At 36.6% G+C, this 144,179-nt stretch overlaps 5 protein-coding genes across 8 annotated transcripts in view; 3 read left to right on the forward strand and 2 right to left on the reverse strand.

Annotated features, from left to right (window-relative positions):
• Positions 1-2,714: 2,714 nt before the first annotated feature.
• Positions 2,715-77,094, forward strand: pth2ra (parathyroid hormone 2 receptor a; the record flags this gene model as incomplete). Its single annotated transcript, XM_079426495.1, has 13 exons — positions 2,715-2,867; positions 10,923-11,019; positions 12,871-12,981; positions 13,512-13,627; positions 13,705-13,802; positions 21,883-22,069; positions 32,890-33,043; positions 44,611-44,671; positions 56,278-56,344; positions 68,186-68,280; positions 71,846-71,984; positions 74,623-74,664; positions 76,705-77,094. The coding sequence occupies 13 exons, from the start codon at positions 2,715-2,717 to the stop codon at positions 77,092-77,094; spliced, it is 1,710 nt and encodes a 569-aa protein (XP_079282621.1).
• A 22,964-nt stretch (positions 77,095-100,058) lies between these two features.
• Positions 100,059-105,410, reverse strand: mrasa (muscle RAS oncogene homolog a). 2 transcript variants are annotated; one of them, XM_079426589.1, is made up of 6 exons: positions 105,211-105,410; positions 102,999-103,205; positions 102,337-102,490; positions 102,122-102,221; positions 101,333-101,412; positions 100,059-101,149 (listed from the first exon to the last, which is right to left on the reverse strand). In XM_079426589.1, exons 1-6 carry the CDS (start codon positions 105,215-105,217, stop codon positions 101,050-101,052), a joined length of 648 nt encoding a protein of 215 aa, XP_079282715.1. In that variant the 5' UTR covers positions 105,218-105,410; the 3' UTR covers positions 100,059-101,049. The 2 variants fall into 2 exon arrangements, with proteins under 2 accessions (XP_079282715.1, XP_079282716.1); XM_079426590.1 differs by lacking the exon at positions 105,211-105,410 and adding an exon at positions 103,978-104,078 and having other exon boundaries at positions 100,071-101,149.
• A 1,336-nt stretch (positions 105,411-106,746) lies between these two features.
• Positions 106,747-107,683, forward strand: tmem177 (transmembrane protein 177; the record flags this gene model as incomplete). Its single annotated transcript, XM_079426420.1, is given in 3 exon segments — positions 106,747-107,136; positions 107,140-107,376; positions 107,378-107,683. Coding segments are annotated over 3 exon segments (933 nt in total).
• A 1,539-nt stretch (positions 107,684-109,222) lies between these two features.
• Positions 109,223-144,179, forward strand: part of LOC306876508 (tyrosine-protein phosphatase non-receptor type 4-like) — a 69,413-nt gene continuing 34,456 nt past the window's right edge. Inside the window, exons 1-6 of one of the 2 annotated variants that reach the window (XM_079427744.1) lie at positions 109,523-109,638; positions 110,203-110,265; positions 124,752-124,906; positions 142,931-143,038; positions 143,735-143,777; positions 143,904-143,982. In XM_079427744.1, the coding sequence (XP_079283870.1) occupies positions 110,256-110,265; positions 124,752-124,906; positions 142,931-143,038; positions 143,735-143,777; positions 143,904-143,982 (395 nt within the window). In that variant the 5' untranslated portion in view covers positions 109,523-109,638; positions 110,203-110,255. Of the gene's footprint in view, positions 109,639-110,202; positions 110,266-124,751; positions 124,907-142,930; positions 143,039-143,734; positions 143,778-143,903; positions 143,983-144,179 lie in introns of both variants that reach the window. The other variant, XM_079427745.1, reaches the window with a different exon arrangement.
• On the reverse strand, positions 131,018-134,938 carry LOC306876452 (uncharacterized protein). Of its 2 annotated transcripts, XM_079427622.1 has the most exons (8): positions 134,885-134,938; positions 133,811-133,945; positions 133,542-133,678; positions 133,250-133,386; positions 133,077-133,170; positions 132,659-132,994; positions 132,404-132,584; positions 131,020-132,133 (listed from the first exon to the last, which is right to left on the reverse strand). In XM_079427622.1, exons 4-8 carry the CDS (start codon positions 133,288-133,290, stop codon positions 131,985-131,987), a joined length of 801 nt encoding a protein of 266 aa, XP_079283748.1. In that variant the 5' UTR covers positions 133,291-133,386; positions 133,542-133,678; positions 133,811-133,945; positions 134,885-134,938; the 3' UTR covers positions 131,020-131,984. The 2 variants fall into 2 exon arrangements, with proteins under 2 accessions (XP_079283747.1, XP_079283748.1); XM_079427621.1 differs by lacking the exon at positions 134,885-134,938 and having other exon boundaries at positions 131,018-132,133; positions 133,811-134,326.

Genomic DNA, 144,179 nt, shown 5'->3' on the forward strand with positions numbered 1-144,179 from the left:
GATGATCAGTCTCTTGTAGTAATTGCATCAGATGAGCTGCCTTTTATGAATTTTAAACAATGCACTGCACTCTAACAACTCCTTTCTAGGTGGTGCATGTTTTGAAACTCATTAATCCACTTGCATAGAAAGGAAATTATTGTTCACTCAATTAGAAACAGAAGATGGTTATGAGATTGCGGTGGAATTTGAATTGAAGATATTTCTCTGTGCTAATTTGCATGTAAATCCTTTAGGTTTAGACAAAATTAATAAAGGTGAAATTGCAACAGTGGCACAAAGTAAATGAAAAGCAGAGTGTGAATTTTTCAAGGTATAAAACTCAGGCCTTGATAGATTCTTCTTAGATTGCTTGTACATAAATGCAAAAAATAATATATTCAGCAAAAGCAAATGCATCATGTAAACAAAAGAGCAATAAATATGTAAATATTGTTCTTTGAGCAGCTTTTATTTACAAAAAAATAACAAATAATAAAAAATGGACAGAGCATTGTCAGAAAGATGCTTAATTCTTCATAGTAGTGGACTACTCTGTGCATTTCTTGCTTACATATCAGTGGTGATGATTAATGGTGATGTGATTAATATGAATATGGACATATGAATAACTACCAGCCAGGTGTATCAAATGTGTCTTTTGTGATTAATACAAAAGTTACAATCTCCACCTGAGACCCTGAGTAATTGGATCCAAGATTGTTATATTGAACTTCTTAAATCTGACAGAGAAATTAAGCTGATTTGTTCCCTGTCATCATCCATAATTTGGCTTTTATTCACATAACATCTCACAATAAGCTCTCTTTCATTAAATATTTTCAGCCACTATTGGATCAAGTCAAAAAGAGAAAACCGAATATGAGCTCTGAAATGGTTAAGCGGTGGCCTGTCGCTTCCTCTTCAAAGAAATTGAATCCAACCAATAAGAGTTATGCTGAATCCTTAGGGCTGCTCTGAATATCTAGTGTGCTGTGTGAGAAAATGTGTTGGCTCCGCAGGATTCCTTTTTATAGTGCTTAACCACACGTTTTACTACACAGGGTTTCATTTCTAGACTGCATTATTAAATTCCTCTTATAATAGGCTATTTCACCTATATTTTATTGAAATGTAGAATTGTTGTAGTGAAATGAATAAAAGATGCAGCTAAATAAGCAGTCAGTTGGGAATTGGATTTGCTAGTTGGTGTTTCAGCACCATGGACAGGTCCATAACTTAATCTTATTTGCAGCTTCCTGAACACTAATTTGGTGATTTTTACTTATGAGTCACTCATTTCGCTGAACCAAAGCAGAATATACCACACATCTCATGAATAAAACCAGCAGTTCCCAAGAAGTTTAGTAAGAGCCTTAAGATGGATGCAGAGATGGACCCTGCTTTTTTGAAAGAACCTTAGGTTACAGGACCGTACCTTTTTCACATTACCATCTATTGAGTAATTTACCATCTATTACTGAGTCACAGCCCAGCAGGCACACAATGTCATAAGACATTGATATTTAGTTAAATTTTGGTTGCGATGTCGGGTGACCAAAATTCAATGTTAATTCAACATTTCATGTCAATGTTAATTTGATGTCCAATACTGACGTCTGCTGATGTAGGTATTTGTTGTTTTTAGGTTGTGTAACCAAAATCCAACATTAAGTAAATGTCAAATTGGTGTCACATCAACCCGATTTTCATTCTCAACTAAAATGCAAGGTCTGTCTGACCTTATATTGTAGTCCTGCCTGCTGGGAGTACTTTTTCCTCATGAGGGGTTTTCCTCATAAATTTTGCATAAATTAGTTGAGTATGGATAGGGTTACTAGTAATTTAGTTTATTAAGAGTAAAATATACTCGACTGTCTGAAGTATGTTCACTCAATGTAAATTATAACACAAGCTTGCTGATCACCATGCTGCGCTTTTGTGCCTCCTAGAAAAGAAGAGCCTCGTTCACTTTCATTGTGTGGGAAAGAGATGCAAAAGTGAATGTCGAACATTCTGCCTAACATTTGCTTTAGTTCCACAGAGTAAAGAAAATCTGGTTTGGAATGTCTGATTTTTCGTTTTTGACAGAACTCTCCATTGTAATTACCTGTTGCAGGATAAACTGGGTAGGCTAATTATTATTAACAATATGATTTGGAAGCCATCGTTAGTATTTCATTCATTAACATCAATTACAGAACACGAAGAATCATTTAACAACTTACACAAAGTTAAAGACGTCCGTATTTCTGTGTTGAGAGATGAGCGGAAGGACAAATAGTTCCTGACCTATACAACTGATTGTTCACATGATTCATGCTTAAAGAAAGAAATACAGAAGAGAAAGAACGCACTAGTTAAAACACTTATTGTCGATATTATTAATGTGAGAGGGACCAATCATCGCGATAAACTCAATAGGCTACTATAGATATTTTGAGATCGATCCGCCTGTTGTTAGTGAGAGACGACGCTCGCTTTCTGTGCATCATCTCACTCACTGTGAGTCCGTCAGCAGAACTGACCGAAGGGATTTCTTCGGGGAGTAGCCTACATTTGCAAACTTTCAACTGCTTTGCTTTTAAGTTACGCTTTTTTTTCTGTGAAAGAGATGTGAACGTATTTGAACTTCTCAGAACTACGACGTCTTGTGATTCTAGTTTTTATTCGAAACTAGAGAAAAGATTTCGGGGAGAATTAACGATGTTTTTCACTGATGACATGAGCACATCATGGTCGCTGGGGGGTGTGAGGAGATACACAAAGTCTTAAGGGAAGAAGATTGCTTGTTATCTCGACTAAAGCTTCTCCTCAGAAACATGAGGGATTGTCTCCTGTGGAACTTCGCCAAAGTGATTCTGTTCTGGACATTAGCTGATGCTCAGGTAAGACACAGGGTCTATACAGGTGTGCCATGACCATTTTTTTTCTTTAACCGTTAAAAATGTTAAACACTGAAACAACTTAATAGTGCATACTGCATGTTTAAGACGTGTTTTGTATTATTTTATTGTACACGATAATTAAATAAATTTAATTAAAGCAAACTATCTGCCAAAGTTGGGACTCGATTTGACTGAACAATTGTAGACCTCTCAGTGCTTGATTTCAACCTCAGCATTTTACCATGCACTTTATCTAAACACTTTAAGCACGTTATGTACATGTATGTAATCATGTATGTAAGGGTACCAGTCTATTAATTTTGATTCTAGATCTGTCATTATTATTAAATGCTTTTTTTTTTTTATAAAAAAAACTTGCGTGTTTTACATATCATTCAAAATCCAAGTTTAAATGGGAATGGCCCTTCTGCTATATTTGATGGTACAACTCAATATGATGCAAATGAGGCTTTAATCTGATCCTTAAAGGCTCTTTTGCTGAATAAAGCCAGTTGATTCAGTATAGCTGTTCCCACATAAAGCATGTTTTTCATGCAGACAAAACATTTTTAAAATGCAGTCAGATATCGACTGAACTATGATTCAGATGTAAGTGCACAGCCAACTTCATGTTTTTTTGCACGGAAGCTGTAATCCTCATCCCTAATATCAGCCTCTGAGAAATGGGAGGTTTTGATAAAAGCTTGGTGTGTTTCAAGTATAAGCACCAATCCTGCTTATACTTTATAAAGAGTTGCTACTGCCTGCACTATAAAAAATGTGATGTCATGACCTAAAATGTGCCTCATGTGAATTTCATTCAATAATATTATTTAATATGACTGAATCAACATGACAATATTGAGTGGAACCCAATAAGGTAACAACTGCACATCTGCATTTTTTTCTTTTTACAGTGGCTATGGAATCTATTGTAACAGAACTGTTTGTTTAGTTTCCTTTTTGTCCTTATTTGGTTCTTCCTGTTTTAGTTTCTGACCTAGTTCTGTTAATTAGTTATATGCATCACCTGTGTTTGAGTCAATTATCTTGTTTTCTCGTTTGTTCCAGCCCCTTTATAAGTTCTCAGTTCTGCCTTCGTGTTTGTCTGATCTTAAGTTAACAAAGTGTTTGTGCGTTGAAGCTATTTTGATTAAAGAGTCCTCATTTGTTTTCACCTTTCGTTGTGCGCCTTTTATCTACAACCACGAACCGTTACAGAAGATCAGACCAACACAGAAGATGGGCGAGCTCGCACAATTTTTTGAGCTGGCTCACGCCATCCAGGACCCAACGAGCTTTGTGATGGCATTTGCGCCTCTCGCCCTCGCCAGCTCACTAGAAGGAGGAACCCTCAAGATGCTGCTCCGGCTCGGGCTCACTTACCACCAACAGCGAGAGCTCCCAGACACCTCCCGTCCAGCCCGCCTGAGTTCCCGCTGGTCCCGTCCAGCCCACCTGAGTTCCCGCTGGTCCCGTCCAGCCCACCTGAGTTCCCGCTGGTCCCGTCCAGCCCACCTGAGTTCCCGCTGGTCCCGTCTAGCCCACCTGAGTTCCCGCTGGTCCCGTCCAGCCCACCTGAAGTCCCGCTGGTCCCGTCCAGCCCACCTGAGTTCCCGCTGGTCCCGTCCAGCCCCGCGCCTCCCGTGCGCCCTCTAATGTCCGCGCTGCAAGAGCGCCCTCTAATGTCCGCGCTGCAAGAGCGCCCTCTAATGTCCGCGCTGCAAGAGCGCCCTCTAATGTCCGCGCTGCAACAGCGCCCTCTAATGTCCGCGCTGCAACAGCGCCCTCTAGTGTCCGCGCTGCAACAGCGCCCTCTAGTGTCCGCGCTGCAACAGCGCCCTCTAGTGTCCGCGCTACAAGCGCGCCCTCTAATGTCCGCGCTGCAAGAGCGCCCTCTAATGTCCGCGCTACAAGAGCGCCCCTTTGAATCCGCGCTGCAAGAGCGCCCCCAAGTGTCCGCGCTGCAAGAGCGCCCTCCTGCGTCTCCGCTGGTCCCGTCCAGCTCTCCTTCGTCTCCGCTGGTTCTATCCAGCTTCGCGCCTCCCGTGCGCCCTCAAGTGTTCGCGCTGCAAGAGCGCCCTCAAGTGCCCGCTCCTCCAGAGCGCCCTCAAGTGCCCGCTCCTCCCGAGCGCCCTCAAGTGCCCGCTCCTCCCGAGCGCCCTCAAGTGCCCGCTCCTCCCGAGCGCCCCCAAGAGTCCGCTCCTCCCGAGCGCCCCCAAGAGTCCGCTCCTCCAGAGCGCCCCCAAGAACCCGCTCCTCCAATGTGGCCCCCAGAGGGGAACTTTCCCAAAGAAATTTTGGGGGGGGGGGGGGCCATATAGCCACAGTTTGTGTGGTCAGGCCAAAGGCCAAGGCCACAAAGGACCCCGATCCGCCATGGCCGTCCGAGGACCACGATCCGCCAAGGCCGCCCGAGGACCCCGATCCGCCATGGCCTCCCGAGGACCCCGACCTGCCATGGCCGCCCAAGGATCCAGATCCGCCGAGGCCGCCCGAGGACCCCGATCCGCCCAGGCCGCCCGAGGACCCAGATCCGCCTTGGTCGCCCGAGGACCCTGATCCGCCATGGTCGTCCAAGGACCCAGATCCATCATGGCCTTCCAAGGCCCCTGATCCGCCATGGACTCCCGAGTCTCCAGATCCGCCATGGTCTCCCGAATGTCCAGTCCTGCCATGGCCTCCTAAGGCCCCTGATCCGCCATGGACTCCCAAGTCTCCAGATCCGCCATGGTCTCCCGAATCTCCAGTCCTGCCATGGCCTCCTAAGGCTCCGGATCCACCATGGACTCCCGAGTCTCCAGTCCTGACATGGTCTCCCAAGGCTCCTGATCCGTCCTGGAGGCTTCCCTGTCCTATCCTGGTCCTGCTCCAGGACGCCCGCCCCCCCTCCCCGATGTTACTGTTACGGTGCGGGACGCACCTTCCGGGAGTGGGGCGATATCTGTAACAGAACTGTTTGTTTAGTTTCCTTTTTGTCCTTATTTGGTTCTTCCTGTTTTAGTTTCTGACCTAGTTCTGTTAATTAGTTGTATGCATCACCTGTGTTTGAGTCAATTATCTTGTTTTCTCGTTTGTTCCAGCCCCTTTATAAGTCCTCAGTTCTGCCTTCGTGTTTGTCTGATCTTAAGTTAACAAAGTGTTTGTGCGTTGAAGCTATTTTGATTAAAGAGTCCTCATTTGTTTTCACCTTTCGTTGTGCGCCTTTTATCTACAACCACGAACCGTTACATCTATATAATATGCATGCATTTTTTTTTACCTTGCCATTATATGTTGTTGAAGCATTGTTCACTCTTGTTCTGAGTAAATGCATTCACTCATGTGAGCACATATAGACCTGTGCAGTGGACGAAATGACACATAAAAACATACTTCAGTGGCTTGTGCATTAATGAACTAAGTCAATTGTGTTTTGCAGAATGATTTCTGTTTAATACACCCTTTTTAATCAGCTGGAATATATGCTACTGTATGTTCTTTGCAACACCAAATAATTATTCTTTTTCATCTCATAACTGTGCAGTTATCAGCACAGCACAGTTAAACTAGAAATGCTTTATAAGATTTATTTTTCACGAGGGTCAGCTTGGTCATATTGCATGTCTTGTGCCTGTTAATTATTTCCTTTAAACAACAAACTTATTCCCACTACATTGCCAGCAAATTACAGTAATAAATTAGCAAGTCATTAATGCATGCATAAATGTGCTCGTCCTGTGAGAATCATCGAAAAAATGTGTTACATGTTGCACACTTACAGTAAATTAAAAAGTTACATCTGAATGTGTTACGTATAGATTAGTGGTTCACAATCTTTTGACTCGAAGGCCTCCAAGGCCTTAAACTCCAAGACTTAATGCCCAGACTTAAGATTCACAAGTGTGAACGAATATGCCAGTGTTTTGAGTTTTATGTGAAACAACTCTGTGTTCATTGTGTTCGGTGCTGATTGGCTACAGTGCTCATCTCACTGAATAAAAACCTTTGACGCTCTTCTCAGAGCAGTCACACATATGAAATTGGGATTTGAAATCAGCTGTCATAGCCATGAGAAATGAGTGAAATTGGCTTACTGTCTTTATAATGCTAAACTTTTAACAGTATTGCAATATACAAGACATTCCCTAATTTTATATTCTCAGCAAAGATGACAAATTTTCAGGTAATTTTAAGAGTTTATTGCCACTTTTAAAGATGGAGCCATAGTGTAGAGAATAGTATCGTCTGCATAAATGTGTACATTTGCTGGCTCGACTCCTTTACCAAGTTCATTTATATAGACAGAAATTAACTTGGTAAAGGAGTCGAGCCAGCAAATGTACACTTTTATGCAGATGATACTATTCTCTACACTGTGGCTCCATCTTTAAAAGTGGCAATGAACTCTTTACAGAATGCTTTTTAATTCATTTCAGACTTCTCTTGGTAACTTAAAATTAGTGTTAAATGCTAAAAATACTAAATACATGATTTTTACTCGGTCCAGATTAAATGATACAGAGATTGAAGGGGTTGAAGTTTACAAATATCTTGGCATCTGGCTCGATGATAAGCTGATATCCGTACGCATCACTGTAATTTATTTGAAATGACAAACTGGACTTCCTTGTGCTTAAGGAGAAAAAACATATGTTGATTTTTATTTTAAAAGCTTTAGTGGGTAAATTACCACAGTATATATCTAGGCTGCTGACATACTGCACAAATATTTATAATACCAGATCAACAGATAAACTTTTACTTAAGATGCCGTTTTTTCATACAGAGATAGGTCGTTCTGCTTTTTCTAATTATGCTCCGTATGTGTGGAATGAGTTTCAAGGTATGTTACATATGGAATCTGTTCCATCTCTTGCTACGTTTAAAAATATTTTAAAGTCTGTTTATGTAGAACAGTGTACATGTTTTAATAACTGATTAGGATTTGCATTGTTTTTTCTAGAAAATTATGTTTTACGTTTGTCCATTGTGTGGTGATGTCTATTTCTTTGTAAATGTGTCCTTTGCTGCCTATCTTGACCAGGACTCCCTGGTAGAAGATATATTGTATTTCAATGGGACCTTCCTGGTTAAATAAAAAAAAAAAGTTTTTTTTTTTTTTTTGCATTTTAACTTTGATTAGAGTTTGATTTAAATGATTTTTAATACATTAAAATAATAATTTAAATAAGTTATCCTGTGGCCCTCCTGCAAATTTGGCTCCCTGGTTTAGAACCATTGATCTAAGTGGGTGTATTCAAGCCATTTTTTATTTATTATTTATTTATAATAGAAATGCCTTATAAATCACTGACTGAATCATCCTGAGTCAAACAGGTTACACCAAAGCCATCTTAAGGGTCAATCTAGTAGAAGCGGTGCCTTAAGGTGCACATTTACACTTTTTACAGTAAACATGCTTTTCTCTCAGTTCCTGCTTTGACATAAAAACCAGCTGTAGTGAAAATGTATGATGCATTGCCTTTGAGATGAACAGCACTAATCATGCAAAATTCAGTTTAAATGGCACTAAGATTAAAAAATAAACGTGATGTCCTAGCAACAATATTTCTCAAATTTTCATTTGACTGATAGCTGTATGGTGTATTTTTGTCACATTTATGTGCAGTGAGCTCCTATCCAGTTTTCGGTAATTGCTTCCAGACACATTATCTTCCTGTGCCAAATTGGGGGACATTGTAACCGATCAATCTCAGAATAGTTTCCATTCTAAGCTTTAATCCCTTATTGATTATTTAAATACATTTTGAATCACTTTAGGTATTTGATATGCACAAGCAGGTTTGCACATCTGACTAGAACGCTGTCAGCAGTCTCACAGTGTTGCTTGATGAAAGTCAAGGAAGCTACATGGCTATACTGCAGGAAAACCACCAGATAGTCCACCTGAAAACTTTATCTTTAGTATAGTAATTTCCCACACAGTGAGTCCCATTGAGCCCATCAGTTTTATGCTAATTTTACTCATATTATCAGTGCAGCAGTGGATGATAAAAAGGAAGGACGAGATACTTCAGAAATGTCTTTCTACTATGTGTGAAAATATGGATTTTTAAAATTATTATTAAATATTCTGACAGCTGAAATCTTATGGGCTTTCCTGAATAAAAGGCCTACATTTTGCTTGTGACATGTTGTTGATGTCTCTAGCTGCTCTGTAATGTTTGGCAATGTTTGTGTTTACTACTTGGTGTAAAAAGGGCATAAAATTGTAATGCGTGTAAATACAGTTCAGATTTTTTCAGTTTCTATGCTACAAAGCTGTATGCATCAATTCCCTACTAATTGGATGATTTTTTTCCATTTTCTAAGTCTACTGTATGCAGCGAGCTGCTTCATATAGGTTGAATGTGTAGGTCTCTAATAGTGATATTTTTTTAAATTTTCATGTTGCGATTAATTGTTATTGCTTTCATCATGCTATACGGTATTATCACGATATTGAAATTTAGTTGCAAAAAAGTGTTGTCATAATACAGTATAACAGGTTTAATAACTCATAACAAAATAACTGAACATTTAAATAGCTTAAATAAAGCAATACACAAAACATGTATAAAGTAAAACATTTTTACATAGATTAAAGTGCAAAAGAAATATAAAGACCAATAGGTATCACTTTACAATATGATCTCATTAGTTAAACTTGCATTAACATTCACAATGAGCAATAGCTACATTTTCTACAGAGGTTATTAATCTTTGTTAGACAAAACAACTCTTAGTTCATGTTAGCTCATTAAATAAGAAAGTAAAATAAAGCAGCTTTTGTTTTTGTATAATTGTTATTTTGTATTAAATATTGGAATTACCTAAAATTAATCTTTAGAAGATTTTTTCATTGGTAGTTTATGCTAAATATATATATGTATATATGTATTTAATGACCAAAAATTTTGGATTGTGAGATTTGATGTGAGGTACTAAGGGCTTATGACTTTAAACCCAAGTGATCAGGCTGCACTTCCATCTCTCACAGCCAGGCTTTCATGCATGTCAAATTAAATACGACAAGGTCCATTCCACTTTTATTAAATGTAAAAAATACAAATGTAAGAGATTAATGGATGCATTTCCATTCAGCGTTAATTCATGTTATATTTCATAACAAATTGATTTCAATATATTTAAATTTTTTGTTTTGTTTCAATATCCTCCTGCACAATGCTAAATTTACAATGCTCACAACTGTATCCTTGCTTTGCATGACTGAGAAAATGACTTTAATTGAGGTAGAAATGAGGGCTCCAATACTCTTCTGATACACTTTTACATGAATTGAAAACCTTTCTTTCATCATTACAGAGAGTGAATCTTTTAATTTCTTTCATCTCCTCAGGGTATTTAGAAGTTCAACTCTTCTCACTCCCTCGCAGATTCATTTAAGCAACCCGAAATGAGATGGAGAGAGAAAGTCACCAACCCTTTGATAACCACACCAACACATACTCAGTTTTACATAATGCACGCTTCTTTTGATAACTGAAGGGAATGAGACTGTTTTTGAAAAATGTGTCATTATTTTCTCACCCTTACATCACTCTAAAGCAGGGGTGCCTAACCCTGTTCCTGGTGATCGACTGTCCTGCAAAGTTTAGCTCCAACTCTAATTAAACACACCTGAAGCAACTAATTAAGGTCTTCAGGATCACGTGAAAATTAAAGGCAGGTGTGTTTGATTAGAGTTGGAGCTAAACTTTGCAGGACAGTCGATCGCCAGGAACAGGGTTGGGCACCCCTGCTCTAAAGTGTATGCCTTCCTTTTTCAAAGAAACACATGTTTTTAGCAGCTAATTTCAGATCTGTTTTCCATACAATGAAAGTAAAAAGAAATGACAAAAATCGCAATATGATCATTTTGAGTGAGAAAGAGACTTTAAATCTAATTTGTGAATCAATGGAGTTTACTAATTGATCTCAAATATGCCTTGATGGGCCGAGATTGGAAAATAAAATTACATTTGCAAATAACATCCTCAGATTAAGCTATCTGATGGCTTTAGAAGATTCAGTACACAATGAAGAAATAAAAACAAGTCTTTTTGTTTTCAGGCAGGTGAAGATGAGATTACAGCTGAAGAACAGGTGCAGATGTTGCTGGATGCGAAGCTGCAGTGTCTACAGAAGGTTTCCACAGACGACCCTGCAGGTAGATATCATTTCCACTCTGTTTCTTTCACACAGCTTTTAATTAAGTGTCCTTTTCAATTCTCCGCTTCAACTACTGTTATTGTGCACCACAGTTCATCTAGAAATAGTAACATATTCAACAGAAGTATGACCATCAGCATCTCTGCCAAAACATGTTTTGCATAAAGCTTGAATGAGTCAGCTCAGTCACATGAGGTTTGTAGACGTAAATGAAGACGTGGGTGCAATGACTGCATATGCTTATCTAAGGTACAAAACATATTTAGTTTTCAAACAAGTCTGGGCTATCTAAGGTACAAAACATACTTAGTTTTCAAACAAGTCTGGATTGATTAGAGCTAATTTGCACTAGGAGAAATGTTTAGTATAGTTATGACTCATTTTATAATGTGCATGTGTTCTTTTGGTTTCTGAGGCCAACATAAGTTAATGTAAATTCAAATTTATGCTACTTTATTAATACATATGTACTGTATTTTCTAAAGAGGTCAGCAGGTAACATCACCTAGGGTACAAGATAACAAAAGCACAATCTGATATTTTTATGCTTAAAATATCAAAATCAATTTTTTATTTTTGCCTGTTTTAGTGGATGTGCTAAACATCATTTTACAATTAAACATTAAACTATGATTTTTTTAAAATTAATTTGGCATGAATGAAGACCTTTAAGATCCTTTGTGTAGATTATAATAATGTTTTAACATGCTCCTAAAATTAAATTATATTAACGTTGTCATTTATATATAGGATTTATATTATAGGAATCTGTGCAATCTTGTTTGAGGGCAAAAGATTGGTCATATGAATTTAACACATTGGCCAACAGAAACCTGCTTGGTTTGAAAGTGACTTTTCTGTGAGCTGAGTTTCATACATTGCTACACTATTGACAAAAGACAATGGACCTTTTTTGCCCATACAATTGATCTGAAATCTCACTAATGTGATCACACTTTTAAAAAATCTGTAAATGCACAAACAGAAAGTTGTAGCTACATTGCATGTTCCTGCGACCAGGAGGTTGTGTAATAATTGAATCTGGCATGCTGACATGCCAAGATGTTCTCAAGCTGCATTTCAGGAGTTTTCATGATTTTGTATCATTTTTCCTGATGGATGAACTCAAGTACCCTCTTACATTGTCCTCTTATTTCATGTTTCCCTTGGAAATGTTACATTAATGGATAACAAACGCTTCATTGCTTATGTTGTTTGATGCTGGCAGAAATCTGTGGCTGCTGGACTGACTCTGTTGAATCCTCTGCTGATTTATTCAATGTCTTCAACTATCTGATATTAATTGCATATTTTCTTTTCATTTCAACAGAAATCATTACAGTCATTGTTATAGTTATAAATTGTTTGATTAAGCACAAAATGATAAGTGCATTGATCAAGTTCAGTAATTCATAATGTAATTAAACAATTAATTTATTACACAAGCACATTTGTTGCTTCTGCATGATGTGGCAGTGTGGGCCACCTCGTGGATGCTCGTGTTAGGCCATGCCAGTTGGATGTAATCCAATATCCATGCCCGAAATCCCCCATACGTGTAACTTCAGATGATACTACGAATTATTAATTTTTTTAATTTAGCAGCTTTTATCCAAAGCAAAGCATGATTCATTTGGAGATGGGAAGGATGAATGACGGTTTCATACTGGGCTTTTACCATAGCTCATTTCATGTTTATCTTGCTATAGAATCTACTCTAAAGAGCAGGAAGGAATGAAAATGTGCTAGGTGTCACGTTATGCTGCAAGATTCTATGATTTTACGTGTCATATCTGAACTTGCCCTTTGGTGAATTGACATCTCTGCTCTGAAACTGTTCTGCTCTCAGTTGGTGTGTGTGTCCCAGAGTGGGATGGTCTGATATGTTGGCCACAAAGCTTCCCTGGAACTCTGACCAAGACCCCCTGCCCTAGATACATCTACGACTTCAACCATGCAGGTTTGAGACATTTCTCATCATCCTTAGTTTTTTTTTCTGCCAGTTGTTAACATGCATGATTGTTATGAGCTGTAATATTTCTTAATATGAGCTTTAAATAGGAACAGCTGACAACACTCATACGCAAATAAAAAGTCTATAATATCGGTTAGGTGTTTGAACTGGTTTTGTGGATGTAGATAATAATAATAAAAATGCATGACGTACACAGTAATATAACGGAGAAACCCATTTTCGCTAATATTCTGCCTAATAAATTTGTAATTTAAGCCATGCCTTGATTTTCACTTATAAGTATCAAAGAATTATTACGGAGGCAGCTGACGTTAATGAAAGAACTTTTTTACTTTTTGGGGAAAAACATCATAAATGTAAAATGAACTAACATTTACTATAGTTTCAAACTTTTATTGTTGTATAATGTGCACTGTTTTGCATACTATTTCTTACAGTTAATAGGCAGCATACTGTGCAGTATGCTAGAATTCCAAACTGGCAAAGTTCATGTTCAGTTTTTATCAATCTTTCAGGACATGCGTACAGGAGGTGTGACTCTAATGGTTCTTGGGTGCTTGCAGAAAGTTCAAACAAGACCTGGGTCAACTATACTGAATGCATCAAATCCCCAGAACCCAACAAAAAGAGAGTAAGCTACATTAGTCATTTGTCTTCAATGGACCGAGACCACTCGTGATTTGACGTGCTACGTCTTTGTCCCCACAGCAGGTCTTTTTTGAAAGGCTGCACATCATGTACACAGTGGGCTATGCAGTTTCCTTCAGCTCTCTTTTAGTGGCTATCTTTATTATTGGTTACTTCAGGTGAGTATCTGACTAAATTTGAACCTGTGTCTGATGTACTTCTCATAAACTGCAAGAAATAATTTTCTTGATGCTTTAAATAGTTTTCTTACACCCTCAAGTCTAATATATTTCTATTTCTATCATACTGTAATTCTACAAATGAGAATCAGCGCTGCTGTGTCTGTTTCTCTCGCTCTCTGTACTTCATGCTCCATTAGCAGCTCATCGGACGCGTCTTGAGTTCAGTGATGTCATCTAACGTGCTGTTAGATGTGACATGCCAATACTATTCACACAGTAAAGGAAGTGCCTTCTCGCATTTTCTCATTTTCTTTTGAAGATAGACCACTGAAAAAAAACATAATTAAATTGATCGAAAATATACCCGTGGTTTGAGATAAAGAATGGCTCTGTTTTCAAAATGTGTGCATTTAACTAATAGTACAAAATATCAATATTAATTGTACCGCAGGCAAGTGGAGAGCAACCTAACATTGCAGAATTATTGCTTATTATTATCACTTATTCTGCCCCAATATTTGTTTATTTTTTAAAGATTTGATAAATTTCTAGAAATTATTATTTTTATTATTATTACTATTAGTAGTAGTAGTAGTTGTCGTCGTAGTAGTAATTAAATAAAGGCTTTTCTTGATTAGCATCAGATAAATGTTTTTGGATGTTTTTGAACTTTCAAAACAGCAACTATGAAATTTTGCTGTGATATGTTATGTAAAAACTGTAGATAAGGTAAGAATGTTGTTTAAACTTTTGACATTAGAGATGTAGCAAATCAAAAGACATTTGAGCTAAATAAATTATGACAAAGAAATCACATCCAAGGTGCTGTATACAGTAGAATATGTGAGTGTTCTTATGCACTTTGAAGTGTCTGATGCAGTGGATTGACCACAGCAGTTGCTGACGAAATACACCTGTCAAGACTCCTGAGGCGAATTTTTGAAAGTGGTAGCCGAAGTGGTGTTGAAGTACAGGAGTCAAGCCTGCTCTCAACATGTAGTGCTTTTTCTAACGCTAATCAGAAATACACACAGAAGATGAAGACACACTCTCATTCAGTACACTATGGCATTCTTAGAAAACCCAGTGAGCTACCTATCTAGAGAGCATATTAAGCCATCATAGGCACATTTTCCAATGTGAAGACTGTTACAAATGTTAAATAATCTAAAAATATAAAACACCTCATTGTTATCCTTCATGGATAAAGCAATTCCAGAATGCAGTGCAGTGAGCTCACTGAATAAATCTAATTATACAACAGGACCGTTGAATGCTTGAATCTGATTGGCTGACGAACATTCTAAGGTGTGCAATTATTTTCAGGGACATGCACGGCGAACGTAGTTCCAGGCAGATCTTGACCAGTTAAGACTTTAAGTCTTGAACATATAAAGTGAATAAATTGGTTGTCATCAGTGTAGAAACCATAATCCACTTACTATACATAACCAATTGCGATTTATTTGTTATTAAATAAATTTACGTTTCGCCAGATTGCCCCTCATTCAAGTCCTCGGTTTACCCGCGCTCTCAGAATCAGTTGTCCAAAAGATGTAGTTCGGTTCAGACGTGCTGTGTCAGTACTGTTCGGTAGCTTCACGCTGAATCATGCATGCACAGTATAATCAGCTCATCAGTGTACTGGTGATCCGAAAGCCGATGCAACCGATTCTTGACTCGAGAACCGCTGCAGGCACATTCAGTATATCAGCTGCTCTGCTCGTGCTCATCAGTTCTATTTACTACAAACTCAGTTTGTGAATGTGTCATCATTAACTATAATTACAGTACAGGTATTTCATAAATCATCCTTTATTCCTATTAAACATAGAGTCTTAATTATGGTCCAATATCCCTGACAAACCCCTTTGGCTTATAACCTAACGGAATCTTCAACTGAACACAGATTAGATAATTCCTCTTTTTTAATAAAATAAAATAAAATAAAATAAAATGTTTATATTATTACACTTTCTGATGTTTAACAAAATACTTGACTATGCTGTTCGTCCTATTGAAAAATTACACGCATGCTCAGTATCATTAGCTCATCGGTTCTCATGTCCGAAATGTCCGGAAAAAGCGTTTCTCGGTTGAGAGTACCGTGATCCGAAAACCGATGTAATCGGTTCTTGACTCGAGAACCGCTCGTTACGTCCACTACGTTCGTTGCCTGTTACTAGTTCGAGTAAATGAATAACTCCAGGATACTGGTTTATTTCGACTCAGAGCCACGTTAAAAAAAGTGAATAACTTAAGTAATTTGTGGATTAGTGCTTACTAGAGACATGAAACGTTTCAAGCGATTCAGTTCGATTTGGTGAACTGGTTCGGCTGGTTCACTAAGAACAAAGACTATAGACTACCCAAGACATTTACATTTACATTTACATTTATGCATTTAGCAGACGCTTTTATCCAAAGCGACTTACATTGCATTCAAGTTACAGTTTTTACATTTTATCAACTCTTGCTTTCCCTGGAAATCGAACCCATGACCTTGGCGTTGCTAGTGCCATGCTCTACTATTTGAGATACAGGAAAGACCATAGAATATATATATGTAGATGCCTCATTAGCGACTGTTTCTATGGGCCGCTATTGATAGTTTTCAGTCACGTGACTGGCTCGAAGACTTGGAAGGCAAAACATCCATAGAACTGCTGCACAAGCGCGTAAATTTTTAATCTGTTTCCCAGCCGCAAATATTTAGATCATCTCTCAAAAAAATAAAACAAAGGTATTTCTGAACAAAATGCAAGTTTTGGCCATTTGCAATCCATATTAAGCACCCGCGGCAATATTTCAATCATAAACAGTGCAACAAAACATTGTAAAAACACTTAATGTGCCTTAATATATTTAAAACAGTAATATTTAAAGATCAAATTCAGTAATCACCACATTAATGATGCATAATTTCCATAGGCCAGCAGATGAGGCCGGAATATGAACGCAATCCGCTTAACGTTTCAGTGTTTTACTTCTAATGGTTTTCTATGGGAAGCCATTTAACGTGACACTTTGCACATTGTGTTTATATTCTGGCTTCATCCTCTTGCCTGTACAAAATATACATAATCAATAAGGTGCCCACTGAATCTCGCCTTTTAATATCTGAGTTTTACTACATTATTACTTGATGCAATCTGCGTAAAAATAGCTGGCTGTCTGTGGAGCAAAGCTTTGTTTTGCCTGCCAGGTGGGCGTTCCTATGACGTCATGTGAAAACTATCAATACGTAAGCCGTCTGCCATATTGCAGCAGTAAACTTGATGTCATTCACCATAGTAATCACTGAATATTCGAAAGATGCCACAATCATGCACAGAGCGGCTCTACAGTATCTACAGTATGGTGAATGACGTCAAAAATACCGTTCCAAGATGGCGGCCGCTTCTACGTGCCTGGAGCGGTCGAATAGGGCATCTATATATGTCTATGCCCAAGACACTCGTATAGTTTTTAATGGGGAAAAATGCACCGCTTAACATGGCCGATCAATCGCAGGAAGCCTTGCCTTCTGAATGAAAGAGCCAAGCGCTAATCGGTAAAGTCAGCACGTCACTGCATCTGCCGTTAGAAGTCACGGTTGCTATAGAAACAGTCAGCGTTCTGAAACATGCGCCTAGGACTACGCATGCACACCAAAGATACACTAGATGCGTCATTAGCGACTGTTTCTATGGCCGCTATACGTAAGTCATCTGCCATATTGTAGCGGTATACTTGACGTCATTCACCATAGTAATCACTGAATATTCGAAAGATCGGCACATTCATATGCGCTGCATACTGCCAAAGATTATGTCGGATTTATAGGATAAAATAAAAGCATCCAATTAAAGCTCCCTATCTGACTCGTTTTGTAGAGTTGCTACTGAGTTTTGAAGTCAGCAAAAAGTAGCATCACTATGGTGGCCGAGAAGTGCAAAACAAATCACAATTCTGAAAACAAAATAACAAATTCCAAACGCAAAGGCAAATCTAAAAAAACAAAATAACAATTCAGAAAACATTATAGCAAGTCAGAAAACACAACGACAAATCCGAAAACAAAAATGGCAGTTAAGAAGAAATTAAGAATGTTTTGTGAATCCGGCCCCTGGAGCGGTTGAATAGGGCGTCTATCTATGTCTATGATGCACACTGGCTGATCTAGCCTGAGAAATAAGCTTTTTATAACGCTATTTGAGCAAAAGAAACAACATTTATGACATAGTTGTTGTCAAATTTCATTGGTGATTTCTAATATGAAATTTAATCTTAAAAGGGTCCTATTATGCTCTTTTACAAAGTCTTGATTTTGTTTTGGGGGTGTACTAGAACATGCTTTCATGCTTGGTGGTTCGAAAATCGCATTATTTTTCACATAATTTACATTATTGCAATACCTTTCTCCCCAGCCTGACACAAACAGCTCGTTTAGTTCCGGGTTTGATAAAGGCCCGCCTTCCGAAAAACTAAATGTGTTGTGTTGTGTGGTAAACAGCTTAGACGACGTTTCAGTATTGCCCCACCCCTTGCCAAAGCAGCAAGTTCATCAATATTGCCATATCAATTCAGACCTTGAGAATATTGAACAAGAGGATCCCTTTTTTTTGGCTAAATCACGTTTTAGATAGGATGTCAACAACAGCTTAAAAGTAAGTCCATGACTATGTACAGATAAGTGCAATGGTAATATTTATTATGTTTATTGTTCTTTAATTCTAACATTATAACATGAATTGCACTGAAACTGTTATACAGTTGAATTTATTTATACCATAATCCCACAGATTTACACTATTTGTGTCCGCATATATATGCAAATTAATTCTCTGCCAGCGGAAGGCGCCGTTGGAGCGGGAGAGCTCGAGGTTTCCTGGTAACGCTGTACACAAAGCAGAGCTCTGCTCACAAACTCTGCTTTATCAGACAAAAATGCAAGATGAAATGAAAATGACATCCAAAATTTTCTGAAAACTGTTGGTTTCCATCAGAAATACAGTTATATAAAAACACATGCACTGGGTTTCGATTTTGAAACGTGCAGTGCTCAACCAAGTGTTCTCCCCATCCCCCAACCATTCGAATTTCCGTAGGAGGGATTTAAAATTTGTCACAAATACAGGAAAACAAGTTTGTAGTCCAAACGAGCCGTTCGTTGTAGTTCTTGAAAAGGGATTTTTTTTAAAAACAAAATATCTCCCTTTGGAATGGACTTTGAGATTTTTAACTTTGTAGATTGTTTTATGCCCAAACATACACACTGACTAAAATTCAAAAAGTGAAAAAGCATAATAGGACCCCTTTAAGCTTAGTGAACAGTTTGGGAGAATTTGATAGCGATAGCAGTTAACGTATTTTTTTTACTATGTTAGAATAGCAGGATTTTGTGCAATGTATATTACTTGTTGTAAATAGTGGCAATTATCTGCACCTCAGTATTGTAGTAAAAAAAAACAGTATGCAATAATAACGTACTGAGTGTAAATTATAATTTTAATTCAAATTATTAAATGGATGCCACCTTATTGGTACAATAAAGCCCTCCCTACACCTACCCTAACCCTAGCCGATACTTTATTTTCAACTTTTTTCCCCATACAAAGTGATAGGAGCGGCACTTGCATGCCTGAGAGTCGTTTAAAAAATGGCCGCCGAGTGACATGTCTTAAAGAGACTTTGCTAAGAAGAACCGTTAAATCGAACGATTCGATCGCGAACTGGACATTACTAATTTCAAAGGTCCTTACAGCCTAAAACAGCAAAAGAACCAAAATCCACAATGACACTGGCCAAATAAATAAATAAATATAGTAAACAATAGGATAAAAACGACAGATCATTTCCATGTTTTTACCACAAAATTACATTTTATGTATGGAAAGCACATCCATCTCTCCCTCTCTCTCCTTCACAGACTCACATACACAGGCTACAGTTTGCACACATGCTACATACGTGCTAATGTTGTTAGCACTACTGTGACCATTTTATCAAAAACATCAACTTAAAAACTGCATGACTTCTCACAACAGCGCTGTTTGTGAAGAAAATTAATTCACTATTAGTAGAGACACTGCTGCTGAACACTTAAGAGATGTAACTAGACTCACAGAGGTAATTCTCTCTCTCTCTCTCTCTCTCTCTCTCTCTGTCTCATAACTTACAGTAGTTATTAGCTGCATTAAGGCCCGTTCACACCAAAGACGATGACTAAAAAGATAACGATCATTCTCAGTATTAAAGATTCCACACCACAACTATAACGATAAGGGCACAGAAACGATATCGTTGGAATCACATGCAGAATGATTTTTTCCAGCCGATGAAGGATAAAAACATTGACACCCAATCAGAATCCTGCTATAATGAGCTCGAGAATTTAGAATAAACAGATGATATCGTTCACTGGTGTGGATGCTAATATCGTTATCTTTATAGTTATCATTCTTGGAGTGAACGGGGCTTTAGTCTGTTATCAACGGCTCAAACCTCCGTTACTAGGTCTAAAATGACGTTTTGGAATTAGGATGAGATGCAGAATTATGCTGAGTTCACACCATGTCGTAATTACTGTAATTCAAAGATGACAACACGTGACGTTCAACTCGGTACTGTTCACATCCTGGACTGGGGATAATCTGTTTCTATGCACCTTATTCTTCAACGCGGAAGTAAGCCTTTTTCTGTGAATGTGAGATTTCCGGTTCATAAGCCGCCGCAGAGAAACAACGAGAAGAATAAAAAAGTGCAGTAAACAGTAAAACTACTTGCACTACAAACCAGTGTGTTCATAATTAAGACAATACATTAAAATAATATGGTAAGACTCACCAATTTGCAATATCAAGCAGCAAAACAAGCGGTTTTGTACAGTTAAAAATAGCTGGAAGCAGATGACACTGGAAGCCAGACACATTAAATTTACTAATGGCCGCGCCCGCTATAACGGGAAAAATAAGGTGGATAGTCCAGTCAACAAAATGAACCCGCGACCGCGTGAATGTTACTGGCAGCTGTAAAACGCATAGGCCTAACATTATATTTGTATGCTACTGCTAAATATTGCAGAACACAGAAACTGTCAGGTAAAAAATAATTACAAACCGTTAGTTAGTTATTTTGTTATTATTAATGATGGCGATAAATGTTTCTAACCTAAACAAACAACAACAAAATAATGATAACTTTCTTTTGAAAGCGCCGCCATTTTTCATTGGTTCCTTGTGGCGGCATGAGGTGCAGCGGTCACGTGGTACAAGCCGTAGCTCTCAGAAAACTCCCAATTCACAAGTTGTAATTACGAGTTCTACGAGGACGTCAATGCTTTTTACAAGTTGGTATCTGGAAATTAGGATTATTATGATATGGCGCGGATGTACATTTAATCCTGCTCACAAGTACAAAAACCGGACAAATGCCTTGAAATGTATCATCTGATCGATGTCTTAACCGTAGTACAAGCAGAATAATTGACTTCGGTCCATTGAGTTCTTATAAAATAATGCACACCCGAGGTGTAACGGCCATCATTTTCTATAATTCAACGGCCCGTCATCAATGATTCCTTACTTAACATAATTAAAATTGATTATTTCTCCTTATTATATTATATTAATTATATTATAAGATTATATCAACATTGTGATCATCCATGCAATCTCCCTTCGATTTTCCTCATTTCCTAAAGTAATATTTAAAGCGTACTAAATGTAGAAAGCATGCGTCAGACTTTGGGGATTTTTTTGTGAACAGATGGTCGCTGAGTGTATTAATATTGCATTCATTCTCTCTGTGTCCCCTGTGAAAACGATACACAATAGAAACCAGATTTAAATTGAATGGGTACACAAATATAAATACAGTACACCATAACATTAAGTGACATATAGTTAATCACGGATTGAAAGCTACAATGGATAAATCTTGTCTTCAGTGTAGCAGCATTTTAACCTTATATTAAGCACATTATTCAGTTTAAACCTTCCTTTTCCTCATTTCCTTAAATGCATATTAATTTTGAGGTCTACCATCTTTTTAATTCTCTGCCTAACAAGCCTAATGTATTTCTGTGTGTCTTCAGGCGTCTCCACTGCACCAGGAACTACATTCACATGCACCTATTTGTTTCCTTCATGCTGCGTGCCGCCAGCATCTTTGTGAAGGATCACGTTGTGCACACTAGTGCTGGGCTACAGGAATTTGATGCTGTGCTTATGAATAACTTCACTAATGCTGTGGATGTGGCACCAGTGGACACTTCACAGTATGTGAGTCAAGTGATATCTCATCTTATATGTATTTCATCAAATATTTATCAAGTATCTCATGTGGCTAAATTTCAGATTATGACATAAATATTTATATTAGGGCTGGGTGATATAGTTTAAAATTATATGTTACGTGAGTATTTAGAACTTTGTTTTTCTTTTCAGGTTTTTTTTTTTTTTTTTTTAAATAGAACGCTTTTTTAAATCTAAATTGTTTCATTATATTTAATTAATGTGTTTCTTTTAATTTAGATTAACTTAATTTGATTTAAATTTAACAGCTAAAAATACGTTACATAATGTTTTTTTGTGTGCAAAACATTGTTACCAATTAGCAAGTTAGCAAATGCTGAATTACTATTTATTTTTAACTATCAACCATATTTAATCTGATAAATTTAAACTGAAACTTTTTAATTTAAATGATTTAGTGTAATCAGATATTTCAAGTTGTTCATAGCATGTATAAGTACAAAATAAAAATTCATTAGTTATACTGATTACCTCAAATTTGTGAGTTTTGCCATCTTATGCAAGTTTACAGTGTATATTTGTATATTTGTTTATTCCAATATTCATTTATAAGTAACTCTTTATATTCAACTATATATGTATTCTATCTATGCTCCAGATAGATAGATGGATAGATAGATAGCTTGAACATAAGGGCACAGTGAAGTGTTAAACAAGCCTGGAAGAGCGGAAATTGAAAGAGGTCAACTTGGGTCTGGACGAAGTGACATCTGGGTGAGGTCTGACTCCAATTCTGATTATGGCGGAGAATAAATATTTGAATGCTAATGCAAGGTTGTGCCCCATCTTGACACTTTGTTGGGCTAAAATTGCTGGAAGAAATGCCAAAGCTAGACGTCAGAGGTTACTGGATTGCAAGAAGCTGTAAGTGCTCACAGTCTCATCCTGTGTAGTATCATACTCTTACCGGAGGGCTTTTGTTTCATACCAACTCCAATCTTCAACCCAATGCTTGTCCATTACATGTCTGAGTGTTTTATTATACTGTACGCCTACCACATGGCCAGCCTCAACAATCCATGCACAGCTGTTAAAAAAGCTCACTTGTCCCCATTTGCTGTCTTTTATGTGGGAAATGATTATCCATTCCCACCTACACTCAGGCTCGAACTGTATTGGTGCCCATTCCGGGCAATGCTGGGACACATTGACTGTGCCCTCAGCTTTTTCTTCAAACAGCTGCATTGCAGGAGATAAGTGCTATGAAGCCAACATGTGAGGGAGGATTTTGCAACCAGTTGTTTAGCATCCATAGCTGCAACGCATATGTTAGGTGCAAAGAGATCTCTGTCTTCAGATTCAACTGCTGTGCTTTGATCCATTTGTTTACCTATAATAGCAGCAATTAACTTAAGTGTGTTGCATGTTCTATAGGTCAGTCAGCCAACATGTTTATATCAATGGATTGCTATTACTCTCAAATTTCGCATTTCAAGAAACACGCAGGAAATTTTCAACCCTTTCATTTTCTTCAGTGGAACAGTATGACAGCAGATCCAACTTATTTGCTTTGTATATATGCTTTCTGCATCATATAAGGAATCTTTGCAAAGACTTTTCAGTGTAGACACCAGCCCATCATTTGTTTTTCTTCCTTTTAAAGCCAAGCAGCATATAATAATAATAATAATAATAATAATAATAACTTGTATTATTGTTATTATTATTACTACTACTACTAACAATACTGACAAAATAGTTCATACATTATATTCCCATGATATAGTCCATGTTATTTTGTGTACAAGAGGTTTTTAGTAGAGAATAGTTTTTTGGGTTAAGTATTGAAGGAAAAAAAAGTTCAATATTAATATTATATTATAACAGAATAACCAATACAATTAAAGTAACCAATATTGTGAATAGTGTGCTTTTAATTTGGACAAAATGTTTCCTAAAGACTGTCCCAGTCAGTGTTGGGGGGTAACGCATTACAAGTTACGTAATCGGATTACTTTTTTTTTTTTTCAAATAACTAGTAAAGAAACACATTACATTTTAATTTACAAGAAAATATCTGAGTTACTTTTTCAAAAAAGTAATGCCAGTTACTTTGTTTTCCCATTTATTGACAATTCTCCTGTCCCCATGTTGGGAGAAATCGGAAGTACAGAGGCGCTTTGTGTGCTGTGTGAACATGATGTTTCTGTAGTTCTAGACTAAATGTGAATGTGCATTAATTCGTCTCACTCACAAAAAGAAAAAAACACATTTAGTATTCATCAAAATGAATTAAAACAGTGAAATGCAAACTCAGAATATGACGCAAACCAGCAAAAATTAAATGTTAAATAACACAAATGTATCTAATCCCATTATTATTATTAATCAGTGTCTTTGCTGCTGACCTTTGATGACCCAGTTCAACCATACTAATAAGCAAAAAATTACTTTAGATAATCTAACAATTGTGCTTCATTGTTTTTTAATTGCTGAAGAGTGTTGAACCTTCTTCTCCTGCGTTCTACTGTACAGACATGAATAGACTTTTCCTTCAGCCTGAGGTTAACACTGGTCCCAGTAAGCTAATGTCTATGCTTGGTATAAAATTGTGATACTATATTGTGGGTGGATTTAGAATGATTCATAGTGCGTTTTCATTATAATTTAATGTTATTTTTGGTCTTAAATTATTAACATTGTATGACCAAGTCTGCTATGACAGAAATTATGATACTAGAAATTACATGATTTTCAGCCCATTATGTTTCCCTTGGTATTGTGTGAATAAAAGGGAAGACTGGCCTTTTTTTCCACTTGTAGCATTCAGTATTTTTCATTATTTATAATAACTGGGATCCGCATTGAGCGGCAAGAATAGTAAATTGTCCATTCATTCATTAATCAAATTGTGCAGTTTTTGGTTATTTAAAGATGATGATTTAAAGAGATCTTAAAAGGTTTCAGTAACTAGTGCTTTTCAGTTACTATTTTTGTTGACTTTTAGGTCCAGTTGTTGACCGATGATTTCATTTGATTTCTATAGCATTTTTACTTCTATAGAAGCCTCCCTACTGCTTCACTGTGGTGGTCTGCAGTAGGCATTATGTTTTCAATCAGTACTGTGAAAAGAGGGCAGAGATCTCCTAGAGTACATTGTCAGCAGAGAGGCAGGGAAAACACAGAACAAAAGTTTTAGGTGTTCAGGCAAGCCTTCCAGATCCTCCAGGTGTATTGATAACATAATCTGCACCTTGCTTTTCTCTGGCGCCTCTTTGATCATCTTTCAGAAGCTCTGAAGCTCTCACGGTTACCCCTAGATTCTGGCACTTTCTGAAGTTGATGTGTCTGCTATTGTCCATGCTCAGAATAGCAGCCCTTTCACTGGGTTGTTGCTCTACTGAGTCCCAAATGCACTCCTTTGGGGGGAAAAGTAAGAACAGAAAGTGATCGTTAACTCAAAAAAGACAAGTCTGTGATCATTTATTAACCTCATGTCATTCCAAACCTTGCTTCTGTGGAAAATAAAAATAGATGTTTAGCAGGATGTTCATGCTGCTCTTTTACACAGAAGATGTCAAGTTGTAAATACACATACAAATGGTATATGACTCACATACTGCATTCCATACAAGCTTTGATGGAAATTTAAGTCTTCCTTTCCACCATAGCTCTCTAATCTTATTTCAGCATACACGTATTTAAATTTACCACATCACATGCAAAAGTACAAATTAAACTGAATAACTTCACTTTTGTTCCTCATACAAAGTTATCACATTTTGAAAAAAAAAAAAAAACATCCTTTTGTGTTCTTTGAAAGATAGTCATACAAGTTTGGAACAATGAATAAAAGAGGACTAGAGCTGTTCCTTACAAAAAAATATAACACAGATTAAAACCACCAGCATCACATTCTCACTCATAAATTACAATGTTTACCTCTCTCTGTGCGGGCTGAATATGGAGCTCATGTTAGCAAAGACACTGTAATTATAGCTGCTTTTGCATATTATAGGCACTAATTACAGTTTATTCAAATCACTGACAGATAATGTTTTAATGAGTCAAGAAATGATGCACTGCATTCATAGTTATTTGTGGGAAATTGAAACTCAGACATTAAAAACCTTCTACACAGAATCAGACTAAAGTTTTTGTGTTATGAATACAGTTTTGTGGAAAAAGAAAAACAACAGAATCAGGTAACAGTGTATTATACAGTGTGTAAATCAGAAAGGAGAAACAATGAGATTAAATGGAGAGCAAATGGAGACTTGTGTTGCTTGTCATTTTTTTTCTCCGGACCGATACTATAGACTCCAGTAATCACACATCTCCTTTACAGTTTTTGAGGAAATCTCAACAGTGTCACAAATTATGCTCGGATTTGCAAAGATATCAGTCTGCTATCAAAGGTTGGCAGTTTCAATATATACTTTTCCTCAAATTTCAAACCTAACTCGAGCAAATACTATTAAAGTCTAAATCATGTGAGCTAGTGTACATAATTGTATAGTTTGATACTCTTGTTTGTCAACAGAATCTATGTCTATTTGTATTTTTCTTAAGGAATATTATGGTTTGGAGTTTGTAAGGTTTATAAGGCACTTCGATGCTGCATTTATTTGGTCAAAAATACAGTAAGACGGTAATATTGGGAATTATTTAAATTTAAAATGGCTATTATCTGTAGTAATTTCTTAACTTACTGGCCATTCTTATCCAATAATCATATTTATATCGCTGTGTCCACAGTTAAAGTGTGGAGTGAAACCTGAGCTAAAAGGTTCGACCAGTCGTTGCTGTAGCAGACATCACTATTATTGATCATACTTGGTTTTAAGAATTTCAAGAAGCTCCTAATCCTAGGCATTAAACTATTTGGGAACTTATCCTGCAACATTTGTGCTCAATGATTCCTCAAATACTGCAGCTTGTTGAGGAGAGGTGTGCTATTAACTTTCTACGTGATCAGACTTACAATTATCACCTGCTAGGTAACAAAACAAGTTTGGAAATCCCATAGACTTACAATGAAGGGACCAATCCATATGTAGGGATCGGAGTGTCATAGTGGTGTATTCTATATATATACTGCCCTACAAAGGCAAAAAAATGACTTTAAAGTTTTTTACTTGTCCAGCCAAATTAATTATAGGTAGGACACTGGAAATTTGCCAATTAGATGTTTTAGTAATGAAAATAATCTACATTAAAAATTGTGAGCTCAAACTTGATTTTTACCCCTATTTTGAAGTTACTGTAGGCTACTCTGCCTTTGCATTGTCTGCTAAACGTGAGAAGTCACACCGAGGCAAAAGATAGTAAATTCCACATTGTTAATATTTAGTTGCTGATCCCCATTTACAAAATCGTTATAGTAACACCTGTATAAAATCTAGTGATAATAGGCTATTATAATATGTGACTGTATTAATTTTTTTTGACCATAACAAGCAGACTAAAAGTTAAAAATGTGAGTGGATACCGTTTTGCAACCAATTTATTTGTTATGCTCAGTAACATAACAAAAAAAAAAACCTAGACATAGCATAATTGCTTATTTTGACTTGAATGAAATAGCTTAACCTAAAACAACGACTTCTGGATTTATGTGAACGTCAGCAAGCAGGCATGCTCAGAAATGCATGTGGATTAAATGTCTACGATGACGTTCAGCAGCATGGATTGATTTTATCGGGTTACAAGAAAAGGTAGGATATGGGCCGTTCTCAAACGGAAGGCTCCGTCCGGAGGTCACTTTTGTAGGCTGCATACGTCATAAAGAAGATCTTATTTTAGAATATTAACAGTTATAAATTTGACCATTATTCTTAGTTAAGTGTAAGTTGTTGTAATATACTTTTGACTCGCAAATTTTATGCTCAGTTAACTGAAATAAACCAGGCTTGATGATGTATGCAGCCTACAAATGCGACCTCCGGAGGATGCAGCCTTCTGTTTGAGAAACGGCCATGGATTTAATTGCAAACTGTTAGGCTACTGATTTTATGATTGATCATGCTGCATGCTACGGCAGTCAAGTGCACACGCATCCAACTAAAAGTGACCGCCTGGTGAATAATCTGCATTACAAATAGGAAAAAAAAATTATTTAAATGTTATTCACTTTTGCTTTTTTATATGGAGCTGTTTGGTAGATCGCGATCTAACGTTAATTCATTTGTCTACACCGTAATTAAAATGCGCCAGACTTTAATGGACAGTAAAAAAGTTAGAACACCAAATAACTTCAACCCATAACCGTAACTTCATTTTGACACTCAGTTAAGTGAAGGCAGAACACTGTAACTCAATTTGAGCGTTCCAAACAAAGTGAAAGAGCAGTAACTGGTACGGTGTTCTGCCTTGGTTTCTCCGAGGCTTTTTGAAGTCAAGGTTGAGACGACCCATTATTTTCTCGGAAAAACAACGAAATTTACTCAAGATACTTATGTGCATGATAAAGGATGTCTTGAATGTCCCAAAAATATCAATAACTAATTTTCGACAAAAATCAAAGTTACGGTCTTTTGCCTTTGCACGGCATATATTTTTTATATATATATATATATATATATAAAAATACTGATAAACATTATAGCCTATTTCCCTTACTCTACAACAAATATTTAAATTTAACGGTATTCAGAACAGAACAAGAATGAAAAATAAGTAGTTATAAAATTATTTATTAAACTATAAAATAAAACACAAATTAGACTGCATACAACTGTCAAGCAAAACTGAAACGGCATTGGGCTCACGAGCCAGTCTCATACCACAAGAATCCAAATGTTTCTAATTTTGCCATATTTGTAACATTTGGTTCCTTAACTATTATTCATTATGTAGCCTAAACAAGACTTTATACTTCACTCGTGTTCTAATATCCGTGTAAAATCCTTCACGTGCATTTGTTTGGCCGCTGCATGCTGATTTTACAGCGGACCTTTTAAAATAAACAGTGTAACTTTTATGTTTGGTTGACTGCATTTTAGTTTGATGATGAATGGCTGAAATATCAGGCAACGCAACAACTAATGTTGTTTGTGTGTGTGTGTGCTACGAGCCTAGCCTGTACTTGTTGCACAGTTTTTTGTTTTTTTGTTAATTATATTATAGCCTATTATATATTTTGCGTGGTCCTATTTATTTTATTCCTTTTATAGACTTAACTTCTGTTTACAGAAGCGTTTAATTTCCATTCCGTTCTGTTTAATTTCTGTTCACAGAAGTGCTGCAGGTGCATGATGCGACGATTGAATTCTCATGGTCTATTGTTTACGCTACTATTCGTGCATATAATGCTAAAGTCCAGTATAAAAAAAACAAACATTGTAATCTTACTGGTTAAAGATCGACTAATGAGCTTCGTTTGACGTCAGGAAAATAACCTAAATGAACAAACTGCTGGCATTCTACAATTCTGTCATGCGTTCGTTTCGTAAATGACTGCGCTGTGCCAAGTTATGGAAAAAACGTGTTTGCGTTGCCTTCCTTCTGATCCCAACATTAGGAAAGAGTGAATTAACTATTTTTAATGAAGATCCAGACAGTGCCAGTAAGAACTTGGTCCTTTGTTCACTTTTTACTGCAGATTAGTTTAGAAACGAGGCACAATTCGATGAAGGATTTTTAAAAAGATTGAAACTAAAAGACGATGCTGTGCTAACTATATTTGAGCCGACAGTAATGTCGCAACAAACGTGTGAGTAACTGTTTTCATTACGTGGTCACTATTGCTTTGTCTCTTTTACAGATCGCTTGATATGTATTGTTATTTTTGCGTTTTTGACATAATCACAGCAGCGTCCATCTATGATGAATGCACGCTGTCAAACTTACACAACTATTAGCCAGTTATAGCATTGGGTGTTTACTTCCGAGTCTACAATCTGCCATCTGGACAGTAAATAACTTATTACTTCTGAATTATGTTTTTTTTTTTTTTTTAATGTAAAAATCTTGATAACATTCTAAGTAGACCTCAGAGAACAGTACAAAATAAAAAACAAAGGCAGTTCATGACCCCTTTAATGGGTTCTATTGGTTTCTAAAGCATCTGGTGGTTCCCATGTCTTTAATTCATATATTGTGTAAAGCTATAGGTGTGCATAGATCCCAGCCCTTCAGATTTTTTTTTTTTGCAAACCCACAATTTAACATTATGCAATTGCCAGTGACCAGACAGAGAATAACTGAAATGTCATCTAACAAACAGTTTAAATTAGATGAACACACTCAAAGGAGATTTAGTACACACATATTTTGGCACAGAATTAAAGATGAATCAAACACTTCTCTTTTTTTATTTGTTTTTTTCCTTAGCTCAGCTCCCAATAAGTATGTTGTCAGGTGGGGTTAACAACAGTGGAGGGTGGGAAAGGACCAAAAACGGCCACATTTTTTTCAGGATTCTAATGAATAGAAAGTTCAAAAGAACAGTATTTATTTGAAATAGAAGTCTTTTTAACTTTAGACATTTCTATACTGTCACTTTTAATCAATTTAATGCATCCTCATTGAATAGAAGCATTCATTTCTTAAAAAAAAAAAGACTAACTGACCCCACATTTTGAATGATAGTGTATATAAATTCAACTCAAACTAAACTTGGCTCCTTTTCCCTACAGATTCAGATTTTTTCATAGGGGCAAAACAATCCTACAGGCACAGACACGTATATATTTTTTGGCAGATCCAGGCACGTTGCAGAGGTTAGAGAGGTTTTAGAGATGTGACACTAGACAAACCAGCTGGCCTAGTCTTTAACTTGACTGATCTTCTACTGTCGGCTTCTGAAGTGTCCAAGAATCCTACTCCAATTCCTAATCTTTTTGAGGTGAAGATTGAACTGTGCCACAGGTAACGTTTTCCAAGCAGCTACCTGTGCTACAGCTACTGTACTTTCCCCTTCTTCACTCCCTTCACTGTTATCTGTCTGTTCAACAGTGAGTGCAACAGTGCAACATTTATAACTGTGAATTTATTCATTTGATTAACAGTGTTATTTTACTATTTTTTTATGATTGTGTCTGGGATTGCTGACTGGTCCACTTTGTAACTTCAGTGATGCTCACATTACACTTCTATTGATAATATAAAACCTTTTGTCTGGTCTTTAATGGTAGTGAATGAAAGTGTACTGTTTGAATTCTTAATACGGTACAATTTTTTTTTTTTTTACTGTTTTAGCGCAGTGCTTTGATATTACTTTTTTTTGGCATAACAGAACACTCAAATTCTTCATATCAAACTCACAAACAAAAATAATTTATTTCATGCCAAAAGTTAAATTTTTTTTTAAAGATAATACAGCAACAAGAATATTTTGTGTAGCTTTGATCTGTTACGACTGGCTGTTGTTCTTTTAATACCTTTAGTCCACAAATGTTTGGTAACTATTTGAATTCTTTATACAGTAAAATCAAAATGATCTTTTTTAGGTCATTTTTTTTTTTTACATTAATTTCTTGCCAAAATAGAACATTTAAATACTTCACTTTATACCAAACCCACAAACAAAACCAATTTATTACATGTCAAGAGTTTCCACTTTAGAAACACATTACATCCTTTATCAAAATCGAAAGTAGTTGAATTTTCAGAACAATTTGATTATCTAGGCAAATCTTCATATGATCAGTTAATTCATATAGGATTCATACAAATAAATCAAATATGTTCTTTTGATTTTCATCACAAAGCACCCCAGATGTATCATTATTAACACATCATCCACCTAATTCAGAGTACCCGGCATACATAGGAAGTCTTTCAATAGATCCCAGGCTTCATGGCTTCATGAGTTTGAGAATACCAAGAGTGTGTGGGAGATGTACTGTATACATCCCTTTGTGCTTCGATTCCAAGATACTGTCAGAGTAAAATAACCTTATAAATGTGCCTGATATTAAAGAGAGAAATAGCCATCATAAGTAAGCTTTAAGCATGTTTTGATGTGGGATGTGAAATCCCTTTTAATTCAGTTCATTGGTTTGGAAATGCTTTATGGCCATTAACCACACACATCTATCATGGTAGTGAGCTAATAGCTTCATTAAAGTGCAGCTCTCAGCTGACTGTAGTGAAAGGTTGTCATTTAGTCACACTTCTACTGTCCTAAAGACTGCTTCTGTCATTTTACACTGACAATGTGTCATTTTAAAAGAAGATAGTGAGCTAATTATTCTAAAAGAGTATCATTGATGCGGGCACTGTTGTAGAATATAACAGAGCGGACTTAAAGGTGACAGTTCACCTTTTCTTTCATATGTGGAGCACAAAATAAGAATTTTTTGCTCCATACAGTTAAAGTCAGTGGGGTCCAACTCTATTTTGATTTTCAAAAGGTGAAACATTCTTTAGGATATCTTCTTTTATGTTCCACAGAAGGTCATACAGGTTTAGAATAATTTTAAAGGGTGAGTAAACTGAATTTTCATTGTTTAAGATATCCCTTTATTTAAATAAAAAAACTTTTTGTCTCTGAATCTGCATGCTCATACTGATTCAGTGTGTTTAAACAAATAAGAGTACATTAGAGAGTCTTTGTTTAGATCTAAAGATCTAAAGAACCCCATGTGATTATATTAATTGTACCAAATCAGCAAACCAAACAAAAGCATATTGGTTTGTTTTGCTCTTCTGTCTTATGTCAGTCTGAACTGAGGCATGTCAATAGAAGATTGTTTATCTTGGTGGGCTCCAACTGAGAGTAGGAAATATGTTTGTCATAGCTAAAGTATTGCTTCCCAACCACTATGTGTTCAACTGTTTAATCAAAACTGCCATGTTGTGATATGAGTGTTGACTTGTTCTGCTCCACTCTTCATTTTTAGATGGGTTGTAAGGTGACTGTCTTGCTGTTCATCTATTTCCTGGCTACAAACTACTACTGGATCCTGGTGGAGGGCTTGTATCTGCACAGTCTCATCTTCATGGCCTTCTTGTCTGACTCTAAGTACCTGTGGGGCTTCACTTTGATCGGGTGGGGTGAGTATATCATGGTTGTGATTTTTCTTGGAAGAGGCAATTTGTGAATATTCCCTCTTCTGTTGGGTTTGTAACATTTCTTGAGAAATGAAATGCGGCTGCTGGTGTGTTTTTTTTTCTGCCATGTATCTGGTTTTGTTCATGAATAGCTGCATGACATGTAATAGTACTCTCCTCAAAGAACAAGGCCAATCATTTTTCCATTCATATTTTCATTTTTGACTGCCTATAGCTGGCTGCTATTATATAGTGACTATTGTGTGCATGTGACTGAGAGAGATACTGTAACAAATATAGACTAGCACATATTGAAAACAGTCAAAATGCTTTTTTTCTGGATTCCTTTGTGGATACAAATTTCAAGAACAGCATTTCAGTCATGACAACTCTCTGGTGGAATAGATCTGCTATGCTGCTGCTGTTGGTTATTGCTGAGTTGAAGATTATTGCTGCTGCTGCGAGCAAGTACAGGAACTTTCTACAGCATATTGCGATATGGTGCCGTGAGTATTTAAGACATACTGCTGCTGCACAAATAGCATATAAAATAACCCATAGCAGATCTACACAGGTGGCGCGTTTCAGAGAAACTCTGAAAGCGCGCTGCAAGAATCTTAAGTGAATGCTAGCCAGCCATATAAATGCAAGGCAGCAAGCTCATTGGCTGCATATGCAGCATGAACCAATCCCACACGCCATGAGTGGCATACTTCTTTACATTATAATCTGTCTTTTCTGGTGTATATGGAAAATTGCAAATACTTTTAAAGCATTTTTACAAGGACCAGTTTTATATCACTAAAGTTAAATACCAGTATTATCAGTCCATATGACAATGCTATGGTATCATCCAGAAGACTTGAATAGTGCAAAATGTGGACTGTTTTGGTGCCTTTCTATTGGTCATATACAGTATTTGTCCTTTTGCAGGAGCTTGACATCTATAATTTTAAGGAATAGTGCTCCAATTGTGGAAAAGAGTATACAAATTATTTTGATGATGAAAAATACAGTAAACAGTACTTTGAAATATAATGTTACAATTTAAAACAGCTGTCTTCTATGCGACTATATAGTAAAATATAATTGATTGCTGTGATCAAAGCTGAATTTTCATATTCATTGCTTCAGTGTCACATGATCCTTCAGAAATAATTCTAATATGCTAATTGCTGCTCAAGAAACATTTCTGATTATTATGAATGTTGAAAACTGTTGTGCTGCTTTATATTTTTGTGGAAAATGTGATACCATTCAGTCTTGGGTAAGATTAAAAAATATAAATTTATATTTTTCTTCAACAATGTTGCATTAAATCAAAGAATAGAATACAAAAAGGGACTTTGCTTAAATTGATTTAAGTGATAAAGATATTTAAGCTTATTACAAAGTACTTATATTTAAAATAAATGCTGTTCTTTAACTGAGAAACATTTATACCAATAATAAAACCATTATAAACAATTGATCACAAATAATAACTAATAATTAGGCTAAGCAACCAATTAGGCAGCATTAGAATGATTTCTGAAGGGACACTGAAGACTGGAGTAATGATGCTGAAAATTCAGCTTTGATCACAGAAATAAATTAAATTTTAAAACATCCTAAAGAGAAAACCACTATTTTAAGTGTAATATTTCATAATATTAGGCTATTGTCTTACTGTATCTTTGATCAAATAAACTCAATCTTCTTTCAAATAAATAAATAGCCTAAATTATTTCAAACTTTTAACCACCAGTGTGTATATAAAATAGGCTAATGCATGTGAATTAATAAGCAAATTATATTTTTATTAGGCCTATAAATCACTTTCCTATGCACACTAAAAGGAAACGTCTTCAGATTTACAATGTTCTAGAGTAAGATTGAGAACAATTTTTATAGATTTTTAAACATTTTCTTAGACGTGTGAAATCACGGAAGAAAGCATGAATTCTTATGTCATGTCTGCTGAAAACTGCATTATGTAGCCTACATTGTGACGATTCGAATAACGGCATTAAAATCTTAGAAATTTAAAAAGGCCTGTAGTGGTTTGCATTCCTGAAAATTAATGTCTGCCGTTTAACTAAATGGTTGGAAAATATTGTTGAATTGTCTCGTCATGTTTAGCTGCTTACGTCTTACCTCAGCTCGCATTCAAGTCGCGCGCAGTCTTTGAATGGTAATCCCACCTTCTACACTTTGATTGGCTATTTCAAACATTTTGACATTGACGAGCGCTTTTGAGCCGCTGCACTGAGCCGGAGCACACTAAATTAATTAGAATTTTTGAATGAAGTGGGCTGATGGAAGGATATACGCATTTACTACAATCCATTTTTTATATTACACAAGGGGCTGGCCCATATTGTACACCGGCCCACTGGTAAAACTTCCGGTGCTCCAGATGGCCAGACCTCCACTGCTGCACAAGCATTCCTAATAAACCAGTGAATGCAAAAAATAGATTAAAAGGCGAAAATATATCTAAAAAATGCATTGTGACCACTCCCAGCATCTTTTACTTTTTATTTTATTGTAATTATTTGTCATACTTTTATCTTTTTAAAAATATTTCTATGGAATTGTTTAGCCTCAAATGTCATTATGCATTTAGATCAGGGGTGTCTCAGTTCCTGGAGGGCCGCAGCCCTGCAGAGTTTTGTTCCAACCCTGCTCCAACACACACACCATGCAGTTTTCAATTGAGCCTGAAGGACTTGATTAGCTGGACCAGGTATGTTTAATTAGGGTTGCATCTAAACTCTCCGGACTCCAGCCCTCCAGGAACTGAGTTTGATTTACTGTAAGTCTGCTAATTGTCATAAATTTAATAAATCATATGTTGCTCATTACACATTCCTTTGCTGAAAAAAAACAAACAATTTGTACATATTTTACGTGGTGGCTAATTCGTACGAATTCGTATGACCTCACCCCAGTGTTATGGTTTGCTCCACGAAGGAATGCAGGAACTCGTGGGTGAGTCGAAAACAGAATCTTTAATAAAATAAGAGTTTCAGGATACAAGAAAACCATCTCTGAACAAACGTAACATAACTTTACATAACATTAAGACACAACAGTGACATGAGGAGAACTGAGGACCTTTAAAGGGAACAGGACAAAGGAACAAACAAGATAATTAATTCAACACAGGTGATGAGAATGATTGATACTTAACTAATGACAGGAAAAACCAAATATGGGCAAAAGGAAAACTCCCCAATCACCCGACCTCAGCCCAATTGAGATACTATGGGAGGAACTGGACCGTGATGTCCGTAAAAAGTGTCCAACCAGTGTGAATTATCTTTTGGGCAATCCTTCAGCAGGCTTGGAGTAATATACAGTATTAAGTCAATGTTTGAATAAACTGACAGCTCGGATGCCCAGACTATGCAGAGCTGTAATAGCTGCTAATGGTGGATATTTTGATGAATTGAAAATAAAAAATTCTATGTATAAACTGTTTGTGAAATAAAATGTCTTTTCGTAGTTTGTGTTGTCCCTTATCAGTGCCAAACCCCCCCCCCTCAATGTTCAAGACATGGTTACGGTCTTGCCTCTTGCCTCAGTCGTATGATTTTGTATGATTTGTATAGACCCCAGTGACAGGTAGGTTTAGGGGCAGGGTTAGGTGTAGGTCATTCATACAAGTTCATATGAATTGTGCAACTCACAAAAATACATTTGTACAAGTGAGGTCGCACAAATTCATACGAATTAGCCACCTCGTAAAATATGTACGAATTGCAGTGAAATCGGGCTGAAGTATCCCATATTTTAGCCAGATAAACTTTGACAGTGATGCAATATAATTACTGATGAAAACTGATTACACTTTTTGTGGAAACCATAATACAGGATTCTTTGGTAATTAAAAACAAAGACCAGCATTTATTTGAAGTCTTTTGCAACACTATAAATGTCTTTACTGTCACTTTTGAGCTTTTGAATGTGTCCATGCTGAAAACTATTCATTTATTTTTCATTAAAAAAATAATTTTGATCTCAATCTTTGTATTCCTACTGAACAGAATTTATATTAAATATATTTCCCTCCACACCAAAAACACAATTTACTAAATTGACAGATGTTAAATGAGCTCTGAATATTGAATATCCAATTTTTCAGGCAGCCAAACCTTGACAGTGATGCAATACTTACAGGGATGTTTGTGAACTAAATATTAACAAGGTCTCATTCCATTTCTCATCACCTTTCTTGTCTGAAGAGTGTCTAATCCTATTACAAAGACAGAACAACTGTCTCAACTGCTGGCAGCAGAACCGTTCTCTGCATGGAGTTCATTGTGTTGGTCAAAGCAGCAGTTAAATTAATTCAGCGGGATATTGGTGGCCATCCCATGTATATTCTGCAGCTGTTAAGGTATTGTTTATTTAGTGCTTTATTTCTTTAACTGAACATACAGATCCCACCTCAGAGATGGCTGCCTTTTGAATCTATATCTTATGTATTCCTTTGAGAAATGTCTACATGGAAACCAATCAGCTATTATTTATATATATATATATATATATATATATATATATATATATATATATATATATATTCATGGGGAGGCCATTCATTATTTATATATTCATACCCTTCTCTCCGCTCCCACACTGAGAAACATCACAACGAAAGCTCACTGCAGTTTGTTTTGAGAGGTTGCTTGCTTTTCAAGTGGTTTCAAGTTGAAGTGTTCTTTATTTATTTGTCATTCCTGTTTGATGTGTTTCTACTGGAAGGGCAGAGATAGAAGCACCTTTGATATGCAGATACCCTGTTCTAGGAGCGGCTTCTCCCTGCATTCTCGTGATGTGTTTGGCATGGCTTATTACTGACCAACGGGTTAAGTCTGTGAAAGTAGTACACAATAATGTCACGTTGATTGGATTAATATAGTCATAATGAGGCGAAATCATTCGTGTTCAGAGGATGAGTGATTCATGTTGTGAATTTGATTTCCTTAACATTACTTTTCAGTGCCTATAATAAGGGCACAATGAGGGTGCGTTACATAAAGGGTTCATATTTATTTGATAGAGCTATTGCTAAGAGAAGGAAACTAGCCCATGCTGTGTGATGCAGTAATCATTGTGGCAAAGAAAAATTTTGGTCTCAGAATTATTTAAAGAGTTCAGCAAAATGAGAACATCTGTCTTGCATACATTTTCCAAACCTGTATGATTTTTAAAAAAAATTTTTGGTAAATGTAAAAGGAATTTGAGTTTGAGGTTTCCATACAATTTTCACTCAGAAATTGTAAATTTCAAAAATAATTACAAAGAAATGGCAAGTATCACATTGAATTAAACATGTTTTAGGTAGAAAAGCTGAGACATTACTCCCTTTAAAATATACTCTAATAATATTTATTTTATTTACAAAAAAATATGAAATATTGTACAGTGCATCCTAAATCTGAAGTTTGGTTATAATTCAATCGGATTCTGTTCATTTGGATTATTTATTTAAACAATTAGGATTATTGTCTTTTTTTCCCCAAAATATGCTAATAACATAAATTAATTAGCAAGGCTTTTTTGCACTATATTTGAATGTTGACAAAAAATAGACAAAAGATGTTTACATCTGCAATATCACAACTGAATTTGGAATTATTTGGATATAAACATACCTGATCCAGCTAATCAAGTCCTTAATTTATTTGGATTTAAAAATGTAAATTTTTATTATTGATCAAATTAATATTAAAAACATATTGTATGCTGCTGAATATATGTAATATTGACAGTAAAATGTCTTCAGAACACTTGGTGTATATTGCATAAGTTATATGAAGTACTTTTATGTTGCTTTTATTTGGCTTTTTAGAGCATGAGACCCTTTTCTTTTTTTAAAGAACTGCATAAGTATTCTTCAAAATATTTTGTGTTCCACAGTGGAAAGAAAATCATTGAAACAACAGGAGTAAAAAAATTATAATTAAATTTTCATTTTCGGTTGACTGTGCCTTTTAAGAATTGATTCAGTAGATGAAAATTCTGTGACAGTGGGATATTCATGCACAGACTAACTTCTCAACTATTTCCCGAATTACTGGAAAATGTCTTAATGACAAGTAGATTTTCATGCTAGCAGATCCAAAAACAGCATGTGTTCCTGTTGAAGGACATGAAATGAGCTCCATTCCTTCAGTGGTATCATGAAGAGAATGTAGTATGAGTCAGGGCACACATTATTTCAGCGAGATAATCCCAGACTCCCACAGTTACCCCATCATCGCCATGGGAACTGCTGTCTGAGAGGAGGGCACCCTTGATTGACTCGCTCACCCTCAGATCCAGGCAGTTTTGCTTCTTCATATGCATGATGTGTTCTTGGTTTTTCTGAGGTTATACCATGCATCTCATCAACAGGAAGCAGCATTTTTCATTTAGTGGCTGAGCCTCTCAAGATTACATTTGCATGATAAAAATTCATTAATATTAAAATTTGTTGAATAATACCATAATTTCGGGTTTTCCAAGAGCAGAGAAATACAACCCGAATTCTGGAAATTTTGGGATGTTTTTTTTTTATTATGCTTTTTCACTTTTTGAATTTTAGTCAGTGTGTAGTGTGTATGTTTGGGCATAAAAGATGTACAAAGTTACAAATCTCAAAGTCCACTCCAAAGGGAGATATTCCGTTTTTTAAAAATCCCTTTTCAAGAACTACAATGAATGGCTCATTAGGACTACAAAGTTGTTTTCCTGTATTTGTGATATCACAAAAAAAAAATCCCACCTACAGAAATTCGAATGGTTGGGGGATGGGGAGAACGTTTGGTTGAGCACTGCACGTTTCAAATTCGAAACCCGGTGCGGGTGTTTTTATATCACTGTATTTCTGATGGAAACCAACTGTTTTCAGAAAATTTTGGATGTCATTTTCATTTCATGTTGCATGTAATGCCTGATAAAGCAACGTTTGTGCTTTTTGTACAGCTTTACTGGGGAAACCTCAAACTCTCCCACTCCAACAGCCCTTCCGCTGGCAGAGAATGAATTTGCATATATATGCCACCACAAATAGTGTAAATCTGTGGGACTATGGTATAAATAAATTCAACTGTATAAGTTTCACTGCAATTCATGTTATAATGTTAGAATTAAAGAACAATAAACATAATATATATTACCGTTGCACTTATCTGTACATAGTCAATGCAGTTATTTTTAAGCTGCTAGTGATATCCTATCCAAAACGTGATTTAGCCCAAAAAAAAATGAACGAGCCGTTCATGCCAGGCTGGGGAGAGAGGTATTGTAATAATATAAATTATGAGAAAAATAATGCGATTTTTCGAACCACCAAGCAAGAGAGCATAATCTAGTACACCCCCAAAACAAAATCAAGACTTTGTAAAAGAGCATAATAGGACCCCTTTAAATTTGAATAAAATGAAAACTAAAAGACTTTCAAATGACACAAGCCAATATTTTATTCACAATAGAACATAGAGAACATAACAAATGTTTAAACGGAGAAATTTTACACTTATCCACTAAATGAGCTCATTTCAAATTGCCTGCTACAGATCTCAAAGTTGAAAACAAAGGGCTGAAAAAGCAAGAAATTTTGAAAAGATTCAGTTGGGAGAACATCTAGCAACTAATTAAGTTAATTGACATCAGGTCTGTAACATGATTAGCTATAAAAGGGATGTCTTAGAGAGGCAGAGTCTCTCAGAATAAAAAATGGGCAGAGGCTCTCCAATCTGTGAAAGAGTCTGCAAAAAGATTGTGGAATACTTTAAAAACAACATTCCTCAATGTCAAATTGCAAAGGCTTTGCAAATCTCATAATCTACAATGCATAACATAATCAAAAGATTCAGAGAAACTGGAGAAATCTCTGTGTGTAAGGGACAAGGCCGAAGACCTTTGTGGAATGCCCCGTGGTCTTCAGGCCCTCAGACAACACTGCATCACTCATCGGCATGATTCTGTCATTGACATTACTAAATGGGCCCAGGAATACTTCCAGAAACCACTGACAGTAAACATCTTCAGACCAACTAAAGCTCTATCATACAAAATGGAATCCATATGTGAACATGGTCCAGAAGAACCGTCGTGTCCTGTGGTCCAACACTCTTAAAAATAAAGGTGCTTCACGATGCCATAGAACAGTGTTTCTCAACCCTTGTCCTGGGCGCCCCCAACACTGCACATTTTGTGTGTCTCCCTAATCAAACTCACCTGATTCAACTCATTAGCTCGTTAGAAGAAACTCCAGGACCTGAAATGGGTGTGTCAGATAAGAGAGTCATACAAAATGTGCAGTGTTGGGGGGCGCCCAGGACCAGGGTTGAGAAACACTGCCATAGAAGAACCTTTTTGTCTAAATGGTTCCATAAAGAACCTTTAACATCTGAAGAACCTTTCTGTTTCACAACAGGTTCTTTATGGCGAAAGAAGGCTCTTCAGATTATAAAAAAGTAAGAGAGAGATGGTTTTTTAAAGAATCTTTGACTGAATTGTTCTTTGTGGAACCAAAAATGGTTCTTCAATGGCATCTCTGTGAAGAACCTTTTGAAGCACCTTTATTTTTAGAGTAAAGGCTCATTTAAAATGGACTGTTTCAAATTGGAAAAGTGTTCTATGGTCAGACGAGTTCAAATTTGACATTCTTGTTGGAAATGACAGTTGCCATGTCCTCCAGGCTAAAGAGGAGGGAGACCTTCCAGCATGTTATCAGCGTTTAGTTCAAAAGCCAGCGTCTCTGATGGTATGGGGGTGCATAAGTACATACGGTATGGGCAGCTTGCATGTTTTGGAAGGCACTATGAATGCTGAAAGGTATATAAAGGTTTTAGAGCAACATCCCCCTCCTGTCAGATGACGTCTATTTCAGGGAAGGCCTTGTGTATTTTAGCAGGACAATGCAAAACCACATACTGCAGCTATTACAACAGCATGACTTCGTAGTAGAAGAGTCCGGGTGCTGAATTGGCCTGCCTGCAGTCCAGATCTTTCACCTATAGAGAATATTTGGTGCATCATTAAACCAAAAATACATCAAAGTCGACCACAAACTCTTCAGCAGCTGGAAACCTTTATCAGGCAAGAACAGAGATGGCAAAAGTACACACATCCTTCACTCAAGTAGAAGTATAGACACTCGTGTTTAAAAATACTCTGGTAAAAGTAGAAGTACTGACTACACATTTTTTACTCAAGTTAAAGTAAAGAAGTATGGGCTCTGACATGTACTTAAGTAAAAAGTACTACAACCTGTTTTGGTGTCACGCTGGAAACTGGACCTCACGTCATATTAACACATTAATACAAAATAACTTCCATTTAATATTGTTAGCTAATTAATGTATCAAGACTGAACAACCACCATGTAGAACAGGGCTGGACTGGGACACAATTTCAGGCAAGGAAATCTCACACTCATCCAGCCCATCCCATACACCTACAACAAATTCTGAAACCATGAATGACCCTTTTTATGTGTGTGTATGGCCATCACATTTAAAAAAAAAAAAGGTTTAAAACCTTAGGCTGGGTCCATTCAAAATAATTAAAAGTTCTCTATTGATCTGCACCTTAACTTGCATTTTCATTTTCAGTCTCTTCATTTTCCATTATATCTCTCTACATCTCACTTTGTGTGTGTGTGTTTACTTTTTTCACTAATTTTCTTGCAAAACAACCACCTCATTGTATTCTGTTTGCTATAACATAACTTTATTTTAGTTCAATTTAAAGTATCACATTATGACCATGTGTTGTTGTTCTATCTTATAATGCCTTAAATACTATAGATTTAATGAAACTATACTCTTTAAATAGCCTAAATGTCAAAATTAGTACAATAATAATTACAAGACAATATTTTTAAAGACAAATCCTAATACTGTACATAGTATTGCATTATCATGAGTCATATTTTTGTCTTACCAAAATTAACCATGGTTTATTACAGTAAAAGTTTTTTTTATTTTTTTGTCAGATTGATTACATTTGTGAATTTGATTACGAATTTTTAATTCACAACCATAGTTTTACTACACATTTCATGGTTAGACTATGGTCAGTGTAGCAAATCCATGGTTAGTTTTTGGTTTGAATTTTTGTAAGGGTTGTGTTGTTATCTGCCCGAGCTCCCTCTAAATGTCTACTAAATTACTACTGTAACTTTACAGTAGACAATAATGATGTTTCTTATCCTAAAGTATTTTGAGTGCTGATAGTAGTTTAGTTTACAGTAGACTGTTATTAATTATCTGGCTGCTACTGCTAAGAGTTGCTAGCTGTTTAATTCTTAACTAAGTAAACAAACACAAAACTACAGCCCATTTACAAATGAAACTGACCTGCACTTGAAGTCATGAACAGGTCAGTAGTTTTGCCTCTCTGATCCACTCCAGTCTCGAGTCTCTTGCATTGATTACTCTGACAGAAACCTTTTGGCAGAGACAAGGAGTGCGTGCGAGCCGAATCGCATTGCCAGTCAAGACTAACCGATTCATGATATATTATAGATTTGTTATTGAATGGTGATCCACCAAAACTAAAGTAACGAGACTGGTTTGAAAATGTAAGAAGTAGAAAGTACTTCTAGTCTTAGTCGATCAATTTTAAGTGAATTGAGTAATTATTGTGTAGAAAAAAATAACCTATCAAAGACTAAATTTCTATATAGTATTTTTTTCTTATTTACTCTTTATTATTATACTATATATTATTTTGAATTAATATTTGATTTGAATAAATTTTTTTATTAAATGTATCTTTCATGATACATTATTCCTGTATTCCTGATTACAGTATTCCTCATCAGCAAAAGATTTGAACTTGATTTTGTTTACTGGGCTGTGTAATGAAGGGGATATGAAAACCATGATCAGAATCCAAAATGAGTTCTTAGCTCTGTCAATTTCAAAGGCTGATTGTGAATTGAAGGCAACTGTTGAAAGTAAAATAAATAAATATTTAATAATAATAATAATTAGTAATAGTAATAGTAATAATTTTGACATTCTGCCAGAACTGAAACATTCAATCAAGTTCCAATGTACCAGACAGAACAGATGCTCTTCCTGTCCAGTGTTTGGAATGAAAAACACTCCATTGGCAATAAGTAAACGAGCAGTATTTTTTATTGAGATTACTCCACAGGATATCCATCTATGAGTGCAAATCTCCGCAGGTGCTCTTGAACCCCTGGGGAGACGTTGAAGTTTCTATCACACTTCAATGCTTCCTTAAAATGTCCTAAGACATTTTAACATCCATTTACATGATGTTAGCTTTTATTCATGTCATTTATTGTGGTTTACTGAATGCATACTAAATTAGTAAACTAAAATAGCATTGCATTCTTGTTAGGATAGTCCACATAATATTAATGAATGTGATGTCATTGAAGTTTTAGTTCTCCAATTACTTTACAAATTCAGTTTAGTCTCTTTATATGTATATTTGATATTGATTGTGTTGATAATAGATTGATAAAATTACCACTAGCTTTACCATAATTTTCACTTACAGTTCAGTGAAATACAGTTCATTGAAATATACCTTTTACCTTTTTTGTTTCATTACAGGTGTTCCCGCTGTTTTTGTTGCAGCTTGGGCAGTTGTCAGGGCAACGCTGGCAGATGCAAGGTGATTTCATGTTCATCGTCACAGACTTGACCTCATGTCCTAATCATCTTTGTAGAAATGAATTGGATTGGACTCTTGTTGTGTCAGAAAGCAATAAGACTTTCAGTTTTATGGATGGCGCCATCTTTAATTTTACTTTGTTCACTGTCGCTATGGCTACTGGTGTGGAATACGGACTTGACTCCTGTTGCACGTTCATACAGAAAGTATTCCTAACACAACTGTAAGCTGCTGTGTGAACGAGACATTTCGAGACTCACACCTGTAAAGAAAATGTGGTTGTCAATCCCGAAAACTGGCAGTGTGAACATAGCCATATATATATACAGTGGTGGAAATGGCCAAAATTCACTGGGGGGACTCTAATGGTAATTTTAGATTACCTTTCGGAAGTATTTAATTATAAAACACTTTATAATCTATAGTAACATTAAACTTATTTCATATTTTCTCTAAACCTTCTTGCATATTAAGACAGTCACCTGCAATTCTGGTCGAATTAAAGAAAGTTTAGTTTTTATTAGGTAACTTTACATTCTATGGACTCTACAAACAGCTCTGTGTTTGCTTGGAGATGCGCGGCTCGTCTGTGATTTGTTTGGAACAATTTTCATTGACGAAATAGAGCATAGTCAGACAATAGTGTTCCTAAAATGTAAGTCACTTAATATTAACTTTTGTATAAAATCAAAAATGTATAAAACTGTCGTACAACTCCCTTTAAAAGCGGTCACTCGTCTTAGTTCATCGTGATCTCACAAACTTCCATTTTAATTAATGAAGCTCTCTACACTGCACACTGAATCTATTATTTAAATCGTCTCTACACTTTGTTTGTTATAATGAATGACAAAACCGACTAAACCTGGAGCCTGCTTAGTGCTTTCACGATCTGTGCTGTGAGGAACTGCACGCGCGCCGCACTGATAAAGAAGCATTTCTATAGGCTGCAGTCAGCAGGTATTATGGCCAAACACAAAAGACTGCATTGCGTAGAGAACCATAGACACAAGTATATCGTGCTAAGTTTATGTGCAGAACTGGGATTGCTTTCGTAGTCTTTTGAATGGATAAAATATAGAAATCACTTTGATTTCCAAATAAACCTAACCAGTTGGAAATGATATGCCGCCCCCCTCGAAATTCACTCCCTGGACTTCACATCCCCACACGATGTGTTAAAATGGTCACGTTATTGTTTAGTATTTTATATTTTTGATGTTTAGTTTGAATAGTTCAAGTGTTAGTTCTCATTGACGATGTGGCAACGCAGAACAAGTGCTAGTTAGAAACTAATTAGATGAGTTAGTGTTTGTCTTGTATCTGTACATGTTTGTGTTCTTATGTTAAAACGCCACTGCTGTGTTCAAGCTGTTTATCACCAGATCATCTTAATGAAGTGGTGTTTTCAACTCACATTGATGTAGGACCATGCCTGAGGCATTATCTTTCCCTGTTTTATTTTCAAACACTCGCTGAATGTCATTGTCTTACTCCCTCGAGAGCACAATTTGTATTCGTGCAGCTTACAGACTGTTAGTGATGGTATAAAAGCAAATGTCTTCAAGCAACAACTTGCTGCTCCTCCAAGGGAACATACTTTATCAACATAAGGTTTTGTTTTAGCTGTAGTCTTTTTTTTACTAGTGTTGTTAAGGTGGCCTACTTTAACTGATCACAAATTGGGTATCTTTAACTTGATCTTTAGTGTATCTTAAACTAAAAGTCACACTGCATAATACATTTTAAGAGGGTCACATACAGGTGTCACATGACATCAATTAATCTTTTGCAATATTAGGAAATATCACAAATGATTTGATATTTTGTAATGCATTTCAGAACTTTTCAGAAATTAGGGAAACAATTAATACCGTTATCCCTAAATAGCACAAGGAGAACTTATGACATTAATAATGAGACAATAATAAAAGCTGTTTACAAGACTATTAACAAGCCCCATCTGAAAACAAGGAATGAGTAAAGTACACATTAAGCACAGCAAAATGCTTTTTAAATCACAGCAGCAAAAACAACAAAAGAAATGCCCCATTTAATTTCAAGGTTGAGAAGGAAGGGAAAGAAAAACGGTTATGTAAAAAAAATACGACTAGTTGAAATGACTTGGGCCTCTTGGGGAAAGTCACTTAGTGAAAATAGCATATTTTCTTAACAATAGATGCTATTTACACCACGTCCAAATAGCAATGGATTCTGTTTACACTAAGTGAAAATAGCATTATTTTTAAATGATATGCTATTTACACTGTGCAATAGATATAGATTCTGTTGTTTACACTGTTAAAAAAACAGGATTTTCTGCTATTTATACTACTTATTGCAAATAGTGGCAATTATCTGCGCCTCAGTGTTGTATGAGATGTGTTGTTGTGATGTATTGATGTGATATGAGATTTGAAAAGGGAGAAAAAAAAGTTCAGCAAAAGGCGGTTTCAAAGTCAGGTCAATCGCATCAAAAAGCATGCGCTTCATCATCTACGCCACTGGAAGTTATGTTTATCAAGCATCTTTTGTAGTGCTGACTATTGCAATCACATGTTGGTGGGCAGAGTTAGTGTAAATAGCCTCTGCCAACAAGGGTGGGTGTTTGCACTTAATGTAAGTAGACACTCCGAAATATGATTTGTGTTGTCTATTCGATGCCATCGATCCAAATTTGCATCCGCCTTTTGCCAAACTTTTTTTTTCTGCATTTTTACATGCCAATATCATATCGGAAATGCATTTATTTTCAATAAAAAAATTAAGGAAATACTCAAAAAGTTGAAAATAAAGTATCGGGTAGGGTTAGGGTAGATGTAGGAAGGGCTTTATTGTCCCAATAAGGTGGCATCTATTTAATAATTTGTATTAAAATTATAATTTGCACTCAATACGTTATTATTGCATACTATTTTATAATGTACTACAATACCGAGGAGCAGATAATTGATAACTATTAGATAATAGATCATTAGATAACTATTTGTAATAAGTAGTGTAAATAGCAGACAATCCTGCTATTTTAACATAGTGTAAATATAATCTATAGCTATAAGTGTAAATAGCATATCGCTAAGGAAATCCTGCTATTTTCACTTTCACCTCTATATCTATTTACTGTACCCTTATTGCAAATAGCCGCTGCCTGAAGAATATACTATATACAGTGTGGGTTGAGTGAACAACTTGATCCAAAGTTGAGTAAACTCAAAAAAGCTGTGCAGCAAGTTGCCTTGAAATTTTAAGTTAAGTCAACTTTTCATTTTTTTTTATAGTGCATGCACTTTACCACCTACACCACTGGAGCTGTTGTTTAGCAATCGTTTTTTGTAATGTTGAGTAGTCCAATCTCGTGTTGGTGGGTGGAGTTAGTGTAAATAGCCTCTGCCATCAAGAGTAAATAGACACGCTGTATTCTATTTATTATGTGTATTTTATATTTTCTGGTTAGTGTGATTTGTATGCAAGATTTTTGTAGAACAGGGATGATCTTTTTCTTTTTAGTAGTTTCTATTCCGAAGCAAAAAGTGTTGATTTTTTCCCATCATTTTGAGCAGGGTTTCTCTCGCCAGTGAGCAGTGTTTCTTGGGTTCTGTTGAAACAATTTTCATCAGCTGAAACAATTTTTCATGGATTACTGCTTGAACAAATGAGTTACCGAATCTTTTGAATAATCTATTTTTGAATCTGAGCTATGAAAATACTTACAATTCAGTTTCTTTTTGTCATATGCAATTTATGTATCATAGTTATTTTTCGAAGTAAAAAATATTGTATTTTTTCAGCAATATAAATAATCTGATCTAAACGAACATACAGTAAATCAAGATTGTATCAGAAAACACAAAACAAGAATAATAAAGTAATTGAATCATTTGAAAATTAATTAGACTGTTGGAAGTTTTAATTTCTTTTTGATTAACATCCTTGTTATTAAAGATAAAAATAGATTTATTCTGAAATCTAGTTGAGCTTTTATTCCACTTGAGTAAAAGCAAACGAAACGTTCATTTAGAGAAGGCAAAAAGGGAGCTGTCAGTCTCCTGACATTTGTGAGTTGTGAGTGATGGTGGGTTAATGGCTTTCTGCACGACCATGAGATATAACACTCTGAAAAGCAAATGTGAAAAAGATTACATGTATCATCAAGCAGTTCTGATTGGCATTTTAGTAGCACTATCAGTGCTGAGGCCATGAGATTGATTCCCAGGAAATACACATAGTGATACAACCTATGAATACATCATAACTCACACTGGCTGCCAAATGAGTAAATATAAATGTTGTCTGGGTGTTTGATATTCCACATTCATCTCAATATGTGTGTGCAGCATTTGTTCTGAAATATTACCTATACATATTTTTAATAAGAAATCTCTACAGAGGCTGTAGAAAATGAATGTTTTGAACTAGTGCATTGAAACAGTAAGAACTGATTCTCAGAAATGAATTAAACCTCTAAAAATATTATAGTTTTTTTCTTAAACAACTCCGTGTTAAAACAGCAGGTCTATTAATGCAATCTTTGGGAAACTTAATATTCAATTAAAAGTGTGTTAAATCATTGAGATTTTCACAGTATTTGTTAACTTTGCAGTATTGTCAACAAATAAGATAAAACTAATTGCGAATCTTTAATATTCTGCGAAGACCTGGAATCAAATCAGAAATCTAATTGGAAGAGTCACATTCAAAGCCACTAAACTGATCTACAAACTGGCTTTGGCTGCAGTTTGAATTCCATATTAATGTGGCATGTTGCCGTGTTGCTTGGCAACTGTAAACAGCAACAGTTATGAGATATATCAAAGACTATATAATACCCAGAGCCGTTGAGAAACAGAGTTGCGACACTCCCATAGGCTTCCATAGGAACTTAGGAATGCGGAAGTAAAGCGTGTCATGGAGCAGCCAATAGTTCCAAACAACCGATAGTTTCAGCATCGAAGCCCATTCATTTCAGTGCTTCTTAAGCACCGTCGCCAGAAAGTTGAGGAAATTACCGCATTTTTGCCATTTTAACGCATTAGTTTACCTCTCGGAAATCTGACCAGTAGTTGTATTTTATGAAACGCGCTATAGTTAATGTTTATTTTTAGATAATAGGCAGTATATTAGGTGCTTGGTTTGGAATCCAAGATGGCGCCTGTGTATTTGGCATGCCGTCTACTGCTCTCTTGTTTGTTGGTCTGGTTGTCTGCTCTGTCTCTAAACTGCTGCTCGCTTTTAATCTACGACCGCCGAGCACTCTTGGACATCCGCGACTCTGTTGCGGACACACTCATAAACTCTTATACTTCGGATGTGGACTGCTCCTGTGACAATTCGAATGAGTCGTTCCAAATGGTTATCCCAGACTGTATTCGCCGGTGGCCCCTCAACATCCCGCGGAGAAAGCATAGGAGGAAACGAGGCAACCGCGGAGGATACCTCGTGAAGCTGAAAGCTCATCTGCAGGCTGGCTTTCTCTCGGATCCTACCTTTGAATCGTTTTACGGCAGCTCTGCTACCTGGTGCCCGCTGGACTTGATCCACCGGTGGCTTCGTCCTGTTCTCCCCCTGCACCTGAGTCCTGTTTCTCGTGCCGGTCTCCACCGAATCGGCCTCGGCTCTCGAAGACGGGGAGTAACTCACGGAAATCTGCGCTCACTGAAACGAGCGCCCTCATCTCCTGTTATTATTTCTCCACCGAAGATGGCATTATTAAATGCCCGCTCCTTGGTGAATAAGACCTTTTTATTAAACGACTTTTACTCATCTCACAACTTGGATTTTATGTTCATCACAGAATCCTGGATAAAGTTTGGTGATCTAACTCCTTTTGCTGATCTGATCCCCTCTGACTGTACATTTTTTAAACTCTCCTTGTCTGAGTGGACGCGGGGGTGGGATAGTAACTATTTTAAAGAACTCTCTCTCTGCACTCTGTCGATTGGTCCCTGTAACGGCTTTTTCCAGTTTTGAAGCTCAGTTTCTTCAGTTAGACTGAAATGGTCCTGTATGTTTAGGGGTGATCTACCGTCCACCGCACTCTTCTAAGGACTTTATACAGCATTTCACTGAACTGGTCGGCAATATTGCCGCTAATTACGATTGCTTTCTATTGGTGGGCGATTTTAATATCCATGTTTGCTGTCCGTCAAACCCCCTATCACATGACTTTCTTAGTCTTATTGACGCTTTTAATCTATCTCAGTGGATCAGTGACTCTACTCATATTCAGGGCCATATGTTGGATCTTGTACTGTCATATGGGCTTGATGTGACTGATATTGTGCTCTCAGATTTTATGATCTCGGACCATAAGCCCATACTATTTTCACTGACTCTTCCAGATCTCTCTCATTTTTCTACACCTGTAATTCTGTCTCGGTTCTACTCTCCCCAGTTTAGCACAAATTTCAACTTGTGCTTTGCTGAATGCTGCTCACAGTTGCACTTGGATCAATCATTATCTGACTTGGATGCTGATCAACATCTTAGCCTCATGAATTCTGCCTGGCTTAAGGTAGCAATGCAACTGCTCCCCTTAAACCTCACAAGCACAAACCAAAATCTGAACTGTGGCTTAACTCTGACACCCGTCTCCTAAAACAAAATTGTAGAAAGGCAGAACGAAAATGGAAAAAGGACAGGCTGCATATCTCTCTTCAAATGTTCAGAAACTCTCTGACATCTTACCAGACTGCAGCTAAGTCTGCGAAAGCTGCATAGTTTTCTAATTTAATTGAAACTAATCACTCTAAACCTAAGGTATTGTTTTCAATTATTCAATCTGTTACTAATCCTTCTGTTAATAATTTGCCTGTTGCCTCTGTTGCTCTCTGTGAAAGCTTCTTGAGATATTTCAGTGACAAAATTACTAACTTAAGACTTAGCGTCTGCCCCACTTTAACTTTAACTGTCTCTCCAATCATGTCATCTGCCTCTGCCGTTTTCGATGCTTTTGTACCTATCAATATCCAGGAACTGAAGGAGGTGATTGGCAAGCTTAAACCTTCCTTCTGTTCTAGCGATATCATTCACCCGAGATTTTAAAAATTAATTTTCAATTCAATCGGGCCAGGTTTGTCTCCAAACTGGCTCTGTTCCTGCCAGTCTTAAAGTCGCTACGGTCACTCCTCTGCTCAAGAAGCCTTCACTGTATTCCTCTGTCCTAAACATTTTTCGGCCAATTTCTGTCTTACCTTTCATTTCAAAAGTTTTGGAGACAATTGTGCTGAATCAACTTCAATGTTTTCTGTCAAGTAACTGTATTTATGAGGTTTTTCAATCGGGTTTTAAGTCTGCTCACAGCACTCTGCCTTGTTGAGAGTGTTAAATGATATCTACCTCTCCACTGATTCCGGAGACTCTGTGGTTCTTATTCTTCTAGATCTGTCGGCCGCTTTTGATACCGTAGACCACTCCTCACTATTATCTAGATTGGAGTCTTGGGTAGGTCTAAAAGCTAACGTCCTGAAATGGTTTCAGTCATACCTGTCTGACAGAAAGTTTTTAGTGAAGCTGGGTAATTTTACCTCTTCCCCTGCACCTCTGACCTGTGGCCTTCCTCAAGGCTCTATTTTAGCTCCTTCTCTATTTTCTCTCTACATGCTTCCTCTGGGCTCTATTCTGCGTAAACATGGCGTGTCTTTTCATTTCTACGCAGATGATACTCAGATCTATTTACCAATCAAAAGAAAAAATTCCACTGTGATTACTTCTCTTCTGCAATGTCTAGAAGAGGTTAAATTATGGCTAGCCCAAAATTTCCTCTTCCTAAATGAAGACAAGACCGAGGTAATTGTTTTCGGCCCCAATGAGAACTCTCAGTGTATAAGCCCTGAGTTAGAAAGTTTATCCGTTTTTAGATCCTCACGGGTTCGGAACCTAGGAGTTCTTGTTGACCAGCATTTAAAATTTGATAAACATATCTCTTCTGTTATCGGATCCAGTTTATCAGCTTCGCTTACTGTCTAAAATTAAATATTTTCTCACTCCTAAAACTCTAGAAATGGCTGTTCACGCTTTTGTTACGTCTCGTCTAGATTACTGCAATTCTTTAAACTGCGGCATATCAAAGTGTCAAATTGCACGTCTTCAGCTTGTTCAGAATGCTGCGGCCAGACTTCTTTTAAAGTGTCGTAAACATGAACACATCACCCCAGTTATTAAATCCTTACACTGGTTGCCGGTTTGTCAGAGAATAGACTTTAAAATTCTCCTCTTTGTATATAAATCCCTACACAACCTAGCCCCTGTCTACCTCTCTGAACTTCTTCATGTCTACACTCCGTCCAGAAGCCTACGATCCTGTGACCAGGCTTTGTTGGTAGTCCCTCACGTTAGGCTTAAGCGTAGAGGTGAGCGTGCATTTGCAGTGGCAGGGCCTCGACTTTGGAATGCCCTGCCTCTAGAGATTAGAATGGCCCCTTCACTGTCTGTTTTTAAGTCCCTGCTAAAGTGTATTGACTACTGTGATATGGCCAATTTTAATTTTTAATCGGGTTATATTAAATTTTGTCTGGTCTGTTTTCTGTGTATGTGGTATAATCTGTAAAGCACTTTGGTCAGCCTGGTGGCTGTTGTATATGTGCTATACAAATAAATTGAACTTGAACTTGAACTATATACTATATTTGCAGTTAGATAACGTGAGAAACACCTTGATAGTTATCATAACCAGATACTAGTTGATGCTAGTTGTTTTACGTCTTTCTGTAATCTTTCTCTCTCTAAAGGATGTCAAATGAGTTTGAAGACTGCCAAGGAACACAATTTGCCCTCTCCCTGGATACATTATATAATAGAATATTTTGATGAATACAGTTGGTTGCCTTTTTTATTTTGAAGTATTTGCAAAACTTAAATTTACATTTTTTTCATTTATATTTAGTCATTTAGCAGACACTTTTATCCAAAGCGACTTACAATGTAGAAGCAAACAGACCAACGAAAGAGCAACAAAATACAAGTGCTGTGACAAGTCTCAGTCTAGAACAGTTCACATAGCAATTTTTTTTTATAAATATAAATAAATAAATAAATAGAATAGGTAAGTGCTAGTATTAATTGGTCAGATGGTGGCGAAAAAGATGTCTTTAGATGTTTTTTTTGAAAATGGCTAAAACCATTTCTAGCATTCATTGATATTCACTTGTGTATGCATATTGTATTTTATATTTTAACATAATATTGTATTAAAATGTGAATAAAAGATGACCATAGATGAAGAAATATATAATAATACAATAACATATTTTACATACTAATTAGATTTCTTATACTCTTTAAATAAGCATAATTTATTTCATCATTGTTCTGCACATCCACAGGAATAAGTGTAACACAAAAACACATGAAGTCATGCCTTAAGTCTCCAATCTTTAAGCAGTTTACACTATTTATACTTCGCATACAAAGAAATGTAACCGCCTTATCCTGTGTGTTGCTGTATGTTTTTACTCCATAGTTAAGGAAAAAAACATTAATATTATTTCCATTAAACTCCAGACAAAATGCTACTATCAGTGTATTAAACAAATTAATCAATGGACGTTTTATGTTAATATTTGCCGGAAAATGCTGCAAGTATACTCGCTGTTGTTGTCTGACCCGATTAATCCCATTCAAACCTAAGGACAGCTCGGAGTTGTTTGGAACTATTGAGAGCTCCATGAACCACATGACCGCGCGGCGGCGAGATCAAAGCGTGTCGCAACTGTTTCTCAACAGCTCTGAGAATACCCAAGAGTCACTAGTATAGTTTTGAATGGGGAAAAATGCAACGCTAAATATGGCCGCTCAATCGCAGGAAGCCCCGCCTTCTGAATGAAAGAGCCAATCGCTAATCGGTAAAGTCAGCGCGTCACTGCAGCTGCCGTTAGAAGTCCCGGTTGCTATAGAAACAGTCAGCGCTCTGAGACGCGCACTCAGGACTGCGCATGCGCTCTGGCTGATCTAGCCTGAGAAATAAGCTTTTTGTAAAGCTATTTGAGCAAAAGAAACAACATTTATGACACAGTTGTTGTCCGATTTCATTGGTGATTTCAAATATGAAATTTAATCGTAAGCTTAGTAAACAGTTTTGGAGAATTTGATGTTTCCCCATACAAAGTGATAGGAGCTGCTCTTGGATGCCCGAGAGGCGTTTCAAAGATGGCCGCTGAGTGATATGACTTGTCTTAAGCCCGGTACACACCAAGTCGACGCAGATGAACTAGTGGCGACGAAAGCAGACAGCGGGGTCGGCCGACGTCCAAAGTTTCCCTGACACACCAAGCCGATGCTCGACACCCGACGGCCAAGTAGGGTTTTTTTCTCGGCAGCTGAACAGCCAATCAGAATGATCAGATGGCCCGACTGACCGACGAGCTCCAACGCCGATTCAACATGTCGAATCGGCCGAAAACAAGCCGACGAGGACCAGCTTCAGCCGACGACACAGAACACACTGAGAAAACTTTGTCGGCCGACGAACAAAAACTGCCTGATGGCCGACCGTCGGCTTGGTGTGTACCAGGCTTTAAAGAGACTTTGGATATATGAACTAAAATACTTCATATAATAAGATGATGAAGAAAAAGGATTATTAGTAAATTTATTTGTTGAACAGTGCCATTTGTTCATCTTTCTACCATTTTATGAAAGTACTAAGTTTTGCATTGTGTCAAAGTACAACCTTTATCCACAGTAAATTACTGTAACATACAAAATTTGTCATGGCAAATTGCCTCAGTATATTCATATGTTGTTGTTTTTTTGTTTTATCTCATATTTATACCCATCTGGTCAGAATATTCCGATTTGTTCCCGTTATTTTTGGTTTTAGGTGGCAGTGGCACTGCTCATTTGTGTGCTTTGTACACAAATATGGTTCTCCATTGTGTCCCTGCTGATGTCTTTCTTCTGTGAAGCTTGTTTTATTTACTATTGTTATGTAAAAAGTAGTGACTCTAATTTGAATGCGTCCTTGTCAGATTTCATGTGAAAGAAACAACAGCACTCCTTCCTTTGTTCCTTTATGTGAAAGTTTATTGGACTGTCACATGATAGTCCACATGCAGCCCAATTGCCTGCAGTACACTTAATCCACCTGTGGTACTACAGTTTCTTAAAAAGGATAAATAAAATTCAATTCATGTTTCTGAGGTAATTAATAATGAATGTTCATTATGACTCTTTAGTTTTTCGCCAGACTGCATGCATTCAGCTTCTCTCTGAATATGTACAGTATATCCTATTTATGGACTATATCCTCTGCATGGCAGATTATCCATTCAGCTGCACATCATAGTAAACTTTTGTAATGGGATTATGAATGCCGAAACAAATTGATGGTAAACAAATGGAAATGAGTCTTATTTAGCACCGTTTTATAAAGCGAAGGAGTGGGTCAGTGACTTCAAGGAGAGAGAGAGAGAGACTAAACTAGGTCCTTTTGATCTATACAGTATGCACTGTGAAGTACAGTATATCATTACTGTGTTAGCACTGCCTCTGGGACTGGAAACTTATCTGCCTCTCTGCCACTGTCTCGCTCTGTGCCTTTTAAATATCCCCTGAATCATAATCCATGTGTGCCGGTTAATTTATCATTCGATCTGTCTTTATCTGTGCAGATGCTGGGAGCTGAGTGCAGGAAACATCAAATGGATCTACCAGGTTCCCATTCTGACAGCCATTGGGGTGAGTAAAAGCGATGTGAAAAACTGTCAGGCTCTTAATAAACACGGCGTGAGAACCAAGCGACAGCCTGGGAAACAGTTCAAAGACTGAGGCAATTTTCCCCGAGGAGGGAGCAATCGTCTAACTTTACCTAAACTTTTCTCTTTTCTGTTATTCACCACTGCAAGATGAAAAGCACTTTGGCAAAGAAGGCAAATGTCAGAAGAACTGGCAAGAATATTACCATAATTACTACGTGCATGTGTGTGTTTCTGCCAGTTCTGCCAATTACTGGATGCAGACAATAACATGATTCAGACATGGGCACAGTCAGGAGAGACCGAAGAGTCTCAGTGGGGGTGCCTACATGTTAACCTCATTTCGCCTTTCTAGTTCATTATGTTCATTTAGAAATTATGAATTTAAAAATGGGATTCATTTATCACTTTCAAATTGGTTTACAGCTGCTGCTTTAACTATTCTGACACTCGACTGCCAAGGTAACATTAGCCATGCATACAGGTGAGTGACGTACAGTGGCCCCAAAATTATTTGAACACCTAAAAAGCAATGGCATTGCATTAGATAAAAAAAAATATCAGACCAGGTGGTGTCTCTAGAGCTTTTCTCAGAAATAGCTTTCTTGGTGTGTTTGCTCTGAAAATGTGTTTTTAGTTCTCCTCAAGTTTACACCATTGTCAGAGTAACCGTATAGTTCATCACATTAACTGTGAACATACTGTACTCAGTTTGACAATCAGTTTTTAAACAATACATTTATTACACACTATACTGTTTAAAGGTTTTTAGAGCAGGGCTCTATATAAATATTTTTCAGTGATAAAATATGATTTAAGACGATAGTGTAAGCATTTTTAGTTTCAAAAAGTTGAATGGTAAATAAGACAATGAGACAATATTTAAATAAAATAATAATAATGAGAAGAAATATTTATTTGCAACAAGAGCTCTGTCCTTTGAAGAGAGTAGGGCATAGGGATGCTCACTTCCATTTGGAATTCGCCCATATTAAGCCATAAAATGATTTACAATTCAGATACAGGTTTTCACAAAAACAAATTTTTTATAAAATGGTATTTCAGCCTTTAAATATTTTTTATGAAAAGGGATGTCAAACATGAATTATTATATTAGTTTAAAACAAATATATTATAAATATATGTAATATATACTATAAATATTATTGTCTAAATTGTTTAGATTTTTAGAAGGCACATTAATTTCTTTCACATTTACAACTCTGTGTTTGCTGCGTAAAAATATGGGTTGATATGCACAGTTGGGCATTGATCTAAACGTAAGATAAGCTTTTTGGAAATGCAAATTCAATCTCTGCCATGAAGTGGTGCTTTAAGATCGGCAGAAATAAAGTGATTCCCCCGGTAACGGCTGTACACAAAGCAGCACGGGGCTTATAAACACTGTTTTATCAGGCATTGTAGGCAAGATTAAATGAAAATGCCAATGATACATTTCTGAGGACAGTCAGTTCCCTTCAGAGTTACATTCATATAAAGTCATCCATGCCGTGTTTTGACTTTAAAATGTACAGCGCTCATATTTATTCAATGACATAATTGCCTTTTGAAGTTTAATCCAGCCATGTAGCGATTCTTGCCTTTCCACCCTCAACTGTAAGACCTCTTGAAATTATAATTAAGACTTTTCTTATACAATTTAACGTATTTAAAACTTTTTAAGGCCTTAAAACTTTTCAATTTAGTTGTATCAAATTGAAGGACCTGTGGGAGCCCTGTATTTAAGATATTTTTAAGATATTTAATATGTATGTAAGGGCGGTGATGCATTTTGGTAGCCCGACTTTAAAACACAATAGCCCCGGGACATCGGGCTAGCGATTTTGTGAGCCCTGTAGAGAAATAATACTTTTGCTTAGACTTTTATATTGTTACAAAAAAATAAATAAAAAAAATGCTGTTCTTTTAAATTAGCATCAAAAAATCCTAAATAAAAATAGTATCAATGTTTCCACAGAAATATTAAGCAACACAGCCGTTTTTAACATTGACAATAATAAGAAAAGTTTTGGCTTTGCTTGACAGTATTCTGAAGCTTGCGGTCATCCCTGTTGCTTGTGCACCTTTTCCTACGCAATTTCTTCCTTCCAGTCAACTTTGCATTTAATATGCTTTGCTACAGCACTCTGTGAACAGCCACTCCTTTCAGTATTGACCTTCTGTGACTTACCCTCTTTGTGGGGGTGTCAGTGGTTGTCTTCTGGACTATTGCCAAGTCAGCAGTCTTCCCCATTATTGTGGTTTCAAAGAACAAGAGATACCCTGAATTTATATTATAGAGATGGTCGTTTAATGAAACTCAAATACAAATATTCTAATATATTGAGATACTGGATTTTGACTTTCATGAGCTGTTAGCTCTAATCATCAAAATTGAAACAAAAAAACTTTTGAAATATCTTACTTTACATGTTATGAATGTAAAATATATATGAAAGTTAATTTTTTTTAAATAAGTTACAAAAAATCTACATATATTTATAACAGGGGCAAGGGAGTCAGTGCTTCCTAAAAATATTTGATGAGAATAAAATTTGTAGTACAAAAGTACATTAAAAAAACAACAGCAATATTATAAAATATATCATTAAGAAGTGTATTAATCACTAATTTTTCTAGTCAGTCAGTCAGTCATATTTATTTATAAAGCACATTTAAAAACAACAGCTGTTGGCCAAAGTGCTGTACAAAATTTAAGCATATACCAAAAATACAAAAGTAGACATAGAACATAATGACAGATAGTACACTAGAGTTTGCTACTGCTCTTATTTATGACCATATGCAACAGTAAAGAAATACGTTTTAAGAAGAGACTTAAAATTTATTAAATTTGTCCTGCGAGGCACGACATTTCGTTCCACTGTATGTCCCCACATGTAGCGGAATGACAATAAAGCTCAACTTGAACTTGAACTTGAAAATCAGCGTATGTTGGTTCAGATCTTATATAGGATGGCAATATGTTCCAAAGCTGTGGACCAGCCGCTGAAAAGGCACGATCTTCTTTCGATTTCAAGCGTGTCCTTGGAACAGTCAACTGAAGACTACTAGTTGATCGAAGTTCCCTGGAAGCATTACAGTGGAACAAAAGGAGATCGGAGATATATGACGGAGCCAGTCCATGCAAACCCTTATAAACAAATAACAATGTTTTGAAATGGATACAATATTTAACTGGGAGTCAGTGGAGAGAAATCAACATTGGTGAAATATGTTCCCTCTTCTTGGTTCCAGTTAACACTCTAGCGGCAGCATTTTGAACAAGTTGAAGATGTGACAATAGAGACTGTGAAACACCCAAATACAATACATTACAATAATCTAATATGGATGAGATAAAAGCATGCATTACAGATTCCATGTCTTTTAATTTTAAGAATGACTTCATGTTTGCAATATTCTTTAGCTGATAAAAACAACTTCTAACCACAGCATTGATCTGTTTATCATAAGTCAAAGCAGAGTCAAAAGTAACGCCTACGTTTCTGACATGTAAATGAAGATTACCAGATAGAGGTCCCAGTTTACTGGCCACAACCTCTGTAGAAGCAGGGGAGCCAAAGATTAAGACCTCAGTCTTCGCCTCATTTAACTGGAGGAAGTTGGCAGACATCCACTGTTTAACATCTCTCAGACAATCAAACAACACTGTAACCTGAAGACATCCTTTGGGTGCAAGGTAACATAACACTGAGTATCATCTGTGTAACAGTGGTATGAGACATTATGGCCCGGTTTCACAGACAGGGCTTAGACTAAACCAGGATTATGCCATAGTTCAATTAGGACATTTAAGTACTTTTTATAAACATGCTTAGAAAATAAAACATTACTGGGGTGCATCTTGAGACAAAACAAAGGCACTGATACATTTTAAGATCAGTCAGTGCAAGTTTATTTCAGTTGAAACAGCTCAGACTTGCATTTTAGTCTAAGGCTAGGCTTAAGCCTTGTCTGTGAAACCAGGGGTATGTTTCTTAAATATAGCATGCAAAGGAAGCATGCTTAAAGAATATAGAACAGGACCCAAAATTGAGCCGTGCGGAACCCCATACAAAACTGGTGCACAAGATGAAAAATATTTGCCAGTCTCTACAGAGAAGGTTCGATCCTTTAAATAGGATACAAACCAATTTAAAACACGGCCTTGAACCCCAATTTGCTGTAAGTGATTTAAAAGAATGCCATGATCAAGAGTGTCGAATGCCGCACTGAGATCCAGCAAAATTTAAACAGCACAGTTGACAATCGACAACAAGTCGTTTAATACTTTTAGCAGTGCAGATTCTGTACTGTGTTAAGGTCTGAAGCCAGATTGATATTTATCGAAATTACAATTTTCCCGTAGAAAAGAAGAAAGCTGATTAAACACAACCTTCTACAACTCTTTTGATTAAAAACGCTAACTTAGAGATGGGGCGATAATTTTTAAAAACTGTTGGATCAAGATTTGTTTTTTTAAGTAGCGGCTGCACAGTAGCATGCTTAAAATAAGATGGAACTCTTCCACTGATTAAACTGCTATTAATTATTGACAGTAAACTAGGACTAATAGCGCCAAGTGTCTCTAATAAGAGACGAGGAGAAACAACAGCCAAAGAACAAAATGTGGGCTTCATTTTATGAATAATTTGCACCAGGTAACTGTGATACACTGGAGTAAATTCAGATACATATGTAGAAATTGATGTGGACTGAGGGAAGTCCAGAGAGGAGGGAACAATACATGATCTTATAACATCGATCTTGTCAGTAAAAAAAACGTAATAAAGTTTTCACAGGCCATATGAGATGGATCCAGGTATAAATTAGACATCGGATTTATCATGCTATTAATGGTGTTAAATACTATTTTTGGACTATGAGCGTTTTTGGCAATGAGATCAGAGAAATAATTTGCCTTTGCAATCTTAACAGTTTTTTAATAGTGAATCATACACTCTTTGACGCAATCATGTGATATTTGTAATTTATCCCTCTTAAGTTTCTAAAGAAACATTGTCCATCAGCATCACCAGCAGGTAAAGTTAAACTGGAGTCCGCACCTCTCTCGTCTCGCCTGAGCCCATTGAGTTTTAACAGATCCCCTAAAGCATGCGGTGAGTTTGGTGGGGGGTAATTGAGAATGAATGGGGGAAAGTCACATGAGAGGAGGCAATGCCTCCATCGCAATATGATTGGATATGACTGGTTATATTCGGCTGTGATTGGTCCATGTGATAAATCATTTGTTATGTCAAAATAAGACTTGAAATGGCCTGAAATGGTCTGTGACCAATGTTTACCGAGCTTTGATGACTAATAATAATAATAAATGCAAAATCCTTAAAAACACTAACACTAATATTGATTACACTGTTAATGTAAAAATATAAAAATATTTTTTTTTCTGAAAGTGTAAGTAATGTTTGTTTAACCAAGATGTGATTAGAACATGAATTTACATTTGATTTAAAAAAGAAAAAGTTTGAAAAAAACCTTTGCCTTCTCATTTCAGAACACCACCAATATATATTAGTGAGTCAATATTATGCAGTGATGTATATAGTGAGTAAATATTATGCAGTGATATATATAGTAAGTCACCATTATGCAGTGATTTATATATTGAGTCAATATTATGCAGATTATGCAGTCAACCATGATTTATTTTGCTTCTCAAAATGACAGCTGCTTCTCAGTCAAGGCCCTTGAAATTGAGTTAATGCCTCTTTTCTATTCTAAAAGCTACACTTGTAGCAAGCTATGAAATTGAATGAACTCATCCTTTATCACTCCGGATTCAGTTTTTCCTCAGCAAAACATGGCTATCACCAGTATGCGTGGTCCAGCAGTTTGATGCTTGCTGATATGATACTATCATTTCTGTACAGCCTTTTCCTCACAGCTGCTGTTGATTGCTTGCTGCTAGCTGCTTTCTGGGTAATCTACTGCCATCCATGTGGCAGAGAGGGTCACTGCTGATGTATTTCTGAGTGCCTTGTCATGAACCGAGAGTGATGGATTCACAGATGCTAAAGTGGTTGAACGCTGGCCAGGCGAAAGAATCGTGAGAAAGAACTCTGTAGTTTCTGCAGAGTGATGCAAGTCAAAGCGTCTAACTAAATGTAATGGTGCTGTCCGGTTCTCCCTCTATAGTACAGAGTTGCCATATGGCGAGAAATAATTCCTACTCATTTCCTTGTTATTCTGAAAAATTCCATATATTGCACATGGGAATTAAAAGGGCAGGCCTTAAGGCAGACAATGATGTGCCGGTGTTTTTTTTTTTTTTTTTTTTACATTTAAATGTCCGTACAAAACGTTTTCCCACTGTCACCCTCACAAGGAAGACACCTGTTGAAGTGAAATTGAACTAGAAATTGCTCTGTTAACCCCATTTTCTCATCATAACCTCATCTGTTCTCAAGTTTTTTTTTGCAGCATCTTTAAGTAAATGAGATATTTTAATTCACAATTTAACTTTATCTAATGTAGTTTTACTGTAAATTGAGAAAATATCAATGTTTTCATATGGCAACGCTATACCACTTTGGAAAAATAGGTATGTTGCCATTTGGCAACGTTACACCACAGTGGAATTGCAGTAATGTATATCGCCATTGGGATTTTTTTATAGATAGTAGCATCAATAGATTGCAATTGATTTAAGTGTTTATTGTTTATTGTAGTATAGATGTATTTATGTATAAATAGCAAAAATATGTTCTTCTTTTCAGAAAATGAATACTGCAATATTTTACAGAAAGGCCAATAAAGGCCAATAGGCCAAAAGTGAGGATGGGGTCAGTTAGTCTGGTGTGCCTGTACAGTACTGGACACTGTCCTGGAGTCAATATGAGGTGCCTGCAGCCTTCAATGATGTTTTGGCCACATCCAGTCACCTAGATGATGCCATCATAACGCTCTGTGAGCAGGAGTGAAAGTGCTCTGACTCCAGATGGTTCTCTGCATGACCAGACTATCAAAGGTTTTTTTTTTTGTTTTTTTTTGGGGATGCAGACTTTTTTCTTAAATGACTTTGGTTGTACTGAGACCATGCGCCAATGTTTGTTGTTCTTAGTCATGCTGGCAGAGGTGGAGCCAGCCCATAGGAAAAATGTATTGATCAGTGGTTGCTCTTCCTAAGCTCGGGAGATTTAGATGACATTCTCATACATCTCTCATTTTAGTATCAACAGCATTTCAGATGTTTCTCCTAAAATTCCTTCGGAGAAATAGAAGTAGACACAAATGATACATGATAAATAATTGAGAAAAAAAGTCAAAACTGTGAAAGTGGTGGAAGAAACATAGAATATCTCTTTACTGTTTTGCTGCAATCTCTAGCAAGACTCCATTACAGGAATATTTTATTGCTCAATGGTTGCTCTTTCTAACCTCAGGAGACTTGTGATTCTCATGTATTTCTCATTTTAGTCTGAACAGTGTCTCAGATGTCCCCCCACACCCAAAAAAAGGAGAAATAGAAGTAGACACAACTGAGACATAAAAAAGTTCTGAAAGAAAAGAATCCAAAATGATAATGGGAGAGAAACGTGTGAGAAACATGGGAGAACTCTTTATGGTCTTGCTGTACTCTCTTGTAAGACTCCATTATAAAAATGTTTTACTGCTCAGAGGTTGCTTTTTTATTGTAATGGGGGTTTTCATCTTTAATGGTCAGGACAGCAGGAGTAGAGACAGGACATAATTGGACAGATATGGACTGAACAGGAGCAGGAAAGTACCTTTAGCTGGGATTTGAACCCATGCTTTCTGAGGTGCAGTTGTGCCTTCACATCGATGTGCTACCCACAAGGCTATGGCTCTGACAGAGGTTATTATACGCTCAAGATACTAAGGGGTGATTTTCTTATGTGTCTCCTTGAGATATCAGCTTTGTCTTAAAGGATTAGTTCACCCAAAAATTAAAATTAGCCTGTTTTTTACTTACCCTGGGAAAACTTTTTGAATTTGAAGATCAAGGTAAATTTTACTTAATTTGTCTTCTGGAAAACATGTAAGTATCTTCTGTAGCTTCTGAAGGGCAGTACTAAATGAAAAAATATGATATTTAGGCATGACAAGAAAAATGTACTCATCTTCATTCTGTTCAAAAGTTTTCACATCCCGGCTCTTAATGCATGGCTTTTCCTTGTGGAGCATCAGTGAGCGTTTGAATCTTCTGTAATAGTTGCAAATTAGTCCCTCAGTTGTCCTCAGTGTGAAAAGATGGATCTCAATATCATACAGTCATTGTTGGAAAGGGTTCAAATACACAAAAATGCTGGAAAACCAAAGAATGTGTGGGACCTGAAGGATTTTTCTGAAGAACAGCAGGCAGTTTAGCTGTTCAGGACAAATAAGGGACTAAACTAAACAATCACTAAACTATCACTAAACAACAACAACAAAAAATCACAGCTTTGGATCGTTCAGGTAACAACACAGTATTAAGAATCAAGTGTATGTAAGCTTTTGAACGGGGTCATTTTTATAAATTCAACTATTATTTTCTCTTGTGGACTATATATAAACATCTTTTAATGTGAAATATCTTATTCAGGTCAGTACTAAATAAACAATAACATGCATGTATTGTCTTTGATTGAAATGGTGTGGATAAATGACATTGAAGCAAACCAGAGGGAAGAAACATCTAAGCAGAGTGTGTGATGTTGTTGAGATCTCTTCTAAAACTTTAAAGGAGTGGTTGATTGCAATTTCACTTTTTTTAATGGGCTTTTTATGCTTTTATATTGAGATAGGACAGGAAATTACTGGGAGGAGAGAGGGGAGTAGGATCAGTAAAGGACCTTCGAGGCTATTGGTGCAGAGGATTTCACTTTTTTTAATGTTAGTGTGTAATGTTGCTGTTTGAGCATAAACAATATCTGCAAAGTTACGATGCTGAAAGTTCAATACAAACAGAGATATCGTTCAATACAGAAGAGATATTCTGGCAGTTTAATGCCAACAAAAATGGCTCGTAGGAATTTCAACGAGCTACTTTCCGGGTTTGTTACATCACGAACCCAGATAAACTCCGCCCCCAGGACCATGCAGCAAAGAGGGCGAGGCCATGTTGTGCTGCTTTAGAGAAGAGGAAGAGAAAACTAGGGGTGCATGTAAAAATCCATTCATATATGAATCGCGATTCTGTATTCTAACGATTCTAATGGATTCAATGTTCTAAAGCACGTTTCTTAATCATGTTCCTTGCGTCGTCCTGCTCTGTACACACTCTGTTCCTCTCTCTCTCTCTCTCTCTCTCTCATTCAGATTTTGTCTCAAGAGACAAGTTTGAGAAGCAGGAGACTCAAGCAAAAATCTCCATTCGATCTTAAAGTGACCTCATTTCTGTCTATAGGAGAAATATTTGAGATGTTAAAGAGATCTCACTTTTGATTTCTCTTTCCTGTGGGAGGAATTTTCATAGGCATGAGTGGACCAGGACCAGCAATTACTTTGTGGTAATTGCAACACTAGGACATTCTACCTTTAGTACGAATAGCGCATTTCTTCTGTTTACATCTCATCTGATCTTAGTGCAAATAAGATGGAATTTGCTATTTTTACTTTGAGCAAACAATATCTACCACTATATATGCTCTGTGTAAACTGCATCTATTTTTTTACACTTAGTGTGAATAGACTCTGTAAAAATACTATCTTTATTTAACTGCAGTTGTGGTGGAGGAATAGATATCTAACACATTACTGACATGTTTTGTTCTTCAATGGATTGTTATTTGAAAAGAATCTTATGCTGCAGAACCCTTGGAGCTGAAGGTGTTTAGGTCATTTTATAATACTCTACAGCGCAATCAGTTCTCCGTCACTGTGTGTATCTTCAAGGATACAGAGGCTGGCAGGTATCTGTATAGCTGAAATCAATGCATTATATATAATAAATGGAATCTTCAGTAGCAAAACTGGGTTTGAGTAGATGTTATTGTTTTGGCAAAATAATTATTTGAAACTGAATCACAATAACCACGGAAAGACCCACAAAAAATAAACTGTGTACATCCAACTGTTCATCTTTTGTGCACATCAAGCAAATGTAGTATTCTGTGGGGACGATGAAGCTGCCTCAGCGTGACTACTTTTATCCACAGCCTTGTTTAACTTGTGCCAGGCAGCACAGCTGGACTCCTTACAAGTTACATGCACAAAGAGATTGAAGTTGGTGTGATTGGTGTGTGTGGTTGTAAAAAAAAAAAAAGATTCCAACTTTAAAATGCATGAATTTTGCCCCAGAAAAAAAGACTGAAAATCACTGAACGGTTCTCAGTTCCATTTCAGGCTGATCTACTGAGATACTGAAATGATGATATTTCACACTGTCATTTAGGTTCACACGTTTACAAACACTGAAAGATTAAGCATTGAGTAATTAATTTTTTTATTTTTTAGCCGTCTCACATACTTTGATACTTGTTTTGTAACTACTGTATATGGTTGTAAAATGTGGGACAGCGATTGAGCAGGCAATGAATTAACATGTCCAAACTTTCCTTCTGCCTCACAGTCACAAGTACTATATAAGACAGTGAAACAAAATTACAGTTGTGCTTTTTCTCCTCATTGCTGATGTACAGCTTAAAAATACCGTACGATACGTTAATATATACTAACGGATAACATTTAGTAGGAAAGTCAGATGTATAATGAGTGTAAAATCTGGCCAATGATGATTCATATGTTGCAAACTGTAAAAGCACATTTGCATTTTTCCCATACTCCCACTGAGCAGATGGGGGCAATATTCTGTAGAATTTAAATGTGTGATTGCCATGATTAAGAATGTCATCATAGTTTTCCTGTCGCATGGCAAAGAGCACTGCAGGTTCTTAATGGGTGAAATGTAGTGGGTTTTTGTTTAGAGATAATACCAGTCATTTTTTTGTGTTTTCAAAATTTGAATGTCCTCTTGTTCTTTTTGAGAAATAGAAATGTATGCAAGCATTGCTTTTCCGTTAACCTATTTATGTTAATTTCTATAGGTCATTTTCAAAGCGCCATCTGTTTGTCTTGCCTTTTGCACCAAACATCAGTTATCATTAAGATTTTTTTAAACAAAACATTAACTAGCAAGACTGACTTTTGTGGTTACTGGATAAATGTTTGGACACTGTAGGAAGTGTATCTTAATATAGCTTTAAAACATTTTTGCATACTTTAGTCTTTTGAGGTGTTCATTTATCATGCACTACTTCGTTATTCAACAACACCAGGGTTTATAGGAGAGCTATGCATGTTTCTTCATTAATTATTCATGCACAGCCAAGCAATTTAAATGGCATTATTTGCTTACAAAACACTTTTTAGTTCATATATCATAATAGAAACCGAAATAAATGAATTGCGTAATAAAGTTATGCACCAAATAATGCATCTATATCCGAGTCCTTCTTGTATGTGAAATGCTGAATTGCAAACACCATATCTTAAATTATACCCTTATGACCCAAAACCATATTTTCAGCTCCCAGAATGCATTTTTGTTTGTCTTATTGATTCCAGACTGAGCTTAAAATCTCATGCACAGACATCCCACTCATTAAGATTAAGCAGATGGAAATTAGCATTTTTCAAATGACATCCCTGCTCATTTGGGAAAAAGCAGCCACACACATCACTTAGCCGGTCATCTGCCAGTGACCCTTCTGCGACATGCTTTATTGTCCAGATATGCATAATGGATGAAATCCTCAGTCCCTATTACAGTTTTTCAGTTACTCAAATTATATTTAGGCAGAGAAGGGATTTTATTAAGTTTCACAGTTATTTCTCTTTGCTCTTTCTTTCTCAGCTGAACTTCATCCTGTTTGTGAATATTGTGAGGGTTCTCGCCACCAAGATTCGCGAGACCAACGCAGGCAGATATGACACACGGAAACAGTACAGGTTTGTGCATCTACTTCCACTGAGCCTGTATTTATGCATTCAAGTGCCTTGAAATTGTGAATTCAGTGGTATACCAGCCCAAATTGTCTGTCATTATGGCAGCATCATCTCTGCTATTAGACTGCAAAGAATGGAAGCTGTCCCTACAGCAACTATTTATTTCCTTATGTAATTTAGGCAAAATCTTACATCTGACCAGGCACGTGCACACATAGACATAAAGGGGAGCTGGATCACCTGCCCTTTTATGTATATATGTATGTGTGTGTGTTTCTGTTTGCGCACAGCTTTCCCTGTCAAACAAATAAAAAAATCCAAATATCAGGTCGGGTCGGAAAATGTTGAGACTCTGTCGAGTTCCGATGCCTTTCTCCCCTCTGCGTCTCCTCGCAGCACAGCAGTGTAGCACACATTGATCGGCACATGCACATCACAGACAGGCAGAGAACCACAGAAGTGAAGCCCTCCCTCCCTCTCCAGTTGTGTTTATCTTGGTGTGGAGATGAGTGGTGATAATCAAAAGACTAGCTACCTGTGCCTCGAATTTACAGCTAATTATCCAAAAGACAAAAGGCAAATATAGTTCATTTGTCTTGCTAACATCAGCTACCATAGACCAGTGCGCGTTCTTTCACTGCATGATTCAGTTTATTAAAATGCATTTAAATTAAGTTTGATCACAAAATTCAAGATATGGGGGCAGAAATGTATATTTATATAATTTCATATAGTTAATCAGAATCACGCGAAGACTGATGTTTTTTTTTTCCCCACCAAAATGCAACATGATTACAAATGTGATATTGATTTTATAAAGCAGTTAAATAAACAAGAATTTAATATTAACACACTTATGTTTTATACACAGTATTGACTGTTTTGCTCTATTTCACCAACAAATATAATTTCAATTTGCGTCTCTGAGCAACAGCTGTTTTGTTCCTGAATGAATCAACCGTTTAAATGATTTGGTTCAGTTGCAATGGCTCAATTATTAACAGTGACTTGCTGCCACCTACTGGCAGTTTTAATTTCACATTTAAAGTATCTATTCATTTTTTTTTTTTTAGCAGTATTCAATGTTTTATGTTTAAAATATCAAAACAGTATTAATGCATTTGTAACTGCAGGTTAAATGCATTCATGCCCAGCATTAAACAGTGTGTAAATGCATCTAAATACCACTTCTAATGCAGCTTCTGTGTTTTCTCTGCATTGCAAAGATTAATTTTGTCAATACTGATTTCATTTGCTTGGCAACAGCTTAAATGACTTATTCTAATTGACCGATTCAATTTAAGAATTTGACTGAAAATATGATGCACACTCATGCAAGGCTTTATAAAGGTAAAAATGCCCATAAAAGGTAAAAAATCAATTTAAACTTATTGGAAAAGATTCATTTCTACCACTGCTGTGAACTGATCACCACAGAATATGCAGAATATCAAAAACTTTAGGAGTCAGCTGTCCAGAGTAATCCTTAAGATCAGCCCATAACACACTCAGCAAAATATTGTCTAATTATCGTTATCGATAAAATTCCAGAAAATATTGATATATTTTTTTGTCAGTATCGCACACCCCTAATATATTTAGCGTTTTGTTTAGAAAATAATTAAATTAATATGAGAAGTGCTCTTTTTTCCACTCATCAAAATGTCTGTGCACGTCCCTGCATCTGACAGCTTAACTGCAGAATTGCCTGTGTCTAAGAGATGCGATAATAAGCTTCCCCTACGCCTACTCATTCTGCAGTTTGATTCGGATTGTAGTTCAAATCAGTGTCGCATTTTAAAGGCACTGGATATTATAGATTTGATCGTGTTACATGCTGAAAGAAAAAGAATTGCCTCCATTTTTGTCTGGCTTTGAAAAAAAAATGCTTTTAGACCCTATAAATGCACATTTGGGTTTGGCATGTCAAAATGTTATGGATGCTCCCTAAAATAATCCAGTTTGGAGCAAACACAATGCCAATAGATGTTATTTTGTGCGACTAATAACAGTAATCAATTTCATAATTTCTGCCTCCCTGCTAATTAGTAGCATGAAGAGTCACAGGTGTCAGCTTGCACAGCTGGTAGAACAGACATAAAGACACACAGTCATATTTGCAAACACAGTGAATAGTGCATTTTGCTCAGCCAAAGAGAAATTTGTCTTAAATTCAATAGAAATTCATTTATAATGCAAATGACCTCGAATGCTTGCACGTCACATCGTTTTGACTCTCATTTGCTACAACGCTCCTTTTACTGGAATACTTTGGTTGATCAAACTTACAGAGGCTTCAATTAAAAGAGGATTTGTGCCACATGATCTTCCAGCATTGCTTTTTTCCAATTATTTTTCATGATACTTTTCATGACTAATTTGCAAAACATTTTAACCTGTCTGACAGGCAAGGCGTAGCAGTTAAAACATGTCTTGCACTTGTCTTTATTCTGATTAAAGCCACACGGAGGCGTGTGGGATGTCATCCATCAGACACAGATTATAGACACAGATAATTCGTAATATCACAACTACGTCACACACCGTACTTGGTGTCATCGGCCAACACAAATATCTCACTGAGATCAAAAACTGGTACTTGTTGCTTGACTGGGGATATTTCAACAGTGGCTAGATTCTGTGTTATTATAAACAGGGTGAAACTGTGCATTTATAACACTTGATAGTGATATAAATGCATTCCTTTTTTCTTTTTTTTTGACAATCTGACAAATAATAAAAATTCATCAAATGTCATCATTTACTCACTTTCATGTCATTCCAAATCTGTATGACTTTCCTTCTTCTGTGGAACAAAAAAGGAGATGTTAGGCAGAATGTTTACTCTTTTTTTGTGTGAAAATGAATAGGGACAGATGCTGTCAATCTTCAAAAATTATAAAAAAAAAAAAAACCCATAAAGGTTATTGTGCCCGATATTCCTAGTCGACTGAATCCGTGTGATAACTTTGTCGTGAAGAAGATGATTCTTAGCAAATGATGTCTTTAGTTTCTGAAGTCTTAGACATATAGCACCATATAGCACCATATAGCACACAATGTATAATAATGCTTTTATACTTTTGTTGGAGCTCAACATCCATCCCTGTTTACATTATTGAAAATACCAGCCTGAAGATTCTGCCTAAAGGTGTGATTACATTAGTGAAACTTTGTATTAAAATAGGTCCATTGTCAGTAGTAAAGCAATGCGTGAAGCAGGTCACTTCCAAACCAAACAACTTGGTAAACAGCAATTGATAATATTGGTATATATTATATCATGTTGGTAAATGCAGAAAATTTGCTTATTCAGAATTCAACTCTTAAATCAGATGGGAAATCGGCATGGGGAAATTAGTCACCGAGTGTCCCCATGCAGTTTCCGATCATACTGATTCCATATGACATGACAGCATTTCGCTTTCTGAAATTTGTTGAACAAAGGTAACTGCAAATTCATACAGGTTTGAAATGGCTTGAGGGTGAGTAAATAACAGATTTTTTTAATTTTTTTGAGTGAACTATCCCTTTAATTCATAGAACATTTTAATTTCTCTCTGTTCAGGAAGCTTGCCAAATCCACGCTTGTGTTGGTGTTTGTGTTTGGAGTGCACTACATTGTGTTTGTTGGGATGCCGCACACATTCGAAGGTCTTGGCTGGGAGGTGCGGATGTATTGTGAGCTGTTCTTCAATTCTTTCCAGGTACTTGGAAACGATGCTTTTATTGCACGAATAGCTAATGTAATCAGTGATCTCTGCAAGTCAAGATGCATATGTTTTTCTTTTGATAATCCAAAAATCATGAATTCAAATTTGTATTTTAGCATCATTTATATAAATGCCGTGCATGTATTTTGCATGATTTATTATTGATTTAGTAGAAATGTTATAAAAAAGAGAAGGAAAAACACTTTTATTTACAAGTGACTGATGACTTCCAATTTTTTAAAACTGCTCTGGCAATGAATGTTTTTTTTTTTACATTAAAAGTGATTTCTTGTACTATGAAAATACTCAATTACTGCAGAGAAAGAATTAAGAAAAAAATTAAGAAATGTGTTTATAATTTCATCATCACTTTCTTTGCTAAAGGCAATAATGTTAATGTTCCATTACAAACCTTGTGACAAAGCAAAATAGGAAAATGTGCTTTCTTTGGGAGCTTAGATATTTAGTACTGGTTGTACAAAATATGCATGGTAATAATTTACAACTAGTAAATATAATTAAAAAGTAACATCGACCCAAAGATGTTGATGAGAATTTTGCTGACATGTAAATGCTTGTTGCACAAACTGCTAAAAATTCATGTTTAAGTAGCATGTACAACCCGAATTTCAGAAATGTTGGGACATTTTTTAAATTTGAATAAAATGAAAACTAAAAGACTTTCAAACCATATGAGACAATATTTTATTCACAATAGAACATAGAGAACATAACAAATGTTTAAACGGAGAAATTTTACACTTTTATCCATTAAATAAACTCATTACAAATTTGATGCCTGCTACAGCTCTCAAGAAAAGTTGGCACGGGGGCAACAAAGGGCTGAAAAAGCAAGAAATTTTTAAAAGATTCAGCTGGGAGAACATCTAGCAACTAATTAAGTTAATTGACATCAGATCTGTAACATGATTAGCTATAAAAGGGATGTCTTAGAGAGGCAGAGTCTCTCAGAAGTAAAGATGGGCAGAGGCTCTCCAATCGCAAATCTCATCATCTACAGTGCATAATATCAAAAGATTCAGAGAAACTGGCGAAATCTCTGTGCCTAAGGGACAAGGCCGAAGACCTTTGTTGGATGCCTGTGGTCTTCGGGCTCTCAGACGACACTGCATTACTTATTGGCATGATTCTCTCAGTGACATTACTAAATGGGCCCAGGAATACTTCCAGAAACCACTGTCAGTAAACACAATCTGCCGTGCCATCTGCAGATGCCAACTAAAGCTCTATCTTGCAAAAAGGAAGCCATATGTGAACATGGTCCAGAAGCGGTGTCATGTCCTATGGGCCAAGGCTCATTTAAAATGGACTGTTTCAAAGTGGAAAAGTGTTCTATGGTCTGACAAGTCCAAATTTGACATTCTTGTTGGAAATCATGGATGCCGTGTCCTCCGGGCTAAAGAGAAGGGAGACCTTCCAGTGTGTTATCAGCATTCAGTTCAAAAGCCAGTATCTCTGATGATATGCGGATGCATAAGTGCATACGGTATGGGCAGCTTGCATGTTTTGTAAGGCACTATGAATGCTGAAAGGTTTTAGAGCAACATAGGCTCCCCTCCAGATGACCTCTATTTCAGGAAAGGCCTTGTGTATTTCTGGATGCAAAACCGCAACTATTACAACAGCATGGCTTCGTAGTAGAAGAGTCCGGGTGCTGAATTGGCCTGCCTGCAGTCCAGATCACCTATAGAGAACATTGGGCACATCATTAAATGAAAAATACGTCAAAGACGACCACGAAAGAAGAGGAGATGCTACACCATGGTAAACATGCCCCCGTGCCAACTATTTTGAGACCTGTAGCAGGCATCAAATTTGAAATGAGCTCAATTTGTGCGTAAAATTGTAAAATTTTTCAGTTTAAACATTTTTTATGTTATCTATGTTCTATCGTGAATAAAATATTGGCTCATGTGATTTTAAATTCTTTTAGTTTTTTTTTTTTATTCAAATTTGAAAAACGTCTCAACATTTCCGGAATTCAGTTTGTAAGACGTGTAAGGATATATTGACAGGTCAATCCAATTCACAGCACTCCAAATAGGCTTTACATCGTATGACACACCATTGATTTCCATTTGAGATGTTCGTTTGTCTTAAATGACAGGTGCTGGTTAGGTTAAGACTCTTTTATCTGGAGCTTGATGACACGATTCAGTGATTGTCCTTCACAAGAAGAAAACATCACTTCCCTTTAAACTTGCAATATCTTCAGAAACACAGCCACATTCACAGAACTGGGTAATACAATGAAATAATTGAATGACATTAACATTTAATTTGTTTTTAGGCTGTTAAATATAATATATAAACTAAACAGATGGTCCGTGTCAAATGTAATTAATTAAATACCTAATATAAAAATAATTATTCCAAATCACTTAAAACAATTCGTGACCAAGAAAAAAACATGGACCAGTGCATAATTCCCTGTGCTATAATGTATGTATTATGAAAATTTTCCAGAGATTAATAATTTTTTTCTTAATCACTGACTCACCACTAAACTTACAAATGAAATTCAAAAGTCATTATTACCGGAGTCAGTAGTTTGAGTCAGTTGCACTGTGTTGAGACATCGCGCCAACACCTATTTTTGTTTCTCCTCTAGGGCTTCTTTGTGTCTATCATCTACTGCTACTGTAATGGAGAGGTGAGCATCAGCAAAGCTGCTTTACAATAATAAAGGGGTTTATCACAGAATGTGCTATTGCATTCTGTGCTATTTTCTCATTGTTTTTTGACACTTTGGCCACTGCATTGTCTCTTTTTTTTTTCAGGCTATGCGCACACTTTAAGACTAAAAATTGTTGCCCTGTCAATTCCTGGAGGGCCACAACTCTGCACAGTTTAGCTCCAACCCTAATCAAACACACCTGATCCAGCTAATCAAGGTCTTCAGGATTATTAGCAACTTCCAAGCGTGATTTGGAGCTGGTTGGAGCTAAACTCTGCAGAGCTGTGGCCCTCCATGAATTGAGTTTGAGACCACTGCTTTATTGGCGTATATGGTTCCATTAAGAACCTTTAACATTCATAGAAACTTTCCATTGCATAAAAGGTTCTTTAAAGTGGAAAAAGGTTCTTTAGATTTTAAAGTTATGTAAGGTATACTGTCTGTTCTCTGTATGGTACATTTATGTACATAATAAAGAGGATAAGCTGTCCATAAAATCAAACCTTAGTAATAGACAAGTCAACATTTAAATGGTTTTAAAGTTTAAATACATTAAAATTGTAACCTGGCATTTTTTTTCTCATCTCATCATGCCTTGGGATATTCTGGGCTGTGAAGGATCCATTTCTTGTATCCTTTATGAAAGGTGCATTTCGAGGCTGCATTTGAATTTGGATGTAGCTTCTTAATTGGGACACAGCTGCAGTGGGTTTCAAGTGTTTGGCAAAGCAGGTAATGCTGTTGCCTACGTTCTGGGGGTGTCTGCACACTAAAAACTGAAGCGAAGTAGGGTTGTGTTTGGTTAGTATGTGGTTGGGAGGCCTCCTTGAGAAAGCTAGGTTTCTGTCGGGTGTTAGTGAGGTCAGCAGGGAGTGCTCACCCAGCGGCCGATTCAATCTTTCCGATGAGATTTTAAACTGGTCCTGACACTCTGAGGCCATTAGCGATCCCAGGGGGCTTCTCGAAAAGAGTAGGCGTACAACCCTGGAATGCAGGCCAAATTTGCTCTTTGGTCTCCATCCATCATAGCCTCCTACTCATGCTTATTTAAACTGATTGGCTACATCATTGGTCTCCACTCCACCAGTAGCCAGTGTGTGGTGGGCGTTTTGGCACACAGTGGCTGCCATTGCTTCAGCCAGGCAGATGCTAGAAACTGGTGGTGTTAATGGAGATCCCACCATCCACTAAATCACATTGAATGCTTTGTAAATGTAATAATATTATTCATTACAACAAACTGTAAACATAAGTGCTTTACAACACATGTTAGTTTTAAATCAAGACTAATCAGAACAAGATGTGAAGTTTTAAGTGTTCTTCATCCCAGCTGTCGGGGTAGACTTTAGTTCTTTAATCTGTTTTGTTCGGTCTAGTTGTTGAATGCCAAAATAAAGGTTGTGCAAAATTAAGAATTGAATGAGCTCCTTTTTAATTCCTGAGTGTGAATTTGATTTGATTTGAATTGAATAGGAATGTAAAGAAATTCACGGGTAATGCATTCTGGGAAATGAAGATTATTTCACCCTGCATGGTCCACAAAAGTAAATTTATTTAATATTAAAGATAATATATGAACTAAACAGTAAATATATTAAACAAATAAATCGGTTACTTTTGAAGGTCTTTTAAAACACACAATCCAGCCAAAATGTAAAGTTTACTTTTCTATCTCAATCAAATTTGTTGCATGAATTTTCAGTTCATTTTAAATCTCCTTCCTTAAATACATGTTTGAATTTTAATTCTGCATCTTGTTGTCTTCCTCAATTCAAATTTAACTGAAATCCAGGAATTGGAACTCATTTTTCAGTGCTTTGGTTCAAAATACATTCAATAGCTTCAGTACATTTTTTTTTTTACAAATCAAAACATTGTATTATGGTACCTGTTGTAGTTTTTTAGGTTATTGTTTTATGAGTGATAGTGTATTGAAATCTGCCTTAGTGATTGTATAAAAAAGTCACTGTGCATTTCAACATCCAGCATTCTTTAGCATCTAATTCTGATCCACAGGTCCAGACTGAGATCAAGAAAACATGGACACGGTGGAACCTAGCATTCGATTGGAAGGGCCCAGTGGTGTGCGGGAGCTACCGCTACGGCTCTGTGTTGACGGGCCTTAACAACAGCACCAGCAGTCAGTCCCAGCTGGCTACCGGCGGCCCAGGAACCCGTTCTACCACGCTCTTCTCCAGCAGAGTCTACCGCAGCAGCGGGGGGCCAACTATCAGTGCCCATGCCACACTGCCAGGCTATGTGCTCAATTCGGACGCTGACAGCTTGCCACCATCCATACCCGAGGAGCCAGAGGACAGTGCAAAGCAGGTCGATGATATCCTGCTAAAAGAGTCCCTGCCCACGAGGTCCAGCAGTGGCCTGGAGGACGACGAGGAAACTCTGTAGATCAGGGGTGCCCAACCCTGTTCCTGGAGATCTACCTTCCTGCAGAGTTGAGCTCCAACCCTGATCAAACACACCTGAACCAACTAATTAGAATCTGAAGGAGCGTTTGAGAATTAAAGACAGGCATGTTTAATCAGTGTTGGAACAGAACTCTGCAGGAAGGTAGATCTCCAGGAACAGGGTTGGGCACCCCTGCTGTAGATAATGGCGTGATGATAGTCAGCTAAATTGGGTGTAATAGCACACAGGGAATTTGTTGAAGGGCATTGACAGTTCATCACCTGCAGCGCACACTGCTTTGGGTGGCAACAGCACTTCTACAACGGACACTTCCTGTTCAAGCTGTGACACATAGTTGGTTTTTGACACAATGTCATGTGCAGACAGATTGATATGTTCATGACAAGATATCGGCACTCATTACTATAAAATAAAATAAAAAACCTGTTTACAGCAATGGAAATGCTGATGGGTAAAATTTCTGGTTGCTTCATGCAGTTCTTAAACTGCCAGCTAGACAATGTGAATGCTGGAGTTTTTTTTATTTTTTTATTTTCAATTGCAATGCCTACTATTTGTTATTGAAAACTGGTTTCATTTGCTTAGAACCATGATGTTATCAAGATTTTAGTCAAAAGCATGACTTCCAGACATTTGTGTAGACCATGGAAGCAACGCTCAGGACAACTGATATTTATTAAGGACTATTGAATGTTACTGAGGTTTCCATCGTCCTTATTGTAGTATTCCATTCCATTGGGGGAAAAAAATACTTTAATAAAATTTATTTCAAATGCATATAAAATCTGACTGTTGTTTTAGTTCTTGAATGGGGACTTCCCACTTCACCGACATAATATCTTGGCAGATTGAGACCAGAAACTCCAAAGCTGCATTGATTTCAGGTTCACTAGCAACAGACCAATCAATTGTTGGAGTGAAGAGACAAGGATGGACTTAAGCAACGGTAAAGTGCATGACTTTGTTTCTTTATTTTCAACACAAATTATTGATATAAATTTATATTTTGGAATTTTTAAAATGGCAATAAAATGTAGCCCTATGTTGACTCAAATTTCTGAATTTTATTCTTCATTTTGATGAAATGGGATCGATCTTTAAGTCTTGCTGTTTTCTGTTGATATGCAAACAAAACATTAATAAACATTTGTAGCGCACCTGCCATCTAGTAATTGCCATAGTTCTCAGCTTTCAAGTTCTGTCTATTTTATCCTGAAAATTAAACAAACGTCATTTTGGCGCTCTTTAATGTGGTGCCTCTTTACTAGCCTACTAGATATACACAAAATGAACATGAATGAACATCAGAATGTATGCAAAAGAACAGTACAACTTTTAATGTATCATGTATTGTGTAATCGCTCAGTCTGTGTTTAAGCTGTGAACAAACGTCAATAAAACAGCTAGTAGCTAAACAATATGCCACACAAGGTTACATTTACCCACTATCATACTGTAGATCAGTGCATTTACAGGTATATGCTGAATATATTACATATTTGTTATATCTTCATTTAACCTGTTAACAGTGGTGCTATGTGTAATGTATGTTTAAATAAATCTTTTTTATGAAAGCCGCTGATTATGTTATATTTTAACAAAGAATTGAAACATAATTATATAATTCATTAAAAAGTTGATACAAAAACTACCTTATGCAATTTAAATCTTTATACACAGTTTTAAGTATTAACTGTTACACCTAAAAATAAATAGCAGTTTAATTTAATAGATTTGGATAAATAGTTATTTACTTTAACCTTTCATAATGGACCATCTGACAGGGTTCCCTTGGTTGAGAGGGATCCTACATTTTTTCCTTATGACAAAATGACATGTATTGAATTGACATTAAATGGAACTGAATCAAGAACTGAAATCTGTAAGTGTGTCCCAATTTTTGTACTGTCGTTGACTTAACATTGTATTTTGGTTACACAACCTAAAAACAACAAAATCTTAACGTCAGCTGACGTCGGTATTGGACATCAATTTAACATTGACATTAGACGTTGAATTTTGGTCACCCGATGTCGCAACCAAAATTTAACCAAATATCAACTTCTTATGACGTTGTGTGCTTGTTTTGTGCCTGCTGGGAATGGTACAAACAAATGTTAGTTTTGCTCCCTTTTAACCTTAGTGTTAAGTTTAAGTTTAACCAAAATAATTCAGGTCAAAATGCATGTTGTATATTTTGTTTAGTAAGTCAATATTGTACTTTGTAACTTCAGTTTCTTCAACAGTGGATATCAATTTATACACAATGTATTATTATCCTACACAGCTTTCAAATGTTGTAGCATTTGAATGCATCAGGTTTTAGGAATCATAACTTTCCCTCCTCCCTTACAGGTGTATGTCTAACGTCCACCTCTGGTTCAAAGGGCGTTATCACCTCCAATGCTATCAGAGACAGTCATCAACTTTCTCTTTGAGCTTCAAAGAGATTCCCCCATCCCCACGAGGAGCCACTACCCGTGGCCCAGACACACTCAAAAGCTGCAATACACATAGGAAAGGACATGGGCTCCATTTATACACAATCAAACTGTTCCAAAATGTATATAGTGTATTCCTGTTTTGTATGCATGCTCCTAGGTTATAGTAGCTTAGTTACAACTCTGTAGTACTGTAGTGAACCAATTACTTGGATCTAGACATATGAATGTATCACTGCTTTAATGTTTTCCAAACCCTTGCATATTAGGTATCAAAATGACTGTCTTCTGATTCCCAGATTAATGGTGTATATTATGTCACCATAACTTGCACCATACTCTTTTTACCATACTTTGACTTAATATTGGACAAATCCTCCAGACCACCATAAACCATGCATATAAGGTGTTGAGTGAGACAAAGGAACCTCTCCCGCTCAAAATTCACACCTCAATATTGGTCAATCTGCCAAAGATGGGTGTGACCAGTGACCAGGGCCCTAACCCAAACCCATCATTGCTCATTCCCTTTGAAACACTTTCCAAGACTCATCACCCTTGAGTCGGACCTTCTGGCAGTTTTTATCCTCGAGTAACTTCATCAATTCGCTGTGGGCTCTCAAATCGTCAGAAGAACCCAACGAAAGCCTCCAGCTCACTCCTACTGAACTCATCAAGAACCTCTGTTTTCTACCGCATCCAGACTCTTGTTTAACAACAAAGCCATTGCAAGTAACCGTTTCCAACTAGTTAGATGCGGGTCTAAGTTTGGGCCTCTTTGTTAAGGTGATTTTTGATTCTCTGATGATTCTCACTAGGTTGTGGTTAATTGATGCTAAATACTGCCATTCTTTGTTTCTTCTCTTTCTCTCTCTTTCCTTACTTTCCTTCATTATGTATATATGTGTTTTGCTTAGTCTAGTTGTATGTTAGCTGTAGTTTAATTTATTAAATTCATTATATTCACAATTCATACAGTACTAGTTAATGCTAGTACTGTATGAAGTAGTAAAATGATCTTTCCCAGAATTGATAAATGATTATACTGTCGGTGGACGAACAGATTAAATCATTGTAATATTGATTCTGCTACAGTTAATTCTAAGATCTGATCTAAATATTCATGATTAATTATAACCAGTTATTATTAATTATAAATATTTCCCTTTTGAGCTAATTTGCTACATGTACAATAGATTGTGTGGATAACTAAAAGAGTAGGATACGTTTTGAAATGCCAATCCTCTTGTGCAAGCAAACATCACATATGGAAGACATTGTGAGTAATTCTTCTTTGACCTATAAGGTTATTAAGTAAAGTGCAGGCAGGAAGCGTGAAGCATACATCAATTTAAAATAATTATGTAAGCCAAATATGTGAGGCTATAAAGAATGATAAGCTGAACAGTGATAGTCCTCAGCCTTTATTAGTTTTATTTTATCATAGTTTATAGAAAAACAGTGGCGTGAACACACCAAGTAATTGCCTTGTCAGCAGAGACATGCTCTTATGAAAGGAAATGATTCACCATGTTACAATGTCACAGCATCACACATAAAAAAAAAAGAACTTACGACAAAATGTATGGAGACCAGGCATGTTTGTGTGTCATAGTCTGAGAGTCAGTGTTCTAAAATTCCATAAGTTTCTACTTGTAGAGATGTGTGGAGAGAAAAAAAAAACATTAAAAGAAAAGATTATTTTAGTCCATGCATACAAATGTGCATTCTGATCTCAACCACTTGCACAAGCTGGATGAAAAAGACTTCAGTTTACACACCTCTGCCAGACCTAGACTTTAAATTCCAGAGAAACACAACAGCTTGTCCAAACTGTATGCATATATGCCATCTGTCAGTGGGCTGATGATATGAAATAACAAGCCCTCTTGAGCCTATGTGGTTGTCATTTTTAATTGGACCTGCATATATTGGTCCACCATGTGCTTTGTAATCTGATGAAGGCCACAGGCTGTTTCAGAGATGCTGAAGATCATTATACACAGAATAATAGTGTACTCTTAAACAGATTGCACAAGTACTATGAAATAAGTTCTGACACCCATGTTGGAGAAGCATAAACGTTTCATTTTCTGTTTAAAAGGAATAGTTTTTGCAAAAATTGAAATTTTCTGAAAATTTACTCACTCTCAGGCCATTTAAGAAGGAGAGGAGTTTGTTTCTTTTCAAATTCAAATTGTATTTTTTACGCTAATAAATTATTGAACATCATGTACCATATATAAGTGACCATGTCAGATGTGTTCACATCAGATTTCAAGCATTTATAGACTTGATTCTGTATGTTCTGAGTTGCTCAGTTAGCAGGAAGTAATATGAAGTAGCATCAATGATTAAAATCAGCATTTCTCTTCATCAATATGTGCATGTCCGTTTGTTCTTTTTATGTGTTTTTTTTTTTTTTTTTGGCATTACTACAATTGATGTGTCCTTCAACTTATTTTATTTGTACATGCTTTTTTATGCTAAAACTTACAACTTGCAGCAAATAGCTCATGGTTATTTGTTAGTGCCACTTCTTAAGTTAAACTTTGTAATTATTACAGTCCATCCTTGTCACCCCAAATATTTGGGGAATATCAGTATGCCCTAGGAACCATTTATAAAATGCAAAGAAAATATGTTTGGCTATCATCCACAGAATCATGGCATTGTGGTGGTGAATTGTGCATAAGCAAGCACTGTGGTTTATCTCCATAATGGCTTTCAAACTGGTCCATTCCAAATCACTCCTAATTCTCAAACTGCCTGCCACACATAGAGGAAATGCTAATTAATTTGGTAATAAAAATAGACAGAAATGGTGGAAAAACTGCAGTAATACTACAAATTGTGGATGTTTCAAATACATAAGCTATACAAATATTACATTTGCGGTCATTCATTTAGCATTTTTCCTCCCAAAGTGACATAAGGAAGAACATAAGTGATTACTCACAAAGAAATGGTGTTTAGATTAACTTCCACAGACAAACAGACAAACCAAATTTACATAAGATAGCATAATAAGAGTGCTTACAGAGTAATTTAAGTATACAGGTGGATCTTAAAAAAAAATAGAATATCATCGGAAAAGTTCATTTTTTGTAATATTTCAAAAAGTGAAACTTTCATATATTCTAGATTCATATCATGTAAAGTAAAACATTTCAAAAGTTTTTTTGTTGTTGTTGTTTTAATTTTTATGATTAGAGTTTACAGCTCATGAAAGTCAAAAATCCAGTATCTCAAAATATTAGAATATTTACATTTTAGTTTCATTACAGTAAATGACCATCCCTACAGTATAAATTTCGGGTATATCTTGTTCTTTGAAACCACAATAATGGGAAAGACTGCTGACTTGGCAATGGTCCAGAAAAAAAAAATCATTGACACCCTCCACAAAGAGGGTAAGTGACCGAAGGTCATCCCTGTAAGGGGTGGCTGTTCACAGAGTGCTGTATCAAAGCATATTAAATGCAAAGTTGACTGAAAGGGAAAAAATGGGGTATAAAAAGGTGCACAAGCAACAAGGATGACTGCAAGCTTGAGAATACTGTCAAGCAAAGCCAATTCAAACACTTGGGAGAGCTTCAAAAGGAGTGGACTGAAGCTGGAGTCAGTGCATCAAGAGTCACAGAAACATCAGAAAATTAAGAAACAGAAACATCGTCAGAAGCATCTTACCTGGGCTAAGGAGAAAAAGAACTGGACTGTTGCTTAGTGCTCCAAAGTCTTCTTTTCAGATAAAAGTAAATTTTGCATTTAATTTGGAGAGTCTGGAGGAAGACTGGAGAGGCACAGAATCCAAGCTGCTTGAAGTCTAGTGTGAAGTTTCTGAAGTCAGTGATGATTTGGGGTCCCGTGACATCTGCTGGTGTTGGTCCATTAAGTTTTATCAAGTCCAAAGTCAATGCAGCCATCTACCAGGAGATTTTGGAGTACTTTATGCTCCCATCTGCTGACAAGCTTTATGGAGATGCTGATTTCCTTTTCCCGCAGGACTTTAGCACCTGCCCACAGTGCCAAAACCACTTCAAGTTGTTGAAGTGCTGACCATGATATTACTGTGCTTGATTGGCCAGCCAACGTGCCTGACCTGAACCCCATATGGAATCCATGGGATATTTTCAAGAGAAAGATGAGAAACAGTGGATCCAACGATACAGATGAGCTGAAGGATCAATAGTGCGTCAGCAGAGCCACAGGCTGATCGCTTCCATGCCACACCTGATGCTGTCATTTTGTAATTTGTGCTAAATGAGCCCCGACCAATAACTTTTTTATTATTGATCTTAGGAAATATTCTAATATTTTGAGATACTGGATTTTTGACTTTCATGAGCTGTAAACTCTAATCATCAAAATTAAGCAAACAAGCAAAACAAACATAAATAAACTCTTTCCTAATATGGGAAAATATATCATGTTTTCATATTTATTGAGAGTCTATCAGACTCACTGTGATTTTTGGTCGTTATACAACAGTGAATGTACTTGAACTACTTTAAACTGTAGCATCTGGCTAAAATACATATCCATAATCCATAATAATCCAACGCGTGTGTGTGTTTGATGTGTGTCCTCTCACATCAAAATCCACCAACACATATGTTTAGAATGTTTTCGATTGTAAACGGTGCTTGACGTGCGTGTTTCCCTCTTGATTCAGACAAGAATTCTATTTTTTTTTTCTTACAAACATGCAGCTCTTTCACTTATGAAAACATTAATTGATGGACTGGAGTCATGTACATTACTTGTGATGTTTTTATCAGCTGTTTGGTCTCTCATTCTGATGGCACCCATTTACTGCAAAGGATCCATTTGTGTGCAAGTTATGTAATGCTAAATTTCTCAAAATCTGTTCTGATGTAGAAACAAACTTAGCTACATCTTGAATGGCCTGAGGGCGAGTAAATTTTTAGCCAGTTTTGGCATGGATTATTAATTTGAAGGTTTGTTTGCACTTTTGCAGTAACTGAGCATATTTAGAAAATAATAATTTTTGTAAATATAGATGCTCTAAATTTCAGTTTTAGGAAGATGTCCTAAATTTGAGCTTCTGCATCGTTCTATCTGAAGGATGCAACAATGTATTGTTAGCCTGGGCCTAATATTTTTATTGCCAGAGATAACATCATATCAAGAACTGCTCAGGAAATGTCTTCAGGATTTCAAGAACCTCTGCTGGCATGGAGACAGCTTGTCAGGTTTGATTCTCCTGGGTTTAACTTTGAGCAATCAGACATGTCTCCTCAATTCTCTAAGGACTTTATCCTGCCCACTGACTGTATGAATCTGCAGCCGTTATGTGGTGATGAATACTTTCTAAATCCTCACTGCAGGATAATATTGCTCAGTTGTGTGCTAGTGTACTTACAGTAACAACATATATGTATAGAAGTCAAGCAGAGAGGAATGCTTCATGCCTTGAAGTCACTCTTGTGATATAAACTACTAGAGGAAGCAAAATAAATGTTCTTGACTTGTTCTGCAATAAGCTGAGCTGGTCTGTTTAGTTAATAACGTTGCATCACCAACTGATGCAGTTCCTCACAGACTGAAATGCTCATGTTTCATATTGTGTTGTCAATGACATATAATACTCTATTTGGAATATTCCAGATTTTTGACAAAGATGAAATAACATTAATATGTTTTTATTTGTGATTGTATGGGGTCGTAATAAAAAGTGTATCAGTCCTGGGTGTAATGTAACGTGCACCAGGGAAGGCAGGAAACGGGGAGTTCCATGAAAATAGGCTTTAATAACTCAAAGGTTCCAATAAACAAAGTTCTCAACACCAACATAACGTTAAGGAAACTTTACTTTAATTGCAATTTAAGACTGGACACTCAACTCAAGGAACAGAAGGCTTATAAAGCATATAAACTAATGAGCAAACGATGTGAACACAGGTGATAAGAATTAACGACAATTAACTAATGACAGGAAACAAGAGCAGGAAATACCAAATAAGGGTAAAACAGAACTAAAAGGAAACCGACGCATGACAGATATTGCCCCCGCACCATAACATACACGGGGGGGGGTGCCCGCCCTGGAGGCTGGAGCAAAGCCAGGACAGGGAGGAGACACGGGAAGCCTCCAGGGCGGATCAGGGGATTCCGGAAGCCATGGCGGACAGGAGTCTCAGGGAGCCATGGATCTGGGAGCTTGGAAGGCCATGATGGATCTGGGAGCTTGGAAGGCCATGGCGGATCTGGGAGCTTGGAAGGCCATGGCAGATCTGGGAGCTCGGACGGCCATGGCGGATCCGGGGACTCGGGGAGCCATAGCCTTATTTTTCGGGCGGCCAAGGCGGCTCAAGGGGTTCCATGGCCTTGGATCATCCCCAAATTTTTCTTGGGGAAGTTCCCCTCTGGGAGCCATTAAAGAGGAGCAGGCTCTGTGGGGCGCACTGGAGGAGCGGGGGCGCTCTGGAGGAGCAGAAACTGGAGAGCACTTGCGAGGCACAGACTCTTGGGGGTGCTCAAGCAGCGCTAATTCCTGAGGGCGCTCTGTCAGCATACGTACAGGAGGGACTGGCCCTGGAGAATCGGGCACTGGAGAGACTGGCCCTGGAGTAGAGGGCACTGGAGGGACTGGCCCTGGAGTAGAGGGCACTGGAGGGACTGGCTCTGGAGTAGCGAGCACTGGGGAATGCTGACTAGGAGAGGCACTGGAAAGCGCTGTTGAGGAGCGGGATCTGGGGAGAGGACAGGAGCCAGGAAATCAAGGGGTATCGCCATATCCAGAAGCTCCAAGTTAGGAACATGTGGGTTTGGGAGAGCCACGGGCAGTGGCGTAAACCTTGCCGTGGGTGACGGCACATTAACTAATGACAGGAAACAAGAACAGGAAATACCAAATAAGGGTAAAACAGAATGTGGCGAGGGGGGGCGTGGTTAGCGGAGGCTGCAGCGGGAGAGAGAGCCTGGAGACGAGCGGTGAGTAAGTGGGTCAAGTACAAGATGACATGCACCTGTTTCTCGTGGCCACCCACAGGCCTCAGCCGTCTTCTCGAACAACTCGAGGAAAGCTTCTGGATCATCTTGCGGCCCCATCTTATTCAGTGGAAGATGGGGGGGGTCCCTCTGGACTCCTGACCGACGGCCCACCTGCCCGTACCCTCTGGTCCATCCAGCTCCGGAACAGCTCACGGTCCTCCTGCTGGGCCTGCACGAGAACGCGGAAACGACGTTCCTGGTCGTCTCTCATCTCCAGCAGCGCCTGGTGTTGTTCCTGTTGGAGGCCCGCGAGCGATTGGATGACTTCCGCAAACGGCGAACTTGGCGGGGTCTGCATGATAGCGGCGGCCGGGCTTCTTCCTTCCCGGGTTTCGGCACCAGTGTAGCAAGGTTCACAAGGGAGGAAGGAAGAAGTCGGAGTCAGCGTGACTGAGGCTCGGACTATTTATTGTAAATGTCCCAAAAATAACAGTGTGCTCAATGCACTTCCACAAATAAACATAAGTTCACAGTCCTTTTCCATTTCACTCGAGTAGCGCAACAATTCCGAAGCCCCGAGTCCTCAGTCTGTGTCTCTCCCCCCAGCCGTTTGCCTCTCTGTGGCTTTTGTACACTCTCCACGCCAATCACTGGGAACGAGAAACAGGTGCATGTCATCTTGTACTTGACCCACTTACTCACCGCTCGTCTCCAGGCTCTCTCTCCCGCTGCAGCCTCCGCTAACCACGCCCCCCCTCGCCACACAGAACTAAAAGGAAACCGACACGTGACACTGGAAGACTTTTTTTTTTTTTTTTTTTTTACACCAGATTCAGCTTGACATATGGTGTCCATCAAATTTTCAATACAAGGAGGTGATCTATGGAATTTCTGTAGGTGTTGAACTCATTCTGTAAATATAAGGCAGGACCCTTTTTTATTTTTATTTTTTTACATTTGATAAAATTGTTTTTTTTTTACAGTTGATTTCAAGCCCACATGAAACTACATGGACCAAAATGGCAGGAAATGACAAGAAGAGCACAAAACAGCAGCTTCAGTCTGTCAGTAAGTCAAGGCAAGGCAAGTTTATTTATATAGCACATTTCATACACAGTGGTAATTCAAAGTGCTTTACATAAAATAAAGTTAAATAGACATTAAAAATCATTAAAAACATGCAAATAAAAATAATAAAAACAAGGAATTTTAAAATGATATAGAAATTGATTTAAAATAAATTTAAAGAAAATGATTATACTTAAAATTCACTGCAGTCAGTTCGGACATATAGCACAGTGCTCATTCAACAAATGCACAGTTAAACGGATGAGTTTTGAGTCTTGATTTAAATGTGGCTAATGTTTTAGCACATCTGATCTCTTCTAGAAGCTGGTTCCAACTGCAGGCCGCATAATAGCTAAAAGCAGACTCCCCTTGTTTTGTGTGAACCCTTGGTATTTCTAACTGACTCGATCCTAATGATCTGAGTGGTCTGTTCGGTTTATATTCAGTGAGCATATCAGCAATATATGTTGGTCCTGGGCCATTGAGTGACTTATAAACGAGTAAAAGTACTTTAAAAATCAATCCTAAATGTAACCAGAAGCCAGTGTAAGGACCTGAGGACTGGTGTGATATGCTCAGATTTTCTGTTTCTAGTCAGAATCCTGGCAGCAGCGTTCTGGATGAGCTGCAGTTGTCTAATGGTCTTCTTGGGAAGGCCGGTGAGGAGACCATTACAATAATCCACCCTGCTGGTGATAAAGGCATGAACAAGTTTCTCCAAATCTTGACTGGAAACAAAACATCTAATTCTTGCAATGTTTTTGAGATGATTGTATGCTGATTTAGTTACTGCTTTGACATGACTACTGAAACTAAGGTCTGTCAGTAGTGGAATAATAAAAAAGAACACATAAACACTGAATTGGAATATATATATATACCTCACATCACAAGAGTCTACTCTGAGTTTTCATATTTGTGCAGAGTGTGTCAGACACAATACCACAGCAATTTAACAATCACTGCTTGTTATACAACAGTGAATGCACTGAGTACTCAAGAGTACGCAAGTTTAATTATGTTTAAATGGGTTTGAAAGGCTTTCAGATGGAAATAGTTACTTTGGAACTGGGCCCTAATCTTTATTTGATTCATTTTACATTTAGCAGTTCAATTAAGAAAAATCACTTACCTACAAAGTAAACAAGAATGTGCCCAACAATTACTAGTGAATGAGTTTTGATGCAGCCTTTGGCAGACATAACCATCTCCAAAGGAGTCCTTTCTCTATAATCAAAAAACTTTTTTTACCATGTACACAGAGATGTTCATTAATGTATCATTTTATAATAATTATTTGTTTGTTTTCCCAGAAAGCATGTCAAATAATATAAAAAACAATAACACGCAATCACATAAATGCACCATAGAAAGGCTGTTTCGCTTATGAAATGACAATGGTTCTACTTCACATGAGCTAAAAAGAGAAATAAATCTACTGTTAGACTCCATGAACAAACCATACTTGCTCATAGCAGTGAAATGGCTCAAAATAACCAGTATTTGGCTCTCAAGAAAACTCAAAAACAGTTCAATTTAAGTCATGACTGTTGTTTTTTTTTTAGTAAATCTGCTATAAAAGGGCAAGCTGTTCAGCCTACTGAATGAAATGCTTGAATGCGGACATGTACATGTATATAACCCTCTCAATGAGGTAAATAACATTAAAATAATGCAGATGAATGAGTATTAGTAGTTTGTTTGTATTATTCCTTTAAATTTTATACATTTTTCTCCAATGTGACATCAATTTTTACAGCCTATATTGTTTGTCAACACACATTTTGTTTTTGCTCAATTTTAAATGCTGTTCTGCTATTAATATATTAATTATTATTGCCATTATATGCTATTAATCTGCTTCTGTTTTTCCCCTACTTGTTTTCACAGATGAAGAATCAGTAACCTAAAGTGATATTTTAATATATTTAATGTTTTGATAGGGTATGACAAGCCCCCCCCCCCCAGGTATTTTGAGCAGTAAGATTATGGAATATATAATATTAAATGATTAAATATAAAAATTGTAAATTATAACAGCAATATATGTATTCATCAATCAGTACTCTTTACATTTCATACTTAAGAACATTAAAAATATGTACTCATGTAAATACTTATGTATTTTGACTGAAGTAATATTAAAAAGGAGCACTTAATACTTTTACTGAGTAATATGTATTAGGGTATCTATGCTTTTACTCAAGTACTTGATTTGTGTATTTCGTCCACAACTGCTCAAAACCTTTTAAGGCCCGGGGTCTTTTTCTGTGTTCTGCTCTGTCTTGCACACAGTCGACCTTTGTACACCTTTCAAAGTGAGTGCACAGACACAAAAACTGGGCAGTTTGCAGGCGTTTTCTGATGATGAAAATTCTGTCACATAGACAGTATGCAGAGAGCACTTCAGCAATAGCAACCACCCAGAACACCCTATCAATTGCACAGCAACCTCTTCAGAACACCATAACAACCAAATAGCAACACATTAAAAATCCCTTACATTACTTTTGCAATGCCATAGTAATGACCTCGCAACCACATGGCATACACTCTTAAAAATAAAGATGCTTCATGATGCCATAGAACAGGGCTATTCAATTAGTTTCATTTGAGGGCTGGATTATTGATTTGAAAATTTGAAGGGGGCCATCCCAATCTCTTTATGGGATGTCTATAAAATAAGAAATCAAAATTAAATGCATATTCAGCAGTAAAATTTATTAATATTACCAACAGCAACATCTATGAAAGTTTAACATTTTTGCTGTCTGTCAATCGGAGAAAAACAACAACAACTAATTAATCACAATCTTTCTGTAATTAATCGTAATTAATTGCATATTAATAGGCTATATTGTCATAATTTCACATTGAACCTCCAAATGGATTTATAAACAACATAAAGATTGTATATTTTAAATATATGCTTAATGATATCGCTTTACCAAGTCTCTTTATTATTAACACATTTTTGATAATACTGCTGATGAGGTCTCTATTAAACACATCTTCCTCTCAATTTTATCCATTAATTATAGCCATTCAACATTATAGTATAATTGAAAAGTGATATTATTTAACATTTATCTAGGCTCTGAAAAATATAACAACTTTTAATTCAAGTGAATGTAAAACAATCTTCACATAAACTATAAATTGCATAAACTATATAGATTAATCTTTATTCAAGCTACAAAAGTTAATCAGAGACTAGAACAGTCGAGTGATTTCTCTTATATTTTCCTTGATTTCCATCAATGACAGGCTTAAGCAGGTTTCTCTTTAAAAGCAGCGCTGTCTCTTTCAAATCTGAGGCGCATGATGCATACCTGACACATATCCGGGCAACAGTTCATAGAGGGAGTGTGCTGGGTGTGAAGGGTCCAGAGTGATGTTACCAGCCCTTTTGTTCACTGTGGATAAGTACAGATCTTGGAGAGTGGGGAGGGTTAAGGTCTCTGCACATTGAGGCCGAAATTTTCACACGTTAAAAAAAATACAACCTCACGTTGTGTCAATCAGGTCTGCACACTGCCTGCAAAACTTTCGTCCATCAAAAAAAAAAAAAAATCAGATCAGGTTCGATTTTCTGCGTTTTCGCATCCGTAGCATGCATTTTGATAGGAAAGGATAAGAAATATGAAAATTTGGACTCAGTGTGCAATGGCCATTATACTAATGATTCGCTCAACAGTCCGGACTACCCTCTGTAATCTTCTGAGGTCAGATTTGGTAGCTGAGCTGAACCAGACAGTTATTGAAGTGCAGAGGACGGATTCAGTGATGGCAGAGTAAAAGTGTTTCAGCAGCTCCTGTGGCAGGTTGAACTTCCTCAGCTGGCGAAGGAACCTCTGCTGGGCCTTTTTTTGGAGTCAATGTGAATTTCCCACTTCAGGTCCTGAGAGATGAATAAAAAGACATCTCTTGCTTCATCCGATTCTCCCCCCAAGTAGTCTTTGATGGCATTCTGTTGATTTTTACTGTCCATCTGGACAAAGGCGGGCCCGTCACCTCCCCACAGAATAACTCATGGTGACTCTGTATCCAGCACTACGCTACCTTACAAACTTCCACTTTATGTCTTCTTGGCACTCCTGTTATAAAATAGAGAATACATGTGTGTTGGGGGACATATGTGTCCACTAAATAGTATTTACCTCATCATTCTACATACAAGAATATTTTAAACCACAAAAATCAAGCAATCAATATCTAGAGAAATGCTCCCACCATACCTCCATGCACCACTGCATGGCATATGTGGTCCTCCAAGTGAACTGTAACGAGTAATTTTCCTTACTTTTGAAACTGCAGCAGGGACCCCCTCATCCCGGCAGAACTGCTCTGAATCAGACTAGGGCCAAAAATGCATAGAATGCTGTAAAACACGACAAACAAGCATTGACAATCATTGTGATCTTTCCGTTAATATAGAAAGATACAAAGATAATGTCACAAACACAGATTTATCTAGCAAGACATAGTAACCAAGTTACTGTGATCAGTGTATATCATTAAATATATCACATGTATGTGAGTGAGTGTTTGTGTGTGGGGGGAGGTAAGTACACGTGTGAGAGAGATGAAGTGTGTGTGAGTCGGAGAGATGAGCGTTATAAAAAAATTGCACATTCAGTCAGCATTCATTTTATGTTGTAAGAATCAGTGCACTAATAAGTATATAGTTCACTCATTCTTACAACATAAACTGAATGCTGCCTGAATGTGCAATTTTTTATAACCCTTTTTTCTATAATACATAACACTCTCACCTACTCATATACACACTTCATCCCTCTCACACAGGTACTTACCTCCCCTCATAAAAACATTTTTAATGATATACACTGATCACAGAACCCTTGTACAGTATCTTTCTTTGAGCAACTGATTATCTTAGTTCACTCTTGCTGGATAACACACACATGCACATACATACATTTATATGTTGCTGCTAGCTAAAAGTAATAGGTGCCTGTGTGCAGTGCAAAACATAAGCATGCCGAGCGTTGTTTATACACATGCACATAAATGTTTTAATTCTTCGTAAAGACCAAAGATTTTTTACTTACCAACACAGCAAACTACTTCTTTTTAGCGGTTGGCAAACAATATTCGACTTATCTTCATATTGATGCTTCTTCCTGTTTCAAAATAATAAGAATGCAATGTATGTGGATACGCAGTGGATTACGTTTGATTTGGAGGGAATGCGCTCCCGATCTAGGCTACCTAAATGCGTAAATCCAGCTTCACCTCCAGAAGTGAGTACAAGTTGCCTTTCCTAATAACGTGCTAGTTAGCAAGTTTCAAGATAAATGTGGCTAAAGTTTACCATCTCTCAGAGAACTGCGTGGCACCCCATGGAAGAGAGGTGTGGGGTCAGCAGAGCTCATTAGCATTTAAGGTGGCTTGCGATAAAACAGCATGCGGTAGAAAGAGCTGTTTTTGATACGGTAAAAACGGTGTTGTTTTACAGTACCACTGAGAAATTTTAACTTTAAAGTCGGAAGTCGTGGCCTAATGGTTAAAGAGTCGGACTCGTAATCCAAAGGTTGTGGGTTTGAGTCTCGGGCCGGCTGGGATTGTAGGTGGAGGGAGTGAATGTACAGTGCTCTCTCCACCCTCAATACCACGACTGAGGTGCCCTTGAGCAAGGCACCGAACCCCCAACTGCTCCCTGGGCGCTGCAGCATAAATGGCGTTGGATGGGTTAAATGCAGAGCACAAATTCCGAGTATGGGTCACCATACTTGGCTGTATGTCACTTCACTTTCACTTTTCATTAAGACCCTAAAGAATCATATCAACTTGTGAAGAACCTTTTAATCACCGTTATTTTTAAGATTATAACAATTCATCAAAAGATTCCTCAGATTTTTTTCCCATTAATTAGTAATGTTTTGCAGGCATTTATCACACATCATAAATGTTAAGAATAAAGTGTCAAACTTGTTGATTTTTGAACCTCTGACACTATATGCTTGAAGATTGAAAGCAGATGCTGCAATCATCTCCGACTAGACAACTGTTGATCCAGCCTATATGGTAAGGGGTTATGTTACTGTTAACATGCTGAGGAGGCAGAAGGCCGATTTTTCCACCAGGGACTTTGGGAACACAAGACTTGTATGCTTGTAGCGAATTGACACTTTCCTTGACTGACACTTCATTAATCATGTTTGCAGTAGAGCGCTATAATAGTAATGATGTTGTTTGGGAGCTTGACAATGCACATAGAAAGGCAAGTAGGAGAAAAGCAACTAAATGTGTCCCCCCCCCCCCAGTTTAGGGCATTTGAGAGGAAAGAGATATGCCCGATGTGTCAAGTGCCCTTGTTATCCATCAACCCCCTGCAACTGCTAATTCAACAGTTTTTTTTATTCATATTTCAGAAGCAATACAGAATTGTGCACAAAATGTATGCTGAATGTACTTCTACTGAGTGGTACCTGGTGAGATAGTGGTTAATTTTCAAATCTCTGTCCTCAGCAGAATCTAGCTGGATATCCCAGGTGGGCAGCTCAGAGCTTCATCAGCATTTGTACAACCATGTCACATTAGAGGCTGTCAGCTGGAAGGCATGAAGTTCTTCAGCGGATCCTATCCATTATACAGTCTCCTGTTGAGGCAATCCATCTTAACCAGCAATGTCACCAGTGCTACTTAAAGCCTTAAAACAGTTGGAGACATTGTAGTCAATGAGCACCGATATGGCATGTGAAGTTACATTAGGTACACCAGTAAGAAAGTTTGAACCTGGTTCATGATATGCGTAATCTCATCCCCCCCATTGCCTCTCTTATTGCAAGAAAGGCCATAAAATCAACTAAACCCATGACTTAATATTCCAAATGAAATACTAGCATACTGTATGGTACTTTGCTTTTTACCATTAAAAAAGTGTGTGAAAAGAATGAATGCAAAGGAAAACATTTCAAAAATTTTAAAGTATCATGAATCATGTTTGATAGCTATTTGTTTAGGCCTTAAAATGATTAACATGATCAAAACTTTACCTGAACACTCTGTTGTACACACTGCTTCTGCATGCATGCTATTCTTTTGTTGGATAGTTCACACTTTTTCTGACAAGTGTTTTATGTTTTTTAGTATATTTAAAAAATGTTCTCCTTCCTTTTTGCTGTGAAATTGTTTTACTGTTTACAAAGCAAATCTAAGAATAACATAATGTTATAATGTAAAAATACATTTACTGGACTAAAGCAAAATGTTTTTTTAATATATTTATTAATACATTCATTTATCTATTAGAAAAATCATGATCACGTCAGGTTTTAAGCAATGTTTATTATTGTATATCTCTCAATCATCATTCTATTTAATTGCATTACAATGATGATTGAGAGATGTACAAATAATAAAAAAGCCTGATATGCATCATATTTGATACTCACATTTTAACATGATTTTTTTTTATACGTTTTTTTCCCCATGATTATTTCATGTCTGGTTTAGTGCAAAAAAAAACAAAAAAAAACAAAACAAAAGGGAATCTGATCAAATATCAAAATCAAGATGATAAAGATGAAATTTGCATACTGTGGAAGAAGTAAAAGTTTGAGGCATGCTGTTCTAAACATAACACAGATTTCATGGTTTCTCCAGCTACAGTGATGCCCCATGATATAGAAAATGAGCTTGTGACAATTGTCTTTGGACTCTAAGCAACGCATGTTCACTTAATTCTGTTTAACTGAATACCATGTTAATGCATACAAGGTAATAATTTCCTATAAATTAAAGCACGTGTTTTGAGTGTATTTGGTCTAATATTTATTCTGCACTTGTATTATTTAATATCAGGGTGTTTTATCCACTTGTTACTGGCTTTCAAGCATGGTTGATGTGAATTTCACCATGTTCTCTAAAGTGCAAAACACAGTATGCAACACATACATAAACACAGATGAGTCTTTGGCTGGCATCTGCATAGCTTTGTTGCACATGCCAATTACGTCTTTTGTCAGTGTTAGGGCACAGCAGCTGCAAAAGAGCCAATTGCACACTGGTGCCAGGAGTTTATGTGATTGCTCAGCCATGCATCACCTCTCCAATCAATCTCTTATGTTTCATTCAGTGTTTTTTTTCACCTTATAAGTGTTTTTTTTTTTTTTTTTTCTGGATGGGCAATTTAATCTAATGTTTTTTTGTTGTTGTTGTTTTTGGTCTCTTTTCCTATTATGAAATAAAGGAGTAACATGCCATAACCTCTTTTTAAATTTCAGGAATTGCTTGTGGACAACAGAGGTACTTTATTCCAGAGAAACAGTGTGTGTGTGTGTGTGCTTCTATAAAGAATATGAAGGAAATGTCTTTCACACAGAATATATCTACTTTACATTATTCTTCATTCATAATGGTGCCATTACTACTATGACATCATAGGTTGAAGAAATATTTGGAAAACAAAATGCAAATTCTCTTGCCAAATGCTGCGATCATTTCAATGATAACTGTAAACATTCATTTAAAACTGCCTTCCACTGACAGCTCATACTGCGTATTTTAAAATTGTTATATAAAAAACCAAGTAACCATGTTGATTTGGATCTAATGACTTTCCTGAAGTTGGACATGACAAAAATAAATGATTTGCATTTCTGTGATTGAGTTGGAATGACTGAGGAACTTCAATCATATGTTTGTGATTTAAAAAAAAAGAACCAGCTCATTTACCCTAAAGCCACTAGCAGTGCACTGACTGGTTGTGAGTGCTTGTCATGTGATCTCAACTGGGTGGGCACTGAGTGGACTAATGCTGCCTTCACGTGCTATTGGAATTATCATAAATACGAGTTTCCTAATCGGAAATTGGACATGAACGGCCTCTCAAATCGTATTTACTACTGGGAAATTCGGAAATAATTTTGATACCCGAGTTTCCGAATTGGGCGGATCATAAACTTTAAACATGGTGGAGGGGACAACCATTGCTGCTGTCAATGCTGTTCTCACAACAACTACATCCTTTTGTCTTGTCGCCAAAGTAGTGTATTTATAGGCTAGATATGACCGATCATTCAAAGCATATTGTTATAATTTGACTGTGTTATTCAAATGCTATACAAATGGTCTTGTTATCAATATGAGTCAAATGTCAGAGTACTGCAGATAGCTTTTACAAACATTACAAAGACACGCTTTGTGTCCATTCGTAGCATGTTCAATTTTGAATTGAATGGATGTCAAGGTATTCAAGATGAGATGGGCACAAAATGTGAAGTTTTTGAAAATTCCTGAAGATTCATATAAACGGAGGAAAAATACAACAAATGAATTCATTCTTTGGAGCTTCTTCTGAAAGTCTGTACTGGTTGTGTGTGCTCTCGCAGAATCTGTAGAACAGTAGGAGGTGAATGTGACCTTCCTGTAAATGTCTGGAGTTTTAATGAGCCATGTGATTAAAAAAAAGGACATGAACACATGCTTTTTTCTTGAGCTTTGAGTGTTTTTCCCTTTTTCAGAGCCATTAGTTCCCTAGCATGTGGGTCATCTAAAGTCACAAGTTGCATCCTAAATGACGCACTATGCACTATATATATATACTTATCCGTGTAGTGTTTGAATTATAAAAGGTTATTTTGTCTTTCATCATCTCTGATAGTCCCTCCTCCTCCGCTATGTAATTATAGCTGTGACAGTTGAGTGCAGGGGGATCGTTCACCCAAAAATTAAACTGTTATCATTTAACACCCTCATGTTGTTCAAAACCTATGTGTTTCTTTCTTCTGTTGAGCACAAAATAAGCTATTTTGAAGAATGTGTGTAACCATTTGCCACCAAGACTACCATAGTATCTTTTTCCATTCTATGGAAGTCAATGGCTACCGTCGACTGTTTAGTTACCAACATTCTTCAAAATATCTTCTTTTGTGTTAAAAGACGACAGAATTGAGGGTGAACTATCCCTTTAAAGCTGTTTTACTTTGCATGGAGCAGGTCACCGCAGGGCCCGACCAGTTGAGATCACATGACCAGCTGAATGCCACTCTCTACCATTCAGTGCACCGTTAATGGCTTTTGCAAGGCAAGCATCAACCAATTATATTTGAACTATATATTCTAAGCGCCAAGTAGCGGCAGCTGGTGATTGTACAGGTTGAAGCCCCAAACTTGCAGAATCGTTATTTTAGGGCTTCATTTAAGCAGAATTCAAATGCTGAGCTCTTTAAAATTCCACATTTATTGCATAATCTATATTTTGCTGACACTCAGTATTTAAAGATGGATGTTAGAGTCAAACTCAAAGCACAGTGTGAATCCAGTATGCAAGGAACTGTGTTAAAGAGCTAGAAAAGTTGCTTTGAAACCTCATTATTTTGGGAGGAGAACAGATAAGATACAATATTAATTCACTGTAAAGTCAAAATACTCAAATTCTCCTTCGTTTAGTGATATAGGCAGAATTTTCTTGAATATCAAATCTATTACACAAAGCAAAAGTCATTGAGCATATTACACAGTAAAATTTGATTCGTAATATGGATGCTAAAACAGCCTTATACTAGCATGTACATAATACTCAATGCAAAAATGTGGACGACACAAGATAAAATCTAACTTCCGTCATCTTCCAACCCTGTTCCTCTCTCTTATAACTATAACTTTCTGTATTCTCTATACCTCTGTCAATAAAAATGGATGAATGAAATGGTTTCAGCATTAAACAAAAGATGAATACATTGTCTTATATTACATTATGACATTCTTATGCTACTATTTTTCTTACATATCGGCCTTTTAATTGATCAAGAGGAAACGGTTTATTTTTAATGTTGTTCATGTAGGATTAGGAATAAAACTTTCTTGTGCACATAGATAAATCCATTATCAGCTTCTGCATATATGCCTTGTGCTTTATTGCCATCTGCTGGTAAATACAAGTGTATTTGAGAGTTTTTTTTAATATCCAATGTTACATTAAGTGCAGAAAGTTAAAAAATCATTAAGCATTTATTAGAGATGTAAAGCTATAGCTTATGTACCTAATAAAAACATGTACATTCAAAAGGAAATAATCTTCCTATAAATTCCACACTTAACTACACTGTGTATGAAGAATCTTTTATTTAAAATCCATAAACCACCCAAGGCAACTTGGCATGTCATTTATTTCTGAGTCACTTGAAACAAAGCAGAGCAGCGTTATCATAATGACATGCATATTAAAACAAGCTTATCAGGGTGAAAAACGGAGCAAACAAAGCATTTGCTGCACAGCAATAACCAACCTGACATGCTTCTCTAATTGAACGTAACTTATTGAAGGGGTCATCGGATGCCCATTTTACACAAGTTGATATGATTCTTTAGGGTCTTAATTAAAAGTCTATAACATACTTTGGTTAAAATTACTCAATTGCAGCGTAAAAAAACACCTCAATCGCTTAATCGGAGACATCTTGTCTTCCCCTGCACCGGAGGCGGACAGCTCTCAGCTCACTCAGCGTGGGTCTAAGGTAAGATGGCCCTGTCAATCAATGTCTGTCAATATAACAACATGGAATTGTATTGATATGATCTCTGATCTCATGTACAGGAGTGAACTACTACACCGGTTTATGACTTCACTGACAGCAGGGCTCTAATTATGGAGTGTTTAATGTAATTGACCAACCAAAGAAAAAACTAAAAAGTTACAACAATATTTGTAGGGGATCAACATGGAATGTATTGTCGGAACGCTGTGATTTTACTTAGAGAGCCTAATACACTGTAAAACATCTGTTCAACTGTGGAAATTCATCTCTGTCAATTCAAACCAATGTCTCCTGTCAACATTAAACTATTTCTAACAGAGCTTCCGGATATTTTGACCTCTCTAGCTCATTAGATATTAACTCTCTAGCTCATTCAACAGATAACAGCAAGGTTGATTTATTGATTTATTTATGTGTCGAGCAGAGCAAAGCGGTATTGAACATAACATTTGGCTAAGGGCCCCTCATGTTTTTAACGGCAGATGGGCTCAGCTTCTTTGTCCTTTGGGAACAGTTTGAGGAACCAGTGGTTAAGAAATGATTATCATCACACTGGCACAGGCACATAAATTGGTCCAACACAGAGGAAACTGAGGCACAGGAGGTTTGATAAATTGATGAACATTGAAGGTTGATCAAGCATACAATATAACCCATCATACTATCAGAATCATACTCTTCTCTCTTTACTCTTGGCAACAATCAATCGCATGACATATGGCGAAAAATAAAAGGTACGCTACCATTTAAAATGTTGAAATTGCAAGAGCTCTTATGTTCACCAAGGCTGCATTTTTTATGCATATTTGATCAAAAATACAGAAAAACACAAACATTATTTCAATATGAAATTAAATTTTTTTTTATTAAATATATATATTTAAAGTGTAATTTATTCCTATAATGGCTAAGTTGAATTTTTTTAGCAACCGTTACTCCAGTTATCAGTGTCACATCATCTTTTAGAAATCATTCTGAAACATTTCATTTTTATTATTATCAATGCTGATAACGGTTGTGCTGCTTAATGGTTGTGATGAAACCATGTTACTTTTTCCATTATACAAATTATAATAAATATATGGGCGTGTTTCTAATTTACAGAACTGTCACCGGGACATGTGATTTCTCAGGAACTATTTTATTGATATCTATCAGCTAGCGAGAGCATTTTCTGACTGACTATTATGGTTTAGAGCACCTGTACTGTAAGTGTGCAACAAAATCAAAAACATGAGCCTTTAAAATCACAAGGCAATTTTAAACAGCAAAAGTCCATGAGTAAATACTGAAAGTGCAAAAAGTCTTGCTAGTGCAATGGGCCCTTTAATCGTGTCAGTACTGTTTGTGCTTAACTTTAAAGGCCATATTGACAACATATCAAACACTCAATGACACTTAAGTTTTCTTAAAACAAGTTCTATTATAGCTACATATTCCTTCAAGCGTGTCAATAAATATGCATTTGTAAGGCAGATTTTAGTCCTACTTGAAGGTTAAAACAACAATATCCCTTCATAATTGTTGTAACTACTGAAAACAATGTTCAGACAGCTCTGCAAAACAATCATCCACATAAATATATGAATGTTTGGAAGCTGCAGACAATTTTGATGTAGGTACGTGAATGACTGTGGTGCATGGTTAAGGTTTGGATGGATCTTTCTAGCTCTGCTGTATCCCACATAGTATATTAAACATTAGATATTTTCTGATTGGCTGTGATTTTTGTTGTTTCAGGCAGTGCTTCAAATTAGACGTGTTGTACTGATTGCTCCTCCTTGGTCTGGCAGCAGTGATCCCTTGACTCAACTATTATGCTTCCCTGAGACAGGAAGAGATAGTCTGACTTCATGCCAGTTTTTTGATAAAGTCTGTGGTCCTCTGATTAGTGCAGATATCTAGTCAGTCCTCTCTGGCAGTTTATGTTGCCAAACGCTGATTATTTCGACAGTAGGTAGTCACAATATCACACAGCGAAGCTTGTGAGAACTCATGGCTCTGTCTCCACGCCACTTTGTCTTTTTCTTCTTTTTCAGATTCCGCTCTGGAACTTGCTGTCTAAAAAGGCAAAGAACGAATGAAAAAGAAATGTGTCAATACAAATGATAATAATGCCAGATTCAAACTTTGAAGTGCCCCTGCAATGTCCAAAAATGTCTGGATAGGCAGAAGTAAATGATCTTTCTTGTACATCATCCTAGTAGATCATTATGTAAATGTGTGACCATGAGTTTTATTTACCTGATAACTCTGACTAATTCATGAAAGGCTCTGTCCACATTCATTGGAGGATCCTTGGCACTTGTTTCAATGTAAGTAATCTAAAGAAATAGAAATTACTACATGAAGTCACTCATACAATTCGCTTCAGTCTTTAAAAAGAGCAGAAGCTCCTTAAACACTTCAAAATGTTAATGTTAAATTTTACATTTTTAAGTCTTACATAAAAAGTAAATGTTCAAATCTTTTGATAAATATAATGAATTATTATGTATATAAGATCAGAATGATTACAAATATATACACTACTGTTAGGAGTCAGTAAGATTTTTATTATTTATTTTTTATTAATACTTTTTTGTAAGGATGCATTTAATTCATCAAAAGGCTGCTGAAAATTATTTTAAATTGTAATAATATTTGACAGTTTTTGATCAAATAAATGCAGCTTTAAGAGCATAACAGACTTCCTTCAAATGTATAAAAAAAATTATAAACACTAGTGTTTATTGTTTATGTGTTTTTGCATGGGGATGGATGCTCCAAAACCGCTAAACAAAACGTACCATAAAAGTAGTAGTAGTAGTAGTACAGGCTGAAACTCACCCCCTCTTACACAGAAGAAAGTCATACTGGTTTGGAATGGCATGAGGCTGAGTATATCATGACAGAATTGTCATTTTTGGTTTAACTAACCCTTTAACCGCTGTCAGTGAACACAAACACTCTAGATTGTGGGCTCACTAACAGTTAAATTCCACTGTTGTCAGTCCTATTATAAAGTTGTGCTCTGATATTGGTTGGACTCACGTTGTGTTTGGCGGCCATCTCACAGCCCTGCTCATTTGTCACTTTCCTCAGATGGACCAGGTCCACTTTGTTAGCCACCAAAACCATGGGGAAAGATTCCCTGATGAAGACACAAACTTCTTAAAAACAAAAACAAAAGAACAAAGGAAGGAGGGAATATTCGGAGGTGTCAAAAGTTAGTTGTGGACTAGAGTTTTGTACACATGATTTCTAACCGGTCTTTGACTCGTAGGATGAGCTGGTGAAAGCGGTCGATGTGTTCAAAACTGGCCTTGTCCGTCACAGAGAACACAATGAGGAAACCATCACCAGTCCTCATGTACTGCTCTCGCATGGCGCTGAATTCCTCTTGACCTGCTGTATCTAAAACTGCAAGGAGTGAAGGTAATAGGGACAAGATAATGACCAGGACATATGTTGTCATGTCATACAATGAAAAATCTGAAAAATCTTTCATTTCTTTTATATAAATAATAATATTCTCAATACAATATTATACAAATAATATTCTCTATATTTTCTACCCACCATCAAAGTATGTTTCCATAAACCAACCAGTCTTTAGAAAGCAGAATGAAAGACTGTCAAATGATGTATATTTTAAATATTATTTTTTTTTATTATTATTATTTCCCTTTTTTCTCAAACCTAAACCAGCTTGGACAGACTTCAGCTAGTTATAAACCATTTAAAACTGCTACCAACTAAAGTAGGTTTTTTCTGGATTTTCCATTAGCCATGATTTTTTTTTTTATCTGTAATGAGGCTAAAGGCTTGATATTGGCCTACTGATAAGACTGCAAATATACATAACTGTATGAGAGCACTAAAAGCAAGAATATTACTTATAATGCAGAAAAATAGTACACACACGTACCATCCAAAATAGCCCACTGGCCATCGATCTCTGTGTGTTTCAAGTAGGAGTCTTCAATAGTAGGATCGTAATCTGGCACAAAAATCTTTTGGAAAAACTGGATGGTAAGAGCACTCTTTCCTACGCCTCCGTCTCCCACAACCACCAATTTATACGTTGGGAGGTTGTCGCTAGGGACAGCACTGGTTGCCATGATAACAGCTACACCTGAGGAGAGAGAGGAGAATGTTATCCCTGATCATTATTTAAGCTTAAACATTAGGTAGATGACACTTATGAGGACTTCTCATGTTTTATAAAGAAGCTGAAAGTACTGATGAAAAGTTCAAATGAGGTTTTCTGTGGAATAGTTCTGCAGAGAGCTAATTTAGGATAAAGGGATGCATTGCAAAGGATATGATCTAGACACAGACAGTGTGCTTCTTTGTAATTGCTGTTATTCTCTGCACAACACAAACCTAGAAATCTTCCAAACCCAAGTCTTATTTTATTTTTGATTACAGTCTCAAATAAAGTAAAAAATAAAATTTAAACAAAGTACCATGAAGTTTCTAGGACAATGTAAGGATGCGAATAAGGTGTCAAAATGTTGATGATATTCATATATTTATCTATTGTAAAAGATAATTTTTAGCCTTGCAAATATGTTTTTAGATACAAAAAGTATCTTTGATTCTAGTACAGAAGAGGGGAGAAAAAACATTAAATACATAAAATGTATCATAAAGTACAAATGCATTCCTTATTAAGCTACTTCACTTAAAAAAACAATACTGTACAAGCACTTGTATTTCATTTTATGGCAAATAAACAAACAAACAATAGACAACAAACAACAAGAGAACATAGACTGGCAGTGTAAAACGATTAAGCAAGATTCTTAAACAAGTGCCCCAATTTTATTATATATAGACTTAAGGTGAAATGACCATTTGAACCTAAAAGTTGTATGAAAATAAGTAAAAACATATGTTCTTACCTAAAAAGGCAACTCTTGTAGCAGTGCGAAGAGTTTAAAGAAGTCAGCTAGGCTAACGAGGAAGTGTTTGCCCGGCCTGTGAGCAGGGCAATGTGTGCAATTCAGGAGGAAAAGTCTGTCAGTGGGTGACAGCCACCCCTTCCTGCGACCCACAATGTGAGGAAGGAGTAAACTTCCTTCCTAATTCCACCAGGCCTGAAAATTTGAGTGATCTCGCTTTCATAAGGGAACCATGAGAACCTCTCGACCAAACACACCCATGAGAAAGACCTCGAACTGACCTCTTATGATAACAGTTCATGTACATGAGTTCATCCATAAATGAAAATGGTCATTTATTCCCTCATGTTGTTCTGTAAGAATTTAAGTGGAAAGGTTTTTTTCTCCCTCTCTCTCTCTCTCTCTCTCTCTCTCTCTCTCTCTCTCTCTCTCCAGTGTTTTAGCTAAATTTTCAAGTGCAAAGAACTTATCATGTGAATTCTAACGTTATTATTATAACAAAATAAATAACATTGAGAAATAAACACAGGGTTATATCAAGTTAAAATAAATAAATGAATAACTGCACAGCTCTTATTTTATCTTTTCACATTCAGAATAAATCTATAAAAGATAGAATTAAGACATAAAAAGACGCTGACTTAAAAAGTTAGACTTTTTGTCATAATTATTTAGACTTAAATACTTAAATCTCATAATTATGACTTTTTATTTTCTAATTATGATTTACTTATTTTCTTATGTGAAAGAAATTGACTGCCTTTATTTATTTATTATTTAAAAAAAATAATATCTGCCTTATAAACCTTTGATATGTATGGATAATTTTACAGAACAGCATTGTTTTAAAATGGGTTGGAGCGAGACCATTTAACTTCTCTAATGCTATTAAAAAATTATGTATTTTCTAAATGTATCACTTCCACACAGCTGTAAAGCTATATTTAGTTGCTCTATTACTCAGAAGTTTCCTGCGCGCTTCTCTCCATCAATGATGACGTCACTTTTAACGCAGCGTAATGACGTATTCCGTCAGATCAGTAACTCAATTCAGTTATTTTATTTAACAAATACTTATGATGATTATAAACAATGCCAACCTAAATCCGAGGGCTATAAACTGACATTCGTGACAGGTTTATGTCTGAAATGACTCATATGAGTGTGATTCTGAGTACTGATAAATGACAATGATCATCAAAAACCATCATCAAACTCTGGCAGGAAACTTACCAGTCATGGGTTGGCTGATTTACCAAGTGTGCAAAAATCTCCAACTCCTCCTCGACATCCCTGTATATCAGAATAAACAACGGGCTCTTAGCAAAACAGGCTCTGCCCTTCAGTTTAAATGAAAAATTAAGACATTTCCCTCCGCCCTTATGAAATTACAGTGTAACAATCTTCACATCGCAACTGCTGATGCTATATATAGAATGGTTTCGACGGGGTGGATGCGTTTCTTTTGACAACTTTTCTGTTTCTTTCATTGTTTTATTTAACTAGCAGCATTACACATCTGAAACAAACAACTGTCAATATATTCCCAGAACTTTCCCTAAAACACCGTCTTCTTCAAAACCCGTACATCCTCACATAAACGGAAGAGGTTTCCCCTCAAGCGCAAATGGACTGTTCCTCTGTATGAAGCCTCATCATCACTTTTAAAGCGGCAGCTAAAGTTTATTACTGTTCGGGTTCTAGAAGATGATGTATGAGATGAAAAACAAAATTATGATTGAAAGTACAATAAAAAATAACTTCATATTTTGTCTGTTTATCTTAACAGGACGACGTTTGACAGATGTAATTGTAACTTTTTAATACTGTTAAATAGAAAGCCGTAGGCATTTATAACATTTCAAAAGATGAGGTTTAACAACAGGGGAAAAATAAAATAAAATGTTATGGGTCTTTCACGCCCAACCGGTGCTTTGTCATAACATAAGTATGAAATTAATCTGTCATACTAGTGTAACTAGTGCCTGTTCTGAAAGTGTGCTTCGTATAAAAAAGATAAAGTTCACTGCATGGGGAAATAAAGGCTTTCGGCTTCTGTTTTCTACGAGTCAAAAGTTTTATTCCTCTAGAGGCGCTCGGTGGCTCAAAATCTTTTTGGTTTAGTCAAAAAATATAGCCTACCTATCCATACGTGACATACAATAGCCAATAAAGGATGCCGATATCCACTCACTAACTTTTATATGGCTTTTGGAAAATAAATATTTATTATATGTGAATGGTAGGGTATCGATGAGATGAAATGCAAAGATGATATTATTTGTGATTAATAATATATAAATATTATTATTATATACTAATATATAATATAATATAAAGCACCAGAACGACCAGACATAGGAACAGTTTCTTCCCTCAGGCAATCCATCTCATGAACACTTGAACTCTTAACAATAAACATGAAACACACAACACTATCATACGTTTCATTTTTATTTTACACACATACTTATTACATTTTAAATTTGCACCTAACATACATGTACATACTGAATTGTCTATTTTGTATATTGTGTTTGTGCTATTTGGCACATTGTCCATTTTTGTATATTTGTACATTATTTATTTTATTTTTACTATCTGTGTCCTGTCCTGTTGCTGTCATTCTGTTACACTGTGGAGCTATTGTCACTAAAACAAATTCCTCGTATGTGCAAACATACCTGGCAATAAAGCTGATTCTGATTCTGATATCATTTTGTCATTTGTGTTGACAGTTTAGTCAAGTGGTCAAAAGCAAGAGAAGCGATGGCTTCGCCTTTTCTGAGACTCTCTGTGTTTATTCAGAAGTATCGGACACCACTGCTCCTTGTCGGCTGTGGAGGGGTATTTTCTGCCAACATTTTCTATCATGTTTTCCCAGAATATACATACAGAAAAGTGTACCAGGCCTGGCACAAAGGAGGACTAGCCAGCCTGTTGGAGAAGCTTGAGAACGTCTTTCAAGAGGTGCTCAAAGATTCTGGTGTCAGCTTCCCTAAAAACTTCAGTGCTTTTTCTGCCTTCGGCTTTCACCCGGTAGGGGCAGGTGTTCCATGGCTTCCCTCTGGAGTGCAGATCGGCATCCCAGCCAACTTCAACAGCACCACCGATGATCCATTGGGCATCACCAACCGCTCTATTCTCATCAATGGCAAATAGCTGGAGTGGAACAGCGATTCGGGTGCTGCTCTTAAAAACTCCCTGGTGTTCTCTCCGGAGGCACAACAGAAGTTTGCCGTAGCCCGAGAAGTGGCCCGACTGGGGGCTGGGGGTCCCGTGTTGCATGCTGCAGTGGCTCCAGCATGTCTGGCAGGGGCATGTATATATAGCGTAGCCCTCAAGCAGATCTCTGGTCTCCAGGCTGGGTCCATCTTCTTTAGGGCTGGTGTTAATGTGTTTTGCTGTGGGTTTAGGGGTTGTGTCTTATATCCTGGCTTCTGATGATCTGAGCCAGTGGTTGGACTACAACTCAGACCACCGTGCAGCATGTCTGTCAAGCGATTATGCAAAGGGTGGTTTAGAGTTCTATGAGAAAATCTTGACACGGAACAAGACCCTGCGCTCTCTAATGGGTACAAAGGGGGAAGAGATGAACGCCCCCAGTGGAAACTTGTTTCCTGGAGATCTGCTGCAACTCAGACACGCCCCTTACACATCTAGACAGGATAAGATTTTAAATCTTTTGAAAACTGAGAAAGTATAAACTGTCTAATTATATTTTAAAGCATATATGTGGCCCTGGACCACAAAACCAGTCATAAGGGTCGATTGTTTGAAATTGAGATTTATACACCATTGATGTATGGTTTGTTATGATAGGACAATATTTGAACGAGATACAACTATTTGAAAATCTGAGGGTGCAAAAAAAAAAAAAAAAAAGAAAAGAAAATCTAAATATTGAGAAAATCGCCTTTAAAGTTGTCCAAATGAAATTCGTATCAATGCATATTACTAATCAAAATTAAGTTTTGATATTCTTACGGTAGGAAATTTACAAAATATCTTCATGGAACATGATCTTTACTTAATATCATAATGATTTTTGGCATAAAAGAAAAATTAATAATTTTGAATTGTTTGTATTGTTGGATATTGCTACAAATATACCCCAGCTACTTATGACTGGTTTTGTGCTCCAGGGTCACATATGTGCTTAGTTTCTACCATGTGAAAATCATATTGCGATACTGCATTTGTATATGGACAGTGCTTTTGAAGTGGTACAACACACCACTAAATAACTTTTCTTCCCTTTCTCACAAATAAACAATTTAACTCAAGTCCATCATGTTCTAGTCTACATCTGTTAAAGTATCATGCTGTTGATTAGATTACATTATAATTAGTGAGAGACGTGAAATAATGATTTTAATCCAAACAGGGTTTTTCAGTTGTTTATGGTAGGATTTTTAAAGTATGTTTGCTGATGATACATAGTGTAAGACCGTCAGCCAAAGGATGGATGCCAAAAAGATGTTTGAGAGGCAATCTTGCTGAAGCACACGTTGGGTGTGGACATTTCCCAGTCCACATACTACATACTAGATCACTCATTCTGTAACGGCATTTCCAGTTGCTTTGGCTTCCTGCAGTATAAGTCCTCTCATATCTCTGTAAACACTTTTTTTCTCCAGCTAACTTCCAACCAAGTACCCCCCCCCCCCCCCCCCCCCCCATGCAGTTTAGTCTTTAAACTTTTGTCAGATTGTAAGATTAATGTTCTGTTTACTATTAAGTTTGACATATAATACATATTTCAAGAAGTCCTGGCTACTAACATATTTATCATTGGTTTATTGCACAGTACAGGGCCTAAACATAACATAGCATGTTAAGATAGTCAATGACATACAATAAATACAAATAAATAATTAAAGCTCAAATATATAGTACATTTTAAGGATATACTTTTAAGAAATCGAAACTCTTAGTGAAAAACAAGTCATTAGGAGCATCAGCACAATTATGCCACAAGATGTCACCATTGTCCTATCTATCTATCTATCTATCTATCTATCTATCTATCTATCTATCTATCTATCTATCTATCTATCTATCTATCTATCTATCTATCTATCTATCTATCTATCTATCTATCTATCTATCTATCTATCTATCTATCTATCTATCTATCTATCTATCTATCTATCTATCTATCCGTCTGCTTGTCTGTCTGTCTGGCAGTAAATATCCCGCCTCCCCAGGTTGTGACTCCACCCCCGGCCGCTGGTGGCGCTGCGGAGAGATGTCGCGCCATGTTACAATGTAACACACTCAGCACTGCTGCTGCTTCTGCGGCTCCTACAATGTAACAGCACCGTGATCGGAGACACAGCTTGAGAAGTGACCCATCCCGATGAGCCGACCTCCAGAGTGGGAAATGCGTTTTTATTCTGCTGCGAGATCCCTTCCGCCGCCCTAGTGGTCCCATTGAGTGGATTGTAAAGTGTCCTCGCTGACTGGCTTCACAGGATCGAGTTTGTGTGGATTATTGGAACCGGAGGCCCCGTTGAGTTGAATGTGTGTGCTGGGCTGGAGTGGGTCAGTATGAGGCTGCCGCTGCTGCTCTGAGCGGGCTCTCTGCTCCCCGCATTGGGTCTCTTACAAAATAATATTTACTTGTAAAACTGGACACCCCTGGAGCAGTTTATGACGGTAAGAATCGGATATGTCACTTTACTGTTGCTGGGGGGAGGTTTGTTTTAAAATGCTGTCTGCTTTCCTGGATACACCATCAACAAATTTCAAATTGTTTTCTATATTATATTGTTATGTTTTAGACAAGCAAATAACTACATACATACTACTACTTTTGTATTTTATTTGTAAATGTTGTACCAGAAGATTGAGCTGTTGAAGCAGTTTTTTCTGGCTGAAGCAGTAGCAGATTGGATTTAGTTGGAGCTTGTGGTGTATTTCACCAACACAATAGAGCTTTGATTAGAGATTTACATGATTATTTATTCCTTTTGAGAGGATTATCTTAATTTAACTTTACCTTAATTAATAGCCAAGCACTGATGATCCTGGTCATTGGTGAACACATTTGGTGATTTGTCAATCAGTCAAATGACGAGTTCTCTCTCTTTTATTTTATTTAGTTTATTTTTATTAGATTTATTTTATGTGTTGTATTGGCAGTGAGGTCATGGTTTTTGACAGGGTTTATTAAGGTGTTGACAAGACATGTGACTTAATCATTGCGACTCACATTGACAGGTGAAAACCAGTTGTTCAGAATTCCTCCTTCATGCTGGCATGTACATGGGCGGATGGATGTAGGTGTGTATGTGTGTCTATATATCTCTTTATAGAATAGAATTTTACATTTTACACACACAGAGAATTTGGAATCTCTAATATTTTCAGTTTTTATTCTCACCAAGGCTGCATTAATTTGATCAAAAATACAGTAAACGCTGTGAAGTGTATATATATAAAATTGTATATATAATATAATCTTTAATTTCTTTAATGTGATTTATTCTCTGATAAGTTTAATTTTCATCAACCATTTAGTCCTCCAGTCTTCAGTCATATGATCCTTCAGAAATCATTCTAATATTTTGTAGAAACCATGATCATTTTTTTTCCCCAGAATCCTTTGAAATTTCAAAAGAACTTAATTTGATCAATTTAATGCAACCTTGCTGAATAAAAGGAGAAAAAAAATCATACTGACCCGATGTGAAAAGGAGAGTAGGCATATGTGTGAATGGTAAACATCTGCTGGATGAAATCTTTTTAAATCTATTATTTTTCAGAGGTCTCCATCATTGTTTGGTTTTCAGCGAATCATGATCTTGGAGATCTGAGTTAGCAGTCTAGTGCCTGTGGGCTGAGTGGATTTTATGCAGGAGCAGTGTGGATGATTTTAGGGTGTCAGCTGTTAGGGGCGTGAGGGCTGCAGCAAGGGCCCTGGCTGGCATTTCTGTGCACCTGAGCCAAGGCCATGTAGAGCTGAATCGGGGGGCTTTGAAGAGGGGGTAACAGGAGGCAGGTGTTCGGACAGTTGGACCTGGCAGCACCTGCCCATCTCCGTATGGGAAACCACATTGCCTGACTGAGCACATTGCAGTGTTAGTTCTGACCTCCTGAGTACAACCCATGGCCAAGTTAATCACCTAATTATGAGGATCTTTCATGGGATCTTAGCACCATATACTCTGTCAGACTAAGATATAATTTAGTTTTAAGATGTAGGGTCTTTTCCACAGTTTTTCTATTGTAACGATTGCTGACTTCCACCTGGGAGTAGCCTGTGTGGCATTTAAAGTTATAGATAATAATAATAATATTATTAAATAAAGTGTATTTTCATGAATGAATGTTCGTCAGTGAACTATTTTGCATGAAATGGCAGAATTGTTCAGTTCACTGGTAGTGGCCTCGACTCGCCAGTTCTCATTGATAACAAATGACGGTCACGTAATCGCTGTAAAACCTCTTTATACAAGCTGTAGAATTGAAGAAAAAGTGTTTTTGCTTTTAAAATTTGGTATTTTGAACAATTTGATTGATTAGATTATGGTAAATGTAAACCTTACACCCAGCGTGTGTGGATGGACCATTTAAAAGTTGATTGGTAAGATTGTTATAATGCTTATTGTGAAGTATTATTACAGTTTCAAATAAATAATTTATTCCTGTGTTCCAATTCCAAATTTCAGTGTCACATGATCCTTTAGAAATCAATCTAATTTGCTGATTTGATGCTCAAGAAACATTTCTTATCAATGTTTTTAATACTTTCATAAAAATCTTTTTTTTTTCAGGATTCTTTGATAAATAGCATTTATTTGTAAAAGTTAAAGTCTTTACTGTGGCTTTTGATCAGATTAATGCATCCTTGCTTAATGAAGTATTAGTTTCTTTAACAACAACAACAAAAAAATCATACTGACCACAAACTTTGAAACGTTAGTGTACTTTCCTAGAAGACACAAGTTCGATCAGCTGAGCTGTGAGATAACAGGCTTCTTTTCACTACCAACTGAGAATTTCAGTGTCTGACCCTCTTGATAACATCTGAAGCGTTGTTGTTTCCGATTTATCTAATAATCTCCTTGTTGAAAGGATTATCTGGTTTGGTATTCGAAGTACAAATCTTAAGAGATATTATCAAGAGCTTTGAAAGTACCAATGTTTAGAGCACCTCCATACTAGTGGTAAAATTGATATAAGCTATGGATTATAATATAACTGCATTTGTTACTGCATCCAGTAACATGCATCCAGCATGTTTAACTGGATATTCAGGAATTATGATTAGTTCATCTAGGACCTGCACCTTTTAATACCAGGTCAAATATATTCAACCATATTCAGCCATCTCAGATCTGAGTCATGAAGAGATGAGCATGCAGGAAATAGGGGCTCGTTTTGATAGGTTTTCTGCTTGTTTTTTTTTTTCAATAAAAACTTCCTGTCTGAGAAGGTAAGAGATGGCTGACTGGCCTCGGTATTGTGAATAGAGGCTGTTCTGTCAGCATTGTTGGGGTGACTGCTCATGTGGCACTGCAAAACAGATCACCAGCCATGCATCCCAATGCGTTTCAGCAGATATGACAGAAGCAAACCACAGCTGTGTGTACAGTCCATCTGTCGCAGACTCAAAGGTGTTTTACAAGCGTACCGGTGCATTTAGTTATTAATGTTGTGTTGTTTTTGTGAGGGAGGATTCATTCAACAATTTTCATTTTTCTTCCAATTTCCATTTCAGATGTCCGAACAAAATAGCATATTCTTTCAAATCTACATCTTAGATTTAGTTAATTATAAAGCTCAGTGTCACTTCCTTCTGTTGTCACCAAACACGCGCTCGGCCCTGAGGAAATGAGTGTCACATTTTTGTGGCAAGCGCTCCAAGATTATAGGGAATAGCTATCATGAGCTTCCTTTTTACTTGAAGATTTATATCACTCTGTGGACAGGGAATAAAATCTTTTAATTTGACACTTACAGTACCGTTTAAAGATTTGAGGTATGTACATTTTTTTTATTTTTAGGAAATTAGTATTCAGGAAGGATGCATTAAATTAAACAAAAGTGACAGTAAAGGCATTTATGATGTTACAAAAAATATAGCTTAACCTATTAAAGAATGTTGAATATGTAGCACAGTTTTCACAAAAATATATTAAGCAGTACAACTGTTTTTAACATTGATAATAGCGCTAGGTAACACGTTAATTATAATTTTTACTGTTAAATTGCAATAAATCCATCAAGTTTTATTCTAGAAATATAATTGTAATTTAAAGTTAAGGTTAGTGTTATAACTTTAATATTATAAAAAAAACTTAATTGAGTGTAATTTAAGTGTTTGTATACAAATAAGCAAATTTGAACCTTATTAATATTAATGTAGTACCAACTGACTTTCATGCCTATTTTACAGATTTAGTTGAAAGATTTTTTTCATACTGCATATATGCGTGTGTATATGTGTATATATATAATTGAAATTGGAATCGAATCGAACCGCAAGCTTGTGAAGCATAAACAAATCAAATTGTAACATTTGTGTCAAGACCCACCCATAAATTATAAGAATAAGAAATGTTTCTTGAGCACCAAATCATCATATTATGATGAATGATTTCTGAAGGATCATGTGACACTGAAGACTGGAATAATAGCTGCTGAAAATTCAGCTTTGTCATCACAGGAATAAATTACATTTTAAAACTTTTGAAAAAGTTAGTTATTTTAAATTGTAATAATATTTTACAGTAGGCTGTTACTGTTTTGCTGTATTTTTGGTCATATAAATGCAACCTTGGTCGACATAAGAAACTTTTGTTCAAAGATCTTACCAACCCTAAACTTATGAAAGGTACACTCTTAAAAATAAAGGTGCTTCACGATGCCATAGAATAACCTTTTTGTCTAAATGGTTCCATAAAGAACCTTTAACATCTGAAGAACCTTTCTGTTTCACAAAAGGTTCTTGGTGGCGAAAGAAGGTTCTTCAGATTATAAAAACTTAAGCAAGAGATGGTTCTTTAAAAAACCTTTGACTGAATGGTTCTTTGTGGAACCAAAAATGGTTCTTCTATGGCATCTCTGTGAAGAACCTTTTATGCAACCTTTTTATTTTTAAGAGTGTAGTGTAGTTCAGGTGTACAATAAAGCACAAAACTGTATTGTGAAAGATAAAACTGATAAAGGATAAAAGACTAAATTGAATTAGAAGTATTAGTGTGGTTATAATGTCCCTTCTGCACCAGAAGCTTTGATTGAGATGGATTTATGTTAAAACCTGTGGAGATTCCCTATTGCATTTCAGTGGCTTCTCTTGTCTGTAAACTCAGACAGACAAAAATAGACAACCTCCTTTTTTCCCTCCATTTTAATGTATGGCTCGTGACAAATCTCAAAGAGACAATGAGATGTTTTAAGCATTAATGAGTAAAGTTCTCGTGTTTTGATGGAAAGAGGAAAAATTCCACTGCACATGAGTGTGTCTGTTATGTGTACATCTCTAGCCCTTCGATTGTACAGCCTGATTTTCACAAGACATCCACAGTATGCTTTGGAAGTGGGCACATAACTATTACTATGTAATATTTGATGTTTTTTGCTGCATTTATCGTTGTTATTGGTATTCAATGGCTTTCTTTTGCTCAAAATCATGTCATGCAACACATCAAAAAGATAATTTAAAAAGATTTTTAATTATAATATAGATAGATTTTTGGCCCCACTGTATTTGGAATGACTGAGTGGAAAGGTAATATGTTAAAAGTCAGTTAAGAGTTTATTTCTTCTCTCATATGGTATGTTTGATGTAGTGTTTTACAAATCTGGAGAGAGTGGAAACTAATTTTAATTACAGAGCTGTGAACGGAAATCATGAAATTGCGTTTTGGGGTTTCACTGCTTGTAGTTAATTTGAATGTATAGGAAACTGGTTTCAGATGCTACTACCAGACACTCTGATTCTTTCTCATCGCAGTGTGACAGCGGTGACATGTTGCCGTGTTTAGCAGAACTGCTTTTCTTTAGCCACTGAATTGGTTTGTTTCTTTCTTTCTACACAGGAAAACCCCTTTGTAGTCGAAGGCATACAATTCTTAAGAAACAGCTGTGCAGTTCATAGTAAACCTGTTTTGATGTTCACTGCTTAAAATTTCTAAAATTTCCAATGTTGCTGCATTGGGATACACAAACAAACAGAGCCCTCAGTGTTTACGCTTTGGCGAGGAAATCAACCTACTAATGGCTTTACTTGTAGCGGTCTCTGCATATTAAAGTTGGATATGAAAAAAAGTATTTTAACATTGACAAAGATGCACATTTCACCTTTAATCTTTATTGGACAGGCACTGCATACTTGGCCGCATCAGCTGAGATTAGATTCTGTTCATGAGGCTTGAATGAAAATGGGCTAAAAAGTACCATGGCTTTTTGGAAAAATTACCGTTTTATTGCTGTGATATTCTTGTAAACCATGCAAATACAATGGAAAATTTTGAAGCATTCTCAGTAGATGCACCACAATAAACACTTTATTTATAGGGATAGTTCACCCAAAAATGAAAGTGATGAATATTCAGTATCGGTATCGCTCCGATACTGGCATTTTCAGCCGGATCAGGGTATCGGTCAGACGAGACCGATCCAAATCCGATATTGTGCGTTATTGTTTAGCCCCACAAAAGCCACAAACACATTATAAAACACTATAAAGTTTTCGTGCACTACATTTCAAGTGTTCTGAAGCCATTCCACAGTTTAATGTGAGGTACAGATGAATATTTAAGTCAAGTTCACGTAAACTCTTCTCTCCGCTGCGGCTGTGTGTCATCCTCCATTCAGCATGTCGCGTTCGGTTACCCTTCAAGACGATGAAACGCTCTGCAAGATTATTAAATGTTCCTAATATTGTACTTGATCTGTAAATAAAGATACAATGACTTTATCTTGCAGGACTTTATCTTCTGCTGTTTCCAAAATCATGTTGGTGTCTATTAGATCACAAAACTGGACTAGAGAGCACTATGTTCTTAACGAGCATAGTAAAAACGGAAATTTAAAACTGTTAAAAGAAAAGATTCAATAAACTCTCACACAGATTTAATACACTGCACATTAATATCTCTTCACTTTGTGCTTTGAACCTTTTTATGCGGACTTGCGCTGTGACTCCGTGTTGCTTGCATGGGATGCACATAAGCACTTTGTGCCGCTCTGTATTTGAAGCCTTTCATATCATAATACTTTTGCACTATGAAAGATTATGACTAGCCTTTCTTGTTCGTCTTATCTAGCATTTGTTTCTGCCTCATTACAGTATATATAGCTATATAAAAATATATTACTTGTTTTTCATGAATGTATTTTACAACAATACAAGAGCAATGTATATCATTTTACATTATCATTTTAGATTTAGGCCTAGTCCTACACTTATTCACTTTTATTTGTATCCCACTAAATGTTTTTTTCCCCCACTAATTTTATATTTTATAAAATTGTGCACTCATGATTTTTCTAGAGTAACTTTTGCTACTGAATTATCCACTAACCTAGTTTATATTAGTATTTTTATCATATATTATAATTATATATGCATTCATTTGTTGTTTTTCTTTACAATAAAGTTGTCTATATTTAGTAGATTGTGTGTAACACAAAAAAAGTCATGATCAGGTTAACGCACATTGAGGTATAAAATTTCAACACTGATTAAAAAAAAAACTACCAGGGATCGGATCGATATCGGTATCAGCAGATACTCTGGATCGGGATCGGTTCTGAAAAATTGGTATTGAGCCACCCCTATTTGGAACAGCATGAGGGTGAATAATTAATGACAGAAATTGTTTTTTGGGTGAATGATCCCTTTAAGCCATTAGTTGTTTATTATAGTCAACCGATAAATCGCTGAAAGCTTTTAAATGGTGATATTTTTAAATCAATAAAACCCATATTAGTGGCCTGATAGACCATTGTACCATGGTACTGTACTTTTTTCATTAGGGTGAAATAGGGTGAAATACCCTCACCAGACTAGAAACTGATGAACTGAAATAGTGGTGATGTGGTTATACATCGGTAATAGCTGAATTTTTCACTGTTGTCCTGACATTTACAAAGTAGTTCTTATTGTAGCATATAAACTAAAAGTCTTAATACCTAAAGTGCTTTGCCTTAAAATTCCCTACTGTCCAAGCTGTTTTTCGTTTCCCCCATCCAAATTCAAACTGTTTTTGAAGCAGAGCGGTTGGAAAAATCACTCTTTTCCTTTTTACTTCCTCCAGTCATTGCATTTCTGGTTGCCGTGCCAAATGTAGCCAGAGGCTGCAAAAATGTCAAGCTCTTTCAGAGATTGGCTGGATCGTGCTTCTAAGATCTGGTTACACACTTCTGTGGACCTAGTTTGAAAGTGTGTATACTCACCTGAGTCGGGAGGTACGCCCACTTCCCCTCCCCGCATGCCAGAAAACACACTCACAGCACATTGCGCTGTTTATGCGGGCCGCCATTGGCCGCTTGCTGTAGAGGAAAGGTCTGTGTTTGTTCTCCCAAAATGGGATTTAAACAAACTGCAAGCTAACATGCGAAGCAAATTTACCAAAATGCTTTATTCTTTATTAGTATATACAGACTGTTCCAAGCTTGCAGTATTTTCCTACTTTGTCTTTTTGCAGTTCTGTGTTATATGTCTGCAGTATTATGCTGCATTGTTGCAAATGTTTTTTTGGAGAGAGTAGGCCTATTTGCGTTTGTTTTGCAATGTTCAGCAGTGTTACTGTAACCTTAAACCTCTCTATCTTTAGACCGAGGGATTCCTTTTGCTAGCAGCAATTCTGAATGATGTCTGTGCATAATTGTGGTCATCCTCCTGCTGTTTCAGTTCTGGTCAGAGGTTGACTTGTTGACTGATCTAGATGTGCTGGTCCCATTTTAACACTTTCTAATATAAAAGTAACAATTTCTGCATCCACATACTCAAGGCACTATAATTCAGCCACTTTACAAGGGCCTTTAGATGTTTGAAGGGCTTCTAGGTGGGTTCATATTGTGAGAACGCTACTATTAGAGAGCGGACCACTCCTTATGTTGTACTATTTTTCCATTGAAACAAGGGAGTATAATGTACTTTGTAGAAATGTAATGTAACTTTCATATTTGAAAACATCAAGACCATGTATTGAGTATTTTTTGGAAATTCATGGAACCAGGGAACTTTAACATATGACTGCCCACATTTACACCAGAATTACTAATCATAAGTAGATGAAGTGCTAAAGGGTAACTGCTTGTTGAATAATAATGCAGCAAGTTGCTTGGCAACTATAATCAGCCTATATTTAAACTAACATATTATATTGACAGAAGTGTTTATTTGTTTACAGTATTTGCAAAAGGCAGTTTAATGTTTTATCCTGGTTTGTTTTAAAATAAAATAACAATAATTATAAAGTTGTTTTAAAAACTACAATTAATTTAGCTTGAACTGCTTAATGTTTAGACATTTTGAAACTTTGAAGAGCTTTCATTATTTGGTGTGTTTTTGTAACATTTCATTATTTGAAATGGTAACATTTTATTATTTGGTAAGCTTTCATATTTTTGGTAACTTTACAGTAAGGTCCTGTTAATTTAGTTAGTTTACATTCGTGCAATGAGAAATACAGTACAGTGTTAACATTAATAACAATACAACTGTTCATTTTAAGTTCACATTAGTTTGGGGCCATTAAATAATATGGTAGCACATTGCAGTAAAGATCCCATTAGATAATCTATTATCTAACATTAACTAACAATTATTGATCTTTGTTAATGTTAGTTAACAAAATTTCAACTGTTCATTGATCAGTTGGAGGTCTATTAAATGACATTAACAGATGCAGCTTTTGCTTTTAATGTATTAGTAGTACATTTCAAAAGTAACTAACTAAGATTTATAAATGATTTATCATTGTCAGTTCATGTTAACTAATGAAGTTGCTCCCACTTTATATTAAGTGGCCTTAACGACTATGTACTTACACCAAAAAATAAGTACAATGTAATTACTGTGTTCATCTTGCGAAACACTTTTTCTGCTATTGAGGTGGATATGGGTAAGGTTAGGGACAGATTTAGTGTTATGGGCAGATTAAGGTGTAAGGGATAGGTCAACAGTGTAATTATAAATGTAATTACAGAAATTAATTACAGATATAATTGCATGCATGTATCTTTTAAATGCAAGTACAATGTAAAAATATGTTTGTACACCAAGTGCATTGTACTAAATTATTAATTTAAATGTAAGTACATAGTCGTTAAGGCCACTTAATATAAAGTGGAACCGAATATTTTGAAATTTTACATTAAGATTAATAAATGGATTAAATTGATTTTTCATTGTTAGTTCATGCTAATGTTAAAATCTTAAACTGGGACTACATATTTATCACTATTCTTTTGCTGCTTTCTAAACACTGTTGTTTTGTTAACACTGTCTTCTAAAGCAATCACTCAAAACTGTACGCTAAAGTGATTTTCCCATAGACTTCTTGCTCTATTTAACATGGTTTTTGCAATGACATTATTATGGTGAACTAATCCAGTTTGTTCCTCTTTGATGAGTCACAACTTCATCTGTAGAGATGCTGCAGGCTAATGGTCAGAGTAACATGTGAGTCTCCTGAGTCATCTGTAGCTTAAGCAAGATGAATGGAAGGAGATGCGATGAGGGTATTTCCAACATGCAATAGATCCCCACAAGGCTCAAGTTGACCGGGTAGTGCACACAGCGTCTATCGATCTAGGCTGGGGACGTAGAATGAATACAGAACATTTCGTTTGAGCTAGCTGCCTTCTCAGCTGTAGTCTCCATTACTAAAGTGCTGGAGCCTCTTCTACCATCTCCAGCCCAGGGGAGGCATTCTTCTCTCTAATGAAGTGAGGAAGATTTGTTTACAAGATATTGATTGCAATGGTTTTCATCCTTTTATTCAAGTAGCTCTGTGTTGCTGGTGAGTGGTTGTATCTCGGCGGAGAGGCCAGATACAGGAGCAGAAACATGCAGGGTCTATGTGTCCAGAAACTCACAGCGTGATTAGAGCGGACAAGCTCTTAGCAGTTAAACCGGCTACTGTAAGCAGTGCAGAATTGACTGGAATGTGCAGCTTTAATCGAAAAAGTGTTTCTCTTTCAATGTCGAGTCTTGGCTCAGGGGAATCAAGGAGCTTGTTAGTATAGCCTTTTGCCACATCTTGCTATTTTATGCCTGAGAACACACACAAACGTTCTAGTGTAAGCTGCTAATATGTGAATGTGACAGTATTTCACTTGGTTTTGATAATTTGCATTTTCTGTTTCATACCCACTATTATCATCCTCCAATAAAAATGATATTCAAATGTGAAATGTTATTTTTTTATGTTAAATACTTGTTCTGTCTCAGTTTAATGTGCAGAGACTGCAATAACTAAGCCATTTTGTACATTGATTTCCAGAAGATTTGTAAATACGTACTGTGATTGTATGGCACTTTTATAACATTGCATTGGTCCGACATGTCAACATTCTTGCTCAGTATGTGTGTTAATGTTATTAGAGATTTATTTAGATAAATAGTCATTAATAATGTGAAATTAATGTATCGTAATATGAAGTAAACTCACTTTGAGATGTCTCTATGATTGCTTCTCTGATAGTAGCATGAGTTATGAATATTTTAAGTTGCTTTACTGGCTCCTCTTGGAATCAACGTTTGCATGAAATGCAACACTCTCTTGTTTAAGTCTAAAGACTTAATTTATTTGATCAACAGTACAGTAAAACATATTACGATTTTATTTTATTTTAATGTACGCGATTAATTGCACAACCCTGTGAAATGCAATTCATTCCTCTAATGGCAAAGCTGAATTTTTAGCAGCTATTACTCACGTCTTTAATATCATATCATTTGGTGCTCAAAAAACAGTTCTTGCATCTTTATTGAATAAAACTATTAATTTCTTTAAAAAAATTAAAACTGACACCAAACTTTTGAATGGTAGTGTATATGCGTGTATAATACCTTATTTTGCATTGGGCTTGTACAATTAAATGCAGAGATTTAAAAAATGATTTGTGTGAGCAGATTTTCATGAGACGTGGATTGAAACCAATACAATAACAAATAATTTGCATGTAAGGTTTGAAGTTTTAGTAAATTATTATTCTGTTGGTGTATTAGACTCTCAATAGTATGTTTACATATCAGAAACTCGCACTGGTGCAACCAAATGAGGTTTACAGCATATAAAGGTTTTCACATTTATATGCTGTAATTTACGAGTGAAATTCTTGTTCTGTGGAGCTGTGAGTTATGTAGAATGTAATGGAAGCCTATTCAAGCATGCTCATGTAGGTGACATCCCCTGAGGGAATGGACATAGAAAGGTTAGCTTGCGTAGGAGGATCGAGCTACACCGAGGACACCTGCTCTTTGTAGATGCTTGCTGACCTTTGCGCTCAGTTTGTGTGCTTTGAATGCATTAAAGCTGATGTTTTTGGAATAGACTGTATTAAACCATTAAAGATGCCATTTGCCTTTTTGTTTACACCATTTTGAGTCTCTCAGCTGCTAGTTTAGCTTTGACACAACAAGAACATTGAACATAGCATCTGTCCTGCATTTGTAAACTGTGTTTGTCTTTAGTAGTTTGCCCTTTTGTATTTGATAACTGTCCTGTTTCTTTATTGACCTCCAGCTGTGCACATGCAAACTACTTCATCCAAATACTAGTGAACCCAGAGATTCTTAAACCATTAATAAACCTGTGAACAACAGAATTAAATATTACTTCATATCTGAAAAGGGCAAGTTCTTTCTATATTTGTTTTAAATGCAAGAGCAGCAGGCAGGTGAGGTACCTTCTCATCAGAAAGGTGACTTCAGGTGTTTTTCTGCATGCAAGACTCATGCAAGGTGCACTCATAAGCCACTTTTCCACCGAAATTACCTGGAACAATTTGTCCCAGGACTTTTTTTAACTTCAGATCTTTTGATGTCTGCATTTCCATTGTGGTCTAAAGTACAGAGAAGAATAGGCAAATAGTCTGGTGGCGTAGGTCTGCATGCGTTTCTCAATACCAAGTACGCAAATTTTTTGGACTTGCGTCCTCTGTAGTTCTGACTTCGTGAGTTCGACTCGGGAGTGTGACCTCCCGCGGTCAGGGCGACACAAGTCCGGTAATTCTGCAAACAGCAGCGTACGTGCTTGATAACATCAGTCAGCTCGCCTCGGCTACTGCAGTTTTCCTCACTGTATTTACATACAATTTATTAAATATGATATCAAACACCACTGCCTCTTTTCGTTTTCACTTAAACATATTAATAGCCAGCGGAAATTAGGGCTGAGCGATTAATTGCATTTGCGATAATATCGCAATATGAAAAAACTTGATTTTTTTTTTAACCGCAGAGGCTGCGATTACACTCTTGACACGTGAGAGTAAAGAGGTGTGTTCAACTTGAAGATCGATCGGTGTATGACATCAAAGTACGGTGAGAGAAAGCATAAGGAGTGTTCTGCTCTCTTATAGCTCTCGCAGTATTTGATGACACACAGCGATCGGTCTAGCTGCGCTGCTTCAAGTCGAACACATCTAAGCAGTCTTCAGAGGAAGCATCAAGTTGGCACGCTATGTTGTATTTTCCTGTCAAAATAACAGGAAATAACAGTTCCTTTGGAATTCTTCAGCTTTTAAGAACTGCTGGGTTTTTCGGTAGTGGGCGGGACTAATGCGCAAACGGCAATCTCATTGGCTGGCGCTCACCTATTATCCTCCCTGTTTTCATTTCAGCGAATCAGTTCGAGCGAAAGCAGACAACCTGATTAATATTCATGAACCCAGCAGCTCAATAATCCTTAGGGCGTTTTATATTGTTCTTATTAGTAATAGAATTTGTTGTAGTTTTATCTTATCAGTATTATTTGTAATAAATAATCCACCTTTTTATTTTTTATAGAAACACCAAACAATATCTTAAAGGAACACTCCACTTTGTTTGGAAATAGGCTCATTTTACAACTCCCCTAGAGTTAAACAGTTGAGTTTTACCGTTTTTGGTAGCACTTTTAACTTAGCTTAGCATAGATCATTGATTCAGATTAGACCATTAGCATCTTGCTCAAAAATGACTAAAGAGTTTTGATATTTTTCCTATTTAAAGCTTGACTCTTCTGTAGTTACATCGTGTACTAAGACCGACGGAAAATGAAAAGCTGCGATTTTCTAGTCCGATATGGCTAGGAACTATACTTTCATTCCGGCGTAATAATCAAGCAAATTCCCTGCCGTACCACAGGTGCAGCAGGCGCAATGATATTCCGCAGCACCTGAAAGTAGTCCCCAGCTAGATAGCACAGGCAGCAACAGTAATATTTAAAAAAAATTATGCGTTTATGGTGGTTGAAATACAGTGCTGCGTGAACTCAACCAATCAGCATGCTCAGTGCCCAAGTCCCGCCCCCCGAAAGTTCCGGACCTTTGAAAAAGTACTACCTTGCAAACAGGGACTTTCTGAGTGGCAAATTTGTGCCCGGAACTTTATTTAGATCCTGGTTCCTGAGGTGGAAACATACCGAGAACCGACCCAAAGTCCCTAGCTCCTGGGGAAAGTTCCTGCGGTGGAAATGGGGCTATACTTGATGGTCTGTTATGCTGAAACATAAGCCTTCTCACACAGTTCTAGACTGTCTAGAATTTTCACAAAAGGATGACAGGTCATCTGTTGTGAGTTCATATTTCATAAGCATTCATTTTTCATGATCTGTCTTGCTTGTATAACATTGTGAATGTAAAATGCTCTTAAAAACAGGCGAAACTAGGCAATGAGTTTTTATTTTACTATTATTATATCATGCATATGCATTAGTATAGTGTTTCCTATTTTTTTGTCCACAAAATACCTTGAAGCTTGAATGCCCAGAAATGCCTGTGAGGTACCTTAAAGGTCAGAGATATTTCACTTTGACCTTTGCATGACTGTAGTCAAACATATTAAGGCTCTGCAATATATAAATATATTGTGGAAACTTAATTTCCTGTAGAGCTGCTTTGCGACGATTTGTATTGTAAAAAGCGCTATACAAATAAACTTGAATTGAATTGAATTGTAGCGCTATGAATGAACATGAGAGGAGTCTCTGATGGTTGTGACCTGTGCCTATGTCAGAATGCTGCTTTTAAAAAGTGCTTTACACACAAACTGCTCGAATGCCCTATTCATCTGAATAAAGCACAACAGATCTTCTAAGATAAGACAACATGAGAAATGTGGAAAAAAATATAGATTGATAATTTAATTTTTTAAAGGTTCATTTGGGGGAAATGCCAGTGGTGTAATTATTATGTAAAGGCCAATTCAGGCCTTTTGTATCTACAATTGAGACTATGCTCCCCTTTTCTCATCGTATCAAGTGTATTTCTCTGTATAAGCAGCTCTTAGTCCATCCTTCATGTGCCCCGTTTGATGTTACTTTTAGAAGGAAAGCTGTGTAAGACCCCTAAGGAAATAGATATATTTAGGCACAATGTAGGCTGTACATAAAAATATCAGTTTGTCATGTGTGCACACAAGTTGGAGTCTGAATCAGACTTGAAACGCTGTGATCTGGTTCAACCGGTACTATCAAAATTGGCTCTCCTGCAATTAAATATTTAGAATAATAATTATTCATGTTTTAAATTAATTTCTGACCTGACTGTTATGTTATGCTGGAATCATCACAGAAGCTTAAGTAGATATCTTTGTGTTATAGACTCTGGTTGGACCGTAATGACCGCACGCTTCCGGTTGCCTGCAGGCAGATCCTACAATGTCCGGGCGACGGAGCTGGCACGCGACAGGCAGCGCACCGAGGTGGTCTGCAACGTTCTTCTTTTGGACAACACTGTCCAGCCTTTTAAAGTCAATGTAAGTACTCCTTTAAAAGTAATGTGAATAATTCCATTTGTGTTGCTAATCTGTTTCTAAAGTCTTCTGACCTGTATATTTTTGAAGTATGTTGCATATGGTTGATAGTGTGTTCTGAGTAGTTAATAGATTGCGTCTGAATGTGCCCTAGTAGGGTGTTCTGGGTGGAGCCCATGTACGTCCAGTCCCTGTGATATGTTGTTCTTTTGTTATGGCTTGGGTCCGTCTTTCAGTATTAGTCGGTCATATGTTTTCACCAATGTCATCATCTGATTATTTGTAAAAGTTATAGCTTATCCTTCTGATCCAACAAGCTTTGAGGTAATTTGAGGTATGATTCAAGTCTATAATATGGTGCAAGACCAGTTACGATGTTTAGTAAATGTGGGGTTTTGTTAAAACCCCTAAATCTATGTATGAGCAATAATAATAGTGATGCTTGATTTAGCCAACACTACTCTACATTCTGTCATTAGCAAACACCAGTAATAATTTTAATATGACTTATACTTACCAGTCAAATGTTTGGTGCCAGTATTTTTGTTGAGAAATTCAGCAAGGATGCGTTAAATTGATCAAAATTGACAGAAAAAAACATTTCTACAAAACAAATGCTGTTTTTATTTCATTTTATTTTTTATTGTTTGAATTATTATTCATCAAAGAATCCTGACAAATGTATCACGGATTCCACAAAAATATTAAGCAGCACAACAATAAGAAGAAATGTTACTTGAACACCAACCTGCAAATTAGAACATAAAATAATGCGAAATAATATTTTCCAGTATCACTGCTTTTTTTTGTATTTTTGATCGAATAAATGCAGTCTTGGTGAGTGTAAAATTCTTGCTAACCCTAACTCTTGAACAGTAGTGTAAATAACTAGAATTGCCATATTCATTGTTGATTGTATATGATTTACTGATCTGGTAAGCCAGTGCATTTTGTTCCCCTCACCCAAACAGGAACGATTGTTGAAGTTTAGTCCTACCCTGTGCCCAGATCGGTTCAAACTGTTATCTATTCAACCAGTAAACATAGGTTTAGGTCTTTGAACCACTAATTAGCATGTTTCTTTGGAAATTTGAACAAACTTAAAGTGAAAGTAAAGTGTGTCGTGCGTATATGAAAATGAGCACAAAATAACAAATTTGCATTAGAGACACAACACAGAAAAACGCAGAGCGACAGCATTTTGGCATAAAACAAAGATGAAACGGTGCATATCAGATAAAGCCCTGGAATTTATATTTTCGCATCACTAGGTGATGCAGAGCACTGCCAACGGATCGATCCATTTGGTTGTTATATTATGTAAATAGTTCGTATATAGTATTTAAAGGTCATTTGCACATTTTCTGTTGCACTTGGTACATTTCTCTCTCAATTTGTGTGTAATTTGTGAATCATGATTTGCACTGTTTGTATTTTTGCTGCAAGAAACAATTTGTTTACACAACTTGCTATTAGAGATGCACCGATTGACCGGCCAGTGATCGGAATCGGACGATTTTTCACAAGACCGGCCCGGATCGGTGACCAGCCGATCAGTCTCACATCTCGCCGATTCCAAGCCGATCTTTTTATTGCCAGCGGCGCAGGCAATGACGTCACAGCCACACGCACACTCACAGTCGTGTGTAGTACGATTCAAATTTGAATGGCATTCAGTGTAAACGGCGACTGATAATGTATTTATGTCGTGCCAGATGAGGCTTGCACAGCCTGAGTGAGTGTGTGAGAGAGACAGCACACACACAAAGTTACTCACAGAAATGTATAGATGCATACTGCGGTAGAAAAAAAAAGATATTTACAAAATATGATTTAGATTAGCAACATTATACGGCCATGATGTTTCCCCGCATATCAATACCAAAACGATTGCAACGTGACACTGAATTTGTATAATAGTATTTCAATAAACAAGAAGTTAAAATTAAGTGACTTAGATTTTAGACAAAATATTGACTGTTTTTGCTCAATTTCGCTGAAGAAAATGGTTCCTATCAAAGCCACAGCAGAACTATTGTGTGTCTCCGAGCAACACAGCGGTGTTTCGTTACTGAATGAATCCACGTTTTTGAACGAATCGAATGAGTCAATGATTCAGTAACCCATTCATAAGGATGGTCACTTGCCTCGTTTCTGAATGAATCAGCCGTTTGAACGAATCTGTTGGATGAATGAATAAATTACTCACTCATTAAAACAGTATGTTTTAAGAAAAATAAACAATCTTATAAAATTATTTATGCATTTGATGCATCAATTTTGCAGAGTAAATGTATTTATGGCAGCTCAGCTTCATCAAACTGTCTGTAAATGCATCTAATGCCACTTCAGATGCAGCTTCTGTTTCCTCCGCAGTGGAAAGAGTTTAATACTAATTTCATTTGAATGGTAACAGTTTCTTATTATGCTAAATGAATTAATTGAAACAAAGTTAGAATTTGATGTGAAAGATGGCACATTTAATAAGGTTAGGGGGAAAAAATGACCATTTATAAACATAGTGGGAAATGACATCTGTTTTGTTACATACAGCAACTCATTTTAAGTTAACTATTTCTTACTCTTTCCAGTCACAGAGCACTTCATTTTCTTAGTCCAGATTGATTGGGGGAATTGTAATGTTTAATCATTTCTTTTATTATGTAAATAATGTTTGAATTTAAATTTGCATAGATTTTTGTTTGTATATGCTTGTCAATAGTTCTTAGAAAGAAAATCGGAATCGGCAAAAATCTGTATCGGCAGGTCACACTTCCAAGATATCGGAATCGGCCAAGAAAATTGCAATCGGTGCATCTCTACTTGCTATACTGTTTGTGTTTGTTGTTCATACTCGGATTGAAAATACATTTAGCTGAAAAAAGGATCACTTTTTTTTTTTTTTTTTACCGTGTTATGTTATTATATAACTCTTTCAATTTACTTTACTCCCTAAACATTTTTGGATACATCTATATTGTCAGTAAATAGACCTGTTTTTCATTGAAAAGAGCCTTTAATAATATTGTATTAAATGGCTATAACTTGCGTGGGGAATGTTATATATAGACCGTTTTATTTGAAAGTGTATAACACCCAAAAACCCAAACTTCAGGAGTTTCTATTTGAGTACACTGTAAAAAACCCACCCAATTGTTGTTTTTTTAATTTTTTTTTTAAATAGTCAAATTCATTTAATTCTTAGAGAAAACAAAAGGACCTAAACTTCAGGTTCTAGGCTTAAACTTCAGGTTCTCTTCTTTATAATGATATATGGCACTTGATGCTGACTGCTGATCAAGTGGTATTTACCAGATGTCGCATCGCATAGGTCATACAAGACTGACTCATGCATTTTTGCTTAAAGGCCCTACTCAGTGCATGTTCTGGAAGATTCCCCTTTCTGTCAAACATATTTTATTGTACTGTCCCGTTTTTTAATGCATGTAGAAAACTCTTTTATGATGTGAACTCACTTAAAAGAGATATTTAGTTCTTAGAAATTTTTTAGAATTTTTTTTGTATTTTAAAGTGGTCATATGATTTTATTTTAAAGATCATTATTTTGTATATTTCACACTTCGCTGTGATGTGACCCTGTTCTCCTCACACACACACACACACACTCACACATGACGCGTTACGTGCAAAATTCCGCATTTGAGCAGTACTTGAACTAATAACAAAACATACTTACAGTCTCTGAAGAGACTGATTGTCAGAAGCGTCAGTTTATCATAGCAAAGTCGGAATTGACCGGAAAGCCAAATAAAGTGCTTTTGATTTCGCATAGAAACACAGCATCTCCCTGACACGGCTTCATCAACGCTACTGCGCTTACTGAAACCACGCCGTCTTTCCTCCCGGGCATATTTGGGCGGCATTACGCAAATATTTCCACATCGTGACGTAGACATGTGGGGGCGTGTTTGAATGAGCCGTTTTAGGAGGGCGTGGATGAGTCTTAACTTTTATAAAGAAAATCTATTTGGGTTTGAGACTTTAGTCTTTGCAACTTTAGGGATTTTATCTATGCACAAACAGCTTGTAACACTCCAAAGAGAAAGGAAAACTTGAACTCGCATCATATGACCTAGGGCTGTGCAATTAATCGAATTCAATTATCGTGCGCATCTAGTGAGTAAAGCAGTAAAGTTTCTTTATTAGTAGTTAATCGCCATCACCTGCTTTCAAATGGAGCTGGAATTACTACACAGAACCGTAATTCGTCACAGAATCGTAAGGCGATTCGTCTGTGTTTATGAACGCGATATTGCCTATCTTGTCGGTGAACTACGGCTCTGTGTAGTAATTCCCGCTCCATTTGAAAGCAGGTGATGGTAATTTACTGCCAATCACTGAACTGGCTTTACTGACGAGATGCGCATGATAATCGAATTCGATTTAATTGCACAGCCCTAATATGACCCCTTTAATGGAAAAAATCTTGTGTAATATAACTTGTTTGTTTGTTTGCTGGTTTTTATTGCATTTGTTATACTTGTATTTTTTTTTATTGTTTTTTACATGAAAATAGCCTAAGATGCTGACATGGAATAAAAAATATACTACTACTACTGATGAACAAAGAAAAGTACAGGCATGTCAGGTGCCCCAAAAATATTCTAGGTATTTAAGGGTTAAAGTCTTATTAATATAATTTATTATAAAATGATCCCCTTTTCTCAATGAACCCCAAATCGTATGCATGTTTGTTTGAAAATTGCCATCTTTGTGATGTTTTTCCATGCATATTAGTCAGCATCATCTACATAGTGCTCTTGTTCCAGCTAGAGGATAGTTGTGTACTATATTCTGCTTATAGAAGGGAGGCATGCTTGACATTCCGGCCGAATGAAAAGTGGCCCTCAGGGTTCCAGAGATTCATGTACATACTTGCACCAGCAATATGAAGTTGCCACGACACACCCCACACACGCGACAAGCAAAGGCACAAATCCCCAGCTCTTTCATTTGCTGATCTGATTGCAGAACCCATGTGTTTGCTCATCCTTGTCCTCAGTGTTATGCAAAGTGTTGTGCAAAATGGTCCTTATGGAGAACTGTTATGTCCTGACTTGAAATAAGGGCTCATGCCAACACTGAATTAAAGGTTGCTCAGGCTATAGAAGGTTGCTTAGGTTTTCCTAGGTGGTTATTACCTTTCCCATCAGTTACATTGCCCAAGGATTTCCTGTGTATCAGGAAGTATTTCCACATTGAAATGGAGCAAGCAATAAACCTATAAACATCACATGACTGACTGAACAGCTGCTGATCTGTTAGATGAATCAAGGCGTTCTTAGAAGTTGTATGTCACACTGCTCTCTGATTTGTAACCAACATTTCCAGGAAAGTTTCCTGTTTCCAGGTTTGAAGAGTTGCATGTTACGTCTGGAATGCAGAGAAGAAGCCGGAAGTTTGTAAATATTAGACTAGATTGCTGCGTTAAAGCATCTTCCTTAAAGGGATAGTTCACCCCCCAAAAAATTCAGTCATTTACTGACCTTCAAGTATTTCCAAACCTGTTTGAATGTCTTTGTTCTGCTGAACACAAAGGAAGATATTCTGAAAAATGTGGGAAACAGAGCAGTTCTGGGGCACCATTGACTTCCATAGTATTTTTTTTCTACTATGGACGTCAGCGGTGCCCCAAAACCACCAGCCTGGTTCTTTCTTTTTTTGAACTTTCTTCAAAATATCTTCCTTTGTGTTCGGCAGAACAAAGAAATTCATACAGGTTTGGAAATACTTGAAGGTCAGTAAAAGATGACAGAATTTTCATTTTTGGGTGAACTATCCCTTTAAGGTGTTTGTCTAGTTTCTAATACACAGCAAAAAGTCCAGTGTTAAATTAACTCTCACAGAGTTGATTTCAACACTTTTTCAGAGTTTATATAGCTCCACACTCTCTGGAGTGAAATTAACACTTTTGGAATAGTTAAATATTTAACACTATTCCAGAGTTCCTAATTTGACTCCAAAAAAGTGTTAAAATAACACTAAAAGGGATACAGAAAAACAACACTGTTCATAGTTGCATGTTTTAGATGGTTAGAATTAGTCTCAAAAGATCTACAAAATAATGTTAAATAAACTACAGCACACAAAATAATTTCCATTAACTTGTTTGTTAATTCTCACTTGCAGTGCAATTTGAATTCAAATTAAAACATTACAAAAGAAGGTATGATATACAAACTTTCATCTGCTACACTGTATGAGCTTTGAATATCAAATGGCTTATAAAATTGAATCTCTGACATTTTTATAATATACCTTTCCTCACTTCGTAGTACTCTGAATGCATGAAGATGCTCATCAAAATTCTCTGTGAATAGTTTGGTTTACCAACAGATAAATGTGACTGTCAACCAAAAGTACATCGCTTATTTGACAGAACACTGGCATTTCCTTTTCTATTGCACTGCACACCACAAGTCCAGCTCTATATTCTACACCATCAACTTTAACCCAGCTGGTTGAGAAAACATCTTTTGATAGGACAATTTCAAGCATTTGACTGCTGACCACATTCTCATCCCCTATGGGAAATGATTTAATTGGCCCAAACTCATTATGTTTGAGGGTGAATTTTTCCCAATGGTATGCAATGGCCATCTGATGCTTTTTAGCTAAAGATTTTGTTATGTTTTTGAAATTTTTAAAAAAGCCTTTGAACATCTTATGTTTGGCTTCAAACCTCATTGACCACATATATAATAAGGGGCCAATTTTCCTTATAGAAGAGGGGTAATGTATTGGATTTGTAATGCATGTCTCTTTGTTGTAAATAAAGGGTGGGATTTAAAATAACTTCCATCGCTAAAATCTGTAAAAGTGTCAGGCTCTGATCTACAATCTTTCCTTAGGAGTTCACAAATGTCTGGATTTCTGCACATGAATTTTCCCTACATCAATGTTATACACTGTTGTCTGCAGGAATGTGTAAAAGTTCACAAGTGCACTATCATAGCACAAATTGAACACAAAATGTGCCTTGAAAAGTTCATCAAATGTTCCAAGGGAGCGGTTTGCCTGGCATGGGATGAGATGCTTATCCAAGGTGATGTAGAAGTGGTCAATCTTGCTTTTCTGGCGTCCAACAGCAAGGAGGTACGGATGCTGACGCTGGTTGTTCTTGAGGTGTTCCTCCAAACTTCAGTCCTCCTGGTGGTGGTGGAAGGAGATGTATCAGTAGAAGAAGGGATGCCATTTCCTGGTCGTAGACTGGAGACGAAATTCATATGAAAAATTTGCATAAATGTAAAACTTCAAATGAAATACTTTAAGTTTAAGAATAGAGAGCATTTTAAACATTCACCTGATGTGTTTATATTTATATTTTGTGTGGTCTAATTTTTTTTTTATTAATACGGAACGCATCCAATCTCAATAGGTTAAGTTTGCTCATTTTAATGTTTCTGTCATCAAAACAAAACATACAGTAACTGCAAACATAGCAAATGCGTAAAAACAAGTGAATGAAATACAACATACTTGTTTCATGAAGGTCACTTCCTTCAGGACATTCTGCTGAGAGCAACAACTGACTCAGCTCTGCTGTTGAAGTAAGTTGCTTGGCCTCTTTAATGACATTTGGCCTGAAGAACGTGTCCCACTTCTGAAGCAGCCTGGAGGATGTCTCAGCGTCAAACAGGAGAGTGAAGTCTTGATCCACCTTTAAGAAGATATTAAACTATAAACAATATTCTCAAATTGCATGCCTTTGAAAACATGTTATTCCAAACTTACCAGCCCTTTTGTATCTAGGAATCTTGGGAAGGTGGAGAGGATATCAGCACTAGAGCCTGGATCTTTAACAAGCTTCTGGCGATGCTGAAAGGTCTCTCTCATCTTTTGGAATATTAGGGACTTGTCTGTGGTGTGGCTGAGCAAAGACATGGCCTCTCTGCAAGCATCCCCATCAAGTTGCCCTTCAAAATTAGTAGCCCTTTGGCATTTTGGGCCTCCTTGAGAAATATCATGAGGGCTGTCTAGTAGCAAAGATCCTCGTCGTATCTTCCTGTGGACAGTTTTCATACGCCAAGCAATGTATCCTGTGTTGCTTGCAGCATCATAAAAGTGTTCCTTAAAATAATCAAATTTCTATGTCACAGATATTATAACATTGCAAGTATAACATGAAAGGGTCATGCAGACAATTACTTACGTAGCCTTTCTTGGAATATGGATCTCTGAGGGAAGGGAACAGCATCACTATGCCAAGAGCATACTGTTCTCTGATAGCTTTAGTAGGGAGTTGCCTAAGGGAAGATATAAAATTGGTCATCTTAATTTACACAGTGGTCATGCAGTTATTCGTAAAAAAAAAAAAAAAACTACCCATGTGTATCAATCATGTGAGCCACTAGTGTGTTAATCATTTGTCTTCTTGTGGCATCTGTAAGGGTTTCTGTTTCTTGATACTCCTGTAGTACTGCTTCACCGCCAGACTTCAATTTCAGAACATCTTCGACCAACTAATAAAAAATAAAAAAATGACCTTGGTGATTCACAAATTACTACAGACTCAGAGGGGTAAAAAAATTAAAAATAGTGTGTCAGCATTTGCATCATTTTCATTTCTGGGTGAACAGAACCTTAAGGAGACTCAAGTAAAAAGCTTTGTTGTAACCTGTTTTGCAGACAGTGCAGATGTGTCCTCTTTTCTTTGTCTCTTGTTAGGGACCTCATCTAAGATTACAGTCGATGCACTTGAGCTGTTGCTAGTGTCAGACTTCTCAGATATGGAAGACAAAGAGTCTGAAAATTCTAAAGAATGACAAAGTATTACAATATTACAAATATTGTGATGACCAGCACAAGAATCAGAAATAAGAAATAGCTAATTTATCCTGAGTTGCTAGATAACACTCGACTTCTTTCAAATTCAATAAAACTGACCATTATCTGAGAAAATAGTCAGCACCACATTGCCTTGTCCAATGAGGTCGCTGAATATTTCTGCATCGACTTCTGTCCCTGTTGCATCCTTGTATGTAACTTTTGCATCTGGTGGCAAGCAAAATCTCTCAATGACTGAAAAAATAAAAAGATAAAAAACGATTTTTTTATTTAAGTTGACACCCTTTCTTGCTTCACAACAAATTATTGATTTAAATACATATATCTTTATGATGCAAGCAGAATGTAAATATGGATTTTTTTTCCCAATGTATCCCCTTCTATAAAACATTCTATGATAAAGTCATGTACAGAAATGAGTCAACAACATGAGAGCTAGGACAATACACATAATTTATCAGATGGTAATCAAATTCTTAGTTATTTTAACCGAGTGGGGGGGGGGGGGGGGGCAACCTTTTAGGTGAAATTGCATAAAGTCAAACCTCCCTTCAATGCAATCCAGTTTCACATACTTCTGCTGCTCATTGTACTTGATCTGGACCAACATTTTAGCTGGAACAAGCAAAAGCGTTTGGCATTGTAAATCGGGGTAAATGCAGAATAATGTATGGATGGATGCACGTCACATCGTTTCCGTTGCAGACGTGACAGTAAACTGCACCGTACGTTTTCTCCAGTGCCGATTATGATATATATATATCGCGTTAAGCTTGTAACGTAAATCCATTCCTTTATAAAGTTTTGCAGTTTTCGTAGCTAATATAACCTTAGCTAGCTAATCACGTCGTCGACAATGCCAGTCAGTAGTCAAACAAGGCTTTAAAAAAAAAACATTATCATTCATTTTATTAATTCGGTCTATCATTTTAATTAAACAGTGGCCACGCTGTAATAATTTGATTTCTTGTTTGAATTTAATCGAAACGAGTGAGCGAAGTAAAACGTGGCCACGATGTAACTTAACACATAACTTAACTTAGGCTGTGTGTGTGCGTGTTCGCTTCCACACTTTAATATAGGCTTATGTTCAGTGCTCCACAGCACGTAATATTGTACATTCTGCTATTACCACCAATCATAAATGTTTAAGTATGATTTAATTTAACTTACCTTTCAAACACACACGAGGATAATGGCGGAGTCCTCATGGATTTCACCAGCGACGATTGGAAATGCGTGGGCGGAGTCTAATTACATCTCTATGGAGTTGGTTTAACACTGATAATCAACTCTGTGAAATAACTCCAACACCAAACACCATTTTACTCTGAATGTGTTAAAATTACTCTTTGGGTGTTGAAATCAACTCGGAAATGTTTAACACCGAAACTTCAACTCTCCAATTTTTGCTGTGTAGATTCTGTCACTTTGATCTTGATTTCCTTATCAGTGGTGTTGTGTGAAGTAGCATTGTATTACGGATTTGTTCAAATCCCTGACACTAAGCATTGACTTTGGCACATGACAGGCATAAATGATGACTCAAATCGTGTGGCATACATTTATTTTTAATGAGGGTTGGCAAATGATAATGCAAATGATAAGCAACACCAGGGTTTAAAATAAATATCTTTTCCATTTGCACTGTCAGACCAGTAGTTTAGTTTTGTATTTTCCCTTCCAAACAAAAAACAAAACAAACAAAAAAACAACAATGGATTAATAAAAAATATATAGGCTATATGTGTATATATGTATGTGTATATGTATGTATGTATGTACAGTATGCGTTACATGTGTGTTCTTCCTCAGTTTCCTGTTTGCCCTTATTTGGTTTTGTTCCGGTTTTCCTTATTAGTTCCTTATTAGTTAATTAAGGCTAAGTCCGTTCACCTGTGTTGTGTCATTATCTCGTTCACTCCTTTGTTTCCGTTTTCTTTATAAGCATTCAGTTTAGTCATTATGTTGGTTGAGTCTTAAAGTTATGTTAGCGTTATATGGATGTTGATTTCTTGTATTCTGAAACCCTCGATTCATTAAAAGCCTGTTTTCCCTTTACCCGCTGGTTCCGGAATTCCTTGGAGGAGCGTTACGTAACTGTGTGTGTGTGTGTGTGTGTATGTATATATAAAAAATTTGATTTTCCTATATATTCACATACAAAAGTTATTTCAAATTGTAATAATATTCCACAATATTACTGTTTTTGTGTTGTTTTTTTATTGCAGTTATTACTTTTTTAACCGGGTATTCTGAGTGCTAAGATTAAGAACCCCCCCCCCCCCCTCCTCTCCTCTCATCATTATGGAAGCCCGTTTCTGCCATTGAATTAAAAAAAAAGGTTATTGTGACTTTTTATCTCACAATTCTGACATTTTTCTCAGAATTGCGTGATATAAACTCACAATTACGAGTTATAAAGTCAGAATTACGAATTATAAAATCACGATTGCAAGACAAAAACTCGCAATTCTGAGTTATATCTGAGTTGTGAGATATAACTATTGCGAGTTATAAAGTCACCAGAGAAATCTGACAACAACAGTATCATAAATGTTAGGTATGCACTGAATTATCGGACGACAATGGCGTTTTCAGCCGAAAGAGAAAACCGGACAAAAATACGAGCCCGAAAAAAACATACATATAATTGATAGTTTTCACGTGATGTCACACCCTTATAGGAACGCCCACCTGGTGGGCAAAACGAAGCTTTGCTCCACTGACCTCCAGTTATTTTTACGCAGATTGCATCAAGCAATAATGTAGTAAAATGCAGATATTAAAAGGTGAAATTCACTAAACAACTTATTGATGATGTGTATTTTGTACATGCAAGAAGATGAAGCCAGAATATAAACACAATGTGCAAAGTTTCACGTTAAATGACTTGCCATAGAAAACCATTAGAAGGAAAACACTGAGCTGTTAAGCGGATTGCATTCATATTTCGGCCTCATCTGCTGGCCTATGTAAATTATGCATCATTAATGTGGTGATTACTGAATTTGATCTTTTAATATTACCGTTTTAAATATATTACGGCACTTTAAGTGTTTTTACAATGTTTTGTCGCACTGTTTATGATTGAAAAATTGCAGCGGGTGCTTAATATGGATTGCAAATGGCCAAAACTTTTTTTGAGAGGTGATCCTAAATATTTGTGGCTGGGAAACAGATGAAAAATTGACACGCTTGGGCTGCAGTTCTATGGATGTTTTGCCCTCCAAGTCTTCGAGTCACGATAAAGCTATGAATAATATATATGGCTCGCCCCGCCTCGGCCCAGCCCGGCCCGGCCCGGCAGTGTTCAGCAATTTTTACTCTCCTTGTCATTGCGTGGTTTGATGCTCCGCTCAATATTCTGCTCTATGAATGTGCTCATGTACCGCTCATGCTCACCGAAAAACCAAAGTCCTCTCAAATAACGCGCTGACAGGAAATTTCTGTGCATTGCACTTGTTTCTGTTTGCAGTAACGCTACTGCTATAACATGGTGTAGCTGATAAAATTATGCTACCTTCAGCAGTGACGCTATGCTCTGCTCATATGCTCTGATAATAATAGCTTTGTAGGAATATACATTATTTGGATAATTAGTCAAAAAAAACCCCCGGCAACTTATATCTGATTCTATTACATAGAAGTGAATAAAAATAATGTATGAACAATTGTTCGTTCATTTCGGTGCATCCCAAATAAATTTTGTTTCTTTTGCTCAAATAGCCAATAAAAAATAGCTCAAATAAAAAGCCATTTTTTTTGGGCTTGATCAGCCAGTGTGCATGCGCAGTCCTAAGTGCATGTCTCAGAACGCTGACCGTTTCTATAGCAACCGTGCCTTCTAATGGCAGCTGCAGTGATGCGCTGACTTTACCGATTAGCAATTGGCTCTTTCATTCAGAAGGTGGGGCTTCCTGCGATTAAGTGGCCATTGTTGCATTTTTCCCCATTTAAAACTATATGAGTGTGACGCATCTTGGGTATTCTATAGTCTTTGACATAACCGATATAATGCTAAGGTGGGCATTGCGGCATAATTTTGTGTTTATTTGACTGCGAATGTGAACTGAATGGGATTGTACTGCACTGTATATATTTATATACCACAATATAAACAATATTTTTCATCTTTTTACAAGATTAAAGGAATAGTTCATCCAAAAATGAAATATGCTGGATTTTTACGACCCTTACGGCTCACACAAAGATTTAGAGTTTCTTTTTAGCATTACATCACTTGCTTACCAATGGTGTTAAATAGGTGCCATCAGAATGAATGTTCAAACAGCTGAATCCACAAGTAATACACGATCCAGTACATCAATTAATGTATTTTCAAATGAAGAGCTGCGTGTTAAAAAAAATAAATCTATTGCTTTCACTATTTTGGTATTTCAATTTAAATGTAATTTTCAGTTGAAATGTAATGTAAAATATAGCAATCCAAGGAAGTAGGGGTTCGTTTGCAGATCTGGATGCATTTAACATGCCTTGGTGGCCTTAGTGGCATGAGCCTACAAGGAAATTTGTTTCATAAGCTGAGCTATTTTGATGAAAATTTATGTTACATTTTTCTTTCGAAACATGCACTATTGAATCTTGCACAATAACCCCAGGAACATGTATTAAGAAAGCAAATAACATTATGATTTCATGCTGGCTGTAACTTTGGCCTAACTGTCCGAATACATTGTGAGCCTCCTTTGCAGTACCGGTCTTCCCTTGTTATCAAAGTACAGATGTCATAACTAGACTGTGTTTGCTGCCTGTTTCTTTCGTTGACGTGTGTAGATGACTGACTGTCTTCAAAACACTCTCAGGCTTCCTGCAGACCTCCGATCTCTGGACACGCTGCCACACGTCTGCTTGCATTTCTGTCATACCACTCTTCTCTCCTACTTTAAAGGAACACTCCACTTTTTTTGGAAATAGGCTCATTTTACAGCTCTCCAAGAGTTAAACAGTTGAGTTTTACCGTTTTTGAATCCATTCAGCCGATCTTCGTGTCTGGCGGTAACACTTTTAGCTTAGGTTAGCATAGATAATTGAATCGGATTAGACCATTAGCATCTCGCTCAAAAATGACTAAAGAGTTTCGATAATTTTCCTGTTTAAAGCTTGACTCTTCTGTAGTTACATCGTGTACTAAGACCGACGGAAAATGAAAAGTTGCGATTTTGGTCCCCAGCTATATCATAACTAGTTACCAAGCTGGGACTACTTCCAGGCGCTGCATAATATCATTGCACCTGCTGCATTGTGGATGCACCCATGGTACGGCAGCAAATTTCCATGATTATTACGCCGGAAGGAGAGTATAGTTCCTAGCCATATCAGCCTAGAAAATCGCAACTTTTCATTTTCCGTCGGTCTGTAACTACAGAAGAGTCAAGTTTTAAATAGGAAAATTATCGAAACTCTTTAGTCATTTTTGATGACCAAATAATGGTAATGGTCTAATCCGATTCAATGATCTATGCTAAGCTAAAAGTACTACCGTCAGACACGGAGATTGGCTGAATGGATTCAAAAATGGTAAAACTCAACTGTTTAACTCTAGGGGAGTTGTAAAATGAGCCTATTTCCAAAAACGTGGAGTGTTCCTTTAAAGTTGGCATGAAATGTCAATTCACCATATCTATTTTCAAGATGCATGTTATTGATTATTATTGAATAATTAGTGAACAATTCATCCATGCATGTATCAGTTTTTTTTCACATTGTATAATGTAAAAATGCATCTTTTAGTAAAACAGTAGACTTCTCTATGGTGACACATGCTGGACTTATACAATCATTTAATCTGCTTGAACCCCAGCATTTTCTTAAAATTGCCTGCAAGCTAATATTTAGCCTTTCTGCCTTCATACATTCAACAACTGAAGGATAGAGCCAACCAAGTCCCTGCCTACATTTATTCTTTTTTGATAATCTGTTGTCTCAATATGGAAGAGAAGAGCTGTCACTAATGTTCCGGTTTCATTATGACTTTCATGTCACATACATTCATCAGTGGAATCCCATTTCCAGTTTTGACCGTTAGTTTTGTAGACTTCTGTGGAAAATGCACACTTAAACAGCCATGAGGCCATGAGACTGCAGCAAATCTCCTCTCAGACACTTTAATTGGTGTGTAAATCTACACAAAAGTGCTGAGGGCAGTGCAAGGAAACACAAGAGTCTGAAAGTCCTGGAACTTTGTTCATAACTACATCCTAAAAAACATTTAGAAGAATCACAGCCTATATAAACACTTCCTGTTTTGGATATACCTAAAATATTCCCACAGTGTACCGTTTATACATTGTTTCCTTTGCTGCTGACATTAGGGGCTACTTATGGTTATGGCGTAGGCTACTTATGGTTGTGGCATTCAAGCATGTGATATTTATTGGAGAAAATCAGTTACAGACTATGCCTTTAAGACCTATTTGTTATTTGTAATTGTTCTTATGCTGATATATAAAACAAATCAAATGTTTGAACTTATTGATATACACTGTCATTCAAAAGTTTGGGATCAATAAGAAGTTTTTTTTTTTTTTTTTAAAGTTGCTCATGTTCATCAAGGCTGCATTTGATTAAAAAAAAAAAATACTGAAAAAACAGTAATATTGTGAAATATTATTAGAAGTTTTCTAGTTTAATATATTTTAAAATATAATTTATTACTGTGATGCCAACCTGAATTTTCATCAGCCATTAATCAAGTCTTCAGGGTCACACAATCCTTCATTCTAATATGCTGATTTATTATTAATGTTGAAAACAGTTGTGTTGCTTAATATTTTTTGGAACATGTTAGGGCTGCAGCGATTCGTCGACGTCATCGATTACGTTGATTATGAAAATACGTCGATTAGCATGGAATGCATCAACGAGTCGCACCTTTAGCCACGCCCATTGCGCGAGCCTGCAGTTATCCCTGCTTAAGTCTGTTTTTCTGCCATGTTTAACACAAAACAAGACTCTAGAGCAGAAGGTAAAGGCTAGTATGGCAATATCACTTCATAGAGTTGTGTTCATAGAACTGCATTTATATAGCCGAACTGACGCCTTTACATGGTCAGGATTCACGCATTCAAAGCTGCGCTGAATGAACGGAACAGCACAGCACGGGATATCAAGTTGCCTATATAATCACGACGGGTTTAATTCACCCACAGAGATGGGGAAATGATTCACATTCATCTTAAGATCTACTGGAGCTGCTGTCTGTGCCATGCTCTCTGCACTCGCTAACAAAGCATTTAAAGTCGTTAGTTGTCTAACTGTGTGATGGATAGGACAAGCCTCCACTGGGCTCCTTTATTAAAAACTTCCCAGTGTTATGACGCCGTTTTTGATTCTGTTGCTCTAGTGTCCTGAATGCGGTTGTGCCTTCAGCTGTTCATTCATACAGATGTATTCAAGCAGATGTTTTAATCTGCTGAATAAATAAAACATTTCAAGTCTCTCACCTGTAAGCAACTGTCCCAAACAGCAACTGTGAATGCAGCCATAATGTGCATGTCTATTCTTTCCTTCTTTCTTGTTATTGTTAGCCTATTTCTTTCTTGCTTCCTTGCTTTCTTTTCTTTCTTTTTTTTATTAATAATTTAATGCTATTATTATTTCTTTCTTTTTCTCTTTTCTTATTATTTTTCTTTATTGTTATTATTTCTTTATTTTTTGTTGTTATTTATTTTTGTAAAGTATTAATTATGAGAAAACGTTTGAATAAAATATTAAGATTAATAGCAGAAGTTACTGTTATTATTTATTGATAATTTAACTAAATAATTCATCAACTGACAAGAAAATAATAAACTAATTGAAAAATAATCGATAGATTAGTCGTCAATAAAAATAATCGTTAGCTGCAGCCCTAGAACCTGTGATATATTTTGTCATTATTCTTTGATGAATAAAAATTTAAAAAGAACAGAATTAAAAAAAAAAGAAATATTTTCTAACCATGTTCTATCACTTTTTATCGATTTAACAACAACAACAACAAAAATCTTTCAAAAAAGGAAACATTTTTTTTACTGACCCCAAACTTTTAAACGATTGTTAACATGACTAGAGTCCTGGAAGGGATTTCTAAATTGCCTACAATTTCTGGGTTTAGGCATTGTTTTCCTATTAACATACATCCTCGCTACAGTCCTCATACGTTATATGTATGTGTCGATTATATACAATGACTGCATGTTATTGGTCTAAACAATTTTTCAGTCATTTCCTTCAGCAAGTATGAAAACAATAAGAAAACAAACCCTGTGCATTTTACTCAATTCAGAAATCCAGGACATGTCCAGGAAAAAGAGGATACAAGTCATCCTATGCAAGACAATAGTGTTACAAATAGCATTAAAGTGCAAATTCAGTTTGGATGTTTCAATTTGATCTATAACTTTGTTTCAATATTAGTTTTTCCATGTGAAATGTCAATATGGATTTTGTATTTGCGCTCCATTTTCTGTATTTCCTCACACACTTTGCAGCTCTGCAGAGGCGTTAGACTGTCCGTTTTCTCTCGACTGGCAACACAGCATGTATTTGCTTTGAACTGTCTGTCTGTGTTTCTCTGAAGGCATGTGTTCAGAATATGCTATCTTGGCATTTCCAAGACCATTTAGAAGGGTAAAACAGGAAATAAAAGCGCTGGTAAAGCCTCAGCTCTGCTGTCAGGATGCTGTAACGGATCTGACAGCCAATAAAACCAGCCTATTACGTCTGACTATTTCGAACTACTAAAGTAGCCTGGCATTTACTGGAAAGATGGGCATACTTCCTGTTTTACTTGGCCGCTAATGTCAGCCACTCAGTTGCAAAGATGGACATAATTGTTGTGACAACAGCGACGCTTAATGAGGTTTTGCCTTTAGTCTACAGCCTGATTTGTTTAATTTATAATGTTAAACTGTGCTCTAGGTTACCTTTTTTATTATACTCTGTATTAACTGGACAACATTGAAAAATGAATGTGATGAAATCAGGATAGATATTGTATAGTAGTATTGAGGTCAGTATATTTCAGAAGGAGATGATTGTATTCAATACTTTTAAGTGAGTCAAATTCAAAATTTATTGATATTAAAAAAACACACAGTGAATATTTTCTAATATGCAAATCTATGCAAATGATTAAAAATATTATAACAAAATATTCAAATAATCCTGTAACATTTATTTTTAGGACTAACATGTCTCTTTCTATCTTTGTAGAAGCACGATCATGGGCAGATCCTACTGGACGCTGTATTCAAGCACCTGGAGCTGACCGAGAGAGACTACTTTGGGTTGCACCTGGCCGACGACTCCTCTGATAGCCTGGTGAGTTCAAAGGTCAAGCTCAAAGATGTGCCCGGAGCCGAGCCGGTCTGCCCTCAGGGATTCATGAAGGTTTTGCTTGACGCATTTGAGGCTTGAGTGTGTGAATGGCCAGTATTCCTGAAATAGGTTCACATTTAGGAATGTAGGACACACAATGTTTCAGGTTTAAAGATCCTGTGAAACATTTCCCCCTTTTGGGTGGCCCAACTCATTTTAAAGTCTTAACACCACAAAAACATTGGTGTATATTTTCCAAAAACCTTAGTCACAAAAAATGGCATAATTCAGATGAAAGCTAGCACATTTTTAGATGTCTTTGTGTTGTATGTATACTATCAGTATTCATGTTACACCTTCATCAGTCTACCAGTAGGCATCTACCAATCGCTCGATCTGAGGTTGAACAGACTTTGTAGTTCTATTGATTCAGCTGAAACTGGATCAAAGTTAAAGAGTTTTTTACTCCACAAACACACTCAGTTTATCTCTTTGTGTTGTAACTGCAGATAAGTACATCTCCACCTTCCCACAGCTGAAAACACAAGCCTATTGAATTATTGAGTGGCATTAGGTTGTGCTGGACTGTTGCCATGTTATTAAGGTTTTTCTTCCTCTCTCTCTACCTCTCTCTCTCTCTCTCTCTCTCTCTCTCTCTCTGTCTCTCTTTCTTTCTTTCTCTCAATCAATAATTTATAGAGGTGGCTGGATCCAAATAAACCCATAAGGAAGCAATTAAAAAGTAAGTAATTTTATAAAAGATACCAGCCAAGGCTGTTGTTTACCACCAGCTATTGATTATTCTTTCTCCTCCTTTGTATTTGTACATCTTTGTACTCACTCAATGTTCTGATGAATTAAATGCTAGGGGGTTCTCCACATCATCTGAACTTCCGGGTGAAATTTTTTGTAAGTGACCCCAACAAACTTCAGGAAGAATACACACGGTGAGTGGATTTCAGCTTTGGTGTATAAAGGGTTTAAAAAGCTTTTTTTCAATGTTGAAATACCTTTTCTTCTTTAAAGGATTAGTTCACTTTTAAAAAAACCTTTGCTGATAATTTACTGACCCCCATGTCATCCAAGATGTCCATGTGTTTCTTTCTTCAGTCGAAAAGAAATTAAGGTTTTTGATGAAAACATT

This window comes from Barbus barbus, assembly GCF_936440315.1.
Source record: "Barbus barbus genome assembly, chromosome: 10".
Classification (NCBI taxonomy): Eukaryota; Metazoa; Chordata; class Actinopteri; order Cypriniformes; family Cyprinidae; genus Barbus; species Barbus barbus.

Bases quoted from the DNA above. Each gene is read 5' to 3' on its own strand.
- mrasa (XM_079426589.1), bottom strand. The intron at 102,222-102,336 runs GTTAGAAATCAT...TGTCTTCATCAG, and splicing joins ATCCTACGAGTCAAAGACCG to GGAATCTTTCCCCATGGTTT. The intron at 101,413-102,121 runs GTGAGTCCAACC...CTATTTCTTTAG, and splicing joins AGATGGCCGCCAAACACAAC to ATTACTTACATTGAAACAAG.
- LOC306876452 (XM_079427621.1), bottom strand. From the start codon at position 134,102: ATGTTTTATAGAAGGGGATACATTGGGAAAAAAAATCCATATTTACAT. The intron at 132,585-132,658 runs GTAAGTTTGGAA...ATCTTCTTAAAG, and splicing joins TCCTAGATACAAAAGGGCTG to GTGGATCAAGACTTCACTCT. The intron at 132,134-132,403 runs GTATGTTGTATT...TTTCGTCTCCAG, and splicing joins AAGTGACCTTCATGAAACAA to TCTACGACCAGGAAATGGCA.